We start from the raw sequence: 140,349 nt of genomic DNA on the forward strand, positions 1-140,349 counted from the left end.
AATCTCTCTGCTCCTGGATTACTTCAGCCACCAGCAGCAGGCTTCTACCCTGCCTCCTAGTCACTATAGCTGTGCCTAGTCTGCAAGGTCTGCTTTTTTTGAGGACAAGAGCCTAGCTCAGCATAGGGGAAGCAGGATTCAAATCCCAGCACCTCTGAAAGTCAACACTTGAAATTTTCCAGAAGCTGGGAGCTTTCCTCACACCTAAAGCTGTCCCTGTCCAGATGATTGGTAGGTGACAAAAAGTGACGCTTGATCTTTTCAAGAGCAGACCAGGATGTGCACAGCAAGAAGCCTGGCGTCTAGATACACTATGGGGCAGAAGTTGAAGAGCAGATGTCTGCAAGGACAGTGAAGCCCCATGTTCAGAGGGCTTGGCCTCAAACCTTTCATTTTAATGATGGAGCGCTCCCTTTCCTATAGCAGACAATGCAAGTTGGGTGAAGGAAAAAAAAAAAAAAGAAACAAAGCCAAGATTTGAACATTAAAAATGTTTATTCCTTAAAAATACAATGTTCACCTGTAGTGACACAAATAGAGTTATTAAAAAGGATTTTCATATGCTTCCAGTGTAGCAGTCCTTCAGTGTCAGGAACAAAAGTGAGCAGGTAGTTTCCCCCCTCACCCCCCATGGGAAGCCTGGTCCCAACAGAAAGGTTTGTTCCACCCATTTCTGCTGCCTGTGCCAAAATGAGCTACGTGCAGATCTCTCACTAGGTTCGAAAGCTCCAGGAGGCATCCACTGCCAGAGCTCTCTCTGATGACAGAGTACGGTTTTGTTTGGTTGGTTGGTTTTAGATTTTTTGTTTGTTTTTTTAAAGCATTTTACCCTATATCTTACCAACCTTCTGCAGAGGGCTGGGGAGGCTGATGTTTACTGAGAATGTGAGGTACAGCCTTGGGGAAGATTCAGGAGGAGAAAAGTCCGTGCTGTTTTCTAGCACCTTCTGAAGCTCAGTCTCAAAAACGAAGCGGATGGAGAAATTTGATGGTAAGCTGTTAGAAAAATACAGGTCTGATGTAGGCCCTTTGTTCTACCCAGATCAGTAGAAAATTCAATACACCTCCTACATCGAAAATTATTTACAGACTGGTTCTGCAATGCACAAACCCTCAGAGAAACCACCATAATCACACTCCTAGTGACACTGCCTTCACATTAGCTTAACAGTTAAATCTTCAGTAGAGAAAAGAGCATTGAAAAAGATCTGACTTAGGCTCATAGCGACTCTGAGCCAACTAAGTCGTCTTCTGTTTAAAGATACCTCATTTTTTGTCATATAAATGTCTAAAAAAAAGGTCATTTTTTTCCCTCTGGGTGGTTCTAGAAACCAGAAAGTTATTTTTTTTTTGTTGGTGCTTTAGTGGACAGTCTATGGCTGTTCCTACCAGTAAAAAGAAGGTACAGGATGAGAGATTTAGGCACACACAGCACATACAACATTGGCAAAACATGTGGTCAACACAATGGGCTTAAAAATATCAGATGAACTTTGTACACAAAATGTATCAAACAGCACTTTGCTTCTTAACAAAATATCTGATCAAAGAAGCTCCAGCAGTTCAAGTTTCTTCTAGAGCTTCTCTGGACTTAAAATTTCACTTATATATTATCCCATGCGTGCAAGATAATCGTCATAAACAGAGGTAAGAGGCATCCTAAGTTTTCTTGACACACACATCCTGCTGTTGCTTTCAGTGTTAAGTCAGTTCAACTGAAGCTCAAGTTGTTTTCAACCCATCAAAACCACAAAACTTCCATTTTTTCTCTAAACTGGCCCCAACCCCACTCAGCTCCTGTTTGAACGTAGTTTGAAGTCTGGTCATGAGAACTTCCACTTCGGTGGTGCAAATCTGTGAAAACAAAAGGAAAATTTCACTAAAAAAAGAGGATACTTTTGGTTACAGAAGCCCTGAAATGACTGGTTACAATCAAACTCAAGAACATTTAATTGCTAAGGAACATCTAGGATTTCCCTAGATCTCTTGTCCAAATACTAATGGTGACATCTTTGGGATGGCATGAGTTGTGCTACTGTCACACTTCAGGGTGAGATGGCTGCGGCTATAATACTAAAAAATAAATAAAGGGTAAAAAGAACGTCCAGTGATTTTCACTGTTAAATGCAAGATAATGGATTAAAAACTCCCAAGCATTTATGTAACTGAACAGTAAATACTACTACCACTGCTTTGAGAAAGAGTTCTCAGCTAGTGCATACAGAAATCGAGGAAATTGGGAACTTATGGAGACTTTTGATTAACAAATTTGACTGTTCTGGCATTTACTAGATACAATTAAAGTTCAGCAAGTAAAAAAAACCTGTAAGATGCTGCAAGTTTCAGGATATATAAAAACTGCAAAGGCTGTGTCCACCTTATGTCCAATTGCCTGCATCTGTTTTCTTACTGCAGCAGAACCATTAAAAATTTATTTATTGTATTAATAACAATTCAAGTTTGTTTCTGTTGTGTGTTTGAGACTGCTCTGACACATGTTCAGAGCTACCTCTGCACAATAACCTCATCCTCCTGTTGGATAGGTGAAACATTAGGATACATTTTTGGATGAAAATGTGGGTATTTTCCAAGACTGCAGGGAATGTGACATCTTTTTACATATTCTGCTGATCTACCGCAGTAACTGTTTTTGGTTTTAATTCCCTTTAGAGCTTGCATAGTTTGTAGTCCTACTGTTGCAGTACTGTCAGTTTTCAGGGGCTGTGCTTCAAGCTTGGTGTGTATGGACCACACACTTCAGCAATGCCTCCTGCTGCTGCTTCATTTCCACCTCCAACACAGTGGTTTCAGTGCAACAATTCTGTAATGTCAAGTCTGATCCCACTTCATGCTGTCTAATACAATGCATAACTGGATTTTCCAACAGATAATCTTGAGTCATTTCTCCTACCGTCCTTCAAAGTCATGTTTGACTCTGACCCTCTCAAAGAAGTTCTTTTGACTCAGTCGTTTTCACCGTATGCCAGCAAGAATCACAGTTTTCAGGTAGGACTCAGCTAGGCCGAAAAGTTCTTTATTTTCAAGAGGGCAGGCTACCATTTACCACTGAGAAAACGAAGTAGCAGAATGTATATTCACTTTTAAGGCTTCATTAGTGTGCGAATGCATGAAAACTCTTTGACATGTGATAAAGATCAAGAGCACCTGCTTTGCAAGATGGGTTTGTGTTTGGGAGGTGCACTTCTGTCATCATTCTGTTTTCCAATCAGGTAGAAACGACAGTTTTAAGGTTTTAAGACAAAGAAAAAGCACAAGCTCAGGCTGGCAGTGGGTTTGGTAAAGAAGAAGTTCAACCTAAAACATGGAGCAGATAGGAGACACCCCAAGATAGCCATCATCTATTTTATTCATCAGCACTTGCAGTGCTCACTGTAGTATTGGAGAAGTTCTGTTGGGATTATTTCAAGGCTCCAAACTGCCCTTTTAACCTCTGCACTGTCTGCTAACCTGGTGGCTTACTTGGTGAGACTGATAGGCAGTGAACAGGGGAAAGATATTCCTTTATTCCTTGCTGGCGGCTTCAAAAAAAACAAAACAGGTGTTGCCCAGAAGTGGGGAGGTGCTCTCTTTAGACCTGCCCAACCTCAAGCCAAAACCAGGTAGACTTTAAAAACAAAAACCACAACTACTACCTAGCTTTCACAGTAATGAAGACAAGAACATTAAGATGTACCCTGAGGAAGAAATGGGAAGACCTTCTAAGAGATCACACACACAAATCCTGTTGAAGTTAGCAGGTTACCCAAGCATCAGCAAGCAATAAAAAGGACTGAGAGCATTGCAGAGACTAAAGGATGTGCTTTTCACTGTAGTTTTCTGCTAAGCTAAGCAGAAATTCTGCTGAGCAGAAATTTCCAATGAAGTGAAGCACTTTCCTACATTTTAAATCACAAACAGGAAATGTCAGAAGTCTGATGAAATACATGGCAGCATTCCTTTAGGAGCTCCAAAGGAAAACAAAGGTAGCTGTTTGCCTCTTAGACAAATTCAGATCTTGCACGAGAAGATGAACTATTATGTATGTCATTAAAGGGATGGAGTGAGCCTGATCACTTTCTTAGAATGGGGAAAATTAAGCACTAAGTTATAAACAAAAGCAGCCCGAGAAAGTTCCAGGCACAAGAGATGATTCCCCTGTTGGTAACTATCCTGTTCATGGAGCACTTTAAGGAAGACGATCAAAGTAAATCAGTAGAGTAGAATAGCAAGATGCAATTTGCTAGTACCTTCAAAACTTTTTACACAGTAACAGAATATCCTGAGCAGGAAGGGACCCACAAGAATCAGAGTTTTACTCCTGGTCCCACATAGGACCACCCAAAAATCAGACCCTATGTCTGAGAGTGTTGACCAAACACTTCATGAACTCCAGCAGCCTCGGTGCCATGACCACATCCCTGGGGAGCCTGTCTCAGTGCCCGACCACCCTCTGGGTGCAGAACCTTTCCCTAACCCCCAGCCTGACCCTCCCCTGTCCCAGCTCCATGCCGTTCGCTCGGGTCCTGTCGCTGTCCCCAGAGAGCAGAGCTCAGAGCCTGCCCTTCCGCTCTCCTCATGAGAGCTGCAGGCCGCCATGAGGTCAGGTCAACCCCTCTAATTGGGAGGTCAGTCCCTCCCCATTTACTCTGATAAGGAGTCTGAAGCCAGCAATATACAGAAACAATGCAGGAAAGAGCAGCTTCTCCTTGTACTAAGGAAAACGCACAAGTGCTCATCTTGTTATTGCCCTTTTTGAGCTCTGCGCCAAGAACTTGATCCCTCCACTTTGCACAGACCTCTGTACCAGGGGCTGTGGTTCAATCCTTATGCTCTCAGAGTGTAAGGCACAGCATCCTCCTAAAAATGACTTCACTTCTAAGTGTCAAAACAGAGACAGAAAAGGGTTGATGAAGAGCCACGTGATCAGAAACATGGAAAAACTTTGCACAGAGACATGAAGACATTAAGTCTGTTCAATTTAGATAGAATATATACAGTGGCATAGCAGTATAATGAACAGTATGAACGGGGCAAGTTATTTTCTCTTTTATCTTGGAAGTCGTAGGGATAAGGGAAACAAAGGCAGTAAACAAACAGAATAAACACAAATACATTTCAGACGCAGATTTTAAACATGGGATTCACTGTTGCAAAATACACTTAGTGTCAAAGGGTTTTCTTGACTTACGAGCAGGATCACACACAAACATTAACAATAAGAACATCACCTTCAGCTCCATATTTAGGTTAACATTAAGCTGGGCTAATTACAAGGGCTAAGCCAGAAGCTATGAAGAAAGTTCACCCCCTACCCTTGTCCTCTTCCAACAAATTATTCCAGGTAATGGACACGAGCTCTTACAGTCCTCACTCCCAACCAGCATCATACCCAGGAATGAAATTACACACTCAGAACACAAACGTGCTGCCTAGGCTTGCTCGGGGAAATGGAGATATTGGTACACCTACTTTGCTGTCCAGGCGCTGCAGGTAGGAACAGATGTACTCTATGCTTGCTCCAAATGGGTGCACATGAAGAAACGTTGAAATTATTCCTGGAAAAAAGGAACACCACAAATATCATTCTCTTGAGAAGAGTTAGTTAGGAACCCCAGCTCCCTGCCACTGCTAGTACAGAACACAGGGATGTTATCAGGCATTTTTGCTTTTAAATACAGTGAAGTTTGGCCCATAGGCTGCAAAGGAAACAACAGCTAATTGATGCAACTGGTTAGCACTTAAAACAGACCTCACTGCTCTCAATGCCTGTTGAGTAATAGTAACATGCCCCATGATGATCCTTGTCAAAATTCAGCATGAGGTTATCATAAATGTGGGGATTCAAGGCTAAAGAAGAGGGAAAGCTGTGCTCCAGATCTATCACTTCAAGGAGCAGGAAAAGGCAAATGGAGAGAGCAAGCAGTGATATGTGTGCCCCATCTCACAAGTCCTGCAGCATTCAGTTAAACAGAGCAACACAAGTTTGTAACCTGTCCCACAGAGACTCTTTTCCAGCTCGCAGGCAGAATTGTAAATCCAAAATACTAACTTGTAGTTCTGACCATCATCTGAAGTAAAAGGTAGTGCCTATGATCTTTTCCTGAAAGTCCCCTTTTTTTCTGTGCAGACATCAGACCGTGATCTGGCACAAACAGACCCACCTGAAAATCAGTAAATGATTTTTTGTTGTTCTCAAATCATATGTGGAGGGATGGCCAAAGAGAACTAGGCTGAGTGACAAGAAAGAAGCTATCTTGTCCCATCAAGAAGAGAACTTCTTTTCCTCCCACTCAGTGCTTCAAAATTTTTTTTCAGTTACTGGCTTTTGGTTGAAAATTTGTAGCATGCAGTGTTAGGTTGTTAGGTTATTTTTCAATAATAACCATGGTCGTGACTGAAAAGTGCATGGCACAAGATTGTCACGTGAGCAATGCACCAAGTGAAACCCTGACCATCACCAAGACTAAAGGCTGTGAGGAATCCCACCTCTACTGGCACAACCCAAGGAACAAAAGGTGGCCAGCGGAAGCTGTGAGGCCATTTGAAGCAACTCCCATTCAGTCCCGGTCTCTAACATTGTCACCAAGTCCATCAAAAGGCCTTACCAACTAAAAGAGCTTCTCGTTCAGATTTCACAGGACTATTGTTCAGTGTCTTCTCAACTGGACCTTCCTTCTCCTGACTGCACGCACAAACTCTGGACATACTGCTCTCCTGAAGAAAAAAAACAAACACAGAGGACCCATTTCAAACACTGACAGCACAGCAGTCACTCTTACACACTCTTACAGCAGCTCAGTAAGACTTGACGGTGTTTGTATTTTTGTCTTCCTGTTTCTGTGAGTCACTGCATTGCTTTATCTATTGTTTATTCCGCAAAATGCTTCCAACAAAACACACCGATGTTCATTTTGCTGTTGGAAACTGCGTGTCTGAGCTACCAAACTAGATTAAAGCCCATAAAGTAAAAGTAAGATGCCATAACATGCACTTTCATTGTCCTTGTTTCACTGGTATGATGTCTACTCTGCAAGAGCCTTAAAAACACAAAAACAAACAAACCCCTCAACCAGTCAAACAAAAAGACTAGAAAGGAAGTCTTGCAGTGACTACTTGAGACACAGATGTTCATTTTTCAAATGCCTTAACAGTGGCAGTATGATTAAGCAAGCGCCTATTGGATGCAAAGGATTTGGGATCAGACTGTCCTTGACTTGAGTTTGTGGTACTGGAATCAAACAGAATTTTGCATAATTTATTATCCCCCAAATAAATGTAAGACTACACATGAAGCAAATACTTGGTTTTTGCACTAAAAGCATGACTGACTTTTATTCCTAAATTATAGCCTGAATTCCAGTGGTCTGAGAGATACAGGCAGCTATAATTGGAAATAGCCTTCAGTCACTAGTAAAATGAACTGGACATGAGCCATTAACAAAGACAGAATTAAATGGCTCCTCGGATTTGATTAGCTTCTTACTCTAGAGCAATTGTGAATTACACAGGACTGAAACTGCGCAGTCCTAGCCTAAACAGGCTATAATTTGCTTCTGCAGGAGAAAGTAATGGTGTGCACTTTGTGGAAACAAAGCTAGCTTCTGATTGATATAAGAACTGTAATTCAGCCAGTAATGTCATACTGAAAATGCATGGCCTCCTTTCTTTTGGAAAGACTAGTTGAAAAGACAATGCAAAAAATTACCTTGCACACAAAAGCCCATTTCTACACCAGAGCATTGGAAATACCTACTGCTCTTCCATCCAGAAGCTGCTATGGATAGTTTAACTTGTTTCATTTGTACATACATAGACAGTCTATATGCACTATGCTTGTACACTTCAGAAGAAATCAAATGCTAAACAATTGCTCATTTTACAATGAGGTGTCACTACTTCCCTCAGTAAAATACTCTGACTAAGGCAGCAGAAAAGAAACTTAGACTTACATTCCCTTGGCCATCAATAGCATCTCTCTCCTTGTCCTCTTCGTCTGCTGTGCTTTGCTACACAGAGTTTAAGAAAAGGAACAATTACTGATGATGGTCTGTTATTTTTGTTCTTTGATACAAAAAGTCACCAAAGCTCCTGCACTGAAGATTACTGGTATTCAAACTCTTGCAACAGAAGCAAACTCAGTTGATTCTGTTGATTCTCTCACTATTATATGGATCAATCAGCAAGTTCACTACTAATATGCAACCTCCAATTAAGCAGAAAGTTTTTCCAGCTTTCTAAAGACTGCTTCTAAGCCAGGTCTAGGCATCTCCTACACTCTGTTCTTCCCTGCACCTGCCATAGGCCATGAAATCCAAGGACTGCATTTACTACTGAGAATAAGGAAGGACTGGGAAGTCACATACCTGCTCCTTAAGGGTTTCTAGCAATGTTTCTATCTTTAGTTTGTCTTCTCTCACTTTTTCTAGCTCAGCTTCTCTCTTTTTGTATTCATCTTGTACTTTCAAAAGATGCTGGAAAAGAAAAGTTAAACACAGTTCATAGCCTTTCACCTCCTACTATTTAAAGAATATAAAATGAATAAACACTCTTCCATGCAGACCTGACAGATCATATTTGTAACAATTAAAAGGTTAAGTACATAAAAAGAAGAAATCTTTTCTATACCCAAGCAATTTCTTTGGTTATTAGCATACACAAAAAGCATGACTTTTAATAAAATTTGTGCTATTATTTGCACAATTCAGCATAGCAGAAAAATGTGATGAGTGCTCCCACACTTGACATCAGTCCAGCAGTTCAGGATGCTTGCAGCAGCTACCACAACACATCGTGCACTACCTTGACATGCAAAGCTAAGAAGAAAGATGGTGTAGTGAATCACAAACCACATCTCAGAGATGAGCAGAATGATTTTCCTATCAAGGATAACCAGGCTGTGGTTGTGGATACAATGGTCTGCTCTGAGAACAAACTTGTAGTCTCGAATGTGTCTGTATTGAACGCACGTGAGTACAAAGACCTTACTGAACAAACCAAGAATCTGACAAGGGCAACAGAGGAAAAAAATGATTGATTCCCTGTCAGAGCCAGAAGAAAATGATTCTCAGAAAACTGCTACCACCACTGGGCCTTTCAGAGATGGGCAAGATCATGGCACCAGGATGAGAGAAGATTAAACACTAATATGCCTAAGTCTTTAGGTTAGCAGCCTTCCAAGGTCAAACCAGGATACAGACATAGGTATTTCAGTTAATCCTTTCTTTCAAGCTCAGAAAAGTACTATCTCATCTAGAAAAAAAAATATAAAATTATTTGTAATAAAACACTATTTGCTAATATTTACAACAAACATCTTTTTTCCTCAGGGTAGGCCCTCCAGAGTGCTCTTCCAGAATGATTACTTATCCTGGCAGTGGTACCTAGAGAAGCCTTAATTCCCTGACACCTGCACAAAGGAAAATCTATTATGTCCTGCAGCCCCTGCCATTTCCTCCCACATGGATAGCTGACAGTGACCAAAGAAAGCTTCTGCCACCTCCAATGTTACAAATGCCAATGCAATTAGTTCCTACCACAGGTGCATCCAGTAAACAATCACAACCTTCACAATATCTCTTCAAGTTCTAATTTTAATAACGTGCTTAACTGAACTATTAGCTGAACTCTGTGTTTTGGTTATCTGTCTGGATTAATACGTGAGACAAAACTGTTAAGGTGTATAGGGACCCAAAACACTTGATACTTAGATAAGGAAAACAGCAAAGAACAACACGTCCTACAGTTTCTGAGAGAATGAAAATCCAGTAAACTTTAGAAATGGCAATAAACCAAGCTTTGGATTTCCCCCTGTGTTGTTCGTGCTTGCAGGCAGGATTTACAGGGTTACAAGGGAAGGTAGGCACAGACTCAGTATTTCAAAAGTCACAATGTGGTCAGGCAAACAGCACACAAGGAATCCATAACTATGGATTGTTTTCATGCAACTGTTATCAGCTCATTTCGAATCACTGTTTTGAGATTTTTGTTTTATTTTTTGGCAATACCAGAAATGACAGAAAGTTGCTCTCATTTACCACTGAAGTTAACAAAATGCCTTTGTTTGTGCCCATGCTTTGCATGACAGCCCCTTTGCCTTTCTAGCAAGGCCACAGCTATAGAAAAAGCTAGGCCCACCTGCTGCATTCCTTGCAGAGCCTGCTGGAGAAGTTTCAGCTGCTGCTCTTTGGTTGTGTCTTCATCCCTGCTTGCTTTGCCATGCTCCTGCTTCAGCAGTTCCACCTCATTCCGGTAGGCATCCAGCTGCCAGCGCAGGCTGTCATTTTCTTCTTTTAGGGCTTCCACCTGTGACACCAGTGCTGGAGGACAAAGCAGAGTTGGGAACAAGAAGTCATGGTGTGTTCGCCCCACAGTGTGTAGACAGCTCTGTGGCTCACAGCTACCAGTTACAAACCCAAATAAACAAAATAAATTTATCGCAACCACTGTTCCTGATGTCTCTTTAGGAAAGAAGCTGCTCTGGACAAAGAACAACTCCTTAGTAGAAAATATCAAATATTCTAATATTTCACATACATATCTGCAGCCGTTACCTTGCTGTTTCACTTCAACTAAGTATGATATGACAAGAAACAATCAAGAAGTGACAGGTATTTCGAGCATTACGATAATGCAAAATCTATGTGAAAGGAATGAATGAGAAGCCAGGCACCAAATGGAGCCATGATAAATGATGTAAAATAACAGCTGGCTGGGAGAAACAGCCCTCTGCTCTCTCTCATAACATAACCTTCAAATGCAAAAGGAAGAGCATTTTGTATGTTTTATATCTATGATTGTAGTGTTTGCTGCAACAGAACATATAGCAGCAAATTCAAAAAGACATCAGGGATTTGGAAGAACAACAGTAATAGCCAAGGTAAAGCATCTGATACCAACATAAATAGCTAAAAAAACCCACTGCTTAAATATTGAAGTCCATCAGTACCACGCTTGTCTGCAGCAGGTTTCTTAGTTTCTTCTAAAGTCCTGGCACAGTGTTATGACCTTTTCTTTGTCCTTCAGAATTTGCATGAATACACACAAGTTTAACAAGGTTAATACAAGGCAGAACGTGTATTAGACTGTACACAAAATTTTAAACCTCAGCAGCAGATAAACAGTCAGATCTGAGTGGGGCTAATAAAAGACTCCACTGAAGAGACGTATTTTACGTAAGAGCTGCAAAAAGTGATTTTACCTGATTCTTCTGTTTCTTTCATCTCTGATGGATCTTCTATTTCTTCATCAGACATTTCCATTTCCTCCTCTCTTCGAATACCCATTAGTTCATCATTATGAATGTTACGGATTTCCTAAGGTTCAGAAAGCAGATTTTTTTCAATACAGATTATAAGGAACCAACCGGATGGATAAAGAAATGCTGAAATCTAAGTCTGCAAACTGCAACTCCATGATACAAGAAAAGGGAAACGATAGAAATTTTTGGCACTGACTACTAAATCTAGAACGATGTCTAGCATGAGTCAATCTGTCGGCACTACTGGCATTACTGATTCCTCCATCTTCCTTCTATTCTTCACCCCAGGGCAGGCAACTAGCCTTGTCTGCAGGGTTCTTTCTTGGTGAACTTTGTTCCCCACATGCCCTGCTTGACATCTGTACAACTCTCCTGCAACTAGTGACATCCCCTCCTCACATACACAGTATGCAACCTGACACACCTCCCTGGCATTTCTTTCTCCTGCCATACAACGTACTCTGCACCTTCCTGAGCACTGGCCTACACGGTGCCCGGTGCCATGAACCTTGCCATGCTGCAGTGTGATCATAGCTGTGATCCACAGCACTGCCTCACTCTGTTCCTCTGTGCTGCGTGCCTGCTCCACACAGCCGCGTGGCTACAACAAAACCTACCTGAGATGGAGATCGTGCCAGTTAGACGAGGGAATTGCAAGTACACAGATAGAGGCCAGACACTGCCCAGCCACCTCCTAACTCATATCAACCCTGGTGAGCTTCGAAGTTTCTCTCCCTTCTGCATCCGTGCCAACTAGCAGGGCTCAGCCTGCACCACAGTGACTCCCCCTGCAGTTGCTGAGATCCTCTCTCCTCTGTCGCAGCCTTGTTCCACCTTAGGGATCAGAAAGGAACTGCGACAGTGTCCTCTGAGAGACCCCAGCTCCTGCTCACAGGTCCTTTCCATGCCTTTCACCTTGTCCAGGCAGAGCCAGCTAAACTCACCCATCCCTCAGCTTTGTCCCCTACTCAGGCTGGAGAGAACTGCACAGACCCACACTGCCCTGTTGGCAATATATGGAAATACTTAGCCAGACTTACCCCCCTGCACAAAGGCAGCACAAGAGATATTCAGAAAGCGATGGCCAGTATTCAAGACAACAGAGGTGCCAAAAATACTCACTACAGGCTAGCACAGCTGGCCAAGTCTCCCTACCTGATGTCAGTTTACCCAAACTTCACTCAGATTACACATCCCAGAAACAGCTGTAGGAGAAAAGACACAGAAGACCTACTTTTGAAATAAAATCAATGTTCAGCTCTTTGTAGATTTTACTCTAACGGCCTGAAGCTTTCAAAAACTCTGCTTGCTATCACCAAACACACCTCAACCAAGCTCAGCCAACAGGTGAAATGCACATCCTTTCAGTTTGGGTGTGTGGATACCCTGGAGACTGAATTGGGAAGAGGGTAAGAACAAGGCAGACCAAAGCAGGAGGGACAGGGCTGGCTGCAGTTCCAAAACACCTGCTGCCTGCCCTGGGCTTTCCTCTGATGCTATCACCCACAGGATTAATACCAACAAAAGCTGTAGCAAGAAGATGCATATTAGGGGTCCACCTTCCTTCAAGAAAAGACCCTGATAAGAGAAAGAAAGCTGAGCCTAGTAGCAAGTGTCTCTGCAAGAGGCCTCACCACTGGTCTCACTGCTTCTTCGCACTGGGAGAACTTACCTTGGAACAAAAGACCACTCCAAATGGAGAGAGCACTCCCACCCCAGTCACGGTAAGCAATCTCAGGCAAGCACAAAACAGAAGTGCTAGGGCTCAAAGAGGAGGCATAACCTGAATCAAGACTCTCCAACTATCTTTTTTTTGGTATAAAACAAAACATTAGCTCCTCCTTTACATCTGCTAAGAAAAGATTGACTAAGTGGGATTTGGAAAGGAAGTCTCAGAAGTGCAGTCTCATGGGGAGGTTCACAGATGCAAAATTCCCAGGAAAACAGTCATTGTGGAGGATCAATCACCAGGTTTTGTTTGTTTGTTTGTTTGTTTGTTTGTTTTTGTTGTTGTTGTTTTGTTTTTTTTTTTTACCAAAGTGGGATATTATCCAGCTCTACAGATATTTAGATTTTTCTCAGGTTGCAGCTATCCTGAAAGGCGGCCTGCACATACCTACCCCACCGTCACAAATGACTTCTGGATAAACAGTTACCACCAACTTGTCAACTTTGCCTAGAACAAATTTAAGTTTGATGTTAAAAGATCTTTACGGTGAAAGATGACTTCTGGCTTTTTTGGAATAAACTTGTTTTCTCAGTTTGTAATAAGGAACTCAATACATCAGAAAAACACAGAATCACAGGAAGATTTATGCTGTAAACAGTCCCTCCCAAAGTATCTAAATTAATCCCTGCCCTGTTCAAAGAAGTGCTCCCTGCAATCCCAGATTAAGTGTTGTCCAAATGCTTCATGAACTCCAGCAGGCTCAGTGCCAGGACCACTTACTTCCCTGGGGAGCCTGTCCCAGTGCCCAACCACCTCTGGGTGAAGAACTGTCTCCTGATATCCATCCTGAACTGTCCGTTGTTGCAGCTTCAGGCCATTCCACTTTAAATAGTGGAAAGCTGCTGGTGGTGGCCCTTCAGCTTCTTCTTCCCCAGGTTACAAAAGCCCAGCTCCTTTAACATCCTGGCAGATACCTGCTGGGCTGCCACTGATTCACTGTCATCTTTCTCATATGGGTGGCTGGAGACAAGAGAGGGGAGCAAAGCCAGACAGAGCAGTGCAACTGTGGTTTCCCTGGTGCCAAGCAGGGGAAAAGAATCAAGCCCAATCCCATTGCTCAAACACAGGTTGGTTAAGTGCACTTCCTTTTAAAGAGCCTCTCTCCTACAAAAACTTAGTCTGTTCAGTGAGCTACATTCTTTAATACACTCCTTTTAATAACCAAGGAATTGTTACATAGTTGCTGCTTAACCTCCAAGCAAATAAAGGCTCTGGTCTTTTCCACTGATCAGTCTCGTTGTTATGAATTTCCTGATCTCTATCCACATAAATAAATAAATGATTGCTCGACCTTACTGAAAATTATCATAATTTATTCTCCAACATCCCATATGATGATGAGTAAAGAGCAGCAAGGCGATGGATATGTCCACATCCCCAAACAATTCTCCTTTAGTGTACAATTTCTACAGTGTTATAGTCTTGTAAGGAGAATGTACAGAGAAGATATTGTGTCACTAATTCTGTACTACCCACAGTGCATGAGTAGTGTGGAAGACAAATCTTAGAAGTCATAGGAATGTTCCTAACAGAAATAAACAGAACCCAAATAGAAAACTTCATCATGTTTCTGCTTGGCAGACAAATCATGTTCTTAGCTCAGATCTATCGTTTATTTATGCATGCGCAGATGGGATATGTGTAGAGAGGTTTAATCAGATACTTGATGCACTTCTTCTGTTGGTAATATTATATATAAATTGGAATATCAATGGTTATTAAATATTAAATTTGACTTCACTAGAAAATAAGGATGATGTATGTCACAAGTGCTTTGCACTTGCACCTGAGAGTGCTGGATTAAGCACCATTTCACCAAAGCAACCCTGCAAAATCTGTTCTATATGAAAGTATACACTCATCTACTTCTTTCACATGCCCTAGAGTAAACACACATCTTTCACAGAAATTATCGTCCTTTAGAAAATAAAAGCTTTCCCCTTAGACGCTCATTATTACAGGCTTAGTTAAAAAAAGATGTGATCTTAATACAGTTAAGACTGAAAACACAGAGTAACATTTTCAGAGGTGGTTTAATCAAAGCTGTTTTGCTTTACACTGAAACAAGGCCAGGCAGATCCACACAGGTCTGAGACGGGTTTAGGACTTCATGAGGTGATAAGCTACAGAACAGCTCTGGAGCTATCACAGGTCATGGCTGGTAACTACGGTGTTCTTGCGGAGTTGTAGCTACCTAACATAATCAGTGAACTCATTTAATACTGTAGCTTTTTAATACAAAAAACGGAGTATTTAAAAAAATATTTAAAATATTTGCGTGCCATTTCTTCCCTGTTCTGAACACTATCAGTAAAGAAGTGATGATGGAAGTCGTTCCTTCCATATCCCTCCGAACACTCTACATAGCACTGGGGTGCTCTAACCATACAGAGGACTTTAGTACAGCCTAACCTTCAAATACCTGAAAGAAATCAACATATGAGTTCTGTTCTACAACATTCAGCATGATCCAAAGTGCATGAAAGGTGCACAAGTGTCCTGCAGAAAGCTACATGCCTAGACTGACATGCTCCTGGGATCTGAGTAGAATTTATGTGCTCTCTGGCTTGGTGCTCCACCAGGAGAGACCTCTGCGACAGACACCACAACATTGCAGAACAGGATTTCAACGTCACACTGAAAGACCAACTGAACAAGAAGCTGTGGTTAAAAAGCTATCCTTCCTCTTTAATTGCTACTTTACTGCTTATATATTTAAGTTCTTTTTACTGTGAATAAACAAACACTTCAGAATGCACATCTTTTACCACGGCCTGCACTGGGGTGGGTGTCATGAAGTGTCTCCAGACTTTCAGTTCTACCTAATCTATACAGACAAACTAGAAATACTGAGAAAATACTGCTAGAAATACTGAGTCTGATCCACAGCAGGGAGTCAAAACATCTGGTCTTCCAGAGAATTATTGGGCAACATCAGGCAAACACTTCTTCATCCACTACCTCTCCTATCTCCATCTCAAGAGGATAAATCCACTAATGACTGCACAGGGCACTGAGAAGTTATGCAATGAGGTCCAGCAGTCAGCAACCTTTGCTTTCCAAGCAACAAAACCAAAACAAAGAAAGAAGAAAATCCAAAGCCATCAAGCAGACTAGGATTTCTCACCCAAACCTGACTACTCAGCAGTGTATGGAGACAAGACACCATCACCTATTTACACATCTGTCATGGGAACACTTAGACAATAGTGCTAAACATCCAATTTCCAAGTCCCTCAGCCAAGGACGCTACCTCATGCATTCAGGCTTATATTCTTCTCAGCTCGGTTTGGAGAACACTGGAAACCAACTGGGCTGTAAATCATCTTAAGGTTATGCTGAGATGAGAAAGCATATGCTTTGCCAAATTTTCGAAACATAAATGACAACATCATCTCTAAATTGCTGGCGTTTTCACAGTGAATAAAAAATTACTATCTAAACACAGCAGGGTTACTTTAAAAGGCAGGTAATTTTCATAGCAGGTTTTTGTTTTGTTGTCATTTGCTTTTTCCTGCCACTTAGAAGACATCTGTGTGCTGCCAGAAGTAAAAACTGATTCAAGCCTCATCCAACTTAAAAAGGTTAATGAGCAAGAAAAATACAACTTCTTGCTTTTTCTTTTAAAACTATTCATACCCCAAGGTGACAACACTTCGGTTACCACTTTGAGCATTAACCTTTCTTAGGAAGGAACACAAAAATGAGATTTTATGGAAGAAGAGCTCTAACCTACCATGGGGCTCTTCTGTTCCTCTTGGAAGCCCTCCACATTCCCAGGAGCATAACAATCTCCTCCAGCCTTCCTCGGGCCGGACACAGAGCATCAAGATGTGCTCCACTGCCAGGTGCAGCCAAGCAATGGGACATCCCTACTACACAGGTGACAGAAGGCAGCACATATTTCATCTCAGACTCCAGGAAAAATATCTGACAAAATCATCACTTTGCAGAGACAATCTTTCTTTATCTTAGGTTTATTTTTTCTGATGTTGTATCTGAATCACAGAAGATCAAATAAGGGACTGAAGACTATTCTTCCTCTTGCAGGAACAGCAGTTTGAATAACATTCCTTCTTCCATTATCCCCACCCTTGCCACCATTTTTAAATCCTTTTTTCACTAACAATGTTGCTGCATGACATAAATATATGAATATGAGAACAACTTGCCTCGAGTTTTCAAGACTGTCCAGCTGCAATTATTTCAATCTCTCAAATCTTTCAAGAAAAACATGAAAAAAGCTGATCTCAGTGATGATACTTGTTTTCTTTAGTATCTCTCTAGAAATACTTCTTGCTTTAACATTAAAAACAGTAGAAAACAGATCTATATTTATTATTATTGTGCACAACTTCAATTGGCATACAGATCAATATATTGCTTCTAGTATCAGAAGTACAATGAGCAAATTTATTACCTGCAACACAAGAGACGACTGAGTAATTCCCATCTTACACTGTGAATTAAGACGTCATTACCCATGTGAGCATTGTGCAAACATAAAATCAATATCCTGACATGAAAGAGACTGGCTGCAGAATCTAACACAATAGAAAATTACCAACCTCTGCTTGTTTGCACCACACGCTGATGTTCTTACGCTGAGCTTTCGTGAAATGGTCCCAAGCCTTTTGTTTGGAGGCAGAATGGTACACGGCCACTATCTGCTCGACTGTAGTATCAAATCAGCAGTCAAATCAGGCCAGAATATCATCCAGAGAGGGCGAACAAAGGAGTAAAGGAGTAAAAGAGTGGAATCAGGCAGGTGGTTTGGCTAACCTTTTGTCATAACACTGTACTGTGCTGAAGCCATGCTCAGGACTCTGTGCCTGGAAAGGAAAGTATGGACTTCACCAGGCCACGATCAACTGGGAAAACTTCATCTGCACTCAAGTGGAAAAAATGAAGGCAGATGTTGCACTGAAAAAAACAAAACACTCAAACACACTGAGCAACACTGCTTGTGAGTGCAACAGATACACCTAGGTAGCATGCGCTCTCTAACATTTCCTCTCACAACTGTGAAAGCTAGCACTTTGGATGTTCTTTCGCCCAAGGGGTCCAGTCCTAAAGAACACTGCACCAGCCTGAGCACTGCATCCAATCCATCAGCCATCAACTTTTTTGTTTCCTTAGGTTTCCTCCTAAAATATTTTGTTTCCTTAGGTTTCCTTCTAAAATATTTTTCTAAAAAAGTTGCAGAGGTATTTTGGAAATATGAAGTGCCTCTCTTAGGATGAGAATTCACCCAACAGCAGAAAGCACACCTAGCTGTTTTTTTCCCCCCACAAATGTAATCTTGTAGTAGGCATAACTCTAATGAAATAAAATTATCTCTCTGCTATTTAGATTAACTAATAAATCTGAAAGTGTCTCAGATACCACTAGCTGTTTTGTAGAGATGAGTTGCATGCTGCTGTCTATTACTACTTACTGTGCAGTGCTTACTGTATTGTCTTCTGGACCACATGCCCATATTTTTTACAGAATTAAAAAAAAAATAAAAATAAAAATCAAGTGTCAGATAAGTAACAGCCAAAATTACTGAATATAAAACCAAAATTAATACTGTTCATATGCTAGCCAAGGGGCTCAAGGAGACTTAGTACAGTTATGGAAAAAGTACTCTTAAAATAATCAGACTTACTTAAAGAAGGGATGTGTAAGAGGCAATGAGTGATTTGAGGAACTGTTATAAATCACATTCTGGAACAGACCCAATGACTCTTCCTTGATTTCATGATTTAATAAAGTACTGGGACTTGAAAGACCCAGGTTCAAAATTCTACTCTGCAACACATTTAGACTAACTTCTTACATTGTGACTGAGAACAGAGTGTTGAGAACACTCTACTGCATCCTACCTTTGGTGAATAAATCCTGTACATTTCGCTGAGGCATCAGATTACCAGGAACTTACCTTGTCTGTATACAGAAGTGCAATGTTGAAAAGATGATAGAATTTCTAATAGACTATAATTAAAAGAGGAAAAAAATTAGGAATTCATGCTCTCCTCCCCCAGGATGTGGACTCTGACGTCAATGAAAAGTTCCACAACAAAGTTCTGATTAGTTAATGACAGATGCTTATAAATTAACTGTAGCTGAGTAAAAAGGATTGCCATTTCTTTTTCCTGGAACTTTTTCAGTATGACTTCACCAGACTCTAGAAATTAAGTGTCTTCTCTACAACAACAGACAACCAACATTCAGTGCAAAAATACTACTCACACTGAACCAGAATCCCTGAGAGAGCAAGTTTGAATTTCTCTTTAGCTTCTTCCATCTCCTTCTCATGAGCTGCCTTCTCATTTACCAGTCTGCGAATGTGGCTGTTGGCCGACTGAATCATAGAGTAGAAGTTGTTCGCAGTCCTTCTGTTCACTTCTCCACGCTCTATCCAGGTTAGCAGGGTCTGTACAGCTTCTGAGAACTTTGTGTCATCTGCAGCAAGAAAGGACATCTTTAGACCATGGAAGTGCAAGTTTGCCTGTATAGATTTCAGATCCTTTCCCTGATGTCACTGAACTACTCTCTTTCAAAGGTCGTCTTATAGTGGCAAATCTGGATTCTTGAAAGCACAGTATTATCCAAACACAAAACTACACAAAGGAATGCAAGTCTAATACCAAGCTGACAGCAAACTGTCTTTCGAGGCACAAAAAGAGGAGAAAATTAACTGCTAACAACCTACTGGAAAACTCCATATGCCTATTTAGACATATTCTTTCATGACAGCAAATATTCTCTCACTGGAAGAGTCAGGCTACAGATTCGGTTTAGGCTTCATAAAAGGTCTTGGGACTTAGGCCAGTCATTTTAACATAAATAAATTTTGGAAGAAACCATTGTACTAAAATATACCTTCGTTTTTACAAAAAGACAATTCTGAAAAAGAGATAGCTGGGAGAGCAGCTCATGGCACAGAGCTGAGAGCTAGGCACAGGAGACGCACTGGTGCAGTAAGGCTTATAAGAATCTTCTGTTTATACTCAGAAGCCACAGGCAACACTGAGCAGCTTGTGTGCAGCCTGAGGGCTCAGTTTGAATGGTCTTTCTTGGGAAAGCAAAAAAAAAAAAAAGTATTATCCATCCTGTCTCACTGCCAAAATTCATATTCTAGTAAAGACCAACAAATAAAAACTTCCGCCCAGGCAGTTAATTAAATTATATTAAACACTAAAAAATCAGGATCATCATAGAGCCAGTAAATTAGATGAGGGTAGATGATAAAGAAATACACAACAAATGTGGCAGCTGTCACAACTGCAGATGGGGAGAAAGAGATGTATTCTTGATATTAAAACAAAAAAAGTCCAGCAGCACACATCCTTGTATTAGCTGTTACAGGGTCACAAAAGGGAAGTCCATGCCACCTCTTCCAGAATATAAGTGATGAGATTTTTAAATCCATCTCTATAACAGTCCAACAGCATTTTTCCCCCTATATTTTCTATTTCCTTAATATTATAAGTAATCACCACCAGCTGTTCTTTGTGTAAACTTTTAACATACAATGTGAAGCACGAGGAAAGTTACAAAACTACACCATCACCTCAGTTCAGTAAGAATACCACTGGAGAATACAACTCCCTACCTCAGTACCCATGCAGACACGTGCATGCCCACAGAACCACCTACCTTTTAGTTTCTCAGCAATGATGCTGCACTCGTGGTCAGAGTAATGGACGACAGGAGGCGGGGAGGGCGGACGGAAGCGTTCCTCTTCCAGCCTCCTACGATGGCGCTCCTCTCTTGCCAGCATCCGCTGCTTACATTCCCACTCATACAGGTCATCCCGAGCCTGTGCAAAATCCACATGCAGGCGCCCAGTGTCCTTCTTGTCAGTGCTGGAGCCCAGCCTGATGCGATAGCCTGGTGGTGATGACAACAGCGTTCAGGTAAGACAGGTGGCTCGCACAGGGCAGTATCTCAGGCTCCATAAACCTAGCAGGACCCACCTGCAACTCCCACAAGGCCAGCAAGTCCCTGAACAGAAGAGTTTATTGAAGAGCTTAGTGCACAGAGTGACTCTGGAAGTGGAACTCTGGAGGTGATTCTCAGAGAGAGGTTGTTAAAATATGGGCTAGATAGACAGGGAGGTGAATCAAAAAAAATTTGGGCAATCCCAAGCCCAAACACAGGCTGGGTGGAGAATGGATTGAGAGCAGCCCTGATGAGAAGAACCTGGGGGTGTTGGTTGACAAGATCAACATGAGCTGGCAACGTGCACTTGCAGCCCAGAAAGCCAACCGGATAAGACAAAAATACACCTACCAGAAAGATAAAGTGCTTTGTCCACCATGAATTCCTCAGCAAAGCGGATATGACAGAAATTCTTCTTACTCTTCCGAATAGCTATGACTTCTCCACACTGTTCAAACACTTCCATAATGATCTGCTCAGTCCCATTTTCTGGCAGTCCTCCAACAAACACCGTCTTACAGCCTGGGGGCCTCTCTCTTGTTGCTGGAGGGGGCAGATCTGAAAACAGCAACAGAAAGAAAAGAGGCCAGGTTAGGTTTGTCAGAACACTTTCTATTCATTTGCCCATGTGCCCTAACAGGGGTCCTGGATTCCTTCAAATGTATGATTAGCAAATACTCGCAAACCATACTAGCACATGTATGATTAGTTGTATTTGACTTGATTAACAAAGAGTTGTACAAGCATTGCTGAGGTGCTCCACAAGAGCAAACACATTTACCATCCTGTTTCCAAACAAAAGATCTCAGGAGTGTGAAGCTCTCCAAACACTTTGCCTAAGGCTCACTGGTTCCTATCATAAAACTTGAGCAGCAGCTAGGACCTCAAAAAGTTATCACAGGAGGTGTTACACAAACACAGCTTCAGGGACTGTCCAAACATACAGAGTAAGTAGAAAACATATACAGAGGATTCTAAAGCTGTACGGCAGGCTGTAAAGTCTGTGCCCTGAGAGTGTGCTGGCAGGATTTCTGCAGTCAGGGAAAGCCTTGCAAAGCGCTGCGGATTGTTTTGAAACAACCTTCAGTTACCCACACTGTGATCCCCAAATCCGATATTATTTTTATTTAGGTATCTTTCACTGGATGCAGAGATGCAAGACTAGAGCCTTGAACAACATTCCATGATCTATTGGTTGAATAACGTGTATGGTACTGGACTGTGGCCAGTGTGCTAAGGGACGGGTATGCTTGGGATAGGTAAGATAATCCGTGCTGTGCTTAATTACCCTGCTGTGGTCTCTTACAGACAGGCACTGCCCAGACAGTGAGGGAGCTGTCAGCTTTTCATCCTTCCACAGTAGGATGATCCTTGAACACTGCTTTCTGCATTACTTACAAATAAAAAGCTGTTTCCAGGACAGTTAGATATTAGTTTTCTCTTTTTTTTTTGTTCTTTGTTTTGAGGGAATGGTATACTAATTGATATATCACAAGACTAGGCATTACCAGAGTTTTACTTAAAATGCTGGGCACGGGAACATCACAGACTCTCACTCCTGGGAGCCCATCAGATTTGGGTGCCATCTGGTGGCACCTTCTTGTGAATTATATAGTGACATGCAGCTAAAAAAAAATCTGCATCTTCTCCACATAGTTAGCATCATATTTCCAGGGAACATCATTTTTCTGAAAAGATTAGGTAAATTCCTCTCTTTCCAATCAAGAATTTCAAAGCCCTCCTACCTGAAACAGCCCCACAGACTTCTGCAGGGCCCCAACACTGTGGCTGAGCTACACAGGCTCAGGGGAGAAGTATGCCTGAGATTGCACTTCATACTTCTCTCTCCCAGTTCATAACTTTTGTTTATTTTTCTACTTGAAAATTTATTGTTGATGCTTTACTGGGTGTCCTTCTCACTCGCTGCTGGCCTGGCAGTAAGCACAGCTCACAGGATCTGGCACCTTCTCTGAAAACAAGGCAAGCAAAGCCCTGCTTGCAGGCAAAGCTCTGGCTACCTGGCACACAGCAATCTCAGGAAGACTGGGGGAGTGCTTGCTGCCAAGTTGCTTGCATTAACATGAGGGCTCACGCCAGGCTCTGCCATATGTTGGTACCCACCGCAGAAAGCAGAAAAAGGGAACGTGATCATGTGCAGCTCCTGTCAACCCCAGTAACGTGAACCAAGTGGAGGTGCCCCATTCCAACCACAGGGTGGCAAAGGGGCCATTAAAAGCTGTTAACTCATTTCACACATCTTGCAAATAAGTACCTTGTGTGGGAAATCCAGTCTCATGGCAAGCACATCAAAATGGCTACACTACTGAGTGTTCAGTATTTTTCCTATTTTCTTTGAAGGGAAAACTAGGACTTCTAAGACCTGCCCTCTCCCTCTGCAACAGCACCTTCCTGTTGAAATCAGAGTCAGTTTAGTGAAGTGATAAATGAAGCAGTACAAGCAGCATCCCACTGATAATGCTGTAGTAGATCTGCAACCTCTGCTCCTGCTAAGCTGGCTACAAGTAAGGAGGATTCAAAAGCAACTGTTACATCTTGACATGAACTTTGCTGACAGCAGGTACACGCTCCTGCAAACGTGAGATGCATTCCTGAATCTTGATTTGGCCAAGAACTATGTCCTTGCTCAACTGCCAACAGCCTCCCACTGCTACTGGTCTGCTCAGAGTAAGAATACAGCACTGCAGTGCCACAGCTCAACAGTGCTCTATGGACGACGTTAATCACTTTAGGTCACATATTTCTGATTTTTCAAGTCAAAAACTAATTGTATTGCAGACAGTCACGTAACAAGGAGTGACCAAGGCCCCTGCACCAGTCAAAAAGATCAAAGGAGAATAAAACATCCCCATGGAGTTCATATGTTCTTTCCAGTGAGGAGACAGAGCTGATCACTGGTGTAATTAATACAGTTAAGGTGTTGAGGAACATTTGCCCAGTGTGCCTTTTGTAAGTACAGCCTTGTCCTCCCAGTCTCCTAGGTGTCCAAGTGTGCTGTGCACTTCCATGGAACATACCAAACCTTGCTCCGTGTCTAACAGGAGTACCCAGTATTGAGAAGGTCCCTCCTGAGTATGTAACAGCCTCAACAGTGTTGCTTAGATGTGATGTAGGCCCAATACAAAATTATGGCAAGATGTACATGATGCACTCTGAGAGCAGCTTGCACAGTTCATTTTTTTCATTACATATACAACAAAAGGAAGCATTATAAAGCCTACAAGCAGGAATGCAAGCCAAACTCAAGAAACATTAATTACAGAAGCTTGAAGAAAGTGGTCTGCTCGTTATGATATCCTCCCTCATGTGATAACTAGCTTTAGCAGAGGAAAAATGTTTGAATAGGTAAGATTGCAACCTAGACCCCAGAAAGAGAGGCCACCAAAACAGTCAGAAAGATGCAGACCTGCATTTTATTTTTACATGAAGACATGGTCTCTGAGGTTGCTTTCTGGCAAAGAATGTAAGCCCACTCTCCCCAGAGCAGCAACAGGTCTCACTGTGGTATTTGGCAAGATACTGACCAGCTCCAGGTTACCACCCAGCTGTCTGCAGGACTTAGCACTCTTAAAAGGTCTAACAGATTCTCATGGCCACAACACTTTATTACTAATTAGCAGACCAGGAACTAGCTTCACACCATCATTTGGCAAAACTAAACTACATGTAAACTCTGTACTGCAGCTGTACACATTTCACACTTACCTACTCGAGCTACACCTGCACACACAGATCGATACCACCTATAAAAGTGATGTTTATGTAATTATCTATGTGATTTAGGTTAGAACTCAGAAAACAAGAATGACATGTTCCCAGCAGGAACATTCTTTGATTCCCACTACAGAATAAGGACCACAGAAAGAAGTCAGGTAGGAAAGCTCCTTCCTCAGGAGCAACACTAATAGGAAGAAGAATCTGATACACCCATTATAGTACATGCCAATATGGTAGCCTCCATCAAGAAGTGCTGAAAGCTGTCATTAGATGTTCAGTAAGGTTCAAGAACAATTTCAAGTTATCCAGATGGAATCCACAATCGTGATAGCCCTGTAATAAATCTCAGGGGAAAAAAGGGAAGTCTGCTCCTCATTTTTTTCTGATGAGGAAGATAGCCAATGGAGCCCAGATGGTAAGCATTATGGGGATTTAAGGTCTACTGTGCATTAGAAGGCAGATTCCTGCAGAACACCGGCTAGAGCTCACTATCTCAGGCTCCCACCATGCTCATGTGGAACACAGCTGGGTAACTGCAGCTCTGGTTAAGGCTGCTCTTGAGTTTCTGCTGCAGCATGCAGTCCACACTGAACATTATTTGTCAAACGCGCTTTGTTTTCTGAATCAGCCACTACATAGTTGCGGAAAGCAAAACAACCACAGCATTAGCATCAATGACTTTTTTTCTGAACCCTAAAAAAATGAGGAAACATTCCTTTAATTCCGTGAGACAAAACCACTGAGATCAGAAATCACCTGTTATTTAGATTTTTCAGGATCGGGAGACAGAGCGCATGAGCATGTCTTCACACTAATGCATGTGCACCAGCATGTGGCAGAAAAAAACTGCAACAGCAACGCTCCCCCAGAGGCATATGGCTGCAAGCATGGGATAAGGCCAAGCAACACTTTCCCCAGCAGACAAGAGGTATTAATATTGCTGCTGGCACTTATGTCCCGCCACTATTCAGCTGTGTAGTTTCCAGTTCTGGGGACTGAAATATTTTCCATCCCAATCCTTATTAATCTAACTGAACTGTAAACACTATTTATTGAAATTACAAACACTCAAGGACAAAAGCAGATTTTTCCTGCAGCTCTGTCACCTGTTTTCCAGCATCATGCTTTTGAGCATGGTGACTCACCCCACAGCAGCTACGTCCAGGCAGTGCAAGGGCTCTTCTCTCATATTCTCACATTTTTATATACATATTTTTATACACACATATTCATATACAGACAGAAAGAAGATAAAACATAAATAGACACTTACGTGGGTTAGGTGGGAAGAGAGTGCAGCTTTTGCAGTGAATGATCTCCTTCACAGCAGGCATATCTGGAGGAATGGGAGGAGGGACTATCCCCAAGCCTGGCATCATGGGGTTGATTGGAGGGATTCCAGTCATCATCCCAAGAGCAGGATCAAAATCTAAACAGGGGAGAGAATTAGGGAGTCAGTTTTGGACTTATACAGCAATTGTTCATTCAGACAGCAAACTAAGTACTCCACCCACATGCATCAGTGAAAATTAACCGAATAAACAACAACACAGAGGGATATAATTCATATAATTCACCAGAAAATTACATTTATACCCTTAGAAAAAATAAAAAAAAAAACAACTATGTCAATTGCCTCAGCCAAATAGACTTTCTCAGTTAAATAAACTATTTCCCTTTCTACTCCATAGATACCATCTCTTATCTAGCATCAAAGCCTTTCCCAGTAAGTATTATATTGCCCATGTGAAAAAATCTATGATGTATGGAAACAGTGTAAAAGCAAACTCAGCTCAATTTTATTAAGTAGCTAAGTAGTGCAGACAGCTTGTGACATGGTGCACTAGACAAGTGTAGGAATTTCAGCAGCTAAGAATGTGCCAGAAGAAATCTGGGTAAAAGGCACAGGAGCATTTAAGGAAATACTTTACCATTAAGTGTAACCTGCAATGGCAACACACATCTCACTCTGCTTAACTTGTTTCTAGGCTTTATTTAGTATTCTGACTATATCTGAATAAGTAGCATTTTATTCTGACTTTGCTCTTACATTTAACTTCCAATGCTAACTAAAGCTAAAGAGAATTATCAAACAAGAGGTATTTTATCTGTTCTGAAGCTGTGAGCCCTGGGGAAGCAATACTTGCATGCAACAAAAATAGAAACCATATACATAAATTCCTTAGAAAGAAAGCTCACGAGTTTGAGAATGTCAGCAGCTAAACTGTAAAGACAACCGACACCACCAGGGCCAGTTGGTACTATCAGGTTGAGATCTCACGAATAATTTCCTCTTGCAGGTGCACATCATCTTCTCTACTGTCTACCACCATTCCTCTCTCTGTAGCAGAAGAAACTCTGAGGATCTAGGCAATCCCCAAAATACCACAAAACACTACCACCGAATATATTATCCTGAGCACTACGGAACCTCTGAATCTGGCTGCTTTTTCAGATGTAGGCAGATAAGATTTATTTTGCAAGGCACAGACGAAAATTACAAATAGGCAGAACTGAGTGGTGCAAGGCAGCACTCTCCTTTGATCCTAAGCTGGCATCGTTTCAGATTCTATTCATATCCATTAGGCAGGCAAGCAGCTTTGTACTCTTCGCAAATACTACTTAGAAAAAGCTTTGGTTGAACAATAATCTGAATGCAAGACAGCTTTTAGCGTACAAATGGGATGTCTGAGTTTGGTAGCTGAATTTTATTTTCCTTTGTATTTTACAGTATTTTATCTGGGGCCACATTTCTACACAGCTTATGTACATTGTTTTGTTCGCAGTACAAGCATCGCCATTTCACACCACACATGAACAGTGTCATAGTACAAACCCAAATCCTCTGCCATGAAGCAAATCCTCTGCCATGAAACAGACTTTTCAGAGAAGGGAAAATAAACTTTCCTGAAGCCAGTTGTGGAAAAAATGCATTTAAAGATACATGTGAATTTTATCCTTATGAGATACACTGGTTTATTCACAATCACTTAACGATGAGGTATCTAATCTGTGATACCTGGCTTGCAATGTGTGACGTTGAAGTTACAGAATTTTAGTATTTAAACTTCCATGTAGATTTGAGAAATTATGCTGCTGAAAAGACCAGGCAGACAGCACTGTTTTCAGCTATTTTAAACAGTATTTTCACTTGTCTAAAAAAAGGATCAGCACATATGCTGGTGCCACACAACTCCCCTGAAACACACATTGGTTATTAGTTTACAGAGGAAATAGATTGCAAGGTACGACTTTCAGATCTAGGGTTAGGCTGGGGCTGAATGATCAATGACATACCTGTATGTCTGCTATCGTGGGGTAGGATTTGCTTCTTCTACTGCAATCCTCCACGCAAGCATTCTTTGGGCTGGGGTTTGGCTCACAGGCTTGGAGTAGCAATACTTCTTTCAGATTTCAAAGGTTTACAATGGGATGCTTGTTGCCAAAAAGGAGAGAAGTGACACCTATGCCAGCAAACTCAATCCCAGCTGTGAAGTTTTAAGCCATTCTCACAAATACTGCCTATCTCAACCACACCCTGCCCATGGTGCAGGTAACAGAGCAGGTCCTGAGGTACCCCTCTAAGAAGCACAGATGAAGCCATGCCATTTTGGCACACGCCCACAGCCCATCACTTCTTCACAGCTTGTGCTATGATAAACACAGCTTTGGTATCTTCCCACAGAAATCATTGTTGAAATGGCAAAGAAACTCATTATTTTCTTGGAGCTGTACTCCGAAACATCAGCAGGGAGAATCTGGCCCTTGCCCACTACTAACCATAAAAAGCATCTGCAAGGAGGAGGAATGGCCAAAGCTCACACTGCTGAGACAGTAGGGAGGATGGGGGATAGGGAGCAGCAGTGATCTGCTGCAAAATGCAGGCTGCTGAAATGCCCATGTGTTAGAATCTAAAGGTCCTGCTTGTCATCTCTGCACAGTTTGGCATACGTACACCTATGAGATCAAGAGTATTTCACTGCTGGCCAGCAGAAAATAGACACAGATCGAAGAAAAAAAAAAACAGGAATAGAGTGTAAGTATCGTTAAACATCAGAACTGATGACAGCCAAGTCTTCCGTCTTTGGGAAGCAAGGTTCACAATGCTATTGCAGGGAAATCACACTAGCTGGCAGCAAAAGGTGCAAAATATGGTGTGCTTCAGCCACCTGCTCACCATCCTTGGCAAGGACGGTGGCTCTTCCTCCTAGCCCTACTCTGGGCTACCTGCCACATATCCAGAACAGACAAGTAAATTCGCTGCTACTGCTTTTGTAAGCCTCTAAATTAATTTTTTCATATTCTGTAATTCTTCATACCAATGTGAGCATGCAGTCTCCTATTGTCCTGATAATTTGTTATTCCTTCAAGGTCAGTTAACAGTAATGGAAATTGATGCCAATCAGAGAAAATCTCTAATGGAGGAACACAGTAGCAGAGGAGCTTGAGGAATTGGAAGGAGAAGAAATCTAGGACGGGCAGGTGTTTCCCTGATTAACCTACACCTACAGCTTCCTAAAAAGTGTGAATTGATAGGATTATCAGAAGCAGAAGAACTGGTGGGGTAGTGAACAACCACACTGTAAAGAAAGGTAGAAAGTGTGTACACAGAGGGAAACAGAACCTGTGATCTTTGGATCTGTGGTGACCCCCACTGTTTATTGCTCAACCAGCAATATTCAAATGCTGGACAACTTGCCATCTTGCCTAGAGGTCTGCTTTTCCTGTTAAGAAGCTAAGCCTGTGGCTACAGACCAGCACCTGAGAGGCTTAAGAAGCAAGATCAGAAGAGTCAGGCTCCATTTGTAAGAAAAAATAAAAAAGGAGGAAAAAAGTCTTCAAGGAGTCTAACAAGTTCAGAAACAGGCCTGGCAGGTGCTGTTTCGTTTGGTGAAAACTGATAACCTTTAATACAAAGACTGGCTTTACCTGGATGTCATGAAAGATGCTGTATATTCATTTTAGATACTGCAATCCTGTCAAAGCATCTCCCAACTACATGCTTTACTTCATCCGTAGAAACAGTATTAAGCTAGTAAGTTCTTAAGCATTTTTAGCCATTTTTTTTCTTACTGTGACCTGAAATTTTAATCTCACCTGGCTTTAAACAAAGATGGTCCACAGCATTTCAAGCTTCCACTGTCTCTCTCTTCTTTTTATTTTTATATAGATACTACAAATATGACTGGTCTAAACCTCAAACTATCATCAGGCTTGAGAACTGATCCACATTCACCAGAGCATTCTGCTCTTGCAATCAGATCAGAAAAAACATTGTGCTCCTTCTAAAACATTCTCAGTCGTTTGTGCTGGCTGCAGAACTCCTGATCCCAAAGTCTTCTCTCAAAAGGATCAGGATGAACACTACTCAGAAGACCAAAAGCCTTCCCCACTCTTACATCAGGGAATGGGAAACTGGCCTCAAACTTGTATACACTCCCAGTACAGACTTCTACTGACTTTCACTTGGCACATGCACATGAGCAGGAGAAAAAGACAAAAAAGCATCAGTTTTGAAACACTGACCTTTGAATACATCACTTGTAGACATTATAAGCTGTGTTTGAAATGCATTAAATGCCTACTGCATATAAAAAACATTAACTAAAGTGAAACAGGTTCTTCCCAAAGACTTGTTTGAACGAAAAGGTGGACACAGTCTGGATAACTCACGTACCAGGCAGGAGGGGCTGTCCTGTCATTCCCATGGGAGCCATCCCTAGATTGTTCATCGCAGTGGCCCAGGCAGTTGGGTCTGACATTGGCAAACCCATCGGAATGGAGTCTAGGCTTAGATTTCTGCCACTATCTGCTGAGAGAAAAAAGGTGATGAAGAGCTCAGTGCATATCTTAAATTTTCTGCTGGACATATGTTACTCAAGAAGGCTGTGAGGTATCAGCATACAAAAATAGATTTGACCCTAACATATAGAAAAGGGCCAACTGAAAAAAAAATCAAGTAGATGACATTTCAGGGAAGCAAGTCTATGGAAGAACTGACTTCCAAAAGCACATAAATTATGTTTTGTCTGTTACAGCGCACAGCTCTAAGGGACCTTGAAGGAACACTGATTAAAAATAAGAATTTATGAAGAAGGGACAAATGTTCAGCAGGCATAAACTGCCATAATCGCACTGAATTTGGAGATTGCCAGTCTGCTCAAGCAGAGAATATTTCCACTCCCATTTGAAGACATATCTTCCCTTCTAAAAGGAGAAATGAAGCAGAGAACAATGTTTCTGGCAGCAGCAGTTCCACTGTTATTTACTCAGCATCTAGCAAAGTTACCTGGGGAACCGGGTGGAACCATTAGCATTATACAAATATCTGGCTTCATGTTAAGTACTCAGACGTGCAGTGATTTAGTGGGGTCAACCATGCCTTTAGCTGATTACTTCCATGTACCACCACCAAGACAAAATGCTTTTCTTTCTGTTTGCACAGAAAAGTTTATTGTACTAGTTCACTAACCATTTCCTCATGGATTATGAGGACTTTATTCTGCTCCCTGTCCCTATCTACCAGCTCAGGGGGCTGAGTACACAGAGAACAACTGGTCTTGCTGCTAAAGACCGAGGCAAAGAAGGCAATAAGTACCTCAGCCTTTGCCTCATGTCTTGTCACCCTGTTTCCCTCCACATCCAATAAAGTGACTCCATCACCTCCCTGGGCAACCCATTCCAATGCCTGACTGCTCTTTCTGAGAAGAAATGTCTCCAAATTTCCAACCTGAACCTCCCCTGGCGCAACTTGAGGCCATCCCCTCTAGTGCTGTCACTAGTTATCTGCGAGAAGAAGGGCCTCTGCCAACCAGTCTCCTAAAGACGCCAAAGTCAGCCCTCTGGAAGTCCAAGGTGGCAGCTTTGCTAAGCCTCCTCCTTACTTTTCCAAGGATCAAAAACTCTATTAATTAGTGATCGCTATGTCCAAGAGGGCCTCCAATCTTCACATCACCCAGAAGTCCTTCTTTATTTACAGGCAAAAGGTCCAGAGAAATAATGAAAAGAACAAAAAATCCTGATGCTACCCACTTGAGCCAGTCCTTTAGCACTGCTTTTGGACAGGGGACAGTCCTACTGGCTACATCTACATTACCTGTACTTGCAAATTGACCAAAGTCTCACTTCACCTGAGATATATTTGATAGCACAAAAGTGGAAGCCATCACCTCCTTTCCAGAGGGAAAAAGCAAATTCCCTCCAGTTCTCTTTTTGTCACGCTAGACAGGTCTCACACTTGCTGCATGTAACATACCTGGGAGAGGTGTGCAACTGCAAGGTACATTTGGAGTGAGAGACACTCACATGCCATCAATATGTTAACTGAACTCGAAAGCAGAACAATCAGGCTCTCACACCTCCAAAGAACTCCTGATGTTCGTAGCTTCTTGGTAATAGAGGCAGGTAATGATTTTATAACACATCACACTATGCACTGCAAAACTGAAATTAAAGCTATGTCTTGTTCTACAATTGGAGAAAATGTCTCCAAGAAGATGAGAAAGCTATCTTCTTTAATAACTCTGAAAAGGAAAAGGAGCCTTACTTTGGCTGAAAAGAGATGTCTTAGGGCAAAACAGACAAGGGAAAGTGTTAAATAGACAATAATAGCTTCAACAAGTTTGGTTTTATTACATTCTCTTAACCATGAATGTCTCCATTCATTCAGACTGTTCTGCCTTCTAAGTTACTACTTTTCATTATAGTCATGATTTTAATACTGAGATATTGTTGAATTAGAAAAAAAAAAAAAAATCTATTGGGACAGGTATAGTGATTCCACAATGGTTTTTAAAAAATACAAAACTGCTTTCATTTTTACACAGAAATACTAAAGATGACTGATTCAAAGCCATGTAAGAATGGAAACACAAACACTGGTCTGACTGCAAACAGCACCAGACCACAACTTTATTTCCGTCTATCCAATGCAGAACAATTTCTGCACTGACGTCTTAGCACAGCAGCTGGTTTTGGTCTGCACTTAAGCAGATGTCTTATCCATTGCCAAATATTGAGCTGCTACATAGCTCACCTGGAGGAATGTTTGTTCTCTTCCTCTTCTTGCCCGGATCATTTCCATTCTCAGTTGGGCTTTCCAACACCCGTGCACCACTCGTGCTGCTGAACTGCAAAGATTTGCTGTTGCTGGCAGGATCAAAGGACAGATGGTTTAAGCCTGAAAGACAAAAACACATTCAGATACAGTTGTTATGGTTTGTGATGCTTCGGGATCACAGTAATAAAAGATAATGCCCAGTCCCAGATACAACTGGTACCCTACAGGCCCCGTAAGATATAAAACCAGAACAGTTAAGATGGTGTGAACAATTGAGACCTCCTTCGCCTGCTTCTGTGCCACAGAAAACTCCCATCTGCTTCCCTTGCTCTAACCTCCACTCTACCCTAAAAGCTCCATCAGGGGAACTGATGCCTCCTCTTCTACTTTGCAGTGAGAGGGTACTGAGCAAAAGCTGTACAGCTATTTAAGACATGCTTGACACAGTACATAGTATGGAACCGTGGCAGGCTTAGATCCACACACAAAATTTACTGTAAACACAAACTCTGATAGCACACGATGCCAGTTTTAGACTGAGCTGCCCATCATCCACCTTACAAGCTGAGTTACGCCATGATCCTTGGAGGACGCTACCCAGCTTTCCAGGATGGTTCCCAACTGAAGGAGATGTCAAGGCCCGTACAGACCCATAAAGACCAGAATAAGGTGTTAAAAATTATGATCGAGCAGAACAAAAGCTGCCAGAAGGAAAGCAAATGCTCGCTGGCAGGACAGCTTGTGCATTTCCCCCCATCCACCACAGATGTCCAAGCGCTTCAGGGACTCGCAGCTGAAGTCCTCCACCTGTGCTCACACAGCCCCAACAGGCAACCAGCTACTTCAGATCAGGCTGCACATACAGAGGGCTCTGCTTCAGTTTCTCTGCCCACTCAAGCTTCTACCTGCACACCCGGAGCATGCAAACGCCAGATCCAGAGGACAGCACCCAGTTCAAGACAGGACACCAACATCAATGCAGTTATTTATGTGCATACTTCTAAGACGTCTACCCTCCAGTATGGACGGATACCTCATCAACTCAGCAACATCTACAGCCCTCTAGGGGATATCAGGAAACAGAACAAAAAGACAAACCACATCCAGCCACTATATACATGAAGAAAAGCTAATTACGCAAATTTGAACCAAAGGTGATTGAAGAAATATTGCTTTGCAGCTTGCAGTGTGTTTCCTAGTTCAAGGCATTACAACCATTCCAGAGTAATTCTGAGCTTCAATCATCACTCTCCACAGATCTGTCATGGAAAAATGAGGTGATGGTCAACTATGTGTCATTTATGTGCCTAAAGAATGTGTCCCTAACCCTTTCTGCCTCTTTACCACGGCCTTTTTCTCAAAAAAAAAAAAGGTACAAAAGTATTTTGTAAACAATCACAGCAAGTTTTAGAGAGGTATACTGCCCTTAACTGAGCTCTGAGTTCATTGTTCCACCTTTTGTTTCATCTAGCACTTGCAGGGATGCAAGACTGAAGGGACACTAAAATATTCAGTTTTATTTATCTTCATCTCAGCAAACTCACCGTGAACACAGAGGCAATGCGAAAAAAAAAATCTGGACTAACATGAAGTGATAAAAATAGCTGCATTTCTGCTAAGCCATATGTTCCTGGGAGAACCCAGCAAAACTGCAAGAGTATCAAAGATGACAATTATGCTGCCTCAGTGCACTGATAGGCTGAAACATGGCAACAGCTTCATTTATACGAACCTTTCCCTGGACACACTGCAAGCTGCAGGCAGCGCCGTGACTTCTATTCTAGAGGATTCCACTTCCAAGAACTTGCTAATAAATACAGTTGCTGTGTATGGCTGTAAATAGACAAGAGAGTGGGTACAGAGAGTCTAAGGGGGCTCTTCTCTTAGCTACTGAAAGGTGAGAATGCAAGAAGCAGCCAAGAAAACAAGCACTGTTCAGCTGGCACCAGCCAACAATAGTCACGCACGACTATGCGAGATGCCTACAATGCTGTTTCTTCAATACTCCAAAGTCAAAATATCACGGAGGTCACAAGGCTTCGGGAAAACAAATCACGAATGCAGCAGGTTAAAAATAGAGAAGCCATGCACAGGAAAGAAATAGAAAATAAAAAGAGCAACTGTGAAATGTACCTCTCTTATCAAGAGATAAGAGATATATGAGATATTACCTTTTTATCAAGAGATAAGAGATATCTTCCCCACCCCGAGCCTCTTCTCCAGGTTAAACAACCCCAGTTCTCATACCTCACTAACATCTACGATCCCATCTAACGGCCCTTCACTGGGCTCACTCTTCTACGTCCACAACTGCCTCGTAGAGCTGGATACAACACCCCAGGTACGCCACACCAACCGCAGGCATTACCCCAGTCTTTTCCATCATGCTACAGATTGAGGTTTCCCTCCACCCAAGAGGAAACCTCCTGTGGCAGCATTAGGTTCCCAGCACCATCTCCTACACAAGTTTTCTAAAATCCACAAAGTTAGGCTGCTGTACATCGAAACAGCTGTAAGGCACCAACAAGGTATCCCGTCCAGTCCTGAGCACTAGGTGATCTAGGGTTAGATCAAGTGCAGAACTGCCAGATGTTTAAAAAGACCACAGCAACTGAGGCTATTGCTTAGCTATAGCCAGACAGCACCACAAATGCTCAGGCAGACACGGATGATGGCTGAACTTTTCGGTTTTCTCAATGTGAAGACAAGGGATTCACAATTTGGGAATTCACTCAAAACTGGAAGATGGAATAAGACACAGATATGAAGCTAAACTGACCTGCTCACTCATACCACCGGGCAGGAAGCAGCTTCCAACAGCTGTGGTCAGAGAAGCAGGGAGAGCTCTGAGCATCTTAGCAGCCCGTGCCAAAGCAGAGAGGGTCCGAAGCAGGGAAGGAGAGGAAGTGCAGGAACTGACAGAATGAAACCCCTCTCTCCTGGTGAAGGGCAAGCCTCCAGCAGCTAGCACCAGGCACCACAGCACTGTGGTCTCTGTAAGGGGGAAGACAGACACGACACGAAACAAGCAAACAAAACACCATCCCATGCCACTGGAAGATGTTAGGAATGAGGTCGCTCATCCCTGGTTATCACAGGCTACCTCGTGCTCACAAAATGACCTACACCCACCTTCACAAGCAGGCTACCCCTGTACAAGGGGTAGGTGGGAGACTAAAGGCAACAGTAACACGAATTCAAGTTCAATGGAGGTGGGTTTTGTTTGTTTTTTTGTTTGTTTGCTTTTTGGGAGGAAGGGGGAAGCAAACGAAGTTCAGTTTGAACTCAATGACTGTCTAAAAGATGAGGATGCACCCAGCTCAGCATCACCTAACGAAACACATTTCCAAATATCAAGGTCCAGGCGCTGGCTGTGAGCGACGTGGGCACAACACAACAAAAGCATTATAAGGACAACCAGAGACACCACAGTCCTTGGAGAACGGACCATGGACTTGCTCCAGACATCTCACGAATAGCCCACTCCCAAAAAAAATATTATTTATGGGCTCCCCATTAAATATAATCTGATATGATCCGTAACAGATGCAACACATGATCCCCAGACGTGAATGCAGCAGCATTTTTTGCACTAGCACAAATTCACGGTGTCAGATTAATGCTCAGCGATAACCCCACAGGGCATGATTAAGGGGGCACTGGTACCAGGAATTCAGCTCCAGATTCACCGCCTCATCAAGCCATGGCTGAGGTCACGCCACTGCAATATTTGTGAGACCACACCGGGAGTAAATCAGTGAAGAGGTCAGGTTTAAAATCCTCATTTTCCCCCCGCTGGAGGATTTTGGTTTGTTTTTAACCTCAAGCCATACAACAGCTGACACGTCTCACAAAGCAATCATAAAACGGCGATACCAGTACAACGAGGGGACAAGAGTAGGAATAAAACCCAGAACTAGTACATAGCTCAGAGATTTCCAGCACGAGAGACTGACTTTTCTATAACCTTTTTTCCAACTGGTATTTCACAGGCATAGGATGCACTTTGAGGCAGTGCTGAGGCAGCAAAGATTCCTTACTGTGAATTAGAAGCTAAGATTTAAAGAGCGAAAACATTATGGCTTCAAATCATGCTTTGTGTCTGAAAATATTACCGTAAGTTTGCACTCTTGTCGTAAAACTCACTCCAGTTAATTGCTTTATGCCAAACAAATTATTCCTCAATGTCAGAACTGTTTTGGAGCTGCCCTTCTCATTGTATGTGCTCTTCCGCACAGCCTAAACCTCTTCAAAAGATGAAAATAGAAAGAAAGGACTTCCTTGGTTTGAAAGCTAACCCTTTGCATTTACAACTTACTTGCCACGTGGTCCAAGTGCTCTGGAAGAGAAGCCCACTGTCCTCTTTCAATAGACTCCAATAAGAATCCCACAAGCCAGAAATATTCAGAAGCTGAAGAAGCCGGGAGCTGATGAGTCACAGAATCACTGAGGTTGGGAAAGGCCTCTAAGATCATCGTAGCCAAGCTTTATTCTAGCTCTGTCAAGTCTACCCCTGCACCACGTCCCTGTGCACCGTATCTACAGGGCTTCTGAATACCTCCAGGGATGGTGACTCAGCTACTTCCCTGGGCAGCCTGTCCCGGCTCTTCACAACCCTTTCTGAGATTTTTTTTTTCCTAATATCCAACCTAAACCTCCCCTGGCGCACCTTTTTCCTCTTCCCATCACTTGTTGCTTTGGAGCAGAGACTGACCCCCACGTCCCACTCCTACCTCCTCTGAGGCAGTTGGAGAGAGCAATACGGGCTCCCCTGAGACTCCTCCAGACTACACAGCCCCAGTTCCCTCAACCATTCCTTGACTTGTTCTCTAGACCCTTCACCAGCTTCATAGACCTTCTCTGGACACACTCCAGCACCTCAGTGTCCTTGTCGTACTGAGGGGCCCAAAGCTGAACGCAGCACTCGAGGCGCAGCCTCACCAGGGCTGAGTGCAGGGGGACGATCATCTCCCTTGTCCTACTGCGGCCTCCCTGCCCACAGTATTTCTGACACAGTATTGCTGTTACAACACGCTAAATATTGAGAAGTTCCCAAGTTTCCGGCTTGGGAAAGCTGTCACTTGCTTCCCCAAGACGAAGAAAGGCAGAGGCCAGGAGGCAACAGAGGCAGCGTTACCAAGAACAGAAGCAGCACAGTGAGCACATTGCCGCTGTGCTCCTGCAGCACGGGTTCTGTTCCCAGAACAAACCAAGCCAGGGAGAAGATTTTCAGCGTGCTTCGGAGTCCATTTCTCTGTTGCTCACATAATGAAATCACGCATTATGGGAAAACCTCGTTATACCAAAATTTTCACCCTACAACTGGTGAATGCCATGCCCAGCAGCCACTTTCAGGAACAATTCCCTGTTATATTGTGTCTGTGAAATAACATTGAGCTTTAGCTCCGATCCGTATCCCATCAGACACAAATACATGCACAGATGGAAGCTGCAGCTCTCCCAGCACACGTTTAGAAGGAGCCTGAATAGAGATAGGGAAGATCATGATGTTCCAGGCATAAATGAACGGAATGATCTATCCTCACTGGGTCTCATGCCAGCCCCTCGACAAGATTTCATTTTCCAACCAGTCGTTCCTGCTAACAGAACTTGGCCATTGGGCTTAATGACCAGCAAAAAAAGAGAGAACCAACTTCGTTTGAACTGAAAAGCATTGTTTTACAGATCATTCTTATTACTGACAGCTGGAAATGCCAGCAACAATTCTACCCAACATGCGACTGCGCACAGCTGGGTGTGCTTTAAAACTGTATTCCTTAAAACAGTACTTCAACGGGGCTTCCACTTAACATTTGTGCAAAAATCTTACCTGCTGGATTCACTAACATTTGATTAAATGACAGCACAAGCTCTGTGCACAAGCCTAGCACTGCTTTAGAGGCAGAGCAGTTCCCCCAGGACGCACGCCCTAGCAGCAACCTCATGCTACCGCCGTTTAGGCACTCCAATGTCTTGATATCCAATTAGTTAACGAAAAGCAGGTGCACAAATTCATCCCCTGTAACTCAAAAAAAAAGTAGTAATGAGTACCCTGACACCTTCATATACCTAAAAGTATTTTAATCGCACACTTAGAAAGTCTATAAAAGTTTATACCATTCACCAAGCTTCCCACTTGCCTCAGCATAAAGAAGGAAGAACAGAAATGGGCTGACGCAGGCTTTGCTATAAATACGGACCTACCTTTTGCCAACATTGGCAAATGTTGGAAGTACGTATTTCTCAACCTGGGCAGTGGTCCCTTTTCTTACCCAGAAACAAACAGAATTGCGGAATACAAACTCCCATCTGCTTACATACTACTTGTTTTCACGTCTAAAGAAATAAATTTGGGAAGAAAAAGTACGGAACACCGACAGTAACCAATTAGAAAACACAGAGAAAAGAAAACAACAAGAAAAGGAAAGGAGAGAATCAAGATACCAAGGCTTTGAAGTCACATTTCAACACCAAACATTTGCTTTCTGAAATAGTTCCCAGGTTTAAAATCTACTGTTGGGCTTGTGCACTCTTTTCTGCTGTACTCCTGTGTGAACAGCTGGAGCTTTATAACAGTTTAGCAGACACACATTTGATAGAGAAGCTGCCTAAGCACACTGGAGAGACCAACATGCTTTTGATAGTTACTCCTGTCAATTCCACATAATCCTTTATTCTAACGACTCTCATCCAGACAGCCTCAGAGAAACGCACACTCAAGAGAATGCCACGAAACGCACACGGTACCTGCATACTGCACGAGGAACATGGCAAGATATTGATAATACTTCAGTGTTTCAGCCAGTTCTCCTGCCCCTTCCAGTTTGCTTATCTGTTTGTTTGAAAGGCGGATGGTTCAGCTCCCACACAAGGCTCCTGTCTTAGTACAGCCCCACAAAAGCCACTGAGCACGAAAGGAAGGTGGGTCAGTAAAACCAGCGCTGCACTTCCCCACCAGCAGGCAACGACAGCCCAGGCATCAAGAGCACAGGTTAGGACAGTTTACAAACTGCAGCCGCATGTGTCACCATCAGTCTCCAGTGACTGACACCAATGGGCTGATTCTTGGGCGTGGGGCAAGGAGGTGAAAGAGCAGCTGGAGAACTGATTAGCAGTAATAAATCTGAATCCGCGAGGGATTTCATACATCAATGCTCTAAGCACTGGCACGCAGCTAAACGAACCCCATCTGCATGCCTGAAGTTAGTTGCCTTTGCACAAAAGATTAAGTCCTGGTAATCCTTGAAGATAAAAGGCACACAGCCCACTTCTGGATTCTGGAAGCTTGTAGTGGAAAAGAAATAACTTCAGGCAAGCTTATTCTAGCAGGGCACTGTAAAAAAGGAGATGTAAGGACTTACTCTCTTCTTTGCCTCCAAAGACACAACATTCGTAACACTAAAGGTCCACCTGCAGTGTTTTCAAGTGGCATGTATTCACAAACCACTGCCAACACAGCAGCAAAAACATGGAGACTTGATCAAGTTGTGTGTGACGTGCTTTCTGTTTCCTGTTATAAACAGAGAAAGGGAAACACGATGTACCTACACATGTACATCCACCATCGCCTGCTCTTTGCTTCCCTGTGGCAAGCCCTCAACAGTCCTCACAAAGCTTACATGGCTTCACCACGACAAATTTCCAAATATTTCACAGCAAGGAGTATTTTTAGGACGCCCACATCGCTCTGCCAAACCACTTTTCCCATGACACAGCATCCAGAAGTTGTTCCACGCTGACACCTGCACTTCCAGGCAATGTGCAGACATACTCTGGAAGCGGAGGTGTGCAGCGTGTAGCTGCAGCCCATGGAGAGGAACACGCCTAATCCCAGACAGCTCATCGTCCAGCTGGAATACAAAGCTCTCCAGAAGCCACCCTGCCAACCTCACTCCCAGTATTTCGGGAAATTAATACGTGCACCTTTGCACAAATGCACAAACTCACACTTGTACGATCTAAAATGCTACTGTGAAAGGCTCAGAGACTCATCCCTGTCAAGAGCAGTTTTACATTTCTATCACCTCTGCAGAATTACACACACAAGCAGATGAAATGTGTTTCTACAAGTGAAGGGATGCAGGAATAACTGACCCTCTGACACAGACCTACTGGGGGGAGCAAGAGAGTGAACTCCCATGGAAAATTCACACTCAGAATAGTTTGGGTTGGAAGGGACCTTACACACCAGCCAGCTCCAACCCACTGCAGGTGGTGCAGGGACACCTCCCACCAACCCAGGCTGCCAAAGCCCCATCCAGCCTGCCCCTGAGCACCTCCAGGGATGGGGCATCCACAGCTTCTCTGCGCAACCTGTCCCAGTGCCTCACCACACTCACAGCATAGAATGTCTTCCTTATACCTAACCTACACCTGCCTTCTTTTAGTTTAAAGCCATAACCTCTTGTCCTGCTGCCACAATCCTTGATAGAGTGCCTCTCCAGCTTTCTTGTAGCCCCCCGTTAGGTACTAGAAGGCTGCTGTAACATCTCCCCAGAGCTTTCCCTTCTGCAGGAGAACAGCCACTCAGCTTCCAGCAGAGCCAGCAGCCAGGATCATCACAAATCCTGCACAAACCTGGCCTATAGGGATGGCTGCTGCTCCCCAAACAAGGCATCTGCAGAGAGATAGAAGCAGACCAGAGGCCACGGGACAGCTATAGCACCAGCATGAGGACCAGAACTGCAGCCTCAGCTGAGAGCAGAGCAGCTGGGTGTTGTAGGAGAACACTGCTTTGGGATGAACATGTTGGCACTGGAAGAATGTCAGCAGAAAAGTTGGGGATTAGGTGAGAAATCTCACACCATCTTTGGAAGGTATTCAGAATGCCTCTCTAGCAACACCTTATCTTTGAAATTACTTGGAGATTGAACTTCACCCCTTCTACGAGCTGAAGTCACTGATACCAAAAACATGACCTTAAGCTAAGAAACCTGACCTTACAGTGGCTCAGACGGAGCTTTCAACAACTTAACACAGAGAGCTTTGCAGTTAGACATCACTGAGTGCCCCAAATGTAATAACAAGAAACAACTCCTCAGCTTCCAGAGACGGCAGGAGATAGAATCACTGAATGGCTTGGGATGGAAGGGACCTTAAAGATCACCCAGTTCCAACCCCCTGCCCCCAGCCCAGGTTGCTCCAGTCCCCATCCAGCCTGGCCTTGGGCACTGCCGGAGATGGGGCACCCACAGCTTCTCTGGACAACCTGTGCCAGGGCTTCATCACCATCACAGTATTTTTTTCTCCTCATACCTAATCTAAACCTATCCACTTTTAGTTTAAAGTCATTATGCTCATCTTATCACTACACTCCCTGGTAAGTGATGAAAAGCTGGAGTAGCAGGGAAGGAATTCAGGTTTACTGGACAAACAGCTACTTCAGGTCGCCTTCGCATTTTACCTGTCATTCCACTGCTGTGCAGCAACGCTCTGCAGGTCAGGAAAACGTGGTGCTCAACTACTGCAGCTGCATAAGTACAGGGGAGATAAAAAATGACTGAAGCGTGTGGAGTAACGAGCAATCTATCCAAGGACTGACGTGTTTGTGTAAGAAACACGGCATTAAAGAACAAAAGCATTTATGTGCAGCATGATCTGAGTGTATGCTGCTAATAGATGGACCTCGAGGTATGTACCAAAATAGGAGTAAAACAAATAAGACAGCAAGACGCACAGAAGCATAAAGCTGGAGTATAATGCGTAAAGAACCAAATCAACACATGTGCAGCCGTCTGTGTACATGTACACAGCTGTACATGCCGGCCTCCTGGCGCTCCGTGGGGCGGGGCGCCCCGTGCCGCTGGGGACGCGTTTGCGCCCCGCAGCCGCGCCGGAACCGGCCGAGACCGAGCGCTCGGCGGCCGCCCACGGGCCTAAAGCCCCCCCACAGCCCCCCCGGCTGCCTCCGGGGCCCTCCCGAGGCCCGACTCGAGCCCGGACGCAGCGCAGGCCGCCCGCCGGCCGCCAGGGACACGGCTCCGCGCTCCGGGCCCGGCCCTGACCGCATTTACTCACCTCCCGGCCCCGATCCGGATCCGGATCCGGATCCCGATCCTGATCCTGATCCAGATCCTGATCCCGGCCCCGATCCCGGCCCCGGCCCTCGCCCGGCCCCGCCGCGACCGCCCTCAGCGAACATCCGCGCCGCGGCCCCTCCGCGCGGCTCGTCCAGGCCTCCCATTGGCTGCCGCGTCGCTAGGGGGCGGGGAGGGGCCGCGCGCGCACGGCACGCCGGGATAGCGGCGGAATCCGCGGGCGGCTCTGAGGGGCCCGGCCCCGCCCCATGGCGGCTGCGCCACAGGAGGGGCGGGGATGGAGGCACCTCCCCTCTTCCTCCTCCTCGTTCTCCGCTGAATTAATTAATAAACTTATAAACTTAATAAACTTGTTTATTTATTTATTTATTTGTTTATTTGTTTATTTATAGCGCAGGCACGGGCTTCATCCAGGCGGGGGGACAGCGGGCAGGGCAGCCGCTCCTCGCCTCCTTCCCCATGGTGCCGGGGCAGCACGGCCGGGCCCCCCTCACCCCGCGGCCTCCCCGCACGCCCAGGGCTCGGTGCCCGGTCACCATGAGGCAGAGCTGGGGACGGGCGCTCTCTGGGACACGGGATAGCGATGTCGTTCAGGGCAGGGCTTGGTAGTGTTAGGGCAGAGGTTGGGCTATGCGGTCTTGGATGTCTCTTCCAACCTGGATCGTTGTGCAGAGGCAGGCACTGTTTCACACCACAAACAGCCCCGTCAGGTCCTGAGGTGTCTCCTGAGAGCACCACCTCCAGCCCAGGCACAAGAAGAGGGAGGACAGGCAGGTCAGCGCCAGGGCACAGCGAGGGATCCTCTGCTAGATGCTCTGTTTCCAGCATGATTACATTCTCCAGCCCCACAATCGGCAGAAGGGCATTATCTCCCCATCCAGCCACCACCCTGGGTCTCAACGGCATTTCTGGCACTGAGGAGGTGGTCAGAGCTTGTAATCCCAGCAGCAGACAGGGGCTCCCTGGTGGCTGCAGGCCCACACATCCAGGGGTACTGCTGCTGGGCACCCAGCGTGAGAGCCACCCATTCCAGATCTGTGCCAGGCACAAACCCTATCTGTGGCTGGGCCCGCTGCGGGCAGCAGAACAGCAGTGGATGCAGCAGTCAGCAAGCTTCGAAAGCAGCAAGAGGCCTGCTTGCAAAGCATCTCCATTCACAGTGGGTATTTGCATGTGAAGCACGCGTGAGGGAGGCAGAGGATGGCTTCAGCATCGTCAGATGCTTAGCAAGGACAGGTCAGCTTTGCAAAGCAACAGCTGTTGGAGTTCACGCAGCAAACACATCATGCAAACAGATGATGCACTGATCCCCAGAACTGAGTCAGACTGGTTCCACCCACTAAATCCACCTGCAAGGCACCAGTTCACAGACACAGAGCCAGGTCTATCCTACATGAGCCTTATCTCAGGTTCTTCCCCTAACACACAGCCAGGCACAGGATCTGATTAATGCTGTTTGGTCTCAGGCCTTTCCCAGACAGAGAGATAAGTGCCAGAGTGCCCACTGATTTTTGTTTGTTTTTAATAGAGCACTTTTATTTTTTTCTCTTCCTCTGGTATGGGGATGGCCTCAGAACCAAGGCAGGTTCTGCACGCATACAGGATATGGCCTTGAGCCTTCATATCTATTAGAAGGGCAAGTGACAGAGGTAGAAGCAGCTGCTATTTTATGCATAGCATCCTCATCTTCAGATGAAGAGTGAGTTCTTAGCTAAGAAACCAGTTTTAAGGGAAAAATTATTACTATGTGGATTAAATGGATGTGATTTAACAAAAAGCAATTAAATGTTACCATAGCCTCTGGCAGGGCCAGCAGTCAGGCCATCACCACAGTGTGAGACAACATGAACAAATGCTGTGTGCACCCACCTTGTGCGTCAGTATAGAGGGACCTTTGCAGTCCCATTACCAATCCTACAGCCTTGGTGGGACAAAGCACAGGTTTTTCCCTGTCTCCAAGGTCTTCTTCCTGCTCCTTTGTTAAAGCTCAGCATTCAGGTGGTTACTCATTAACTCACTTTACAGCTCAAGCCAAACAGTGACAGCACAACCTGTGCTGCCCTGCAGTTCTCCCAGGCATGCAGTGCCTGGGGTTGTTCAGCACTTGCTCTGGTGCAGGTACAGCTGCTGCTGAAGAACAGCAGAGCCCTGACTGCATCCCCTGCACCACAGCAGAGACCCCAGGCCCATACCCCTCACCTCTGCCTGAGGCGGGTGCAGCCTGGGGGAGCGATGAACCTGCCACCTCTCCAGATGCAGGATTGATTGCAGTCAGGGGACAGGTTTGGGGGACAGCCCTGACTGCATCTGTAGGATTTTGAGTTTGATTTAAGTAGGGCAGTGATTGGGAGCACATGTGGTCCTGGACAGATGTGCACACATCTCCCAGTCTCTACTGCATCTGGCCAAGGGTGACAAAGCCAACACAGTGAGAGCAGCCCTGCCCCAGGTGCCGGGGGACCTGACCCTGACAGCTGACTCTGCAGGCAGAGGGGAGTGCAGAAGGACCCCAGGTATGGACTGGGGAACCTAGACAGCAAAAGGTGAAGGATCTCGGCCTATGGAGTGGGTGCCAAGGGCTTGGTCCCAGCAGACACGAGGCTGTTCTTGCTGAGTGCTCTCCAAGCAAAATTTAACATGCGCTGTGCACCTGCAATTTGGGCTGCCCTGGAGCTGCTACAAAACCAGCTGTGCTGGCTATGCTGGTGTCTGGGAATTAGCATCCAGTCCTGTCCCACCCTGTCCATGATCTCCTCCACAGCTGGCGGACCCCAAGTTCATGGTTGTGGCGGAGGAGATAACCCAGAAAGCCAGTGATTGCTACTCCTTACCACGTCAGTCCTGGAGCCGCAAGCAGGACACGGTAGGAAGGGATTTGGTGCCTCTGCCGGGGAAACGGTGGCGATTGCCCAAGTGAAGGAGGACTCTCCTCTTTATACCGGCAGCTAGCTGGGAGAACTGAAGCCGCACATCCTTCTGCCAGCAGGAGTAGAGCAGGGGGTTCAGGAGGGAGTTGCACAGTCCCAGAAGCCAGAGGTAGCTCTCAATGACTTTGTAGGTTAAGCAGGTGGTACACACAGTTTGCACGATGCTGGCGATGAAGAATGGCAACCAGGACAGCGCGAAGCACCCGATGAGGATAGCCACGGTGCGCAAGGCCTTCATGTCGCTAGTGGTGTGGGGTGGGGGGCAGCTCCCTGCCAGCCCCACATGTTCTACTTCACGGATATGCTGCACATGCACAGAGGCAATTTTCAACATGTCACAGTAGAGGTAAATGAAGAGAAACAGTGCTGGAAAGAAGCCGATGCAGGAGACAGTGAGCATGTAGGTGGGTTGGAAGACTCCAAAGAAGGAACACTTTTCCTGGGCAGAGATCCTCTGAAAGACTGGGGCAAACACTGGGAGGAAGCCAACGAGAGCGGCAAGCAGCCAGAGCCCCACCAGCTGCACCCCGACCCTCAAGCCCGTGACCAACTGGAGATAGTGGAAAGGCTTTCTGATTGCCAAGTGCCTGTCACACGCAACCAGAGTCAGGGACAGGATAGAAGCAGCAGAAGAGGAAGTCACAAAAGCCATTCGCAGGACACAGAAGATCTGAGGTGGATAAAAGGGCTCAGAAAACTCATCCGTGACCAGACCCATGACCGTGAAGCCAACCATGGCATCTGCAACAGCGAGATTAAGGACAAAATAGTGTCCCTTGTAGCCGCTCTTCTGGATAAGGCGAAGAAGGACGATGGCCACCAGTACATTGGCAGTGATGATGAGTGAGGCCAGAACAGCCAGGATGGTTCCCACTGCCGAGCTAGCCATATCTGTCCACTGTGGGGCACAGCCTGAAGGTTGTGTGTCTCCACCACGATCCTAGAGCATCCCTCACCTGGTACTTCTTGGTACGTACAGCTCAGCAAGCAGGCAGCAGCGGGCGCAGCCCCTCACTCTCCAGGTAGTGCCGTGAGAGCACCGGGTGCAGTGGTGTCGCGGGCCGAGGAGCAGAGCTCTGCTGTGCAGCAGCCTGCTGGAAGGGACTGGTGCACTCACGGCACCCGCTGTGCCCACGCAGGTCCCTCCCCTTCAGCCACGTTTCCAGACAACCCTGGAGCAGGAGGGTGAGCAGAGAGCACCTGGGCAGGAAGCCCGAGCAAGGCCAGGCTGACGCTGCTCTCACAAACAGCCCACTCATGCTCTCCTGGCTCCCTGCCCCACTGGCAGCACAGCAGCCCCTGCACAGGTTTCTTCAGCATCTCCTGCCCCAGGGCTGCCCATGCTGTCACTGGCCTTCCTAACATCTCCTGCAGCATGACCGTGAGACCTGCTCAGAGGCCACAGTCCACTCTGGCACTAGGATCGTACCCTGGTCGCTCCTCCCTGTCCAGCAGTGCTGCTGTGATGGCACATCAGGAGGTGGGCACCTCCAGCCAAGCACGAAAAACCTGAGCAGAGACGATGCCCTGCTTTGACCCAAGCGCTAACGAAGGAGAACAAGCAGTAACAACTGTACAACCCTCACGGGATGCAGAGGTGGCACAGCTCACAGGCCTTCCTTTCCGCAGGGTCACTGCCAGACCGAGGGCAGCCTCTTCCCGTGAGGCCAAGGAAACAATACTGATCCCTTTACACAAAGGGCCGCAAGCCACCTCTCCTGCCACGTGAGCTGGAAAAAATAAAGCTGCGAGGAAACAGGGAAGGGTAAAGACTTCCTCTGTCAAATAGTAATCTGAGGAGAGCAGGCTGCCGGGGACAGGCTGAGAGTAGAACCAAGGGCAGGACACAGCAAAGGGCAGAGCATGGTACAGGGCAGGTTGTAGATACTGCAGCAGGGAGGAAGGATGCAGCAAACATAAATTGAGGCCACTGTGAACAGAACCATGGGCCTGTGAAGACCCTGGGTCTGCACAGCACAAAAAGCCATGGGGAAGAACTTTGGTGTCCTTAGAGCCTCCTCTTTTTTCCTGTCCAGGTGAATTTATTCTCCCCAGCCTCTCTCCCACCAGGCTGCAGGACCCCTCCTGACACCTTGTATAGATGGTGGTTACTTCTTTCCTTGATCACCTTCCCCAGAGCCCTTGGGGTCACCCCAGAGAGGGAGGGCTAGACACTTGGGAAGAGGTAACAGTAGGTTTGAGCTGAGAGGTGCAGCCAGTCCCCAGCATGGTGCTGTAATTCCATGGACAATAGGGTGGCAGGAGTGCTCCAGAGCCACCTTGTTACCCCTGCCCAGCCTTTGTGGGCCTGGACCTTGGGGAGTCTCATATAAAGAAACATTTGGGGTGCCTTAGTCCTGATCGGGGGAAGGTCCAAATTCCACAGCGTGGGATCAAGGCGGGCAGGAAGTTAGAGAGAGAAGTGGCAGGACAGCTTGGGGACAAAGCACAAACAGAAACCAGAGCTGCCCCCTCCCTGTGGACGTATCTTTGCTCTGTCCCATACATAACTCCTGGTGAGAGGGCAAGCCTGCTCCGCAGGGGCTCCTCCACCCCATTTCAGGACTCAGCAGGTGTTATCACGAGACCATCACTTAGCAGCACAGACCTCAAGCTGTGAGACCACAGCTGGCCCAGCAGGTACCAGAGGCAGCAATTCCTCCTTCCCATAGTGCCACTTCACATTTCTGCTGCAGAATAGCCCACGCAGCCCACCACCACCCACTGCCCCTGTTATGACCTTGAATGCTCTAGGAAGATGCCTCGGCACACAGGCACACTGCAGAATGGCACAGCCACTGAAGGCAGAGATGGTAACGCCTTCAGGGCATGAACATGGCCAACACAGAGGGGGGCAGCTGTGGCCCTGGTAGCTCAGGTACCCCTGCTTCCTGAGGCAATTGTAGGATCTGCATCAACATGTTTGACTAACTGGGTACACAGACTACTCAGCCACAGTCTCACGTAGTACTTGGTATGGCTAAGAAAACATTAAAAAACAACAACACATACACTTGAGAGAATAAGACCCATTTAGGGAGTTTTTCCAGGAAGAACAACCTGAGGCAAGGAACCTCCTTCGAAAATGCCAGATTTCTGACAGTGCTAGCCACTTGCACAAGCAGTTACCACCGAGGTTTAAGGGTTGGGATTTTTGGTTTCTTTTTTGGTTTTGAAACACCTGGCCACATACTCGTCTTTCACCAACTGAGAAACCCAAAGGGACTCAGCTTCTCTTCCCTGTTGGCTGCAAAGGCAAGATGCTTTGGGGATGAAGGGCTTCATGAGCACCTTCAGAAGACAGCTAGCACCGTGGTAAGGCACATAACGTGAGGCAGAGCTCACAACCAGCCTTCACCTCAGTGCCACATCTGCAGAGATCACCACCACCACACATTTACTTGCAGTTACTATTGACAAAGTGAGGCAGGGTGACACATGGCCACGTTTTGACAGACGGTGCAATGGAACATAGGAGGTTCCACTTAAATACAAGACGAAACTTTTTCATGGTGAGGTGACAGAGCACTGCAACGGGCTGCCCAGGGGCGTTGTGGAGTCTCCTTCTTTGGAGACATTCAAAACCCACCTGGAGGCATTTCTTTGTGACTTGATCTAGGTGTTCCTACTCCAGCAGGGGGATTGGACTAGATGATCTTTTAAGGTCCCTTCCAATCCCTAACATTCTGTGAAAGCTCAGCTAAGGGATACCTCAAGGGGCTGAAGACCACTCAAGCAAGTGGAAGGAGCATCTCCAAAGCCATGTGGGGAAGCTGACCCAAAGGAAAGATGGAGGAAAGAAGAGTCTCTCATCAGCACCTCGCATTGAAAAATACAAACAACAAAGTGGCCATGGATACATTCTTTATGCATTTCTGAGGAGCTTCTTGTGGCAGCCTGAAGAACAAAACAGGTTAGCAACAGCCGATAGCAAAGAACTGTCACATGAGCAGTCCAAAAATTAACAACAGCAATATAGCATGGAGTTGCACAGAAGAAACTGCTCCAGAACTGAAGATACAGGAACACCAAAGAAAACCGAAAGAATATATGGAAGTGAAGTTAAATTACATCTCTCAAATGGACTCATATTCATCCATCACGTAACTATTTATTTACTTGTAATGTTTAGAAATTCTCTTGAAGAGTAAAGCAAGGTGAAGCATATGCATGTTGTCCATTTCTTTCAATCCACTGTTCCCAGTCTCTGGTATCTTGTGGTTTAACTCTGAAAACAATCCTCCCAGCCCTACGAGAAGGAGCTGTGGCCCTGTAGGAATACCTACAGGCTGCTACTCTGTTCATGGCATGATTTAAGTTCAGGAGTTTACTGGAGTCAAATTCCTTATGCATTCAGCTAGTACAGTACACCTAGGTCTTTGCAAAACCACAGCAAACAATTCCCTCAGTTCAGCTGAACATTCCTTATGCAATTTGCACAGAAAATCGCGGTTTACAGCGCTCGTGAACAGGAAGCATTGCTGTATGTCACAAGAGACCTTCATCCAAACTAAAGCTTCCCCATAAAGAAGGAAGGAAATAGGAAAACCTAAGCTGTTTGCTTTCACAGACATATGCATTAAAAACAAAACAAAACAAAACAAAACAAAACAACACAGAAGAGAATGATGAAAATAACCTGATGTTCTGCTTCACACTGGAAATGTTAGACCATCATCTTAAAGTGGGGCATCTGAGTTCAGTTTTAAATCAATTTACTTTGCTTTAAAATAATATAAACAATAAGGTTATGAGAGACTGAGGTTTTGCAAAACTAAGGTAACAATTTCCTGACAGTAACAAACTGTGTTTTAGAAACTTTTATATTACAACAAAATGTAAAAATTGATAAGAAAAAAATATATATTTGGGGGAAAAAAAAGATACACATCGTGCAGAAAAAAATACTTCATGTTCTCCCCAAAGGCAGACACACCATCTGCTCTGGAAAATATACCTACTGTAAGTCTGCACAAACACAAACTCATACCATCCAGTCAATAAATAATTTAATGAGGTTACAGATCTGCAAGAAAACATGACAGCACCCCTTTTCCAGCCTCCAGCCTCACCCCACAGGCACGGCAGAACAATGCACATGAGCCAAACAACTAACCACAGCTGCATCAAAAGGCCACTGGAATGCACAGATCTTCACAGAAGATATTGCTTCAGGCCCAGACACTTGTACACAGTTAATACTTGCTTCTGTGTGAAAAAAAACAACATGCAGTACCTGCAATCAGCCTCTCAGTTATACTTCAGCCAGAACATGCTCCAGGGACCATGCATTTGGGGGAGGGGGAGAGTCCAGACCCACATGTACCAACACATCAAAAGACGGGGATGGTGAAATGAAGAGGAAGGCTGCAGCAAAATACTGCTGCAAGTCTTGAAGATGACACCCACGGAATGCAGCCAGCTCTCAGAACGGAAGTCGCTTCAACTGCTCATATGTGATAAAAAACTGAAGAGAAAGTTAAGGAATTGGGACAGACAAATATATATATAGCAGCTGCACTGAACCTCCCTCATAACCAGGCCGTAACTGACAAGGCAAGGCAGGTAGATCAGCACAGAAAGCCCCTGGGGAAGTCCCTCTTCGAGGCAGCATAAAGTGATCTGTAGAGGTGGAAGAGAGCTGCAGGAGAGCTACCAAGAGGGAAGAGACTGACCCAGAAGCAAGCTGGGCCAGGGTTGCCAAGACCACTGAGAATGGGAGGCGACTCTAACCCCAGATTGGGACTTTCTAAATTTTGAATTCTTTAAAATAAGCTGTATACACAATTTCAGAGGGCCAGAAGGACCATTACAGCAATCCGGAAGTGCTGATTCTGCAGAGCAGATCAGCACCTGTCCTAAGGGCAGAAATTCACCAGGCTTTCCCCAAAAAATGGGAGCCAATCCAGAAACTGCTGCACCTCTAGCAGCTCAAGCCAAATGGAAAGTTTAAAGCCAAACACTTGAGAGCACTTACTTTACAGGAAAGTATCCACGCTGCTGCACTGGCAGTCCCTGCACTAACCACCTACAGAGCTTTTAGAAGTAGCAGTCGCCAACAGTGGCATTTTTTGGCACTTGAACCATCTGCAGCCACATTGGTTTACATCTGTCCAAGCAGAACAGGGAGTTCACTTTGGGCTACTGCGAGGAAGACAGAGGTACACCGTCAGCGTGTCTGCTCTGAACTTCTACTTGTCCTCCCCTGCCTGTCCATGTTCATGGCCTCCCAGCAGCACACTGAAGGATACAATGATGTTCCAGGGACCGAGCCGAAGCCAGTTTGGCCAGAAGCCTTTATAGAGTGCAAAGAATCCCTCGCTCTTCCATGTCTGCAAAGAGAGAGGAGGTATCAGTTATGAGACACTACTCAACCCACAAGTTTTTACTTTTTTCCCTCCCCTCTCTATTCTCTCCCCCATCCCACTGTGGTGGAGGGGTGTGAGCAAATGGTTGTGTGGTGCTTAGCTGCCTGCCGGGTTAAACCACAGCATTCACTAACAAAGCTTTCTCCCGTAAGGTTGGAAGAATGCTCAAGCTGGCAAAGGAGATCCCAGGAAAGTGACTCTAGACCCTTTTCTGGTTTGGAACACTGACAAGTCTGTTCTCTCACAGTGCAATCTAACTGCTCAGAACAGTGGTGTATCTTGTAGGAAATCACAGAACAGCTGAGGCTGATAGGGATGTCTGGAGGCCATCTGGTCCAATCCCCCTGCTCAAGCAAGACCACTCAGAGAAGGTTGATGGCTGCTCAAGACCTCCAAGGAAGGAGACTCCAAAACCTCTGGAAAACATATGCCAGTGCTTCATCACCCACACAGTATGGAATTCCTTCCTGATGTTTAGAAGGAACCTCTTTTGATCCAGTTTCTGCCCATTGCCTCTTATGCTATCACTGAGCACATGTTCAAGCTGGTGTCCACCTGTACACCCAGGTCCTTTTCTTCAAGGCTGCTTCCCAGCTGGGCAGCCTCCAGCATGTCCTGCGGTTGTTCCTCCCCACGAGCAGGACTCTGCACCTCTCCTTGCTGACCTTCAGAGGGTTCCTGTCAGCCCGTTTCTCCAGCCTGTCCAGATCCCTCTGGAGGGCAGCACGGCCCTCTGGTGAATCAGCCCCACACCCCACTTTCGTGTTGTTTGCAAATTTACTGAGGGTGCAGTCTGCCTCCTCACCCAGACCGTTAACAGAAATATTGAATGGGAATGGACATGGTTTTGACTGCTGGGGTACTACGCTCATTACTGGCCTCCACCTACACTTTGTACCACCAACTGCTACCCTCCAGGCCTGGATGATCAGCCAGGGTTTGATCCACCTCACTGTCTGCTCATCCAGCCCATATTTTAACAGCTTGAATTTGGCCAGCTTCTAAAAAACAGGAATTTGCCCACCTGTTACCTCCTTACCTTCACGAGACCATCCAGAGTGCCCTTATAGAGCTCCACGCTGCCCACAATTGCTCGCTGGTTCATCATCCGTGTCCGCACCACGTCCACAGGGTTGGAAGCAATGGCCCCAGCCAGCCCACACGTAAAACTGGAACTATACATACACCAAAACATCAGAGAGGAGTAGCTGAGTATGGCCAATCTGGCTCAGAAAGGCCGTGACAGAAGCACAAGAGTATCTTTCACTGAATGTTATGATGGGTATTTAGCAATAAACATTAGCTGTACTCTCTGTTCCCACCCAGAAAAAGGAATCACACCACTCTGAGACCCCAGAGAGCTAAGGAAAGTAAAAGCTCAGTTTCGTCTGATTAAGTCCCTGTCAGAGCCCACTGCCAGGTCTGCATTCTGCAGTCCAGCAAGGGTTTCTTCGTGCTGACAAGGTGACACAGACCTGAAGGCAGCCTCTTGGAAGTGCACATCCTTCTCCCCAGAGCAAACATTTCTTCATGGCAGGGAAGGAGGGAGGAAGACCAAAGACAGCAAGAGGGAGCATGCAGCTGCTAGTCTCCTCCCTGCACATATGGTCTAGTGCTTGTCACCTTCAGCCCACAGCAGGCAAACCCAACAGAAGCACTGCAGCACCTCCAGCTAAAGTGTCCACTAGAAGAATAATAGGAAAATGTAGGTGAAGAAAGATTTTGGGAGGTCTCTAATCCACCCCTTGTTTAGAGCAGGGCTGACTTTAAAACTAGGTCAGGTTGCTCAGGGCGTTCTCTTGGTCAGTTTTGCAAACTTCTGTTTCACAAAACTCTTGCAGCAATGGCTGCAAGCTGACATTGTCTGCCGAGATGAGCACCTAGGACTGGAGCAGCTCTTTTAACTGATTGCTACACAACCAAAACTCCTGCCTGGTTTGTACCAGGGCAGAGATATGGAGCAACAGCATGTCTGGTCTTCAGTGAGCTAAATTCAAGCTGTAACTTCACCAAAAGGGTTCATTAGGTTCCTTTCTCTGGGGAGATCTCTCTAGGGACACTTGCTGGGCATCCTGAGCTGCTCCAATCAACACACCAGATCTCTCAGAAGTATTGAGCTTGTTCTTGGCAGCTCCAGAGCACTTGGCTCTACAAACAGATCTCACTCCAAATCCCAGCTTGCTCCTCTGCTCCACACACCCTGCCAAGCCTGAAGAGTCCAGCAGCTGCAGCAAATACTCACACGAAGTGGGCAAAGATTGTATCGCCCATCAGGCCTGATAGAATTAAGTGCTTCTTGGTAATGTCATAGACTGGAAGTTCCACCCCAACCACGATGGCAGCTCTCTGGGCTGTTGGGACGACACCCTGCAGGGCACAAACATCAGTCACAAGCACAGTTTGCTGCCCGAAGGCCTGCAGCTAGTATAACATTTCTTCCCACTCCCCTGTCAGGAGCCTTTCTCTGACAATCTACCCGGAATCCTCCTCACCCTGTCTCACAGCTGCAGCTTTTGAGGTGGACCAGCTCCCTGTCTCCCAGCATTAACTCCAAAGCTAAGAAGGATTCTTCCATCCTGCACCGTGACAGTTTTACTCCAGCTAGATTAACCAGATGTTGCTTCTCTCCTCTCAGCCACTAACACACAGGAATTAGGCTACAATTTACTCATCTTCCCTCACCCAACAGTACCCAGGGGATTCAACACCAAAAGAGATCCTGCACCACAAAACCAGCAGCTGTTTAGAGAACCAGATGGAGTCCTCCCAGGACCAGGTCCTCCTTGCTACATGCCAGCAACTAGATTTTGCTTTGCTAGCACTGTTGATTTAGGAGATGATCGTGTATTACAAAAGTTGCCAGTGGCAGGACATTGATCTGGGAACTGACAAAACAATTACTGGAAAGAACAAGCATGAGCTTAGGTAAGTGCTATGTTCCATCTGGGAAATAACCTAGCAACCACCCCCTCAGGAAACAGGTAAAAGCACCTACAATTCCACTGAGTACCAGGTCACAGAGAACACAGCAGCAATGCAGAGCTTGGCCATTTCACAGGAACTCTAACATCACCTGAGTAATTCAGGGAAACCCATGTTATCATGACAAAGCTTCCCAGTCACTGGAAGCAGGAACAACTCTTCAGTGTGCCAAATCATGAGCCACGATCTACCTAGTGGTTATCCCAAACCAGAGAGAAACAAGACTAGCTTGATCAGTGGAATCCAATTTGAATTGGAGCTGTCTCTGCACTGCAACCTGTCTGCAGCACACACCAGCAACAAAGAGGGCTCCATTTCTTCTCTATTCTATTTTCTCCTCTTGCGTGTTTGTCTAAAGAGCAGAATAACCTCAACACAACTATCCATCAGGTGGTGCTCACCCTCCAGAGGCCTCGGGTACCCTCCTGCTGGTAGATATCGATGAAGCTGCCAATCATGCCACCCTGGAATAAACTGCCTTGAGCCTGCATTCGAATCTGAAAGAAATGCACAAGTCAGTGGGATAGCATCAGTGTCTGCTACAAGGGGGACAAGGACAGCAGCTCAGCGACTTCCTGGTGGTAAGGAATAATGGGGAAACTTACAGCAGACACTGCTCTCCCACTACCCACACAATCTCTCCCTGCAAACCATGCAGCAGATGAGGGCAGGCAAGCAGAGGGACAGCAACAGGGTGGAAGGGCAGTGAAAAATTCAAGCAACACAGAGTGACAGGCATGGTCTTTCCCTTCTGAAGGCAGCCCGAGAAGGTTGAACCACACAAGGGGGAAGTATGGGAAAGTTCTCCAGACTCTCTACACAACAGGTAGGGCTGAACTGTATCAACAAAGCTAAGCATAGTCATCAAATGGAATGGAGCTGAGAAGTTCTGATGGCTGGCTGCCACCCCACTCACCTTTCCCAGTTAAGGTAACACAGCCTGGACCCCTTAAAGATTTACAGATTTCTTGATTTTTAGGAGCTGCATTTTTTTTTTTTTTTTACTCTTTTTTATCGGCTCTGGGCTTCTACTCCCATTCTCAACAAGCCCAAATTAGCAAAAATAATGCCAGTAGTGGCTTAGAGAACATGTCACCGCAGCTGGGAAAGATGCATCTTCACTGGAAGGCAGGAGCACACAGCAAAACAAGGAAGCTGTCTCTGGCCACATATACTTCTTACCTTCAGCACATCTGTTGGATTGGCAAGCGCAGAGGAGATCACCCCTGAAACCACTCCACAGATTACATTGATTAACAACGTTTCATCTGCAACCAAGAAAAGAACGTCAGATTCTGAAGGTCTAAAGGGAAGGTGTATAGATTGTACTGAACAAGCAAGAAGCTCTGGAAAGAACAGAAAAGGTAAGCTCTCAGATCACATGGTGAAGCTGCACAAGCAGAAACTGGCAACTTGTAATCAGATCAAGGCAGAGCTGTCCCCACAATTGCCTCAGCTGCCAGACGTAAAAAGTAGAAGCTGAAACAGCAACACGCTGTTAGAGAGAAGCAGGTCTGACTGATGATTCTAGCTGAGCAGACAAGGAAAATGCCTCTACACATGAAAATTCTAAACAATTATCTGATTTCAGTGCCCAGTGACACATTTCTCACAGTAGAGAACGGCAAGACAGAGGTAGACAAAGTGGGGCAGCTAAACATTTCTGAAGGCAACCTGATACAAATTACTTTTAACCTGGAGCACCAGCTGGCCACACTCTGAATATGTGGCTGCCTTGAGAAAACAGAGAATAGGTGACCCAGGCAGAGAAAGTTAGATGCAATTAGTCCCAGAGGAGGAAAAAAATAATCTAAGACTTCCAGGCCCAGTATTAGAGTGATAGTTATGTTGGAAGAAGGTATGGCCCTTTGCTGGTACTGACCACCGCACTTTCCAGCGGAGACCAGGCCACTGGCTGCCCCAGGCCTGTAGGAAGACAAATATTCAAACAACAGTACTCACAACTGGAAACGCTGCAACAGCGAGTGAGGAGGGGTGTGCAGCCCTGTGTATGGGTGTAGAGCCATACACAGGAAGAGGGTGGGTTGTTGTTTTTTTGTTTTGTTTTGGTTTGGTTTTGGGAGGGGGGGCTCTGAAACCACAAAACAGAGATAAAGGCTGGGGAAAGTAAAGGTCTGTCTGGAGGGGCAGGTGTTTGGCTTAAGGGTCATTTCTGCGACTGTGGGCAGTGCCAAGCACAGTGAGGCTCAAATCTATATTGAAAGCTGTCCTTGCTGTAATTATACAAACAAAAGGCGCAGCAGAAGATGAAAACAACTCCATTTCTTTGACAATTTGTAGCTGGGAAAGGTGGCAGAGAAAGGAAGGAGCCAGACCACACAGAGCAGAAAGCGCACGGCTCCGTGCTGCACCTCCTGCGGGAAGAGACCTGCCTGCGCCAACACCGACCTTCCAGGCGATCCACGAACAGCCGCTTCAGGCTCTGGTAAATGCCGATCTTGATGGTTCCATAGGACGCCTGTCTCAGCAGCGCCGGGGCGATCCTGAGCAGGGGAACAAATGAGACCCGGCTGAACCGAATTCAGCAGTGTGCTCAGGTGGCCACGAAGCCCAACAGCATCCTGGCTTGTACAAGAAGCAGTGTGGCCAGCAGGGCTAGGGAAGTGATTGTCCCCTCTGGTGAGGCTGCACCTCGAGTACTGTGTTCAGTTTTGGGCCCCTCGCTACAAGAAGGACATCGAGGTGCTTGAAAGAGTCCAGAGAAGGGCAACGAAGCTGGTGAGGGGCCTGGAGAACAAGTCCTACGAGGAGCGGCTGAAGGAGCTGGGCTTGTTCAGCCTGGAGAAGAGGAGGCTCAGGGGCGACCTTATCGCTCTCTACAGATACCTTAAAGGAGGCTGTAGCGAGGTGGGGGTTGGTCTGTTCTCCCACGTGCCTGGTGACAGGATGAGGGGGAATGGGCTAAAGTTGCACCAGGGGAGGTTTAGGTTGGATGTTAGGAAGAAATTCTTTACTGAGAGGGTTGTGAGGCATTGGGATGGGCTGCCCAGGGAAGTGGTGGAGTCCCCATCCCTGGAGGTCTTTAAAAGCCGTTTAGATGTAGAACTGCGTGATGTGGTTTAGCAGAGGCCTGGTTAGCGCTAGGTCAGGCTGCACGGGGTGATCTCGGAGGTCCCTTCCCACCCAGACAACTCTGGGCCGTGCACGCTGCCCTCGCAGGCCCCACACGCCGGTGACCCCCCCGCGGCCCCAACCCACCAGAGCCTCCGGTACCCCGATGCTCGCCCCCACGCCCCCTTCCCGGTTCCCCTCGGCCCCGGGCCCCGCCGCTTACCCCGAGTAGAGGGCGCGGCCGCCCTCCTCGCGGCAGATGCGGAACAGGGCGTGGAACATGCCCCGGTAGCGCACCTCGCGGAACCGGGCGTCGGCGCTCTGCCCCTGCACCTGCAGCCGCGTCTTGGTCAGGTCCACGGGGAAGGTGCCTGCGGGGAGAGCGCCCGTCAGCGAACCGGGAGCGGTACGGGGATCACCGGTACCCGCCACCGAACCCCTCCTCACCGAATTCGGCCACGATGGAGGCGAGCCCGCCGTACACGAAGGGTTTCCAGCTCAGCGCGGACATGGCATGGCCGCGGGCCGCCCCGCCGCCGGAACCGGAGCCGAGAGCGGAACGGGAACGGGAGCGGCGACGGGAACGAGAACGGGCACGGAACGGGAACCGGGAACCGCCCCGGCACGGGCGGCGCGCGCAGCCGGCGGCCGGCGCCCCCTGGCGGCACCGGGCTGAGGCCGCGGCCCCGCCGTGCCCCCCCCCTTCCCCCATCCTGAACACAGTACGACAAAAAAAACAAAGCACACCGGGAAATGAGAGTGCTGCTTCAGTTCTCTCTTCTGGTTAACGATCAGTTTTATTAAGAAGAGTTTAAAAAAATAAACACAAAAATAAAGCACCCTAACTCAACAGCACGTCTCTTGGGGTTCATCACACGAGGAAGATGCGCTGGGTGCACCCAGGACACACAGGCAGCATGTCAGGCTTGCAGGCATCCACCAGCCTCTCACTGCAGACACAGGGGATGCTCCCACCAGGGTGGTGCCGGGCAGTTTGGAGAGCAGCACCCTGCCACCCTCAGCAACCACCTTTGCTCTGCAGGGTGCCTGCCAGCACAGACAGCAAGGAGACCCCTGTCTGAGAAGTGAAATGAGAAACAAAGTCGAAGCTGTGGGAGGCGAAAGCACCAGCTGGGGTATCCACACAGAGGTGTCAGGAAGCCCTGCACAGGTTTTTGTCCAGGCTCAAGGAGCACAGCTGTCTCAGGGGGAGCAGCCATAGCCCTAAGGGGTGCTCACATGAGAGCTCAGTAGTGGCTGGAATCTCTAGTGGAACCCCGCTCCCTGTGCCTGGAATGGGGCTCTCTGGTGCTACTCTCCCGCTGGTCCCTGGATCTGGTCCCCTCAGACTCTTCTCGCCTGCTGCTGTGCCTTTCACTCTTCCTGCCAGTCTCTTCTCTCTCTTCCCGCAAACTGTTTTGTCCCCTGTGTTCCTGGGAGCTCTTTTCTCCTCTTCTCTCCGACTGCCTCTGATGCCTCTGCTCTTCCTCTTCTCGTTGCATCCTGCTCGCATGTTTCCTCTCAGACCCATTCCAGGACTGATGACTCCCACTGGCATATCGGTCATAAGCAGGATCCTCCTTCTCCTTTTTAATCTTGATTTTAGGATGTGCCTCCTCAGCAGATGCTGCCCTCTTCACAGACTGTGAGCTCTGCTTTTGCCTTTCTTGTCTACTCTTCTCTTTATCTGAAACAAAAGATTCATCTTTAGGGGTAGACAGTCTTGCAAGCATTAGCTCAGCTCCTCAAGCTCTGCTACCTAGCACCACAGCATCTTTCCAACTCCACTCCCATTTTGAGTTCCTCCCACCCTTGGCCCAAGCTTCATACTTCACAGTCTCTTTACCCCCCCAGATATCCTATTCTACTGCCAAACCTGACACTTTTCTTCTCCAATGTGAGTCACCCTAAGTCCTTCTTTAACATTTGTCACCTTGTGTTATCTCCAGCTAGGTTGCTCTCATGATTTTGAGCAATTTTTGCAACGCTTAGCATCTACTGTAAATTCTGTTTTCTAAGCAATGTACACACAACAAGAATGTCACTGGATCTGGAGAATTTCCATAGTTGACAATGATTCTCTTCCCTCTTCACTCCCCTTTGCCTCTCTCATTTTTGCACATCTCTTCAGCTCTGCGCGACATCTTGTCTCCAGCCTTGGTTTCGTGCTTATTTTCTTTCCTCCAACCCACTTTTCTCAAACTAGGACTCTACCTGACTTATACCACCCTCTCCCCCATGCTAAGGCCCCATCCCGTGTCCTCAATCTGTGCAGCACAGTACTGAACTACTGTATTGATAGGGGAATAGGATGCAGTAAAGACAGGTCTCAAACCCAGATAACATAACTGCCTGTCACAGAGACAGTCCAGGTGTGTGACAGAAGCTTCCTCTGCACGCTGCAAGCACCAGGCTGATTTCAGAATAACCAACACCCCCACCCCACGCCAACATCACCACGCCAAATCAGCTCATCCTGGAAGCCAGAAGCCACTTCAGGCCAGAAGCCATTTCAGACACCTATTCCTGCTGTTCCCACTAATGCTGCTTCCATGAGCTAAGGGTCCTGGAGACCCATGCAGTCCCACCCATCCACAGTAAAGACTGGCAGGAACATGTTTCACCTTTTTGCTTTTTTGCTGGCACATCATCATCTTCTGACAAAGAATCAGACGACGAATGAGGCGGTGTTTTAACTCCACAGCCTTTTGCGTGGAGAGTTTTTGTGACCTCATCTAAATCATCGGAGTCCTTGGGAGGCCGATAGTTGGCCACGTGGTCCACTCGGATTGTCCTTCCTTTGATCTGCAACAGGAGTCACGTAGTTAGCAAAGCTATGGACCCACTCCCTGCGCCCTGTGGGACACCAGAGAACCACAGGGCCAGCTCAAACCACTCGTCAGGAGTAAAAGCAGCCGCATCGCAGGCAGCTTCACTCACCTTGATTCCATTGAAGTTGTCGACAGCGAGAATGGTGCTCCTCTGGTCTTCATAGCACAGGAAGCAGAAGCCTTTGGACTTCCCGGTCTTCTTGTCCCGCACCAGATTGATGTTCACCACCTCCCCGTACCTGAAACACACCGTGAGCGCCCCAAGCAGCCGCACGGGCACGGCCCCATCGCTGTGGGGCTGGGGCCGAGGCACTTACTGTGAGAACACGCAGATCACATCCCCCTCCGTCAGCTCGTAGGGCAGCCCACCTGCGGGGAGAGCAGCGGCGCTGCGGCACCGGGACGGGCACCGGGACCGGGATCAAGATCAGGGACCGGGATGGGGACCGGGACCGGGATCTGAGAGCGGCCACAGCCGCCCCCCCCCCCCCCCACACTTCCCCCCCCCCCCGCCGCCCGTACCGACGAAGACCCAGGCGCTGTCCTTGTACTCGGCGTGCCACGACACCGCCTCCTGCACGCCCAGCTCCGCCTCCCGCGCGTTCAGCTCGTTGATCAGCTTCACCTTCGTCAGCGGGCTGGGGGCGAGGGCACGGTGAGCACGGGGGGGCACCGGGAGCACCCGGCCTTACCCCCGTGTCCCCCTTCCTCCCTCCCTCCCCCCGCCATCATCCCCACAACCTACTTCATGGCGGCGGCGGGGCGCGGGAGCCCGCCCACCCCCGCGCATGCGCGCTCCCGCGGGCCGGGCCGGGCCGAGCTGTACCGGGCCGGGATGAGCCGTACCGGGCTGTACCGGGCCGTACCGGGCCGCGCAAAGCAAGAGGCGGGGCGCAGTGCAGCCTCACAGACTTTATTGGTAGCAGCGGCGGGGCCGCCCGGCTCAGCACGGGCAGGCGTTTTTACCGTTGGCGTCGCGCGTCAGCTCCAGGCGGTGCCCCCGGCCCGGCCGCCTCTCCACATCGCGGTAGAGCAGCGATTTCTGCGCCTTGAGCCGGCAGGCCAGGCACATGAAGATGGACTCCACGTTCTGGCTCTCCTTAGGGTCCTTGGCTGAGGTCTCGAACAACAGCATGTTGTGAGCGTCAGCGAACTTCAGGGCCATGCTGGACGGCACCTGGATCAGGTCCTTCAAGTCACACTTGTTCCCCACCAGCACCTTGGGGACGAGGGGGGGCACCGCGTGCCCGTTGCACTCCTCGATCCACATCTTGAGGTTGGTGAAGGAAGTCATCTTCGTGACGTCGTAAACGAAGACGACGGCATGCACGTTGCGATAGTAGTGCTCTACCATGCTCTTCCGAAACCTCTCCTGGCCAGCCGTGTCCCACACTTGCACCTAGGAAGCAAAACACAGTGTTCTTGAGGCATGCACGGAAAGGAGGCTCACAGAGCACCGAGTGCCCACCCTGAGGCAGGGCTTGCTGCTTCACGAGTACGTCGGTGTGTTTAACTTGCTGCAGAAAGCAGGAGGGCTTCCTGCTGTTCCACCTTTGACAGTGCATCATGGAGCAACAGCACTGAGCCATCTCCAGGACACGGGCAAGGCCAGCACACTGAGAGGGGCAAGTTCTTATCTAAATGAAGCAGGGTTGTTGGATGAGTTACAGGTTTGGGGGCATATGCTGGCAGTGTCCAAGGCTGTGTATGACAGTGTGTATGCTTGTGTAATTCAAACAGTAAGCCTAGCTCATCTAGTAAGAGCGATCACATCAGCACTTTCCTTCATTTTCAATACTCTCAGACAAGGGCTAGGCTCTACATGGCATATCCCATTTCTCAGTCATTGCAAATGGTCCATTATATTCAAAAGAATTGACAGTGCCCTTTAATTGTGTGTGCTCTAAGTGAGAAAAATCCCTGCGTGATGACTTACCTGACTGAAACGCCTTGCCAGACAGCCCTCCTCTTCCTAATGCACTTCACCATCATCCCCACCACCAAAACAAATGCCACAAAATGCTTCCCATTTCAGAAACATTTTTGCACCAGATCAGGACATTGGCCCACCTAACCCTATGCCATAAAAAAGAACCTGACAGAATTGCAACAGTACAGAAGAGGCAGGGCAAAGAAAAGAGCAATGTTCCCACGTGGTGCTCTGCCAGGGGATGGATAAAGAGCCAAATGAGAACTTAAGGGTTAGGATTAAAGAGCTGTTGAGGTTCCTGGAGAGCGTTGGTGGCAAATTCCTGACCCAAGTGGCAGAGGAGACGAGGAGGTGCTCTGCTGGGCGTCATACCAACAAGGAAGGGCTGTCATGGTCGAAGCCATCTCATTGACCATGAGATGGTGGAACTCAGGATCCCAAGAGGAAGGAGTAGGGCAAAATTTCAGACCACAATGATGAATTTTGAAAAGGAAAGACAGAAGATGGGCCCAAGAAAGCTGGCTAATATTCAAAAAAGCATCCCAGTGAACAGGTAGTCAGGCAAACAGGCCTAGAGGCATTGCTAGACAAGGTAAGAGCAGTGGATATTGCCTACGTGCGCTTTCAACAAAAGCTTTCAACACTTGTCTGCCATAAGATACTCACAGAGAAGCTGATGAAGTCTGTCTGGATGAGCAGTGGGGTGGATCAAACACTGGCTGATCATCCAGGCCTGGAGGGTAGCAGTTGGTGGTACAAAGTGTAGGTGGAGGCCAGTAATGAACGTAGTACCCCAGCAGTCAAAACCGTGTCCATTCCCGCTCAACATTTCTGTTAATGGTCTGGGTGAGGAGGCAGACTGCACCCTCAGTAAATTTGCAAACAACACGAAAGTGGGGTGTGGGGCTGATTCACCAGAGGGCCGTGCTGCCCTCCAGAGGGATCTGGACAGGCTGGAGAAATGGGCTGACAGGAACCCTCTGAAGGTCAGCAAGGAGAGGTGCAGAGTCCTGCTCGTGGGGAGGAACAACCGCAGGACATGCTGGGGGCTGCCCAGCTGGGAAGCAGCCTTGAAGAAAAGGACCTGGGTGTACAGGTGGACACCAGCTTGAACATGAGCCAACAGCGTGCCCTTGCCACAAAGAAGGATAATGGTGTGCCAGGCAAAGTATCGCCAGCATGTTGAGGAAAGTGATCCTTCCCCTCTATTCAGCACTGTTGGGGTGGCATCTGGAGTACCATGTCCAGTTCTGAGTTCCCCAGTGCAAGAGAGACATGGAAATGAAAAGGGCCTTCAAAATGATAAAGAGGTTGGAACAGCTCTTGTATCAGAAACTAAGAGAGCTGGGGCTGTTCAGCATGGAGAAGAGAAGGCCCAGGGCACATCTCACCAGTGTTATAAATATGTATATATATAAATGTGATAAATCAATCTTATCAATATGTATAAATACCTGGACAGACGGTGCAAAGAAGCAGCCTGGCTCTTTCAGCATTGCCCAACAACAGCAGAAGTTCCTTCTAAACCTCAGGAAGCACTTCTTTACTGTGTGGGTGACAGAGCACTGGAGCAGGTTGCCCAGAGAGGTTACAGAGTCTCCCTCCTTAGAGATCTTAAACAGCCACCTGGACATGGTGCTGGGCAGCCTGCTCTGGGTGGTCTTCCTTCAGCAGGGGGATTGGACCAGATGGCTTCCAGAGGTCCCTTCCAACCCGCACCTTGCTCTTCTGTAAGAACTTCTGTAAGCTGCAAGCTGGCAATTTCTAAATTACTGTGATTTACCTGAACCACCCCGAATTGTGACAGTGCCTGCCCCACAATCTTTCAGAGAGTAAAAATGTTGGCAACAAAGAGATACCTCTCATTCATCTCCATGCCACTTTATCCCAGGCTGTTTAGTTCTGGGCAGAGCAGCAGCAGGAGCCCCAGGCCCCTTGTCCCCAAGGTGCTTGCTGGGAACAAGTGCGACTTAAAGGAACTGATCCTACCTCCCCATTTGGATGCACGGTCCTAGGAGAAGGGCAATTTGCTGCCCTGCCTCCCAGTCCTGTTTGCTGGAGCAGAAGTAATATCCAAAGGTAGAAAGCATGGCAATATTTTCAAGCTAGTGGCCATAGGACAGCTTCATGCCAGCCTGCACTATAGCTTGTAACACAGACAGGGGACACTGGATGGAGCTGGGCAAGGCACGGGGGGGAAATGAACACCTTTCGTCTTAAAGAGAGGAAAAAAAATCATGGTCAGTTTAAAAGCACAACTAAAGTTCTTATCATCCAACATTAGCCCTACATTCGCTGTGATCAGCCCCTCAACTTTTGATTCTCCATCTGTCTGCAAAATATAGCAGTATGGGCTTCTTCCAGAAGTCAGTCTTTCACACAGACTGCTGCTTGTACTGATCCACCTAACCAGGTAGGCCAAGATCTGCTGCAAACTGCGCTTCCCAAGCTGTTTTCTACCCACTGCTCGTTGATCTGCGGATCTCCTCAGCTCTGAGCTAATGCATTTCTTTACTGTTGCTGGTGTACATACAGCAAATTAGTTCTATTTTAGTTCCCTTGAAACTGCATCCTCCGATTGCCTGCTAACATTCCTGTGCATTAACATCAGAGCTGTCAGGCCCGCTGCAACCAGCTAGTGCAAGCTCCTGGCTTTCCAGCAAGCCTCTAGCCAGCCTACAGCCATATGCTCTCGTGGTTTCTGTGCGAGCTGTGCTCTGGTTTCTGCACACAGCTCCTTCCTCCAGCTCCCTACAGCTTCACCCCTTTGCTGCTGTGGTCGAGCCTCTGAAGCCGGGGCCGGCCTGGCGCTGTGAGGACCCCGTTACGCCAGATGCTTGCAGCGTCTCGCTCCGAGCTATTGTCTCAGCCCCCCTGCAGACTCAAGCAAACAGCATATAAATAGCAAAAAAAAAAAGCAACGTGGCTATTTATTAACAGCAGCGGCGTGTTGGGAGGACGTCTCCACAGCGCGGGGAGGGAAACCTTCCCGTGGCCCTCCCTCAGGACGGAATGGGAACGGGAGAGCCCCGAGGGGTGTCCGGCAGGCACAGATTCGGCCCCGTGACAGGGAGCGGGGCCGCCGCCAGCCCCGGCTGCGGGTGCGCTGCGGGTGCGGTGCGGGTGCGGGTGCCGCCGCGGCCCACCTTGATGCGCTCGCCCTCGATCTCCACCGTCTTCTCGCGGAAGTCCACGCCGATGGTGGCCTCGGTCTTGTCGGGGAAGGTGCCCCCGCAGAAGCGGAAGGTCAGGCACGTCTTGCCCACGTTGGAGTCGCCGATCACGATGATCTTGAAGATGCGGGTCTGCACGTAGGGCTCCAGCGACGAGTCGGGGCCCGGCGGCCGCCCGCCGCCGCCGCCCGCCGCCGCCGCCATCCCTCACCGCCTCATGGGGCCGCCCCGCGCCGCCCCGCTCCTCACACAAAGGCTGCGGCTGCGGCGGGCGGAGCGGGATCAGGTGGTCGGTGCGGCCGGGGGGCGGCGGCACCGAGCGGCGGCACCGAGCACCAGCGCTGAGGTGGCTCCGCCCCGCGTCACGGACGCCGAGCGGAGCGCCCGTGAGGCGAGCCCGTGAGGCGAGCCCGTGAGGCGAGCCCGTGAGGCGAGCCCGTGAGGCGAGCCCGTGAGGCGAGCCCGTGAGGCGATGTGGACGGGGTCTCGCTTTTCCCTATCCTGCACGGTTTCCTCTGCCTGTGCCGGGATGCTCTGTGCAAAAAAAATAAAACACAAGAGCAATGCGAGGGGGAAGCAGCCCTGCCCTGCCCTGATCTGTCTGCAGGGACCCATGGTGTTCTGAGGGGAGAGGGAGGGTATGCCTGCTGCCTCATAACGCAGCCCAGACACCTCCAGGAGAGGTCAGAGCCTGGTAAAATTGGCCCAGGACACGAGTCTGCTGCAGCAGAGGTACTTGGTGAGAAGTGAAGGAGCCAAAAGCTGGGACAGATTTCACGCAGACATCAGCTGATCGAAGGTTTTGGCCCATAAAGGAAATTCAGCTGATGGACTCAACAGTTGGAGTACACCCCAGAGGTGTTGTCAGGAAATAATTTCTGATTACCTCCAGACATTTCAGTCCTGGCCTAGCCAAAAACCTCTAGGGCAAAGTCAAGGGGACACCAAGACATCAGCTCCCCGTGTGAGCAGAGACAGTCATTGCCGAGAGTGCCCACGGAAAGAGCCCTTTCTCAGGGACACTAATCCTCCTACAGATTCAGTCTGAACACTGGCCTGCTCTCAGCAGCACATGGCTACTGGAAATGTGCATCACAGCTCTGTAACAGCATCAGTCTGAATGGGAGATCATGACCAAATAACCCCTTTCTGGACTAGGTGGTCATATCTGCCAATAGCCTTAGGGTCTTAAGGTAAAGGGTTGTTTCTAGCTGTCATTTGCCATCTCTACTCCTGCAGGAGGTCTGGCATTCCTGCCATCTGCGTCCCAGGTTATTTGCCTTGTAAACATACACGTAGGAAAGAGGGCTCTCTAATGGAGCCTCAGGGCAGTGCAGAGTGCACCCTGTTTTAAGGGGTAAGTATTTTGCCTCAACCCATTTTTATGTCCCTTGAAGTACAACAGGAAACAAAGCAGCCATATTCAAACCCTAGGCAGTGCCTTCAGTTTATTCTCTGCTACCAACTGCACTGCTTAGGTGTACCCCCAAGGTGTTACCCCAGAAACCTTCCTAGCTGTCAGCCCAGCTGATACAGGTAGTTTGAGTGTGTCTGCTTCCCCATTGCATTAGATTTACATGGCAAAGCTTTGGTAGTGAGGGGGCTGCAGGAGTAACCTTTGAGAGAAGACTCCAGAAGCTGCCCCGTGTCAGCTAAGAGCCAGCTCCAGTCATCTCCAAATGGACCCACCGCTGCCCAGAGCCAAGTAAATATGTGACATCGTGTTTGCCTCTGTGACAGCAGATTTAAGAAAGGGGGAAAAAAAAAAAAAAAAAAAAAAAAAACTGCTGCACCACAGCAGCTGGGAGAGAGGAGTGAGAAACAGCCCTGCAAATACCAAGGTGAATGCAGCAGGAGGCGCTCCAGGCACACAGCAGCAGTTCCCGAGGCCTGTGGAGAGGTCCCTGGTGGCGCAGGCTGTCCCCCTGCAGCCCATGGGTCCCACATGGAGCAGATCTCCACGCTGCTGCCCGTGGAAGAGCCCCCAGTGGAGCAGGTGTATGTGGCCTGGAGGAGGCCTTTGTGAGGCCTCACCTGGAGTACTGCATCCAGGACAGGGGTCCCCAGCACAAGAAAGATGTCGACCTGTTAGAGTGAGTCCAGAGGGCTACAAAGATAATCAGAGGGTTAGAGCACTTCTTCTATGAAGAAAGGCTGAGAGCTGGGGATGTTCAGCCTGGAGAATGCTCCAAGACCTCACTGAGGCCTTTCAATACTCAGCAGGGTCCTATAAAAAGGATGGGTAAGGACTCTTTACTGAGGCAGATAAATATAGAACAAGGGGGAATGATGGTCTTAAACTAGAAGGGGATAGATTCAGATTAGATATTAAGAGGAAATTCTTCACTCTAAGGTTAGTGAGGCACTGGAACAGGTTGCCCAGAGAAGCTGTGGATGCCCTATCCCTGGAAGTGTTCAAGGTCAGGCTGGATGGGGCATTGGGGTACCTGACCTAGTGAGTGGCACTCCTGCCTGTAGCAGGGAGGTTGGAATTAGATGATTTCAGGTCCCCTCCAACTAGGGCCATTCTGTGATTCTACAAAGTGAGCGACTGAAAGAGTGGCATAGACAAAGTGTTCGGGACTGACCACAGCTCCCATTCCCCTGTGCCATTTGGGGGGAGGTAGAAGAGGGTGGATGGGAGGAAGGCGTTTTTAGTTTCTCCCTCTGATGAGTCTGTTTTGCCTGTGACAATAATTGTTGAGTGATCTCCATCTCCTTATCTCAACCCTTGAGCCCTTTTCATATTTCCTCCCCATTTCCCTTTGAGAAGGGGGAGTGAGAGCAGAGTTGTGGTGGAGCTCAGCTGCCCAGCTGCGTACAACCACACCAGTTCAGGCAGATGCCTCTGGCAATCACCTACAAAGGACCAGAGGGGGGCAGCGCAGCCTTGCTCAGTTTTGTTTTATCTAATTTGCTTTACCACCAAGAGATGGGAGGGACATGCTCCAATATAGATCACATTTTCTGGGCATTCCTGGAGGCTGTTATTTACAAAAGCTATTTGTGAGAGACTATAGCCTCTTGTTCTCTATCTGATGCTGACTTGACTTCTCGAGTCTGTGAAATAAGACACCAGTGTCAGGTCCAAGCTGTCTCCCCTCAAAGGGACACGGCTTCCCATTGTAACGTGGAAGAAACGTCAAATTTGAGAGACCTCTCTCTTCCGGCTCAACAGCCAGCCTGGAAAGCAACTTGTCTGCAGTGCATGGGATCACTGGCTGCAGGAGAGTCCCAAAGACCCGCAGGCATTCCAGTGTAACATGGATGATGGTGTCAAGCCACAGCTTCTCTGCAGGGTGATTTCTGTTGAGTTTCCAAGGCCTGTGTCTCTGGAAGAAACCATTGGTCTGCCTTACACACAGGGCAATGCATTCTAAAGCCTTGTAGATCTGGAAATCTTCAAAATAGCTAGCCACCTGCAGCGGCAGAGAAGCCACAGACACCACAAACTCATAGTCTTCAGCAGAAGCCCTACCCAAGGCTTTTGTCTCCCTGTAATCCAAGATCTTTGGGAAACAAGACTCTGAGAAATAAGGGTAAGTGTTGCTGGGGTTAATGCTAAGGGCTGTTGACCGATTCAGAAGTCCCCCAAGCGCATCTGCCAGTTCTGAATTCAGTACCTTAACAACCTTCTCATCATAATAGTCACAATCCCGCTCGGGTACACCCTGCCTTAGCAGGAAGTACCGAAATCCATCTACCGTGTACTGTCCAATGCAAGCGGAAGGGTCGATCACGTTGCCCAGGCTTTTGGACATCTTCTGCCCACGGACAGTCCAGTGGGAGTGCACAAGAATTTGCTCGGGGGGTGGCAGCCCCGCTGCCATCAGCAGCGCTGGCCAGTAGACAGCGTGGAACTTGAGGATGTCCTTGCCCACGACGTGGTGCGCAGCGGGCCACCACTCGCCATGCGTCTCAGGGTAGCCCACAACACTCAGGTAGTTCACCAAGGCATCTACCCACACATAAATGGTTTGCGTGGAGTCACCGGGGACAGGGATACCCCACTGCAACCGGCTTCTCTCACGAGAGACAGACAAGTCTGGCAAGTCGTCTCCCAGCCAGTGAAGCACATGCTGGTAGAAAGGGTCGGGAAAAACGGCACGAGGGTTGTCACAGAGCCACTTCTGCAATGGGTCCCGGAACGCAGAGAGCCTGAACATGTAATTCTCCTCTTTGGTCCAGTGCACCTGAAAAAAACAGGAGAGAAAAGAATTACAGTCCAAATACGCTGCAAATGGTTTTACCATTTGCACACAGCACTCTCAGCGGGGATTTTGTCACATGCTCCCTTTGTGTTTGGGTGTGCTCCCTACCACGTAAACCCCTGGTATAGTTCTATGCCTAGAGGGACCTCCTCTCCAAAGACACCACCTCCCGAGGTTCCCCAAAAGCAACACCCAAGAACTGAGGCACCCGGGACTCTGCTTTGAAGGATCCTCATGCCCCCAGGGAAGGAATACCTTTCTACAAGCCGCCTTCGTGTGTCTTCAGGCAAGAATAACGGAGACAAGAATGCACTTTCTTAGAAATGTAGTTTTGCAATTACGGTAGAAAATCATAAAAAGACAAAATAACATTCCTGGTGGGTGCTCTTGCTTTTCTCCTAGGTGCTTCTACTCTTTTTCCTCCATTTAAGATTTAATGCATTTTAGTTGCCAACTTTAGCCTATAATTATGTCTAAGTACTGACAGCTCTTCTCTCACAGATTTAAATTATGTAACATAGCTGAAACAATGACAACTTTGTGGGTACCTAAGATACAAGTGAATTGTGTAAAGATACTCAAGAGATCTGTGGGAAGGTCAGGATTCTTATTTTTTAAAGCTGACTAAGGCTCTAAAATAAGACAGCATCATGCAGGAGAGTTTAATTTTCTAGCACTGAATCCAACAATTTTTGGCTGAGCCAAAAAGCGCCTCACTCTCAATATGACCAGTAAAGAACACACCACCCTAGTGGTATGTTGCACTTCAGTTTATCTAATTTCAGTCTGTAGCTGCTACTACCTTTGCTTACTTCATTAAAAGGTTACCCCAAAAGACATATTATTCCCTGCATAAATCATAAACAAGTTACACAAACTTTTTTTTTTTTTAATTCTGAATTCTTTATCATTTTCCATAAGCTTCTTCAACTCTGGGGTATCAGCTCTCAGCACTGCCCAGGAGTAGCACTGTGCACAGAGCTGATATTCCCTGTCATCTTCCATCCAGCCCTGGTCTGAGGAGCATGGGGTAGTTCAGCCTCCTACTTCCAGAAGTCACCTGTGCATCCTGAAAACCTCCACGGATGGAGGTCACAGAACCTTCCCGGGCAGCCTGTTCTACTGTCCTCATGGGGAAAAAGCTTCTCCTTAAACCCAGTCTGAACCTCTGGTTTCAGCCTATGACCATTCTCTTCCACCCTCCTGTCATGTACCACTGGAAGAACCTGGCTCCATCCCCTTGATGATCTCTTCATAGGTACAGGGAGCTTGTTCTCAGGGTGTGGAAGCCTGCTGCCTGTATTTTAGATCTAAGAAATGATTTGTTTGCCTGAAAACTCATTCTCCCTCCTGGCCCCAACTACACTAGGTGCTTTAACAAGAGATTATTTCATAACATACCCCTTTCTGTGTGAACCAATGCTCACATGCTCCAATCTAGTACAAATATCAGAGGAGCATAACCTCCGCTTAGCTCTGAAGCATTATTATCTGCCACAATTGTATTAAATCATGTTCCTGATACCTTATAGAAATTGCAGTGGCAGAGACACTCTAGGTCCCATACTCCTGGCTGCACCATTCAATTGTGAGACTAGACCACAGGCAGGTACTCTTATTGCGTTTAATTTAGGTCCAAACCCCGTGTAATGACACATGACTAATTAAAAATATCTAGAGGCCAAATGAAACTGCCTCACTAACTAGGTCATCTGAAAATCTGGGCAACACAAACAGCTCAGTTATAAACAGCTTTATCCTTCCTCACATCTAACATCTTTCATCACTGCTTTAAAACATTGTTTCCAAGCCAATGGCCTGTGAAACTCAGCAGTAGGTGAATCCACATGCCTGCCACATGGCTGAAATTTAAAATTCACTTGGGGTTTAGAATCCCATTGGTATCTCTCCCTTATGCAGCCATACACGGCTATAAGACGCAGCAGAGAGACATTCTTTGAGGCATAGGCAAATCTCAACTGACACGAATTACAAAGCCCACGGGAAGCACTAAATGTCCTCAGATTTTCCTAGAACAAAGTACCAGACAGTTATGCAGTGCTTATGCAGATGCACTATGGTTACCTCATGGCCAGTCTCCAAAGACACCTTGTACGTGCGCCCCTGGCTGTCCGTACGCTCAGCGAGCTGGCTTTCGGGCAGGAAGCATTCATCTGGAGTGCAGTACCAGCCCTCGTAAGACCCTTTGTAGAGCGCCCCACGCTCCTGCAGGGCACCCCAGAAGTGACACACGGCTCGCTGGTGGCGGGGCTCGCTGGTGCGGATGAAATCCGTGAAGGAGACCGCTGCCTGGGTCAAGGCCTGGCGGAACAGAGCCGAAACGCGGGCGCAGAGCTCCGGGGGCGACGTCCCTGCCGCAGCCGCGGCCTGCTGGATCTTCAGCCCGTGCTCGTCGGTACCTGAAACACCACAGGGCCGTGAGGGGACACACACGGTGGAGGGGGGGAGCCGCGGCGACCGGGCACCTCAGGGGAGCCCCGTGAGGAGCCGGCAGCGGGAGGTTAGGGCCAAGGCTCACCTGTGGAGAAGCGGCCGGGCCCGGCGCCGCGAAGCCCTCGCTGGCGGTGCAGCGCGTCGGCCAGCAGCGCGGAGTAGAGGTGCCCGAGGTGCGGAGGCCCGTTGGCGTAGAAGATGGGCGTCGACAGCAGCAGTGGGCGGCAGCGGTGGCCGGGCCCTGAGGCGGAGGCGGCGGAGGAGGAGGAGCGGCGGAGCGGCGGCTGCGGGACGCTGAAGCGGCGGCGGAGCGGCCGCAACATGGCGGCGGCGGCGCGGAGCGGGCGCGCGGGAAGGGGGGGAGGCGGCGGCGGCCAATGGGGAGCCGGGCGGCCGCGCGTGCGCCGTGGGGGCGGCGGGGGTCGGGGCGGCTGCTCGGGGCCGGCTGGCGGCGAGGCGGCGGGCGCCATGTTGTGCTGCCGCCTGGCAGCCCTCGGGGCGCGGCGGCCGCTGCGGCCCCTCGGCCCCGCCGCAGGTGAGCGGGGGGAGCTGAGGCGTGAGGGGGCTGCTCCGGGAAGGTGGGGTGGGAGGGGAGAGCTGCTCGGTGCTGCCGCGCAGGGAGGCGTTGGGAAGATAAAGGGTTGCGGCAGGGGAAGCGGCGCGAGGTGGGCGCTGCGAGCCCTGTCAGGAAAAAAAATAAAATAAAATAAATGTGGTGCTGGAGCTGCGAGCGGCGCCTGCGGGGCTGGCGTGCCCCAAGGGAGCTGCTGAGGTGCATTAGTTCCCAAGGACTGTTCCAGGAAGCCGTAGTGTAGCTGGGGTTGGTTTACTCGCATCCATTTGGATGCTCAGAGCTTCGTTTGTGGCTTTGTCTCGCTGATATATGCGAGGAAATGAAGCGGGTGTAGCGGTTTGTGTGTTACGAGCACTGAAGTAGGCAGAAGTTGCTTTCTGTGTCAGGGGGAACGTGTTCTGCAGAGAAGCCCGGGCACAGCTGGCCGGCGGTGTTAAAGCAGTGCTCAGCCGTCGCTGTGACGCTGGTAAAGGTCTAATTGAAATACTGAAGTTCAATCTCATACTTCAGCCTAAAATAAAACGGTATGTGGCTGTTCAAGTAGATGTGCTTGTTGTCTTGCTTGTAAGGTTTACTGGGCTGCATTTGGATTGGCAGCCCTTGCTGCTGCCCTTCGTTTGGGATGCCTTTGCTATCAGCAAAAGCCTCCTCCCGGTGGTACTGTTCCTCAGGAAACTGGTGGCAAATTGGCTTTTTGTTGGTATAACCGTACCTACTGCTTGTCCTAACGTGGCTATGTTAGTGTCTCGGTGTTGGAGCAGTGGCTTCAGGGCAGAGCTTGGAGGGCTGTGATCAGCAGCGCTCAGTCTGGCTGGAGGCCTGCAGCCAGCGGTGTCCCCCAGCGGGGCCGTACTGGGCCCAGTCCTGTTCAGCTTATCCATCAATGACCTGGACGGTGGAGCTGAGCGCGCCCTCAGCTGGTTTGCAGATGACACAAAACTGGGAGGAGTGTCCGATACGGTGTGGGCTGTGCTGCCAGCCAGAGAGACCTGGGCAGGCTGAAGCCTTGGGCAGCGAGGAACTTCATGGAGTTGAACAAAGGCAAGTGCTGAGTCCTGCAGCAGAATAACCCCCTGCACCTGTACAGCTTGGTAGCTGACCTGCTGGAAAGCAGCCCTGCAGGGAAGGACCTGGGAGTCCTGGTGGACAGCACGTTAACCGTGAGCCAGCACTATGCCCTTGTGGCCATCGGTCTCCTGGGTGCATTCAGAAGAGTGCTGTGAGCAGGCCGAGGGAGGGGATCCTGCCCATCCAGCCAGCCCTGGTGAGGCCTCACCTGGAGTCCTGTGTCCAGTTCTGGGCTCCCCAGTACCAAAGGGACAGGGAGCTCCTGGAGCAAGTCCAGTGGAGGGCTATGAAGATGATGAGGGGACTGGAGCATCTCTCATGCGAGGAGAGGCTGAGAGAGCTGGGCCTGTTTAGCTTGGAGAAGACAGAGGGGATCTTGTAAGCGTGTGCAAATACCCAAAGGGAGGGTATCAAGAGGATGGGCCAGACTCTTTTCAGTGGAGCCCAGCGAGAGGACAAGAGGCAATGGGTACAAACTGCAGCAAGTTCTGGCTGAATATGAGAAAATGATTCTTTAGACCAGCACCTGCTCCTGACAGAAGAGCAGGGAGTAAGAAAAGCAAATGCACAGTATGCACATATCTCTGATGTACTCTCCCAGTGATACGTGGCTGGAAGGCTCCTTCAGCAGGAGGTAGTCCGTGGATCTTCACTGCAGATGGTCTTGCTATTAATTGGCTTGTAGTAGTTTTTGATCTTGCTTGTATTTGTGGTATCCACAGGTGCCTGGAGCAGTCTTGTAGCTGTTCTGGCATAGAATAAATCACTGCGGTGACATGATACTGTGCTTTTCAAACAAATAGCTTATTTACTAATTTTCAGAAATGACTTGGGCTCTAATTTTAAAACACAACTCTGTATTGACAATCTTTTTATGTTTTTGTCTAATAAATTGTATTCCTTAGGCAACTTGTTGCAGCGCTGGAATGTGCCCATAGGACTACAGATGAGCAGACAAGTGGCTAGCTCTGATGTGCCTGGGGGCAAAGGCAGTAGTTCTGTTTTTGCCCTTATTATGGGCTTGTCAACGTTAGGAGCGGGTGTATATGTAAGTAGAAAGGTAGTTCATAGAAAAAAGCTATGCTCTACTATCAAGTGCTTGTTGTATTTCAGCTAACTTTCCTTAGCTTTTTATCTTTCTAGCTATTTCTTCCTTTGGTCAACTTGATAGAGGGGAGCTAACTGAACTATCTGGAAATTAACTTACTTTTGTGGTGGTGGTGGTGGTTTTTTGTTTTTATTAATTATAAAGGCACACATTTTTACTAACTACAGCTCTGTCTGTTGTTTTGTATGTGACAGTAGCATATGGTTCGGTGAGAATTTGATGGTATATGCTGCTAATACCAAAACAAACCTTTATTTGACAGATTTCAATTCAGAACATTAGTGTTTAGCTTGTGTAAGTATACCAAATCAACACAGTGTTGAGAAGCACACGTTTATGTCTGACTCGAAGATTCCAAAGAGTAAACCTTTCCAGCCTAACCTAGAGAGTAAAACACATCCCCCGACAGCTGAAGAGTGAAAGCATTACCTAGAAGGGGACAGGCCCTAAGATTACATTATACAAATCTTTGTTAAGATTTTTTCCTCTTTGAAGATCATATTTATTTAAAAGTTATGAGTTGTGATTTTTCTCCTAATGAAATTTCCCCGTGCAGAAGACTTCTGAGAAATAAATAGAATTTCAAAACAGTGCATGGAGGAAAAGTATGTTTTCCTATTAAATATTCCTTCATGTGCCCTTATTGTCCTTTTGTGCTTCTTCCATCTGCCAACTCATACTGAGTAGCAGCAGCAGTCTTGCCTGAGCTGAAGACAGCAGCTATAGGAAAAACTGATTAAGAAGCCAATTAAATTTCTTGATGGACTTGAAAGGAGAAGAAGCTTTGCTCTGTCATTCAGGAGGAGATTCACCTCTGAGTGTGAAAAGCTTCTTTGTGAAATAGAACAGCATTTTAGTGGTGTGAACATCTGTGGTTATTGTCTAGCTGGAAAGAAGGTTGGGGTAAAAATTCTGGAGAAGGGCCAGAAACCATGGGCAGCTGTGACCTGTCACTATATATATATATATATATATATACACATTTAATTTAAACTCCACTCATCATCTGCTAAAAGCTAAAAAAGTAAAATCTTTGTTACTTGTAATAAGGGAAACATTATTAGATAGTCTTGAGAGACGTGTGTTCCCAGCTCCTTCCCCTAGTCCACACTGGAAAATCAGTGCTTCATCTGAGCCAGACCTTTTGTTTTGAACATGAAAGATGACTTAAATAATTAAGAGGTCTTTATCTTCTGAGTCCAAAACTGTAAGTATATGTACATAAGTATATGTCTACCTGTAGCACCAATGTTTCTTTTTTTTTTTTTTCTTTTTTGTTTCATTTTTGACAGACAAGGTAACTGAAAACATACTCTCTTTCTCCCAAGATCTGTTTAATCAAGAGTTCTTCTTAATACTCAGCACTTTCCCTCTCTTTTCTCTCATTGCCTGTCTTCACCTACAGTTTTGCAGTGTCATCATCTAAGATACCCTTCTAGATCACTAATGTCTTCAGGTGTTCCTGGCAAAGCTGGCAGCAACCTACTGTTCTACTTAATTGTAGGAGGAACAGTCACAGGGGCAGGAGCTTATGTAAGATGCTTAAATAAATGTGTTTTTATTGGGTGAGTGGGTGGAGGGAGGGTACCTTAATGCCATACCAAGTTAGTTATTTACTTCAGTTAAGCCATCCTTGTGCTCCCTGGCCTCAAATAATTTCAAGGGACATTGACAAATAATTTTACAGATTTATTGTTCTGAAACAATGTAGTTCTTAAGGGAAAAGTTGCCTTACAATAAACTTTTCAACATTTAATAATCCAAAACAGAAGTTTACAGGTGCGGGAAGCTGAATGATGCCTTGATGCTGTAACATGTACAAGGTGTTTTCTTGTCTATCTCTAGGTGTACAAAACGTTAAGAGAAAACAAAGAGCGTTTCACCAGCCGTGTCACAACAATAACAGCACGATCCCAAGAAAATGCATCATCTCCTGGTGGGTACTAGCTTGTTATTTCTGTGTTTAGATTTATTTTCCATAAGCTCTTAACTTGAGACTCCTAAAACAAATAGAACAGAGCCCTTCTCAGACCACAGATTAGCATAAATTGTGCCTTCACAGCATTGATGCTTCTTAGTGCATTCTGTTTTTTTGTGTTTGTTTTTTTTTTTGTTTTGTTTTGTTTTGTTTTGTTTTTTTTGTGAATTCACTTGTCTTCTCAGCATGGAATGTGGTGCTGGCTTCCCCTGATGCATAACTTCTATGTTACAGATGAAGTATCCTTACACACATCCCTACAGATAAAAGTAGTGTGTCTCTCGGGGTTTCTTTCTGCAGTTTACACCTTTCATGATGAAAGGAGAAAAGGTCCTGCTTTGGGTTTTCACCCTTACCTGGTCTGGCAAAGACATTCCAAGGGAACAGTATGGTCTGCCAACACTAAACCCTCAGTGCTGTGCCATGTCCCTATTCCATGCATAGTAGGCTGGGGCTGCAAGGAGTACCATGCTTGGGCCATGTATAAATGGAGGAATCTGGACAATTAGTGAAGCTCTTGATGCCTGGCAGACTGTGTGGCCCTGTCTAAGCTGTTGGGCCAAAGAACGGTGTATTTCATAGTAAGAGTGGCTTCAGGTCGTAAAAAATAGCATGTTCTATGTCACTTGGTTATGAAACCAACATATTATCCTGGAAACAGGACAGCAAATTAATTGCTTTGGTCTGAAGAAGAGGATAAAGCATGTTTATCGGGGTTGAGGCTGGAAAAGAGAGTGAGAGGTTAGGTGTTGAAGCAGAGGTCTGTAAGTCAATGTTTCTGGAGTCTCTGCCCCTTTATGGTGATGAGTCTGTTAATAACGTGGTCTTGAATCAGCTCTGAACTGCAGCTTCCTAAAGTTATCCTTGTTAGATTGTGTTTTGTTGCATTAAGTCAGTGTCGACTTTTTTTTTTTTCACATACAGGTGCTGCTTCTCAGGGCTCAGCAGGTGAGGTCTTAATGGTAATGTTTGACTTATTCCTACATACAATTTAGCTGCATGTTGTTTAGAAACAGTACCTGTGTGTGAGGGGAAAGGTATTCTGGTAGGAATTCAAAAGCTGGACTCCTTTTGGAATGCAATTAAAGAATAATATACCTTAGGATTTCTGGTATGGTTTTGAGAATTTTGTTTTCTTATAAACTGATTGTCCAATGCAGAGTTTTGGTCTTGATTTATGTCCATAAAGGTGTTGAGGAAATGTAGCTAGATCAAACACTCAGCAGATTGTATTTCCCAAATAATTTTGACGTTGGTTCCTGATTTGAATGGCAACCCTGTCATGTAGAATTCTGAGGTCTTTTCTCCTGAATACTTTTTTTGGCTGTCTCTCTTGCTAACTCAACAGATTTACTATAAAACCTGACTGTTGGATTTCTAGTACAATATTTGGCCAAAGTAGAGGCTGAGCATGTTTTCATTATCCTGAGTATGCTCTACAGAGAATGTCCTGATGATATCTGAAGCTTCTGAAATTGCATGTTCAATGCCAGAAACAAACTTTGGGGGTCTTGACTTTGCAGCCTCTTCACTGAGCTGTGCAAACATAAGCAGCATTCTTAAATAGATCAGTTAGTAAAATGAAACTCTTTGAGAGTCTGCTGGACAAGCATTTAACAGGCTGTCCAAATGTTAGTATTCAAACTTGCTATGTAGATCGTTCTTACTCCTCCCAAACTCTTAAACCAGAGAAAAGTAGATTTATAACAGATGAGCTAAATGATGTAAGCTGTGCTGCTGGCCTGTTCTAAAACTCTCAGTAGTCATTGAGCTCAGCTGTGCAGATCTAGCTTAGAAAAACTGTTTGATAAAATATGCCAGTTTGAGTTATGTGGGGAGCCTGCTTTTAGTGAAGCAGCAGCATGGTTCATGGGAACTATATTGGGCTGGAAGGGAAGGGAGGAGAAAGTATTTGAAGGGCAGTCTGACAAAGGAAATTTGTATGTGAAAGATGTCTGGTGGTGTACTCTGTTCTTTGCTGCTGGGCAGTTTTTCATGTTGTATTTGTAGTAAAATGTCTAATATGTCACCTGCAGCTCCAGAAGCTCACCCTGAGGTCCCATCTCATGTTCCTTTCCTGCTAATCGGTGGAGGAACTGCTGCTTTTGCTGCTGCCCGGTCCATTCGGGCTCGTGACCCTGGTGCCCGGGTAAGAGATGCCCTGTTCTAGAGCAGAGTTGGGTGGATGGCTGAATACCATGCTTGCTTCGGAGCCCTTGTGTGTGTTGGCATTGCCTGCATCAGTTCAACTGATAAGTTTAATGACCAATTAAAGGTGCTGATTGTGTCTGAAGATCCTGCATTGCCCTACATGCGTCCACCCCTTTCCAAAGAACTGTGGTTCTCAGATGATCCAAATGTGACGGAGACTCTGCGATTCAAACAGTGGAATGGCAAGGAGAGGAGGTATGTCACTTAGCAAAGACGAAGAAGAGTGTTTATGAAAGTGTTTATGAGGATAAAAGCGTTCTTGTGAGAGAGCTACTGGAGAGCTCTGAGGAACACAGCAGCAATGCTGTTTAAACAGATCACTGAGTAGACTTCATGTTTCCCTGTGATGAAGAGAGCCCTGGGTTGTGCATGGATGTGTTCATTGTCAGTAGAGTGACTGAAGAAGGAACAGATCGTTGCATGTTGTGGGCAGAACCTGTGTGATATTTTGCATTGGACCATCTGAGTTGTGGAGTCCAAGAGACTCCACAATAAGAGGCTGCAGGCATGTGGAAAGGGGCTTCTCAGAGATGCTGAGATGTTCCAGAGGTGGCAGTTATGTGCTGCTTAGTACGTTGTGTTAGCTTAGTGCTAAACATCACTTGAAACTTGCTGTGATTCCCTTAATCATATGCTGCTGGGAGAAATCCTGTGAAATAAGTTAGTGGTATAGGTGAGGGTATAGCTTCACAGTTCAGAGCAGAGCTCTAGGAACCTAGGATCCCACTGGATCCTTGTGACATTTATGATATAAACCCTTACTGAAGTAAATACATGAACTTAACAGTGTGAAGCTGCTAGTTTTTAAAAATAAATAAATTCTGGAGCTTGTTACAGGTGCACAGAGTTGTCTTCATATCATTGGTAATTTCCAGATAGCTGGTGTCAGAGAGAAACTGGAACTCATTTGATAATTGAGCTTTTTTCAGCATATATTTCCAGCCGCCGTCATTCTATGTGCCTGCTCGCGATCTGCCTTTTGTAGAAAATGGTGGAGTAGCAGTTCTCTGTGGCAAGAAGGTGAGTGCATCACTAGCTGTTGTTCTATCATCATACAGCTCTTCCCAAGCAAAACCCATGGTCTAAGCTTAAAAGTAACAGCTGTAAACCCTTGTGGGGGGTTGGCTGAGAAGGTGAATATGAAAAATGTGAAAAATTTATACAGTGAATCTGGGACTACCCTAATCTTAAGAACAGCATGTGTGAAGCTTGAAAGCAGGAAAAGCTATGAAAAATAGTAGTGATCTGAGGGAAGTTGAAGCAGGAAGGATGAGATTGGAGTATGTGCATGGGATGAGAATTTATACAGTTTACAAACAAGGTGTGGCAAAATTGGAACTAGGCTATGTATCAACTAGAAGGAGAGGTAAAGAGAGTAGAGTGTCATCTGAGTTGCGGATCATAACATGAGCATTGTACAGAGGCAGCAGAAAGGTGAAAAAGAATTCATGGTGAGGCTTCTACTATATTTGTCTCCTCAATTTTCTGTATATTGCTAAAATAAGACTTCAGTGATTTCAGTCTTCTTACTGCTGAATCACTTCTAGATTCAGATCCTGGGAAGATCGGCCCGATCTGTTATTGCTGCCAAAAGAAGCATTTTGAATTTCTCCTTCCAGTCTTCTCCCTTCCCTGCCTGCCCCGCCCTCCCCCTTCTGCCTCCCAGTAGAAAAATAGTAGCCACTTAAAGGTGGGAGAATGTTACAAGTTTTCTAATCAGTAGTCTGTGCAATTTTAACTCAAATGGATGGAATTACAGTGGGTGGAAGCCTGAGCTCTCCTGCTTGTTTAATTTTGCAGGTTGTGCATATGGATGTTAGAGGCAACATGGTGAAACTCAGTGATGGTTCCCAGATATCCTATGATAAATGTTTGATTGCCACCGGTAAGGGTTTTTTGTGTGTGTTTTGTTCTCATCTCCTCCTTACTCTGTGTTGTGTCAGGCTTTTTATTTCAGTGACATTTACTTGGCAAGGAAGTTCCTGCCATGCGTATCAAACTCTTCGCCGAGCAGTCACATGAAGGACAGTCAGACCAACAAATGTGCCATGGGGTTTTTCACTTACCTTGCATGAGCCAGCTTCTCTGGGACGTTCAAAGTTTTACTCTGAAAATCAGTAGGAAAGGAGGAAAAGGTGACTTCCCCAGCAGCTGGGTAAAGGAACTCCTGTATAGCTCAACACTTTCAAATCCTGCCTGTGGCAGTAGCAAGGAGAACCAACTTTTACCTTGGCAGAACACTGCTCTAGCATCTACCCCTAGCAGTTCTGCAGCCCTATGGAGTGGGACTGACTGTCTCCAGTTAGTGGAACGAAGTGTATAGCATTGGATTTCTATTTATTTTTCTTCTGTGTTACTTGGGTCACCTGCTGCTTGCACAGGAAATCTTTCATGGTAAAAACCCGGAGCACAACAGTGAATAGAACATACTGTAACAGCTTGAAAATCACAGTCCAGACTGAAGTTAGCTCTGCATTGACTAGATAAACAGTGACAGGGCCAGCAGTCACTAGTCTATCTTTCTATTTATACCCTCCCCTTCAGGTGGTTCCCCAAGGAATCTGCCCGCCATTGAAAGAGCAGGAAAAGATGTCCAGCAAAGGCTGACACTCTTCCGAAAGGTAAGCTCCAGTCTCTGGTAGTCCTGTGGTGAGGTTGAAGAAATTAAAACCACTACCATGATTTTCAGCTTGTTCACTCTTCTGCTTTGGGTCTAGGACAGCCTTGCCATGGCAGCAGCTTCCCTCAGCTGATAAAAACAGGAGTGTGTTTGCTGTGTATTCCTTTCTCTGGGTGGGTGAACAAGTTAAGAGTCTCAGACACCACCTTCGCCCTTACCTCAGGCCTGAGAGCTGTGTTATGGTGTTGGTTTTAGTCTCTTTCCTGTATGGCTTTGTTGTACCTTCCAAGCATTTTTAAACGCATGAGCAGTATTAGATCTATGATTTTCATCTAAGACTGCAAGTCAGTTTGGACTGTAAGCATCGTGTGCCTTCAGGACAATGATCAGATGGTGTAAGTTAGGTTAGTGCTCCAGCCTGACACCGCTCCTGAATAAGTGTATGCCGTATTTCAGCATCATATGGGTAAGAGGTCAGCCTTTAGTCTGAAACGGAACAGAAATTGCTCTCATATGTTGAATTTTTAGTGGAGTATGAAGTCGAGTGTTTGTGTTAGCTCTGGGATTGGCTTGGGTAGTTTTCTGATGAGCTTATAAACTAATGCATGTGTCTTCTTCATGGCATTTCTTCACCTTCGTCCTGTGCCTTGGGAGAAAGTGAATAAAAGACACAGAAGTTGGTTGGTGGACTTCTGTTTTCACAGTAGAGATTCTTTTTCTTGACAAGCTCCATGTTTCTTGAAAATGTGGGGTTTAGAACAGATATACAGGTTTCTCCTCAGTCTAGTTCAGGGAATGAATCTGCTTGAGGGTAGGAAAGCTCTGCAGGAGGATCTGGATAGGCTGCACCGATGGGCTGAGGTCAACTGCATGAAGTTCAACAAGGCCAAGTGCCGGGTCCTGCACCTGGGGCGCAATAACCCCAAGCAGAGCTACAGGCTGGGAGAGGAATGGTTGGAGAGCTGCCTGGCAGAGAAGGACCTGGGAGTGATGGTGGATAGTCAGCTGAATATGAGCCAGCAGTGTGCTCAGGTAGCCAAGAAGGCCAACGGCATCCTGGCTTGTATCAGGAACAGCGTGACCAGCAGGGCTAGGGAGGTGATCGTCCCCCTGTACTCAGCTCTGGTGAGGCCGCACCTCGAGTACTGTGTTCAGTTTTGGGCCCCTCGCTACAAGAAGGACATCGAGGTGCTTGAGCGGATGCAGAGAAGGGCGACGAAGCTGGTGAGGGGCCTGGAGAACAAGTCCTACGAGGAGCGGCTGAGGGAGCTGGGCTTGTTCAGCCTGGAGAAGAGGAGGCTCAGGGGCGACCTTATCGCTCTCTACAGGTACCTCAAGGGAGGCTGTAGCGAGGTGGGGGTTGGCCTGTTCTCCCACGTGCCTGGTGACAGGACGAGGGGGAATGGGCTTAAGTTGAGCCAGGGGAGTTTTAGGTTAGATGTTAGGAAGAACTTCTTCACTGAAAGGGTTGTGAGGCACTGGAACAGGCTGCCCAGGGAAGTGGTGGAGTCACCATCCCTGGAAGTCTTCAAAAGACGTTTAGATGTAGAGCTTAGGGATATGGTTTAGTGGGGACTGTTAGCATTAGGTTGGAGGTTGGACTCGATGACCTTGAGGTCTCTTCCAACCTAGAAAATTCTGTGATTCTGTGAATAATAAGAATTACAGAATCGTCTAGGTTGGAAGAGACCTCCAAGATCACAGAGTCCAAACTCTGACCTAACACTAACAAGTCCTCCACTAAACCATATCACTAAGTTCAACATCGAAACAGCTTTTAAAGACCTCTAGGGATGGTGACTCCACCACTTCCCTGGGCAGCCCATTCCAATGCCTCACAACCCTTTCATTAAAGAAGTTCTTCCTAATATCCAACCTAAACCTCCCCTGGCGCAACTTTAGCCCATTCCCCCTCGTCCTGTCACCAGGCACGTGGGAGAATCGACCAACCCCCACCTCGCTACAGCCTCCTTTAAGGTACCTATGAGTCCCATGGAATCTTGCTGCTCTGTGCTGGACTTGCACTGTGGTCTAGTTGTTGTCAGGTTTGGTTTGATCAACTGTGGCACAGGAAAGTTGTGTTATGATCTGTGGTGTGCTTACAATACTGCGTGTACTTCAGATCATTTGTGTCTGGAAATTTCCTTCTAATTTTCTCTAGACAGCTGGGGGGGGAAACTCAGGAATCTGAGGCTGTCTGGACAGGGAAAAGTTTGCACCAAGACTGGGAAGCCAGAGGTTGTTTTTCTTTGTATGATAGAGGAACAAGGGAAATGTGCTTCTTCCGTTTTCTAAGCTGAGGAGAGGGCTACTCTTATTTCAAAGGGAGAAACTGAAGAATTTACCCTGCTGCCTTTCCTATTTGAGGATATTTGAAATGGGAATACATCTTTCAGGTCGAGGACTTCAAAAGTCTGGAGAAGATTTCAAGACAAGTCAAATCCATCACAGTTATTGGTGGTGGCTTTCTTGGTAGTGAGCTGGCCTGTGCTCTGGGAAGAAGAGGTAAGTGTGCCTCTGCAGGCAGCTTGCTTTATCTGGCACCTTTACAGAAGTGACAGACACTGAGTGCAAGCAGCCTGATATTTTAAGCTTCCTTTTTATTCCCCAGCTGCTGAATTTTCACACGGATTTGTGATTTGTCTGAAATAACCTTAATGCACGTGCCTTTTGTTGGCTATATGGGCTGGCCTGGTTTTCAATTCTCTCATTAGCTGTCAAGCAGACCCTGACTACAAATGTTTTTGTAAGTTGGGCTTTCTGTAAGCTTTGCAGACCAGTGCATGTCGCGAAGTCATTCCACCCTGTAAAAAGTAATATATTTGTGCTCTCATACTAAAAGGCATCGTAAAATTACTTCAAACTGAACACTGAACTTTTTTTTTTTTTTTTTTTAATTGTCAAATGCCTACAGCTTTCTGAATAAACTTTTACTGTTAATTTCTGCAGGATTTCAATAAGAAACCAAGATGTTAAGCATTTTACTTTGAAGTTTGCTGTCTGTTATCCTAGAATTTTCAGGTGTATGTGACAAAGTGGATGGTCACTTTTTGATTCCTCTGGAAAATGTGGGGGCCAGAACTCCCAGTTTTGGAGACCTCTGCCAAGCTCCTTGTGTAAAGCAAAGTGAAGCTTGTGTCCTGAAATCTGTGTTACTGCTCTTTATTGATGAGATGTAAGAAGTCTGCTCTTTGCTTTCCTCTCAGCGCGAACCAGAGGCCTGGAGGTGATTCAGCTGTTTCCAGAAAATGGCAATATGGGCAAAATCTTGCCTGAATATCTGAGCAACTGGACCACAGAGAAAGTCAGAAGAGGTAAAGCTGTGTCTTAGTGCTCCTCCTCTGCAAGTGGCTGAGCTGTGATGCTTAGATCAGTGGCTATTGTGTAACTCTTCTTTGTACAACACAGATCTCTGCTTGTTCAGCCTGTGGAGTCTCAGGAAAACTGGGTCTGTTGCAAGGCGGCCCAAGTGCAGAACAGAACAAGTTGTGTTTCAGGCTTGCCCTTGAGCAGTTTGGGTAGCACAGAGCTGCCAGGGCTCTCACTTCTTAGTTGTTCGTCTGGCAAGGACAAACAAATATGCATGGTGATGCCAGTGATACACCTGGAATATCACTACAGAGAGTGATCCCTACTGCCAATACAGCTTGCAAGTTCTGAGTTGCTCTAAGCCTATTGTAATTTTCCTTCTTACAGCCTAATCTAGTTGGCCTAGAATCAGTTTGAGAGAAGGATTGTGTAGCCCCATGCCTTATGCATTCACCTTTAGTGTAGTGTTAAATTGATCTGTAAGATCTGAGACACCTTTTTTTTCCCCATTTCCTATATGTACTGCAGAATCTGTTCCTCTGGATTGATCAGTAGAGTGGGGACAGAGGAAGGAGGGAAACTGGGGCTGCAAGCTACAGGACCCAGTAACTGATGGGTCCGATTTACTTTCTTCTCCTTGTGGAAGCTTTCCTTGTAGAACCTCTGGGTCTGGCTGTAACAGAACAGTAGGTAATTAAATATCCTTATGGCCTGAGAACCTGTCTTAGGGAGTTCTTCTGGATGTGACTTTGCCATCATATGAGATATACTTTCAACTGTCATTTAATTAGCTCTTTCTGACTTATTGTCTGGATTTCTTTCTCCTTGTGCTTCAGTAAAGATAAGGTAGTCTCCCTCTCGGTTCCTAAGCTGGTTCTTGCACTGCCTCCATCTTAGTTTGCACTAAGGACATCTGCTTCACATGAAGACTATTGCTGAGCAAGTAATTACATTTCTTACGTTTGTTTCCAGAGGGTGTTAATGTTATGCCTAACGCCGTGGTCAAGTCTGTCTCTGTCTCTGGAAATCGACTGGTGATTAAACTAAAAGATGGCCGAAAGGTAAATTTAAATGCAAAGGGTGGGTAAGTTTGCAGAGAGGCCACTGAGAGAATTATAATAGTAATTATAAATTCTCAAACAGGTGGAGACTGATCACATTGTGGCTGCAGTAGGGCTGGAGCCTAATGTGGAATTAGCGAAATCTGCTGGTCTGGAGGTGGATTCTGACTTTGGAGGATTCCGGGTCAATGCAGAGCTGCAGGCACGCTCCAATATCTGGGTGGTGAGTATGTGGAGGAGTTTTCTGTCTGCTAGTTAAGCTGATGCAGTCAAAACACACAGAATTGTGGGGTTTGACGTACCTCAATTAAGTGAATAACAGCAAGTTAGTGAGGCCACTTGTAGTGCATACCCTGCCAGCAGCCTTGGAGCCTGTTCATGCACTACAGCATGTTTTGTTACTGTGGTAATGAATGTGTATTTTTGAATATTTGTTCTGTATAAGAGGAGTTGGGGTAAATTAAAATGTAGCACAAATTACGCTGTTTCATGGGAGTATTTAGAGTCTTTTTGGTGGGAGTCATGACTCTGGCTCCTCTGAAAAACGCGTACTTGATACTGTCTTAATTTTCTGAAGATCAGTGAAAAATGTTGAGAAGGTGGAGCTTCTGCACCTTGGGGAGCGGGAGCAGGTCTGAGTTGGGTTGTTAGGAAAACTCAGTTCATTATTTGAGTTGGTTCTCCTCCCAATGCCTTTTTTCTTTTGTGCATTAGTTTGAGTTTTTGATGTCTGTGTTCAGTCCTCACTGAATGAATCTCTCTTTAAGGCTGGGGATGCTGCCTGCTTCTATGATATCAAACTAGGTAGGAGACGTGTAGAGCACCACGATCATGCTGTTGTGAGTGGAAGACTAGCTGGAGAAAACATGACGGGAGCTGCAAAGCCCTACTGGCATCAGTCCATGTTCTGGTAATGTTCAGTTCTTCTTTTGGTATTTCTTATTTGGCCATGTTGTAGGAGCTATGACAAGATATGCCTTGTAAACGTTCTGTTTTCTGACTGCAGTGAAGCTACAGCTGAGCTGGGTTCCTTGTACGGTTGGCTGGCATGTTGTTGGTATTTCTTTCATTCTCCCCAGTCTGTATTTGAGATTTATGACCAGTAATTTAGACATGCACATACAGAGATACCCATATTGTTTTGTGTAATGCATCTTTGTCCTCAGCATAGTTGGGAACACTTCTGACAGACTGTGCTTACTAAGTCCCAAACTACGGCTGAATCGACTACTATAAGCACATTCAAATTCAGCTGGTGCCCAGTTCAAGGAGGTGTTAAAGCAACATGCAGTTCTCTTCAATCTTCTTTAAATGCACTCTCTCAAATATGCACTAAATAATTGTCTGTGCTGCTAAGTCTAGTGGTTATAAAACAAACGTGCCAGAAACTTAGTCAAATGGCCTTAAGTGGAACCTGGAGGAATACTTGCTTCTGCCTTGACCTTGTCTCAAGTGACATTAGTACTTAGCAAGCAACACGGAAGACTTCTGCAAGTACTTATGACTAATTACAATTTAGTGCAAGTACTTATGACTAATTACAATTTAGTACAACTAGTAATTACAGGCAAGTAACTGTCTACCAGTGTTCATATCCATATCCTGAGGTCAGATGTTTAATTTTTCTAAAGGGTCAAGATACACAGCTCTTGGAATTAGTTAAATTTCCTCCAAAGGAGTAGTTTTTAAGTTTTTATTCGCTAAGCTGGTTTCTTCTGAAACTGGTGACCTTAGATTTGCTCTATCTTGATTACTTCTTTCACACTGATGTATGCTGTGGTGGTTTTACTCAGGTGGGCAGCCAAGCTCCATCACAGCCGCTCTCACTCCCCCTCCTCGAAGAGAAAGAGGGAGAAAATACAATGAAAAGGGATTAAGGGTTGACATAAGGATTGCTCAACAATTATTATGACAGGCAAAACAGTAGGAAGATGGGAAGATCTATTATTACTAACAAGCTAGAGAAGTGAGAAACAAAGGAAAGAAACCAAAAACGCCTTGCATGGGCTCTTTTCCATGGGCTACAGGTCCAGCCTGGAATCTGCTCCAGCAGGGGTTCTCCACAGGTCGCAGCCTCCTCTAGGCCACATCCACCTGCTCCACTGTGGTCTCCTCCACGGGCTGCAGGGGCACAGCCTGCTCCACCATGGCCCTCACCACAGGCCACAGGGGACTTCTACTCCGGTGCCTGGAGCACCTCCCACTCCTTCACGGACCGTGGGGTCTGCAGGGCTCATCCTCACTCCTCTCTCTCCCAGCTGCTGTTCCTCAGCAGTTTTTTCCCCTTTCTTAAATATGCTCTCACAGAGGTGCAAACAACATCTCTTATTGGCTCAGCTCTGGCCAGCGGCGGGGCCCTTATCTAACATTGGGCAGCTTCTGGATTCTTCTCACAGAAGCCTCCCCTATGCCCTCCACCCCATACCGAAACCTTGCCACATAAACACACTACATGTGCATCAGAGGTGGTGTTAGTCAGTGTGTGTGCCATGATCCCTCCTGCATGACACTGTCATTAGGGCTTGGGTTAGACTTGCCCTACATTTGTAATGCTAATCCTATAAATGACTTTTTTTTTTTGTTGTTGTTCATTCCTAGGAGCGATCTGGGCCCTGATGTAGGTTATGAAGCCATTGGACTTGTTGACAGTACTTTACCAACAGTAGGGGTTTTTGCTAAAGCAACAGCAAAGGACACACCAAAATCTGCAACGGAGCAATCAGGTAGGTGTACAGCCTTCCTTGGGAGCTGTTTGTGTGCATGCAGGTTTTTGTGTCTTGTTCTGTGTAGTGGCAACAGTCAGTCTGATCTCATGGCAGAGCACTCTAAGACACATCGTCTGTAAGCTTCTTTTCTAGACCAAGCTTTGAATGCTGGTTTTAATGTTAAAACATGATTAAAACAGTGTTCACCAAGACCACATCATGTAACTAATTTACCAGATTAAACACTTTATTTTCCCAGTCAAGATTAATTTCCTCCACAGCAATAAACTCGTCAGGGTATGCACAAAAGAAATTGTGCAAATCTAAGCATATTTATTTTGCATATACAGTCTGCAAGAAGGAGACTGTTCAAGGTCCCAATCTAAGATCCTGTAAGGGTTGGGGCAATCCCAAACATCAGTACAGATAGGGTGATGCATGGATTGAGAGCAACCGTGTGGAGAAGGACTTAGGGGGGTATTGGTGGATGAAATACTTGGCATGAGCTAGCAATGTGTGCCTGCAGCCCAGAAAGCTACTTAAAGGGGGACTACAAGAAAGATGGGGAAGAGATTCTTTACCAGGGTGTGTAGTGATACAAAAAGAAGTAACAGTTTTAAACTAGGAGAGAGTAGATTTAGATGATAGAAAGAATAAATTACTTACAATGATGGCTAGATACCTGGACAGAGTTGTCAAAGGCAGTTGTGGATGCCCTCTCCCTGGAAGCGCTCAAGGTCAGGCTGGATGGGAATTTGAGCAACCTGATGTAGTGCATCTCATGTCCTTGCCCGTGACAGGGGTTCAGAATTAAGGCCTCTTCCAACCCAAACCATCTTGAAGGCCTCTTCCAACCCAAACCGTTCGGTGAGTCTACAGCGTGTTTGGTGACGGAAGCCAGGAGTTGTCAGCGTTATGCTTTGTGTTAGGATTGCTTCATGATTGTGTTAAAGAATCCTAACTTTTGCTGGCGTCAAGTCAAAGAAAAACACCCCTCAGTCTCTTAGAGAAGCCTTCTCTTTAGCCTGCCTTTATCACCGCAGGTAGAGAGCAGCTGCCTTTTTCTGCTCTGGTTCTTTGACGTGACATCTTTACATTAGGGACAGGTATCCGATCGGAAAGTGAAACCGAAGCAGAAGCTTCAGAAGTTCCCACTTCTCCAAGTGCTTCACCAACGCCTCATGTTCCAAAGGAAGGAGAAGATTATGGCAAAGGTGTCGTTTTCTACCTCAGGGACAAAGTTGTGGTGGGAATTGTGTTATGGAATATCTTCAACAGGATGCCTATAGCTCGCAAGGTTAGTACAGGACTAGTATGCTGAACAGGGGGACTGTTGCTTTCAGCTTGCTTAGATCTGGGATTCGCTTGTCGAAAAATCAATCTGCCAAATGAAGCGAAATGAGACTGACTGAATGCAGATAAACTTCTGTAATGAAATGTCAAGTCTGGCAGATGAAAGCAGAGCAGTGGATATGGTCTTCGTGGACTTCAGGAAGGTCTTTGACACCGTGTCCCATTAAGATCTTCACAAAGAAGCTGGTGAAGTCTGTGTTGTAGACAGATATTGCTACATTTCAATTTGGCTGTAGTAAATACTGTTGTCATGTGGTGGTGGTGGTTTTATCCTACTGGGCAGCCAAACTCCAACACAGCTGCTCTCTCACTCCCCCTCCTCAAAGGGAGAGGGGGAGAAAATGTAATGAAAAAATGGCTCAAGGGTTAAGATAAGGACAGGGAGATCACTCTCCAGTTATTGTCACAGACAATATATTGTCACCAGGAGGCTTTTAGAGAGGATCTAAAATGTGTGGCATTGGCTGGGTGACTGTGTAGGGCTTGCAGTGCTGTTTTTTTTTTATAGCATATACAGGTTTTAATGCAAGCTTCCTTCTTCCAGATCATCAAAGATGGGGAGGAGCATGCTGATCTCAATGAAGTAGCAAAGCTTTTCAACATCCACGAAGACTGAGCTCCAGAATTTAATTGCTGCAATAGGAGTAGGGCAGCAGGTTCTTGCTGACTGTGTGTACCCCTTCATCTTGGAGAACTTGCTCTGAGCACTTGTTAATATTTCCCATCACCTAGAATTCTAATGTTTGCACCAATAAAATCAGATTCTTCTAACTTAAATGTCTTCTTCCTGCACATGTGCATTACTGGTTTTGAAAGGGGAGCGTGCTGTGTGCCTCTCTAAGCTTTTCCCGCTTACCAACAACAAAGAAGCCTGCAGAAGTGCCTGTTTTCTTGCAGCACGTTCTGGCTGGAGATCTTTCAGTACTGCTGGCTAACTTTGGGGAGGGCTGTGCTCTTGGGAGTTGTTATGAGACTGCTGGAAGAGGGACACCGGTGCAGGTTTGGAGAAAACAGGTTGGAGGGGGTGGGGAGAACCATTCACTGGTGATGCCAGACCCAGGGTGTGCTAGCAGGAGCATGTTAGCTCCCGTGCTGCTGTGTGGGAGTTGGGGTGCTCTCAGATAAAACTGAGATCTCAGCTGTTCCTGAAAGGTTAAAAGAGATGCAGAGATGGGTTACAGCACCATACAGGGGAGTGGAGCCAGAGAGGTAGCATTTCAGAGTGTAGCTGGAGATGATTTCCACCAGTCCTGGGACCAGTACTGCTTAATATCTTTATCAGTGACACGGTGGGATCAAGCGAACCATGAGCAAAGTTTGCAGCTGAAACCAGGTTGGGAGGGAAGTGTTGGTCTGATGGAGGGTAGGAAGGCCCTGCAGAGGGATCTGGACAGGTCAGGTTGATGGGCAGAGGCGGATGGGATGAGGTTCAACATGGCTAAGTGCTGGGTCCTGCACTTTAGCCACAACAACCCCATGCAATGCTATAGGCTTGGGGCAGAGTGGCTGGAAAGCTGTGCAGAGGAAAAGGACCTGGGGGTGTTAATTGATACGCACCTGACCGTGAGCCAGCAGTATGCCCAGGTGGCAGAGAAGGCCAACGGCATCCTGGCTCATATCAGCCAGGGTTTGGCTGGGCAAATGAACTGTCCTGTACTGAATTAGTGTCCTCAGGAGAGAGTATTGGTCTTTTGAATAATCTGCTTACTTGATTTTGGTATAATCCTGTGTAAATCAAGGTGCACAGAGCTGACCTGTTACTTCGAAATCCTAACAAGGACTGAGTATCCAACAGAAGGGCCAGTCCAAATAACTGATTGTCCAAATTGTGGGATGCAATGTTGGGTCAGTTTGGAAGTAGGGGGTGAAATAAATTGTCCAAACTATGGGTTTTGGAGGGAAACTGGCAAATTGATTCTGTAAATAGGAGAAGTCACATTCCTGTGGAGGTGGGTAGTTCTTGTCTGGAAAAAGATACTGACTACTTGGGAAAATGTTGGCATACGTGATCTTAGTGAGTGTTGTCTTTTTCGTTGGCACTCAGAGCAACTTACCAGACAACTCACTGCCCGAAGAGTCCCACAATTGATGCTGTGCCTTAGCCGACAAGAATAAGTCAGGCGTAGAACCTCACTAACTGCTGGGTATGCAGAGGGCCACAAGGGGAAAATATGTGGCCATGGCTCTCCATTCTCTTGGCACCTAAGTAGCTGGTTGGTTAGCAACCAAAGCAAATTGCAAGTGAATAAAACAGAGCCATGAGACAACCCTGATGTGCCTCCTTGGGCAATAGGTTATCCAGGAAAAAGCATTTATTGCATAAAGAGTAATCAGGCTGACAGTGCATTCCTAGGACACAACTCACGTAACTGGACTTCCAATACAGCTTCAGTGATTAACAGAAGAAGCAGCAATCCAGAAGCCACCATTTATTGTCAACACTGGAACTGCATAAATCAATCTGGGTGCATAGTGATGTTGGAGGAGTACTGGTCCTCAACAAACCTTACCAATATTGCCAATAGCAATTAAGAGATCAATTGCTCTTCTGAAAATGGGGACTGGAGATGCAGTAATACCTGGTAAAATCATCGTGCCAAGACATTTCATCCTATGGGTTCTGGGAACACGTGTTATTGCTAGGCACCAGATAAAAATAACTGAGCTGATTTATTCCCTAAGAGAGCTGATGGATTAAAATAACAGTTACATGGGAGTCAAGCTTGCAGAGCACTTCCTCTTACTTCCAAAGGTACTAGTTATGTTGGACTTCTCAGGCCACCATTCTTTCTGATACCAGAACTCGAAGGTAAGGGATTGGAAATCCAATGACGTGATGATCTTAAAAGAGAAAAGAGGTCAGGAGATACATCCCTAGCTTCCGGAAGTAACCAGAAATGGGGTACAGATGAGCGGCCTCCAGAGAGAATCACCCAACGTTATGGGCCAGCCGCTTGGAAGCCGAAGGAGGTGGTTGCAGGAGCTCGGCAGGTAATATACATGTGCAACCTAAATCGAATCATAAGGTGGCAGGCAGTATTTGAAACCGTCACCGACCAAACCGCCAAGGTTCCTGACTTGCTCGCTGATCAAGCCACCCAGATGCGATGCGAGCTGCAATAATGCTACGTCTCACGGTCCTCGATTACTTACGAGCACGAGGAGGAGGTGCCTATGGACAAAGCCAAATGATGCAAGCTGCTGTCTTCAAATCGATGACAACAGGAAAGTCACTGAAGAAATTACAAAAGGGAATTAGAAAAGTAGCTCGCGTCCAGACCTGGAAGGTCTTGAACCTGGAAGGGAACATCTGGTCCTGGCTCCCAGGAGCAGCACGGGTGAAACAGTATTTGATTTGTTACTGGGATCCATCTTCTTAAGGATGATGCCTTGTTTAATCTCTTTTCTGAGGAAGTTAATTTGAAGGCTTCAGTCGTAAAGTCTCTGAAGATAGTAACTCTTAAGGGGCCAACAGGAAAGATTCTGCTAGGAAGCCAGGATCCCCAGGATCTACCAGATGAAAGGGACTTGCTCGTAATGGAGTAAACCGCAAAAAAACCCACACCAGAGAGCAGAAAGAAAAGAGGAAGGAATTGTAAGCAAGAGTATGGGTGTGCAAAAGGAAGGGCGTTGCACCCCCATGCTGCGTCTCGAACCCGTGACCTCAGATTTCTCTTCACGTCGCGAGGTCAGGGTTATGCGAGCGCCTCGAGCCGGTGAGCCACCGCCGCACCCTCGGGGGGCGGCGCTCCGGTTGGCCCCAAGAGCTGAGTGGCCGCTGGGGCGATGGGGGGCGGGGCTATGCAAATGAAGCGCGGCCGGGCGCGCTGAGCAGCACGGGCCGGGGGGAGCCGAGCGGAGCCGAGCGCAGCCGAGTGCAGCAGGGGGGCCGAGGGGAGCCGAGCGCAGCCGAGGGGAGCCGAGGGGAGCCGAGGGGGCATGGACGTGGCTAGAAATACCTGAGGGGAGGGCGGGAAGCCAGGGAGAGGAGGGGAGGGGGGGGAGAGGCTAGGAGAGGCTAGGAGAGGCTAGGAGAGGCTAGGAGAGGCTAGGAGAGGCTAGGAGAGGGGGGGCTTGCTCCATCGCCTTCGTGAGCTCTACAGGAAACAATCGGGATTGGTAAAGCCGGGAAGGGAAGAATGGGGGCTCGCTTCATGGCGTTAGAAAATAGATGGTGCTGAGTGTCTTTGCTTGCTGCTGTGCAAATGAACCGAAACGAGGAGTCTCGGGGCCCCTCACAGAGGACGTTTCCTGACAAAACCGGGGAACCGGTCTCAAAACAGCAGCTGAGACCGACCCTGTGGTTTGGGCAAGAGCCGAGGAGCAGCTGGGGGGGTCAGCTGGTGGTGATGACGAGGAGTTATCGGCCTTCGTCCCCACGACCCCCCGAAGACCACCACCAGGAGAGGAGACAGTGCGCAAGTGCAGACAGGAGGAGCTCATGGAAATGACTCCTTGGAGCTCATTTTAATACGAAGCGGAGCTAGGTTATGAACGTGTATAGGCGCACTGGGAAACTTTGTGCACGTGTACCTCTTTGCTGCATAGAACCAGGGCAAGTTGCCCCGTCAGGCAGGCACGATTTTGGTGGGCCTACCCCCGTGCTGCCCAGCGCTGAATAAACCTTACAAACCAATAAACATACCCACTTTACAATCCTACTGCCTGTGGAGTCTGTTTTCCGCAAGTCAGCATTACGTTAGAGTTGTGGCAAAAAAGGCTGGTTTGTGCAGGCACCTTTTCTGAGCCGCATGAAGCGGGGACGGTGCAGCCTCCACACACCCCGTTTGTGCTCAGCCTGGCCAATACTGCACGGGGCGAGTTTAGTGCACGGGACCAAGTTGTCCAAGGCAGTTGTGGATGCCCCCTCCCTGGAAGCGCTCAAGGTCAGGCTGGATGGGAATATGAGCAACCTGATGTAGTGCATCTCATGTCCTTGCCCGTGGCAGGGGTTCAGAATTAAGGCCTCTTCCAACCCAAACCATCTTGAAGGCCTCTTCCAACCCAAACCGTTCGGTGAGTCTACAGCGTGTTTGGTGACGGAAGCCAGGAGTTGTCAGCGTTATGCTTTGTGTTAGGATTGCTTCATGATTGTGTTAAAGAATCCTAACTTTTGCTGGCGTCAAGTCAAAGAAAAACACCCCTCAGTCTCTTAGAGAAGCCTTCTCTTTAGCCTGCCTTTATCACCGCAGGTAGAGAGCTGCTGCCTTTTTCTGCACTGGTTCTTTGACGTGACATCTTTACATTAGGGACAGGTATCCAATCGGAAGGTGAAACTGAAGCAGAAGCTTCAGAAATTTCCACTTCTCCGAGTGCTTCACCGACGCCTCGCGTTCCAGAGGAAGGAGAAGATTATGGCAAAGGTGTCGTTTTCTACCTCAGGGACAAAGTTGTGGTGGGAATTGTGTTATGGAATATCTTCAACAGGATGCCTATGGCTCGCGAGGTCAGTACAGGACTAGTATGCTGAACAGGGGGACTGTTGCTTTCAGCTTGCTTAGATCTGGGATTCGCTTGTCGAAAAACCAATCTGCCAAATGAAGCGAAATGAGACTGACTGAATGCAGATAAACTTCTGTAATGAAATGTCAAGTCTGGCAGATGAAAGCAGAGCAGTGGATATGGTCTTCGTGGACTTCAGGAAGGTCTTTGACACCGTGTCCCATTAAGATCCTCAGGTACTAGTTATGTTGGACTTCTCAGGCCACCATTCTTTCTGATACCAGAACTCGAAGGTAAGGGATTGGAAATCCAATGACGTGATGATCTTAAAAGAGAAAAGAGGTCAGGAGATACATCCCTAGCTTCCGGAAGTAACCAGAAATGGGGTACAGATGAGCGGCCTCCAGAGAGAATCACCCAACGTTATGGGCCAGCCGCTTGGAAGCCGAAGGAGGTGGTTGCAGGAGCTCGGCAGGTAATATACATGTGCAACCTAAATCGAATCATAAGGTGGCAGGCAGTATTTGAAACCGTCACCGACCAAACCGCCAAGGTTCCTGACTTGCTCGCTGATCAAGCCACCCAGATGCGATGCGAGCTGCAATAATGCTACGTCTCACGGTCCTCGATTACTTACGAGCACGAGGAGGAGGTGCCTATGGACAAAGCCAAATGATGCAAGCTGCTGTCTTCAAATCGATGACAACAGGAAAGTCACTGAAGAAATTACAAAAGGGAATTAGAAAAGTAGCTCGCGTCCAGACCTGGAAGGTCTTGAACCTGGAAGGGAACATCTGGTCCTGGCTCCCAGGAGCAGCACGGGTGAAACAGTATTTGATTTGTTACTGGGATCCATCTTCTTAAGGATGATGCCTTGTTTAATCTCTTTTCTGAGGAAGTTAATTTGAAGGCTTCAGTCGTAAAGTCTCTGGAGATAGTAACTCTTAAGGGGCCAACAGGAAAGATTCTGCTAGGAAGCCAGGATCCCCAGGATCTACCAGATGAAAGGGACTTGCTCGTAATGGAGTAAAACGCAAAAAAACCCACACCAGAGAGCAGAAAGAAAAGAGGAAGGAATTGTAAGCAAGAGTATGGGTGTGCAAAAGGAAAGGCGTTGCACCCCCATGCTGCGTCTCGAACCCGTGACCTCAGATTTCTCTTCACGTCGCGAGGTCAGGGTTATGCGAGCGCCTCGAGCCGGTGAGCCACCGCCGCACCCTCGGGGGGCGGCGCTCCGGTTGGCCCCAAGAGCTGAGTGGCCGCTGGGGGGCGGGGCTATGCAAATGAAGCGCGGCCGGGCGCGCTGAGCAGCACGGGCCGGGGGGAGCCGAGCGGAGCCGAGCGCAGCCGAGTGCAGCAGGGGGGCCGAGGGGAGCCGAGCGCAGCCGAGGGGAGCCGAGCGCAGCCGAGGGGGCATGGACGTGGCTAGAAATACCTGAGGGGAGGGCGGGAAGCCAGGGAGAGGAGGGGAGGGGGGGGGAGAGGCTAGGAGAGGCTAGGAGAGGCTAGGAGAGGCTAGGAGAGGCTAGGAGAGGCTAGGAGAGGCTAGGAGAGGCTAGGAGAGGGGGGGCTTGCTCCATCGCCTTCGTGAGCTCTACAGGAAACAATCGGGATTGGTAAAGCCGGGAAGGGAAGAATGGGGGCTCGCTTCATGGCGTTAGAAAATAGATGGTGCTGAGTGTCTTTGCTTGCTGCTGTGCAAATGAACCGAAACGAGGAGTCTCGGGGCCCCTCACAGAGGACGTTTCCTGACAAAACCGGGGAACCGGTCTCAAAACAGCAGCTGAGACCGACCCTGTGGTTTGGGCAAGAGCCGAGGAGCAGCTGGGGGGGTCAGCTGGTGGTGATGACGAGGAGTTATCGGCCTTCGTCCCCACGACCCCCCGAAGACCACCACCAGGAGAGGAGACAGTGCGCAAGTGCAGACAGGAGGAGCTCATGGAAATGACTCCTTGGAGCTCATTTTAATACGAAGCGGAGCTAGGTTATGAACGTGTATAGGCGCACTGGGAAACTTTGTGCACGTGTACCTCTTTGCTGCATAGAACCAGGGCAAGTTGCCCCGTCAGGCAGGCACGATTTTGGTGGGCCTACCCCCGTGCTGCCCAGCGCTGAATAAACCTTACAAACCAATAAACATACCCACTTTACAATCCTACTGCCTGTGGAGTCTGTTTTCCGCAAGTCAGCATTACGTTAGAGTTGTGGCAAAAAAGGCTGGTTTGTGCAGGCACCTTTTCCGAGCCGCATGAAGCGGGGACGGTGCAGCCTCCACACACCCCGTTTGTGCTCAGCCTGGCCAATACTGCACGGGGCGAGTTTAGTGCACGGGACCAAGTTGTCCAAGGCAGTTGTGGATGCCCCCTCCCTGGAAGCGCTCAAGGTCAGGCTGGATGGGAATTTGAGCAACCAGATGTAGTGCATCTCATGTCCTTGCCCGTGGCAGGGGTTCAGAATTAAGGCCTCTTCCAACCCAAACCATCTTGAAGGCCTCTTCCAACCCAAACCGTTCGGTGAGTCTACAGCGTGTTTGGTGACGGAAGCCAGGAGTTGTCAGCGTTATGCTTTGTGTTAGGATTGCTTCATGATTGTGTTAAAGAATCCTAACTTTTGCTGGCGTCAAGTCAAAGAAAAACACCCCTCAGTCTCTTAGAGAAGCCTTCTCTTTAGCCTGCCTTTATCACCGCAGGTAGAGAGCTGCTGCCTTTTTCTGCACTGGTTCTTTGACGTGACATCTTTACATTAGGGACAGGTATCCAATCGGAAGGTGAAACCGAAGCAGAAGCTTCAGAAATTTCCACTTCTCCGAGTGCTTCACCGACGCCTCGCGTTCCAGAGGAAGGAGAAGATTATGGCAAAGGTGTCGTTTTCTACCTCAGGGACAAAGTTGTGGTGGGAATTGTGTTATGGAATATCTTCAACAGGATGCCTATGGCTCGCGAGGTCAGTACAGGACTAGTATGCTGAACAGGGGGACTGTTGCTTTCAGCTTGCTTAGATCTGGGATTCGCTTGTCGAAAAACCAATCTGCCAAATGAAGCGAAATGAGACTGACTGAATGCAGATAAACTTCTGTAATGAAATGTCAAGTCTGGCAGATGAAAGCAGAGCAGTGGATATGGTCTTCGTGGACTTCAGGAAGGTCTTTGACACCGTGTCCCATTAAGATCCTCAGGTACTAGTTATGTTGGACTTCTCAGGCCACCATTCTTTCTGATACCAGAACTCGAAGGTAAGGGATTGGAAATCCAATGACGTGATGATCTTAAAAGAGAAAAGAGGTCAGGAGATACATCCCTAGCTTCCGGAAGTAACCAGAAATGGGGTACAGATGAGCGGCCTCCAGAGAGAATCACCCAACGTTATGGGCCAGCCGCTTGGAAGCCGAAGGAGGTGGTTGCAGGAGCTCGGCAGGTAATATACATGTGCAACCTAAATCGAATCATAAGGTGGCAGGCAGTATTTGAAACCGTCACCGACCAAACCGCCAAGGTTCCTGACTTGCTCGCTGATCAAGCCACCCAGATGCGATGCGAGCTGCAATAATGCTACGTCTCACGGTCCTCGATTACTTACGAGCACGAGGAGGAGGTGCCTATGGACAAAGCCAAATGATGCAAGCTGCTGTCTTCAAATCGATGACAACAGGAAAGTCACTGAAGAAATTACAAAAGGGAATTAGAAAAGTAGCTCGCGTCCAGACCTGGAAGGTCTTGAACCTGGAAGGGAACATCTGGTCCTGGCTCCCAGGAGCAGCACGGGTGAAACAGTATTTGATTTGTTACTGGGATCCATCTTCTTAAGGATGATGCCTTGTTTAATCTCTTTTCTGAGGAAGTTAATTTGAAGGCTTCAGTCGTAAAGTCTCTGAAGATAGTAACTCTTAAGGGGCCAACAGGAAAGATTCTGCTAGGAAGCCAGGATCCCCAGGATCTACCAGATGAAAGGGACTTGCTCGTAATGGAGTAAACCGCAAAAAAAAACCACACCAGAGAGCAGAAAGAAAAGAGGAAGGAATTGTAAGCAAGAGTATGGGTGTGCAAAAGGAGGGACGTTGCACCCCCATGCTGGGTCTCGAACCCGTGACAAGGTCAGGGTTATGCGAGCGCCTCGAGCCGGTGAGCCACCGCCGCCTCCTCGGGGGGAGGGGCTCCGGCTGGCCCCAAGAGCTGAGTGGCCGCTGGGGCGCTGGGGGGCGGGGCTATGCAAATGAAGCGCGGCCGGGCGCGCTGAGCAGCACGGGCCGGGGGGAGCCGAGCGGAGCCGAGCGCAGCCGAGTGCAGCAGGGGGGCCGAGGGGAGCCGAGCGCAGCCGAGCGCAGCCGAGGGGAGCCGAGGGGGCATGGACGTGGCTAGAAATACCTGAGGGGAGGGCGGGAAGCCAGGGAGAGGAGGGGAGGGGGGGGAGAGGCTAGGAGAGGCTAGGAGAGGCTAGGAGAGGCTAGGAGAGGCTAGGAGAGGCTAGGAGAGGCTAGGAGAGGCTAGGAGAGGCTAGGAGAGGGGGGGCTTGCTCCATCGCCTTCGTGAGCTCTACAGGAAACAATCGGGATTGGTAAAGCCGGGAAGGGAAGAATGGGGGCTCGCTTCATGGCGTTAGAAAATAGATGGTGCTGAGTGTCTTTGCTTGCTGCTGTGCAAATGAACCGAAACGAGGAGTCTCGGGGCCCCTCACAGAGGACGTTTCCTGACAAAACCGGGGAACCGGTCTCAAAACAGCAGCTGAGACCGACCCTGTGGTTTGGGCAAGAGCCGAGGAGCAGCTGGGGGGGTCAGCTGGTGGTGATGACGAGGAGTTATCGGCCTTCGTCCCCACGACCCCCCGAAGACCACCACCAGGAGAGGAGACAGTGCGCAAGTGCAGACAGGAGGAGCTCATGGAAATGACTCCTTGGAGCTCATTTTAATACGAAGCGGAGCTAGGTTATGAACGTGTATAGGCGCACTGGGAAACTTTGTGCACGTGTACCTCTTTGCTGCATAGAACCAGGGCAAGTTGCCCCGTCAGGCAGGCACGATTTTGGTGGGCCTACCCCCGTGCTGCCCAGCGCTGAATAAACCTTACAAACCAATAAACATACCCACTTTACAATCCTACTGCCTGTGGAGTCTGTTTTCCGCAAGTCAGCATTACGTTAGAGTTGTGGCAAAAAAGGCTGGTTTGTGCAGGCACCTTTTCCGAGCCGCATGAAGCGGGGACGGTGCAGCCTCCACACACCCCGTTTGTGCTCAGCCTGGCCAATACTGCACGGGGCGAGTTTAGTGCACGGGACCAAGTTGTCCAAGGCAGTTGTGGATGCCCCCTCCCTGGAAGCGCTCAAGGTCAGGCTGGATGGGAATTTGAGCAACCTGATGTAGTGCATCTCATGTCCTTGCCCGTGGCAGGGGTTCAGAATTAAGGCCTCTTCCAGCCCAAACCATCTTGAAGGCCTCTTCCAACCCAAACCGTTCGGTGAGTCTACAGCGTGTTTGGTGACGGAAGCCAGGAGTTGTCAGCGTTATGCTTTGTGTTAGGATTGCTTCATGATTGTGTTAAAGAATCCTAACTTTTGCTGGCGTCAAGTCAAAGAAAAACACCCCTCAGTCTCTTAGAGAAGCCTTCTCTTTAGCCTGCCTTTATCACCGCAGGTAGAGAGCTGCTGCCTTTTTCTGCACTGGTTCTTTGACGTGACATCTTTACATTAGGGACAGGTATCCAATCGGAAGGTGAAACCGAAGCAGAAGCTTCAGAAATTTCCACTTCTCCGAGTGCTTCACCGACGCCTCGCATTCCAGAGGAAGGAGAAGATTATGGCAAAGGTGTCGTTTTCTACCTCAGGGACAAAGTTGTGGTGGGAATTGTGTTATGGAATATCTTCAACAGGATGCCTATGGCTCGCGAGGTCAGTACAGGACTAGTATGCTGAACAGGGGGACTGTTGCTTTCAGCTTGCTTAGATCTGGGATTCGCTTGTCGAAAAACCAATCTGCCAAATGAAGCGAAATGAGACTGACTGAATGCAGATAAACTTCTGTAATGAAATGTCAAGTCTGGCAGATGAAAGCAGAGCAGTGGATATGGTCTTCGTGGACTTCAGGAAGGTCTTTGACACCGTGTCCCATTAAGATCCTCAGGTACTAGTTATGTTGGACTTCTCAGGCCACCATTCTTTCTGATACCAGAACTCGAAGGTAAGGGATTGGAAATCCAATGACGTGATGATCTTAAAAGAGAAAAGAGGTCAGGAGATACATCCCTAGCTTCCGGAAGTAACCAGAAATGGGGTACAGATGAGCGGCCTCCAGAGAGAATCACCCAACGTTATGGGCCAGCCGCTTGGAAGCCGAAGGAGGTGGTTGCAGGAGCTCGGCAGGTAATATACATGTGCAACCTAAATCGAATCATAAGGTGGCAGGCAGTATTTGAAACCGTCACCGACCAAACCGCCAAGGTTCCTGACTTGCTCGCTGATCAAGCCACCCAGATGCGATGCGAGCTGCAATAATGCTATGTCTCACGGTCCTCGATTACTTACGAGCACGAGGAGGAGGTGCCTATGGACAAAGCCAAATGATGCAAGCTGCTGTCTTCAAATCGATGACAACAGGAAAGTCACTGAAGAAATTACAAAAGGGAATTAGAAAAGTAGCTCGCGTCCAGACCTGGAAGGTCTTGAACCTGGAAGGGAACATCTGGTCCTGGCTCCCAGGAGCAGCACGGGTGAAACAGTATTTGATTTGTTACTGGGATCCATCTTCTTAAGGATGATGCCTTGTTTAATCTCTTTTCTGAGGAAGTTAATTTGAAGGCTTCAGTCGTAAAGTCTCTGAAGATAGTAACTCTTAAGGGGCCAACAGGAAAGATTCTGCTAGGAAGCCAGGATCCCCAGGATCTACCAGATGAAAGGGACTTGCTCGTAATGGAGTAAACCGCAAAAAAAAACCACACCAGAGAGCAGAAAGAAAAGAGGAAGGAATTGTAAGCAAGAGTATGGGTGTGCAAAAGGAGGGACGTTGCACCCCCATGCTGGGTCTCGAACCCGTGACAAGGTCAGGGTTATGCGAGCGCCTCGAGCCGGTGAGCCACCGCCGCCTCCTCGGGGGGAGGGGCTCCGGCTGGCCCCAAGAGCTGAGTGGCCGCTGGGGCGCTGGGGGGCGGGGCTATGCAAATGAAGCGCGGCCGGGCGCGCTGAGCAGCACGGGCCGGGGGGAGCCGAGCGGAGCCGAGCGCAGCCGAGTGCAGCAGGGGGGCCGAGGGGAGCCGAGGGGAGCCGAGCGCAGCCGAGCGCAGCCGAGCGCAGCCGAGCGCAGCCGAGGGGAGCCGAGGGGGCATGGACGTGGCTAGAAATACCTGAGGGGAGGGCGGGAAGCCAGGGAGAGGAGGGGAGGGGGGGGAGAGGCTAGGAGAGGCTAGGAGAGGCTAGGAGAGGCTAGGAGAGGCTAGGAGAGGCTAGGAGAGGCTAGGAGAGGCTAGGAGAGGCTAGGAGAGGCTAGGAGAGGCTAGGAGAGGGGGGGCTTGCTCCATCGCCTTCGTGAGCTCTACAGGAAACAATCGGGATTGGTAAAGCCGGGAAGGGAAGAATGGGGGCTCGCTTCATGGCGTTAGAAAATAGATGGTGCTGAGTGTCTTTGCTTGCTGCTGTGCAAATGAACCGAAACGAGGAGTCTCGGGGCCCCTCACAGAGGACGTTTCCTGACAAAACCGGGGAACCGGTCTCAAAACAGCAGCTGAGACCGACCCTGTGGTTTGGGCAAGAGCCGAGGAGCAGCTGGGGGGGTCAGCTGGTGGTGATGACGAGGAGTTATCGGCCTTCGTCCCCACGACCCCCCGAAGACCACCACCAGGAGAGGAGACAGTGCGCAAGTGCAGACAGGAGGAGCTCATGGAAATGACTCCTTGGAGCTCATTTTAATACGAAGCGGAGCTAGGTTATGAACGTGTATAGGCGCACTGGGAAACTTTGTGCACGTGTACCTCTTTGCTGCATAGAACCAGGGCAAGTTGCCCCGTCAGGCAGGCACGATTTTGGTGGGCCTACCCCCGTGCTGCCCAGCGCTGAATAAACCTTACAAACCAATAAACATACCCACTTTACAATCCTACTGCCTGTGGAGTCTGTTTTCCGCAAGTCAGCATTACGTTAGAGTTGTGGCAAAAAAGGCTGGTTTGTGCAGGCACCTTTTCCGAGCCGCATGAAGCGGGGACGGTGCAGCCTCCACACACCCCGTTTGTGCTCAGCCTGGCCAATACTGCACGGGGCGAGTTTAGTGCACGGGACCAAGTTGTCCAAGGCAGTTGTGGATGCCCCCTCCCTGGAAGCGCTCAAGGTCAGGCTGGATGGGAATTTGAGCAACCTGATGTAGTGCATCTCATGTCCTTGCCCGTGGCAGGGGTTCAGAATTAAGGCCTCTTCCAGCCCAAACCATCTTGAAGGCCTCTTCCAACCCAAACCGTTCGGTGAGTCTACAGCGTGTTTGGTGACGGAAGCCAGGAGTTGTCAGCGTTATGCTTTGTGTTAGGATTGCTTCATGATTGTGTTAAAGAATCCTAACTTTTGCTGGCGTCAAGTCAAAGAAAAACACCCCTCAGTCTCTTAGAGAAGCCTTCTCTTTAGCCTGCCTTTATCACCGCAGGTAGAGAGCTGCTGCCTTTTTCTGCACTGGTTCTTTGACGTGACATCTTTACATTAGGGACAGGTATCCAATCGGAAGGTGAAACCGAAGCAGAAGCTTCAGAAATTTCCACTTCTCCGAGTGCTTCACCGACGCCTCGCGTTCCAGAGGAAGGAGAAGATTATGGCAAAGGTGTCGTTTTCTACCTCAGGGACAAAGTTGTGGTGGGAATTGTGTTATGGAATATCTTCAACAGGATGCCTATGGCTCGCGAGGTCAGTACAGGACTAGTATGCTGAACAGGGGGACTGTTGCTTTCAGCTTGCTTAGATCTGGGATTCGCTTGTCGAAAAACCAATCTGCCAAATGAAGCGAAATGAGACTGACTGAATGCAGATAAACTTCTGTAATGAAATGTCAAGTCTGGCAGATGAAAGCAGAGCAGTGGATATGGTCTTCGTGGACTTCAGGAAGGTCTTTGACACCGTGTCCCATTAAGATCCTCAGGTACTAGTTATGTTGGACTTCTCAGGCCACCATTCTTTCTGATACCAGAACTCGAAGGTAAGGGATTGGAAATCCAATGACGTGATGATCTTAAAAGAGAAAAGAGGTCAGGAGATACATCCCTAGCTTCCGGAAGTAACCAGAAATGGGGTACAGATGAGCGGCCTCCAGAGAGAATCACCCAACGTTATGGGCCAGCCGCTTGGAAGCCGAAGGAGGTGGTTGCAGGAGCTCGGCAGGTAATATACATGTGCAACCTAAATCGAATCATAAGGTGGCAGGCAGTATTTGAAACCGTCACCGACCAAACCGCCAAGGTTCCTGACTTGCTCGCTGATCAAGCCACCCAGATGCGATGCGAGCTGCAATAATGCTACGTCTCACGGTCCTCGATTACTTACGAGCACGAGGAGGAGGTGCCTATGGACAAAGCCAAATGATGCAAGCTGCTGTCTTCAAATCGATGACAACAGGAAAGTCACTGAAGAAATTACAAAAGGGAATTAGAAAAGTAGCTCGCGTCCAGACCTGGAAGGTCTTGAACCTGGAAGGGAACATCTGGTCCTGGCTCCCAGGAGCAGCACGGGTGAAACAGTATTTGATTTGTTACTGGGATCCATCTTCTTAAGGATGATGCCTTGTTTAATCTCTTTTCTGAGGAAGTTAATTTGAAGGCTTCAGTCGTAAAGTCTCTGAAGATAGTAACTCTTAAGGGGCCAACAGGAAAGATTCTGCTAGGAAGCCAGGATCCCCAGGATCTACCAGATGAAAGGGACTTGCTCGTAATGGAGTAAACCGCAAAAAAAAACCACACCAGAGAGCAGAAAGAAAAGAGGAAGGAATTGTAAGCAAGAGTATGGGTGTGCAAAAGGAGGGACGTTGCACCCCCATGCTGGGTCTCGAACCCGTGACAAGGTCAGGGTTATGCGAGCGCCTCGAGCCGGTGAGCCACCGCCGCCTCCTCGGGGGGAGGGGCTCCGGCTGGCCCCAAGAGCTGAGTGGCCGCTGGGGCGCTGGGGGGCGGGGCTATGCAAATGAAGCGCGGCCGGGCGCGCTGAGCAGCACGGGCCGGGGGGAGCCGAGCGGAGCCGAGCGCAGCCGAGTGCAGCAGGGGGGCCGAGGGGAGCCGAGGGGAGCCGAGCGCAGCCGAGCGCAGCCGAGCGCAGCCGAGCGCAGCCGAGGGGAGCCGAGGGGGCATGGACGTGGCTAGAAATACCTGAGGGGAGGGCGGGAAGCCAGGGAGAGGAGGGGAGGGGGGGGAGAGGCTAGGAGAGGCTAGGAGAGGCTAGGAGAGGCTAGGAGAGGCTAGGAGAGGCTAGGAGAGGCTAGGAGAGGCTAGGAGAGGGGGGGCTTGCTCCATCGCCTTCGTGAGCTCTACAGGAAACAATCGGGATTGGTAAAGCCGGGAAGGGAAGAATGGGGGCTCGCTTCATGGCGTTAGAAAATAGATGGTGCTGAGTGTCTTTGCTTGCTGCTGTGCAAATGAACCGAAACGAGGAGTCTCGGGGCCCCTCACAGAGGACGTTTCCTGACAAAACCGGGGAACCGGTCTCAAAACAGCAGCTGAGACCGACCCTGTGGTTTGGGCAAGAGCCGAGGAGCAGCTGGGGGGGTCAGCTGGTGGTGATGACGAGGAGTTATCGGCCTTCGTCCCCACGACCCCCCGAAGACCACCACCAGGAGAGGAGACAGTGCGCAAGTGCAGACAGGAGGAGCTCATGGAAATGACTCCTTGGAGCTCATTTTAATACGAAGCGGAGCTAGGTTATGAACGTGTATAGGCGCACTGGGAAACTTTGTGCACGTGTACCTCTTTGCTGCATAGAACCAGGGCAAGTTGCCCCGTCAGGCAGGCACGATTTTGGTGGGCCTACCCCCGTGCTGCCCAGCGCTGAATAAACCTTACAAACCAATAAACATACCCACTTTACAATCCTACTGCCTGTGGAGTCTGTTTTCCGCAAGTCAGCATTACGTTAGAGTTGTGGCAAAAAAGGCTGGTTTGTGCAGGCACCTTTTCCGAGCCGCATGAAGCGGGGACGGTGCAGCCTCCACACACCCCGTTTGTGCTCAGCCTGGCCAATACTGCACGGGGCGAGTTTAGTGCACGGGACCAAGTTGTCCAAGGCAGTTGTGGATGCCCCCTCCCTGGAAGCGCTCAAGGTCAGGCTGGATGGGAATTTGAGCAACCTGATGTAGTGCATCTCATGTCCTTGCCCGTGGCAGGGGTTCAGAATTAAGGCCTCTTCCAGCCCAAACCATCTTGAAGGCCTCTTCCAACCCAAACCGTTCGGTGAGTCTACAGCGTGTTTGGTGACGGAAGCCAGGAGTTGTCAGCGTTATGCTTTGTGTTAGGATTGCTTCATGATTGTGTTAAAGAATCCTAACTTTTGCTGGCGTCAAGTCAAAGAAAAACACCCCTCAGTCTCTTAGAGAAGCCTTCTCTTTAGCCTGCCTTTATCACCGCAGGTAGAGAGCTGCTGCCTTTTTCTGCACTGGTTCTTTGACGTGACATCTTTACATTAGGGACAGGTATCCAATCGGAAGGTGAAACCGAAGCAGAAGCTTCAGAAATTTCCACTTCTCCGAGTGCTTCACCGACGCCTCGCGTTCCAGAGGAAGGAGAAGATTATGGCAAAGGTGTCGTTTTCTACCTCAGGGACAAAGTTGTGGTGGGAATTGTGTTATGGAATATCTTCAACAGGATGCCTATGGCTCGCGAGGTCAGTACAGGACTAGTATGCTGAACAGGGGGACTGTTGCTTTCAGCTTGCTTAGATCTGGGATTCGCTTGTCGAAAAACCAATCTGCCAAATGAAGCGAAATGAGACTGACTGAATGCAGATAAACTTCTGTAATGAAATGTCAAGTCTGGCAGATGAAAGCAGAGCAGTGGATATGGTCTTCGTGGACTTCAGGAAGGTCTTTGACACCGTGTCCCATTAAGATCCTCAGGTACTAGTTATGTTGGACTTCTCAGGCCACCATTCTTTCTGATACCAGAACTCGAAGGTAAGGGATTGGAAATCCAATGACGTGATGATCTTAAAAGAGAAAAGAGGTCAGGAGATACATCCCTAGCTTCCGGAAGTAACCAGAAATGGGGTACAGATGAGCGGCCTCCAGAGAGAATCACCCAACGTTATGGGCCAGCCGCTTGGAAGCCGAAGGAGGTGGTTGCAGGAGCTCGGCAGGTAATATACATGTGCAACCTAAATCGAATCATAAGGTGGCAGGCAGTATTTGAAACCGTCACCGACCAAACCGCCAAGGTTCCTGACTTGCTCGCTGATCAAGCCACCCAGATGCGATGCGAGCTGCAATAATGCTACGTCTCACGGTCCTCGATTACTTACGAGCACGAGGAGGAGGTGCCTATGGACAAAGCCAAATGATGCAAGCTGCTGTCTTCAAATCGATGACAACAGGAAAGTCACTGAAGAAATTACAAAAGGGAATTAGAAAAGTAGCTCGCGTCCAGACCTGGAAGGTCTTGAACCTGGAAGGGAACATCTGGTCCTGGCTCCCAGGAGCAGCACGGGTGAAACAGTATTTGATTTGTTACTGGGATCCATCTTCTTAAGGATGATGCCTTGTTTAATCTCTTTTCTGAGGAAGTTAATTTGAAGGCTTCAGTCGTAAAGTCTCTGAAGATAGTAACTCTTAAGGGGCCAACAGGAAAGATTCTGCTAGGAAGCCAGGATCCCCAGGATCTACCAGATGAAAGGGACTTGCTCGTAATGGAGTAAACCGCAAAAAAACCCACACCAGAGAGCAGAAAGAAAAGAGGAAGGAATTGTAAGCAAGAGTATGGGTGTGCAAAAGGAAGGGCGTTGCACCCCCATGCTGCGTCTCGAACCCGTGACCTCAGATTTCTCTTCACGTCGCGAGGTCAGGGTTATGCGAGCGCCTCGAGCCGGTGAGCCACCGCCGCACCCTCGGGGGGCGGCGCTCCGGTTGGCCCCAAGAGCTGAGTGGCCGCTGGGGCGCTGGGGGGCGGGGCTATGCAAATGAAGCGCGGCCGGGCGCGCTGAGCAGCACGGGCCGGGGGGAGCCGAGCGGAGCCGAGCGCAGCCGAGTGCAGCAGGGGGGCCGAGGGGAGCCGAGCGCAGCCGAGCGCAGCCGAGCGCAGCCGAGGGGGCATGGACGTGGCTAGAAATACCTGAGGGGAGGGCGGGAAGCCAGGGAGAGGAGGGGAGGGGGGGGAGAGGCTAGGAGAGGCTAGGAGAGGCTAGGAGAGGCTAGGAGAGGCTGGGCTTGCTCCATCGCCTTCGTGAGCTCTACAGGAAACAATCGGGATTGGTAAAGCCGGGAAGGGAAGAATGGGGGCTCGCTTCATGGCGTTAGAAAATAGATGGTGCTGAGTGTCTTTGCTTGCTGCTGTGCAAATGAACCGAAACGAGGAGTCTCGGGGCCCCTCACAGAGGACGTTTCCTGACAAAACCGGGGAACCGGTCTCAAAACAGCAGCTGAGACCGACCCTGTGGTTTGGGCAAGAGCCGAGGAGCAGCTGGGGGGGTCAGCTGGTGGTGATGACGAGGAGTTATCGGCCTTCGTCCCCACGACCCCCCGAAGACCACCACCAGGAGAGGAGACAGTGCGCAAGTGCAGACAGGAGGAGCTCATGGAAATGACTCCTTGGAGCTCATTTTAATACGAAGCGGAGCTAGGTTATGAACGTGTATAGGCGCACTGGGAAACTTTGTGCACGTGTACCTCTTTGCTGCATAGAACCAGGGCAAGTTGCCCCGTCAGGCAGGCACGATTTTGGTGGGCCTACCCCCGTGCTGCCCAGCGCTGAATAAACCTTACAAACCAATAAACATACCCACTTTACAATCCTACTGCCTGTGGAGTCTGTTTTCCGCAAGTCAGCATTACGTTAGAGTTGTGGCAAAAAAGGCTGGTTTGTGCAGGCACCTTTTCCGAGCCGCATGAAGCGGGGACGGTGCAGCCTCCACACACCCCGTTTGTGCTCAGCCTGGCCAATACTGCACGGGGCGAGTTTAGTGCACGGGACCAAGTTGTCCAAGGCAGTTGTGGATGCCCCCTCCCTGGAAGCGCTCAAGGTCAGGCTGGATGGGAATTTGAGCAACCCGATGTAGTGCATCTCATGTCCTTGCCCGTGGCAGGGGTTCAGAATTAAGGCCTCTTCCAACCCAAACCATCTTGAAGGCCTCTTCCAACCCAAACCGTTCGGTGAGTCTACAGCGTGTTTGGTGACGGAAGCCAGGAGTTGTCAGCGTTATGCTTTGTGTTAGGATTGCTTCATGATTGTGTTAAAGAATCCTAACTTTTGCTGGCGTCAAGTCAAAGAAAAACACCCCTCAGTCTCTTAGAGAAGCCTTCTCTTTAGCCTGCCTTTATCACCGCAGGTAGAGAGCTGCTGCCTTTTTCTGCACTGGTTCTTTGACGTGACATCTTTACATTAGGGACAGGTATCCGATCGGAAGGTGAAACCGAAGCAGAAGCTTCGGAAATTTCCACTTCTCCGAGTGCTTCACCGATGCCTCGCGTTCCAGAAGAAGGAGAAGATTATGGCAAAGGTGTCGTTTTCTACCTCAGGGACAAAGTTGTGGTGGGAATTGTGTTATGGAATATCTTCAACAGGATGCCTATGGCTCGCGAGGTCAGTACAGGACTAGTATGCTGAACAGGGGGACTGTTGCTTTCAGCTTGCTTAGATCTGGGATTCGCTTGTCGAAAAATCAATCTGCCAAATGAAGCGAAATGAGACTGACTGAATGCAGATAAACTTCTGTAATGAAATGACAAGTCTGGCAGATGAAAGCAGAGCAGTGGATATGGTCTTCGTGGACTTCAGGAAGGTCTTTGACACCGTGTCCCATTAAGATCCTCAGGTACTAGTTATGTTGGACTTCTCAGGCCACCATTCTTTCTGATACCAGAACTCGAAGGTAAGGGATTGGAAATCCAATGACGTGATGATCTTAAAAGAGAAAAGAGGTCAGGAGATACATCCCTAGCTTCCGGAAGTAACCAGAAATGGGGTACAGATGAGCGGCCTCCAGAGAGAATCACCCAACGTTATGGGCCAGCCGCTTGGAAGCCGAAGGAGGTGGTTGCAGGAGCTCGGCAGGTAATATACATGTGCAACCTAAATCGAATCATAAGGTGGCAGGCAGTATTTGAAACCGTCACCGACCAAACCGCCAAGGTTCCTGACTTGCTCGCTGATCAAGCCACCCAGATGCGATGCGAGCTGCAATAATGCTACGTCTCACGGTCCTCGATTACTTACGAGCACGAGGAGGAGGTGCCTATGGACAAAGCCAAATGATGCAAGCTGCTGTCTTCAAATCGATGACAACAGGAAAGTCACTGAAGAAATTACAAAAGGGAATTAGAAAAGTAGCTCGCGTCCAGACCTGGAAGGTCTTGAACCTGGAAGGGAACATCTGGTCCTGGCTCCCAGGAGCAGCACGGGTGAAACAGTATTTGATTTGTTACTGGGATCCATCTTCTTAAGGATGATGCCTTGTTTAATCTCTTTTCTGAGGAAGTTAATTTGAAGGCTTCAGTCGTAAAGTCTCTGAAGATAGTAACTCTTAAGGGGTCAACAGGAAAGATTCTGCTAGGAAGCCAGGATCCCCAGGATCTACCAGATGAAAGGGACTTGCTCGTAATGGAGTAAACCGCAAAAAAACCCACACCAGAGAGCAGAAAGAAAAGAGGAAGGAATTGTAAGCAAGAGTATGGGTGTGCAAAAGGAAGGGCGTTGCACCCCCATGCTGCGTCTCGAACCCGTGACCTCAGATTTCTCTTCACGTCGCGAGGTCAGGGTTATGCGAGCGCCTCGAGCCGGTGAGCCACCGCCGCACCCTCGGGGGGCGGCGCTCCGGTTGGCCCCAAGAGCTGAGTGGCCGCTGGGGCGATGGGGGGCGGGGCTATGCAAATGAAGCGCGGCCGGGCGCGCTGAGCAGCACGGGCCGGGGGGAGCCGAGCGGAGCCGAGCGCAGCCGAGTGCAGCAGGGGGGCCGAGGGGAGCCGAGCGCAGCCGAGCGCAGCCGAGCGCAGCCGAGGGGGCATGGACGTGGCTAGAAATACCTGAGGGGAGGGCGGGAAGCCAGGGAGAGGAGGGGAGGGGGGGGAGAGGCTAGGAGAGGCTAGGAGAGGCTAGGAGAGGCTAGGAGAGGCTAGGAGAGGCTGGGCTTGCTCCATCGCCTTCGTGAGCTCTACAGGAAACAATCGGGATTGGTAAAGCCGGGAAGGGAAGAATGGGGGCTCGCTTCATGGCGTTAGAAAATAGATGGTGCTGAGTGTCTTTGCTTGCTGCTGTGCAAATGAACCGAAACGAGGAGTCTCGGGGCCCCTCACAGAGGACGTTTCCTGACAAAACCGGGGAACCGGTCTCAAAACAGCAGCTGAGACCGACCCTGTGGTTTGGGCAAGAGCCGAGGAGCAGCTGGGGGGGTCAGCTGGTGGTGATGACGAGGAGTTATCGGCCTTCGTCCCCACGACCCCCCGAAGACCACCACCAGGAGAGGAGACAGTGCGCAAGTGCAGACAGGAGGAGCTCATGGAAATGACTCCTTGGAGCTCATTTTAATACGAAGCGGAGCTAGGTTATGAACGTGTATAGGCGCACTGGGAAACTTTGTGCACGTGTACCTCTTTGCTGCATAGAACCAGGGCAAGTTGCCCCGTCAGGCAGGCACGATTTTGGTGGGCCTACCCCCGTGCTGCCCAGCGCTGAATAAACCTTACAAACCAATAAACATACCCACTTTACAATCCTACTGCCTGTGGAGTCTGTTTTCCGCAAGTCAGCATTACGTTAGAGTTGTGGCAAAAAAGGCTGGTTTGTGCAGGCACCTTTTCCGAGCCGCATGAAGCGGGGACGGTGCAGCCTCCACACACCCCGTTTGTGCTCAGCCTGGCCAATACTGCACGGGGCGAGTTTAGTGCACGGGACCAAGTTGTCCAAGGCAGTTGTGGATGCCCCCTCCCTGGAAGCGCTCAAGGTCAGGCTGGATGGGAATTTGAGCAACCCGATGTAGTGCATCTCATGTCCTTGCCCGTGGCAGGGGTTCAGAATTAAGGCCTCTTCCAACCCAAACCATCTTGAAGGCCTCTTCCAACCCAAACCGTTCGGTGAGTCTACAGCGTGTTTGGTGACGGAAGCCAGGAGTTGTCAGCGTTATGCTTTGTGTTAGGATTGCTTCATGATTGTGTTAAAGAATCCTAACTTTTGCTGGCGTCAAGTCAAAGAAAAACACCCCTCAGTCTCTTAGAGAAGCCTTCTCTTTAGCCTGCCTTTATCACCGCAGGTAGAGAGCTGCTGCCTTTTTCTGCACTGGTTCTTTGACGTGACATCTTTACATTAGGGACAGGTATCCGATCGGAAGGTGAAACCGAAGCAGAAGCTTCGGAAATTTCCACTTCTCCGAGTGCTTCACCGATGCCTCGCGTTCCAGAAGAAGGAGAAGATTATGGCAAAGGTGTCGTTTTCTACCTCAGGGACAAAGTTGTGGTGGGAATTGTGTTATGGAATATCTTCAACAGGATGCCTATGGCTCGCGAGGTCAGTACAGGACTAGTATGCTGAACAGGGGGACTGTTGCTTTCAGCTTGCTTAGATCTGGGATTCGCTTGTCGAAAAATCAATCTGCCAAATGAAGCGAAATGAGACTGACTGAATGCAGATAAACTTCTGTAATGAAATGACAAGTCTGGCAGATGAAAGCAGAGCAGTGGATATGGTCTTCGTGGACTTCAGGAAGGTCTTTGACACCGTGTCCCATTAAGATCCTCAGGTACTAGTTATGTTGGACTTCTCAGGCCACCATTCTTTCTGATACCAGAACTCGAAGGTAAGGGATTGGAAATCCAATGACGTGATGATCTTAAAAGAGAAAAGAGGTCAGGAGATACATCCCTAGCTTCCGGAAGTAACCAGAAATGGGGTACAGATGAGCGGCCTCCAGAGAGAATCACCCAACGTTATGGGCCAGCCGCTTGGAAGCCGAAGGAGGTGGTTGCAGGAGCTCGGCAGGTAATATACATGTGCAACCTAAATCGAATCATAAGGTGGCAGGCAGTATTTGAAACCGTCACCGACCAAACCGCCAAGGTTCCTGACTTGCTCGCTGATCAAGCCACCCAGATGCGATGCGAGCTGCAATAATGCTACGTCTCACGGTCCTCGATTACTTACGAGCACGAGGAGGAGGTGCCTATGGACAAAGCCAAATGATGCAAGCTGCTGTCTTCAAATCGATGACAACAGGAAAGTCACTGAAGAAATTACAAAAGGGAATTAGAAAAGTAGCTCGCGTCCAGACCTGGAAGGTCTTGAACCTGGAAGGGAACATCTGGTCCTGGCTCCCAGGAGCAGCACGGGTGAAACAGTATTTGATTTGTTACTGGGATCCATCTTCTTAAGGATGATGCCTTGTTTAATCTCTTTTCTGAGGAAGTTAATTTGAAGGCTTCAGTCGTAAAGTCTCTGAAGATAGTAACTCTTAAGGGGCCAACAGGAAAGATTCTGCTAGGAAGCCAGGATCCCCAGGATCTACCAGATGAAAGGGACTTGCTCGTAATGGAGTAAACCGCAAAAAAACCCACACCAGAGAGCAGAAAGAAAAGAGGAAGGAATTGTAAGCAAGAGTATGGGTGTGCAAAAGGAAGGGCGTTGCACCCCCATGCTGCGTCTCGAACCCGTGACCTCAGATTTCTCTTCACGTCGTCGAGGTCAGGGTTATGCGAGCGCCTCGAGCCGGTGAGCCACCGCCGCACCCTCGGGGGGCGGCGCTCCGGTTGGCCCCAAGAGCTGAGTGGCCGCTGGGGGGCGGGGCTATGCAAATGAAGCGCGGCCGGGCGCGCTGAGCAGCACGGGCCGGGGGGAGCCGAGCGGAGCCGAGCGCAGCCGAGTGCAGCAGGGGGGCCGAGGGGAGCCGAGCGCAGCCGAGGGGGCATGGACGTGGCTAGAAATACCTGAGGGGAGGGCGGGAAGCCAGGGAGAGGAGGGGAGGGGGGGGAGAGGCTAGGAGAGGCTAGGAGAGGCTAGGAGAGGCTAGGAGAGGCTAGGAGAGGCTAGGAGAGGCTAGGAGAGGCTAGGAGAGGGGGGGCTTGCTCCATCGCCTTCGTGAGCTCTACAGGAAACAATCGGGATTGGTAAAGCCGGGAAGGGAAGAATGGGGGCTCGCTTCATGGCGTTAGAAAATAGATGGTGCTGAGTGTCTTTGCTTGCTGCTGTGCAAATGAACCGAAACGAGGAGTCTCGGGGCCCCTCACAGAGGACGTTTCCTGACAAAACCGGGGAACCGGTCTCAAAACAGCAGCTGAGACCGACCCTGTGGTTTGGGCAAGAGCCGAGGAGCAGCTGGGGGGGTCAGCTGGTGGTGATGACGAGGAGTTATCGGCCTTCGTCCCCACGACCCCCCGAAGACCACCACCAGGAGAGGAGACAGTGCGCAAGTGCAGACAGGAGGAGCTCATGGAAATGACTCCTTGGAGCTCATTTTAATACGAAGCGGAGCTAGGTTATGAACGTGTATAGGCGCACTGGGAAACTTTGTGCACGTGTACCTCTTTGCTGCATAGAACCAGGGCAAGTTGCCCCGTCAGGCAGGCACGATTTTGGTGGGCCTACCCCCGTGCTGCCCAGCGCTGAATAAACCTTACAAACCAATAAACATACCCACTTTACAATCGTACTGCCTGTGGAGTCTGTTTTCCGCAAGTCAGCATTACGTTAGAGTTGTGGCAAAAAAGGCTGGTTTGTGCAGGCACCTTTTCCGAGCCGCATGAAGCGGGGACGGTGCAGCCTCCACACACCCCGTTTGTGCTCAGCCTGGCCAATACTGCACGGGGCGAGTTTAGTGCACGGGACCAAGTTGTCCAAGGCAGTTGTGGATGCCCCCTCCCTGGAAGCGCTCAAGGTCAGGCTGGATGGGAATTTGAGCAACCCGATGTAGTGCATCTCATGTCCTTGCCCGTGGCAGGGGTTCAGAATTAAGGCCTCTTCCAACCCAAACCATCTTGAAGGCCTCTTCCAACCCAAACCGTTCGGTGAGTCTACAGCGTGTTTGGTGACGGAAGCCAGGAGTTGTCAGCGTTATGCTTTGTGTTAGGATTGCTTCATGATTGTGTTAAAGAATCCTAACTTTTGCTGGCGTCAAGTCAAAGAAAAACACCCCTCAGTCTCTTAGAGAAGCCTTCTCTTTAGCCTGCCTTTATCACCGCAGGTAGAGAGCTGCTGCCTTTTTCTGCACTGGTTCTTTGACGTGACATCTTTACATTAGGGACAGGTATCCGATCGGAAGGTGAAACCGAAGCAGAAGCTTCGGAAATTTCCACTTCTCCGAGTGCTTCACCGATGCCTCGCGTTCCAGAAGAAGGAGAAGATTATGGCAAAGGTGTCGTTTTCTACCTCAGGGACAAAGTTGTGGTGGGAATTGTGTTATGGAATATCTTCAACAGGATGCCTATGGCTCGCGAGGTCAGTACAGGACTAGTATGCTGAACAGGGGGACTGTTGCTTTCAGCTTGCTTAGATCTGGGATTCGCTTGTCGAAAAATCAATCTGCCAAATGAAGCGAAATGAGACTGACTGAATGCAGATAAACTTCTGTAATGAAATGACAAGTCTGGCAGATGAAAGCAGAGCAGTGGATATGGTCTTCGTGGACTTCAGGAAGGTCTTTGACACCGTGTCCCATTAAGATCCTCAGGTACTAGTTATGTTGGACTTCTCAGGCCACCATTCTTTCTGATACCAGAACTCGAAGGTAAGGGATTGGAAATCCAATGACGTGATGATCTTAAAAGAGAAAAGAGGTCAGGAGATACATCCCTAGCTTCCGGAAGTAACCAGAAATGGGGTACAGATGAGCGGCCTCCAGAGAGAATCACCCAACGTTATGGGCCAGCCGCTTGGAAGCCGAAGGAGGTGGTTGCAGGAGCTCGGCAGGTAATATACATGTGCAACCTAAATCGAATCATAAGGTGGCAGGCAGTATTTGAAACCGTCACCGACCAAACCGCCAAGGTTCCTGACTTGCTCGCTGATCAAGCCACCCAGATGCGATGCGAGCTGCAATAATGCTACGTCTCACGGTCCTCGATTACTTACGAGCACGAGGAGGAGGTGCCTATGGACAAAGCCAAATGATGCAAGCTGCTGTCTTCAAATCGATGACAACAGGAAAGTCACTGAAGAAATTACAAAAGGGAATTAGAAAAGTAGCTCGCGTCCAGACCTGGAAGGTCTTGAACCTGGAAGGGAACATCTGGTCCTGGCTCCCAGGAGCAGCACGGGTGAAACAGTATTTGATTTGTTACTGGGATCCATCTTCTTAAGGATGATGCCTTGTTTAATCTCTTTTCTGAGGAAGTTAATTTGAAGGCTTCAGTCGTAAAGTCTCTGAAGATAGTAACTCTTAAGGGGCCAACAGGAAAGATTCTGCTAGGAAGCCAGGATCCCCAGGATCTACCAGATGAAAGGGACTTGCTCGTAATGGAGTAAACCGCAAAAAAACCCACACCAGAGAGCAGAAAGAAAAGAGGAAGGAATTGTAAGCAAGAGTATGGGTGTGCAAAAGGAAGGGCGTTGCACCCCCATGCTGCGTCTCAAACCCGTGACCTCAGATTTCTCTTCACGTCGCGAGGTCAGGGTTATGCGAGCGCCTCGAGCCGGTGAGCCACCGCCGCACCCTCGGGGGGCGGCGCTCCGGTTGGCCCCAAGAGCTGAGTGGCCGCTGGGGCGCTGGGGGGCGGGGCTATGCAAATGAAGCGCGGCCGGGCGCGCTGAGCAGCACGGGCCGGGGGGAGCCGAGCGGAGCCGAGCGCAGCCGAGTGCAGCAGGGGGGCCGAGGGGAGCCGAGCGCAGCCGAGGGGGCATGGACGTGGCTAGAAATACCTGAGGGGAGGGCGGGAAGCCAGGGAGAGGAGGGGAGGGGGGGGAGAGGCTAGGAGAGGCTAGGAGAGGCTAGGAGAGGCTAGGAGAGGCTAGGAGAGGCTAGGAGAGGGGGGGCTTGCTCCATCGCCTTCGTGAGCTCTACAGGAAACAATCGGGATTGGTAAAGCCGGGAAGGGAAGAATGGGGGCTCGCTTCATGGCGTTAGAAAATAGATGGTGCTGAGTGTCTTTGCTTGCTGCTGTGCAAATGAACCGAAACGAGGAGTCTCGGGGCCCCTCACAGAGGACGTTTCCTGACAAAACCGGGGAACCGGTCTCAAAACAGCAGCTGAGACCGACCCTGTGGTTTGGGCAAGAGCCGAGGAGCAGCTGGGGGGGTCAGCTGGTGGTGATGACGAGGAGTTATCGGCCTTCGTCCCCACGACCCCCCGAAGACCACCACCAGGAGAGGAGACAGTGCGCAAGTGCAGACAGGAGGAGCTCATGGAAATGACTCCTTGGAGCTCATTTTAATACGAAGCGGAGCTAGGTTATGAACGTGTATAGGCGCACTGGGAAACTTTGTGCACGTGTACCTCTTTGCTGCATAGAACCAGGGCAAGTTGCCCCGTCAGGCAGGCACGATTTTGGTGGGCCTACCCCCGTGCTGCCCAGCGCTGAATAAACCTTACAAACCAATAAACATACCCACTTTACAATCCTACTGCCTGTGGAGTCTGTTTTCCGCAAGTCAGCATTACGTTAGAGTTGTGGCAAAAAAGGCTGGTTTGTGCAGGCACCTTTTCCGAGCCGCATGAAGCGGGGACGGTGCAGCCTCCACACACCCCGTTTGTGCTCAGCCTGGCCAATACTGCACGGGGCGAGTTTAGTGCACGGGACCAAGTTGTCCAAGGCAGTTGTGGATGCCCCCTCCCTGGAAGCGCTCAAGGTCAGGCTGGATGGGAATTTGAGCAACCCGATGTAGTGCATCTCATGTCCTTGCCCGTGGCAGGGGTTCAGAATTAAGGCCTCTTCCAACCCAAACCATCTTGAAGGCCTCTTCCAACCCAAACCGTTCGGTGAGTCTACAGCGTGTTTGGTGACGGAAGCCAGGAGTTGTCAGCGTTATGCTTTGTGTTAGGATTGCTTCATGATTGTGTTAAAGAATCCTAACTTTTGCTGGCGTCAAGTCAAAGAAAAACACCCCTCAGTCTCTTAGAGAAGCCTTCTCTTTAGCCTGCCTTTATCACCGCAGGTAGAGAGCTGCTGCCTTTTTCTGCACTGGTTCTTTGACGTGACATCTTTACATTAGGGACAGGTATCCGATCGGAAGGTGAAACCGAAGCAGAAGCTTCGGAAATTTCCACTTCTCCGAGTGCTTCACCGACGCCTCGCGTTCCAGAGGAAGGAGAAGATTATGGCAAAGGTGTCGTTTTCTACCTCAGGGACAAAGTTGTGGTGGGAATTGTGTTATGGAATATCTTCAACAGGATGCCTATGGCTCGCGAGGTCAGTACAGGACTAGTATGCTGAACAGGGGGACTGTTGCTTTCAGCTTGCTTAGATCTGGGATTCGCTTGTCGAAAAATCAATCTGCCAAATGAAGCGAAATGAGACTGACTGAATGCAGATAAACTTCTGTAATGAAATGACAAGTCTGGCAGATGAAAGCAGAGCAGTGGATATGGTCTTCGTGGACTTCAGGAAGGTCTTTGACACCGTGTCCCATTAAGATCCTCAGGTACTAGTTATGTTGGACTTCTCAGGCCACCATTCTTTCTGATACCAGAACTCGAAGGTAAGGGATTGGAAATCCAATGACGTGATGATCTTAAAAGAGAAAAGAGGTCAGGAGATACATCCCTAGCTTCCGGAAGTAACCAGAAATGGGGTACAGATGAGCGGCCTCCAGAGAGAATCACCCAACGTTATGGGCCAGCCGCTTGGAAGCCGAAGGAGGTGGTTGCAGGAGCTCGGCAGGTAATATACATGTGCAACCTAAATTGAATCATAAGGTGGCAGGCAGTATTTGAAACCGTCACCGACCAAACCGCCAAGGTTCCTGACTTGCTCGCTGATCAAGCCACCCAGATGCGATGCGAGCTGCAATAATGCTACGTCTCACGGTCCTCGATTACTTACGAGCACGAGGAGGAGGTGCCTATGGACAAAGCCAAATGATGCAAGCTGCTGTCTTCAAATCGATGACAACAGGAAAGTCACTGAAGAAATTACAAAAGGGAATTAGAAAAGTAGCTCGCGTCCAGACCTGGAAGGTCTTGAACCTGGAAGGGAACATCTGGTCCTGGCTCCCAGGAGCAGCACGGGTGAAACAGTATTTGATTTGTTACTGGGATCCATCTTCTTAAGGATGATGCCTTGTTTAATCTCTTTTCTGAGGAAGTTAATTTGAAGGCTTCAGTCGTAAAGTCTCTGAAGATAGTAACTCTTAAGGGGCCAACAGGAAAGATTCTGCTAGGAAGCCAGGATCCCCAGGATCTACCAGATGAAAGGGACTTGCTCGTAATGGAGTAAACCGCAAAAAAACCCACACCAGAGAGCAGAAAGAAAAGAGGAAGGAATTGTAAGCAAGAGTATGGGTGTGCAAAAGGAAGGGCGTTGCACCCCCATGCTGCGTCTCGAACCCGTGACCTCAGATTTCTCTTCACGTCGCGAGGTCAGGGTTATGCGAGCGCCTCGAGCCGGTGAGCCACCGCCGCACCCTCGGGGGGCGGCGCTCCGGTTGGCCCCAAGAGCTGAGTGGCCGCTGGGGCGCTGGGGGGCGGGGCTATGCAAATGAAGCGCGGCCGGGCGCGCTGAGCAGCACGGGCCGGGGGGAGCCGAGCGGAGCCGAGCGCAGCCGAGTGCAGCAGGGGGGCCGAGGGGAGCCGAGCGCAGCCGAGGGGGCATGGACGTGGCTAGAAATACCTGAGGGGAGGGCGGGAAGCCAGGGAGAGGAGGGGAGGGGGGGGAGAGGCTAGGAGAGGCTAGGAGAGGCTAGGAGAGGCTAGGAGAGGCTAGGAGAGGCTAGGAGAGGGGGGGCTTGCTCCATCGCCTTCGTGAGCTCTACAGGAAACAATCGGGATTGGTAAAGCCGGGAAGGGAAGAATGGGGGCTCGCTTCATGGCGTTAGAAAATAGATGGTGCTGAGTGTCTTTGCTTGCTGCTGTGCAAATGAACCGAAACGAGGAGTCTCGGGGCCCCTCACAGAGGACGTTTCCTGACAAAACCGGGGAACCGGTCTCAAAACAGCAGCTGAGACCGACCCTGTGGTTTGGGCAAGAGCCGAGGAGCAGCTGGGGGGGTCAGCTGGTGGTGATGACGAGGAGTTATCGGCCTTCGTCCCCACGACCCCCCGAAGACCACCACCAGGAGAGGAGACAGTGCGCAAGTGCAGACAGGAGGAGCTCATGGAAATGACTCCTTGGAGCTCATTTTAATACGAAGCGGAGCTAGGTTATGAACGTGTATAGGCGCACTGGGAAACTTTGTGCACGTGTACCTCTTTGCTGCATAGAACCAGGGCAAGTTGCCCCGTCAGGCAGGCACGATTTTGGTGGGCCTACCCCCGTGCTGCCCAGCGCTGAATAAACCTTACAAACCAATAAACATACCCACTTTACAATCCTACTGCCTGTGGAGTCTGTTTTCCGCAAGTCAGCATTACGTTAGAGTTGTGGCAAAAAAGGCTGGTTTGTGCAGGCACCTTTTCCGAGCCGCATGAAGCGGGGACGGTGCAGCCTCCACACACCCCGTTTGTGCTCAGCCTGGCCAATACTGCACGGGGCGAGTTTAGTGCACGGGACCAAGTTGTCCAAGGCAGTTGTGGATGCCCCCTCCCTGGAAGCGCTCAAGGTCAGGCTGGATGGGAATTTGAGCAACCCGATGTAGTGCATCTCATGTCCTTGCCCGTGGCAGGGGTTCAGAATTAAGGCCTCTTCCAACCCAAACCATCTTGAAGGCCTCTTCCAACCCAAACCGTTCGGTGAGTCTACAGCGTGTTTGGTGACGGAAGCCAGGAGTTGTCAGCGTTATGCTTTGTGTTAGGATTGCTTCATGATTGTGTTAAAGAATCCTAACTTTTGCTGGCGTCAAGTCAAAGAAAAACACCCCTCAGTCTCTTAGAGAAGCCTTCTCTTTAGCCTGCCTTTATCACCGCAGGTAGAGAGCTGCTGCCTTTTTCTGCACTGGTTCTTTGACGTGACATCTTTACATTAGGGACAGGTATCCGATCGGAAGGTGAAACCGAAGCAGAAGCTTCGGAAATTTCCACTTCTCCGAGTGCTTCACCGACGCCTCGCGTTCCAGAGGAAGGAGAAGATTATGGCAAAGGTGTCGTTTTCTACCTCAGGGACAAAGTTGTGGTGGGAATTGTGTTATGGAATATCTTCAACAGGATGCCTATGGCTCGCGAGGTCAGTACAGGACTAGTATGCTGAACAGGGGGACTGTTGCTTTCAGCTTGCTTAGATCTGGGATTCGCTTGTCGAAAAATCAATCTGCCAAATGAAGCGAAATGAGACTGACTGAATGCAGATAAACTTCTGTAATGAAATGACAAGTCTGGCAGATGAAAGCAGAGCAGTGGATATGGTCTTCGTGGACTTCAGGAAGGTCTTTGACACCGTGTCCCATTAAGATCCTCAGGTACTAGTTATGTTGGACTTCTCAGGCCACCATTCTTTCTGATACCAGAACTCGAAGGTAAGGGATTGGAAATCCAATGACGTGATGATCTTAAAAGAGAAAAGAGGTCAGGAGATACATCCCTAGCTTCCGGAAGTAACCAGAAATGGGGTACAGATGAGCGGCCTCCAGAGAGAATCACCCAACGTTATGGGCCAGCCGCTTGGAAGCCGAAGGAGGTGGTTGCAGGAGCTCGGCAGGTAATATACATGTGCAACCTAAATTGAATCATAAGGTGGCAGGCAGTATTTGAAACCGTCACCGACCAAACCGCCAAGGTTCCTGACTTGCTCGCTGATCAAGCCACCCAGATGCGATGCGAGCTGCAATAATGCTACGTCTCACGGTCCTCGATTACTTACGAGCACGAGGAGGAGGTGCCTATGGACAAAGCCAAATGATGCAAGCTGCTGTCTTCAAATCGATGACAACAGGAAAGTCACTGAAGAAATTACAAAAGGGAATTAGAAAAGTAGCTCGCGTCCAGACCTGGAAGGTCTTGAACCTGGAAGGGAACATCTGGTCCTGGCTCCCAGGAGCAGCACGGGTGAAACAGTATTTGATTTGTTACTGGGATCCATCTTCTTAAGGATGATGCCTTGTTTAATCTCTTTTCTGAGGAAGTTAATTTGAAGGCTTCAGTCGTAAAGTCTCTGAAGATAGTAACTCTTAAGGGGCCAACAGGAAAGATTCTGCTAGGAAGCCAGGATCCCCAGGATCTACCAGATGAAAGGGACTTGCTCGTAATGGAGTAAAACGCAAAAAAACCCACACCAGAGAGCAGAAAGAAAAGAGGAAGGAATTGTAAGCAAGAGTATGGGTGTGCAAAAGGAAGGGCGTTGCACCCCCATGCTGCGTCTCGAACCCGTGACCTCAGATTTCTCTTCACGTCGCGAGGTCAGGGTTATGCGAGCGCCTCGAGCCGGTGAGCCACCGCCGCACCCTCGCGGGGCGGCGCTCCGGTTGGCCCCAAGAGCTGAGTGGCCGCTGGGGCGCTGGGGGGCGGGGCTATGCAAATGAAGCGCGGCCGGGCGCGCTGAGCAGCACGGGCCGGGGGGAGCCGAGCGGAGCCGAGCGCAGCCGAGTGCAGCAGGGGGGCCGAGGGGAGCCGAGCGCAGCCGAGGGGGCATGGACGTGGCTAGAAATACCTGAGGGGAGGGCGGGAAGCCAGGGAGAGGAGGGGAGGGGGGGGAGAGGCTAGGAGAGGCTAGGAGAGGCTAGGAGAGGCTAGGAGAGGCTAGGAGAGGCTAGGAGAGGCTAGGAGAGGGGGGGCTTGCTCCATCGCCTTCGTGAGCTCTACAGGAAACAATCGGGATTGGTAAAGCCGGGAAGGGAAGAATGGGGGCTCGCTTCATGGCGTTAGAAAATAGATGGTGCTGAGTGTCTTTGCTTGCTGCTGTGCAAATGAACCGAAACGAGGAGTCTCGGGGCCCCTCACAGAGGACGTTTCCTGACAAAACCGGGGAACCGGTCTCAAAACAGCAGCTGAGACCGACCCTGTGGTTTGGGCAAGAGCCGAGGAGCAGCTGGGGGGGTCAGCTGGTGGTGATGACGAGGAGTTATCGGCCTTCGTCCCCACGACCCCCCGAAGACCACCACCAGGAGAGGAGACAGTGCGCAAGTGCAGACAGGAGGAGCTCATGGAAATGACTCCTTGGAGCTCATTTTAATACGAAGCGGAGCTAGGTTATGAACGTGTATAGGCGCACTGGGAAACTTTGTGCACGTGTACCTCTTTGCTGCATAGAACCAGGGCAAGTTGCCCCGTCAGGCAGGCACGATTTTGGTGGGCCTACCCCCGTGCTGCCCAGCGCTGAATAAACCTTACAAACCAATAAACATACCCACTTTACAATCCTACTGCCTGTGGAGTCTGTTTTCCGCAAGTCAGCATTACGTTAGAGTTGTGGCAAAAAAGGCTGGTTTGTGCAGGCACCTTTTCCGAGCCGCATGAAGCGGGGACGGTGCAGCCTCCACACACCCCGTTTGTGCTCAGCCTGGCCAATACTGCACGGGGCGAGTTTAGTGCACGGGACCAAGTTGTCCAAGGCAGTTGTGGATGCCCCCTCCCTGGAAGCGCTCAAGGTCAGGCTGGATGGGAATTTGAGCAACCCGATGTAGTGCATCTCATGTCCTTGCCCGTGGCAGGGGTTCAGAATTAAGGCCTCTTCCAACCCAAACCATCTTGAAGGCCTCTTCCAACCCAAACCGTTCGGTGAGTCTACAGCGTGTTTGGTGACGGAAGCCAGGAGTTGTCAGCGTTATGCTTTGTGTTAGGATTGCTTCATGATTGTGTTAAAGAATCCTAACTTTTGCTGGCGTCAAGTCAAAGAAAAACACCCCTCAGTCTCTTAGAGAAGCCTTCTCTTTAGCCTGCCTTTATCACCGCAGGTAGAGAGCTGCTGCCCTTTTCTGCACTGGTTCTTTGACGTGACATCTTTACATTAGGGACAGGTATCCGATCGGAAGGTGAAACCGAAGCAGAAGCTTCGGAAATTTCCACTTCTCCGAGTGCTTCACCGACGCCTCGCGTTCCAGAGGAAGGAGAAGATTATGGCAAAGGTGTCGTTTTCTACCTCAGGGACAAAGTTGTGGTGGGAATTGTGTTATGGAATATCTTCAACAGGATGCCTATGGCTCGCGAGGTCAGTACAGGACTAGTATGCTGAACAGGGGGACTGTTGCTTTCAGCTTGCTTAGATCTGGGATTCGCTTGTCGAAAAACCAATCTGCCAAATGAAGCGAAATGAGACTGACTGAATGCAGATAAACTTCTGTAATGAAATGACAAGTCTGGCAGATGAAAGCAGAGCAGTGGATATGGTCTTCGTGGACTTCAGGAAGGTCTTTGACACCGTGTCCCATTAAGATCCTCAGGTACTAGTTATGTTGGACTTCTCAGGCCACCATTCTTTCTGATACCAGAACTCGAAGGTAAGGGATTGGAAATCCAATGACGTGATGATCTTAAAAGAGAAAAGAGGTCAGGAGATACATCCCTAGCTTCCGGAAGTAACCAGAAATGGGGTACAGATGAGCGGCCTCCAGAGAGAATCACCCAACGTTATGGGCCAGCCGCTTGGAAGCCGAAGGAGGTGGTTGCAGGAGCTCGGCAGGTAATATACATGTGCAACCTAAATCGAATCATAAGGTGGCAGGCAGTATTTGAAACCGTCACCGACCAAACCGCCAAGGTTCCTGACTTGCTCGCTGATCAAGCCACCCAGATGCGATGCGAGCTGCAATAATGCTACGTCTCACGGTCCTCGATTACTTACGAGCACGAGGAGGAGGTGCCTATGGACAAAGCCAAATGATGCAAGCTGCTGTCTTCAAATCGATGACAACAGGAAAGTCACTGAAGAAATTACAAAAGGGAATTAGAAAAGTAGCTCGCGTCCAGACCTGGAAGGTCTTGAACCTGGAAGGGAACATCTGGTCCTGGCTCCCAGGAGCAGCACGGGTGAAACAGTATTTGATTTGTTACTGGGATCCATCTTCTTAAGGATGATGCCTTGTTTAATCTCTTTTCTGAGGAAGTTAATTTGAAGGCTTCAGTCGTAAAGTCTCTGAAGATAGTAACTCTTAAGGGGCCAACAGGAAAGATTCTGCTAGGAAGCCAGGATCCCCAGGATCTACCAGATGAAAGGGACTTGCTCGTAATGGAGTAAACCGCAAAAAAACCCACACCAGAGAGCAGAAAGAAAAGAGGAAGGAATTGTAAGCAAGAGTATGGGTGTGCAAAAGGAGGGACGTTGCACCCCCATGCTGCGTCTCGAACCCGTGACAAGGTCAGGGTTATGCGAGCGCCTCGAGCCGGTGAGCCACCGCCGCCTCCTCGGGGGGAGGGGCTCCGGCTGGCCCCAAGAGCTGAGTGGCCGCTGGGGCGCTGGGGGGCGGGGCTATGCAAATGAAGCGCGGCCGGGCGCGCTGAGCAGCACGGGCCGGGGGGAGCCGAGGGGAGCCGAGCGCAGCCGAGGGGAGCCGAGGGGGCCGAGGGGAGCCGAGCGGAGCCGAGTGCAGCAGGGGGGGCCGAGGGGAGCCGAGGGGGCATGGACGTGGCTAGAAATACCTGAGGGGAGGGGGGGAGTGGCTAGGAGAGGCTAGGAGAGGCTAGGAGAGGGGGGGCTTGCTCCATCGCCTTCGTGAGCTCTACAGGAAACAATCGGGATTGGTAAAGCCGGGAAGGGAAGAATGGGGGCTCGCTTCATGGCGTTAGAAAATAGATGGTGCTGAGTGTCTTTGCTTGCTGCTGTGCAAATGAACCGAAACGAGGAGTCTCGGGGCCCCTCACAGAGGACGTTTCCTGACAAAACCGGGGAACCGGTCTCAAAACAGCAGCTGAGACCGACCCTGTGGTTTGGGCAAGAGCCGAGGAGCAGCTGAGGGGGTCAGCTGGTGGTGATGACGAGGAGTTATCGGCCTTCGTCCCCACGACCCCCCGAAGACCACCACCAGGAGAGGAGACAGTGCGCAAGTGCAGACAGGAGGAGCTCATGGAAATGACTCCTTGGAGCTCATTTTAATACGAAGCGGAGCTAGGTTATGAACGTGTATAGGCGCACTGGGAAACTTTGTGCACGTGTACCTCTTTGCTGCATAGAACCAGGGCAAGTTGCCCCGTCAGGCAGGCACGATTTTGGTGGGCCTACCCCCGTGCTGCCCAGCGCTGAATAAACCTTACAAACCAATAAACATACCCACTTTACAATCCTACTGCCTGTGGAGTCTGTTTTCCGCAAGTCAGCATTACGTTAGAGTTGTGGCAAAAAAGGCTGGTTTGTGCAGGCACCTTTTCCGAGCCGCATGAAGCGGGGACGGTGCAGCCTCCACACACCCCGTTTGTGCTCAGCCTGGCCAAAACTGCACGGGGCGAGTTTAGTGCACGGGACCAAGTTGTCCAAGGCAGTTGTGGATGCCCCCTCCCTGGAAGCGCTCAAGGTCAGGCTGGATGGGAATTTGAGCAACCCGATGTAGTGCATCTCATGTCCTTGCCCGTGGCAGGGGTTCAGAATTAAGGCCTCTTCCAACCCAAACCATCTTGAAGGCCTCTTCCAACCCAAACCGCTCGGTGAGTCTACAGCGTGTTTGGTGACGGAAGCCAGGAGTTGTCAGCGTTATGCTTTGTGTTAGGATTGCTTCATGATTGTGTTAAAGAATCCTAACTTTTGCTGGCGTCAAGTCAAAGAAAAACACCCCTCAGTCTCTTAGAGAAGCCTTCTCTTTAGCCTGCCTTTATCACCGCAGGTAGAGAGCTGCTGCCTTTTTCTGCACTGGTTCTTTGACGTGACATCTTTACATTAGGGACAGGTATCCGATCGGAAGGTGAAACCGAAGCAGAAGCTTCGGAAATTTCCACTTCTCCGAGTGCTTCACCGACGCCTCGCGTTCCAGAGGAAGGAGAAGATTATGGCAAAGGTGTCGTTTTCTACCTCAGGGACAAAGTTGTGGTGGGAATTGTGTTATGGAATATCTTCAACAGGATGCCTATGGCTCGCGAGGTCAGTACAGGACTAGTATGCTGAACAGGGGGACTGTTGCTTTCAGCTTGCTTAGATCTGGGATTCGCTTGTCGAAAAACCAATCTGCCAAATGAAGCGAAATGAGACTGACTGAATGCAGATAAACTTCTGTAATGAAATGTCAAGTCTGGCAGATGAAAGCAGAGCAGTGGATATGGTCTTCGTGGACTTCAGGAAGGTCTTTGACACCGTGTCCCATTAAGATCCTCAGGTACTAGTTATGTTGGACTTCTCAGGCCACCATTCTTTCTGATACCAGAACTCGAAGGTAAGGGATTGGAAATCCAATGACGTGATGATCTTAAAAGAGAAAAGAGGTCAGGAGATACATCCCTAGCTTCCGGAAGTAACCAGAAATGGGGTACAGATGAGCGGCCTCCAGAGAGAATCACCCAACGTTATGGGCCAGCCGCTTGGAAGCCGAAGGAGGTGGTTGCAGGAGCTCGGCAGGTAATATACATGTGCAACCTAAATCGAATCATAAGGTGGCAGGCAGTATTTGAAACCGTCACCGACCAAACCGCCAAGGTTCCTGACTTGCTCGCTGATCAAGCCACCCAGATGCGATGCGAGCTGCAATAATGCTACGTCTCACGGTCCTCGATTACTTACGAGCACGAGGAGGAGGTGCCTATGGACAAAGCCAAATGATGCAAGCTGCTGTCTTCAAATCGATGACAACAGGAAAGTCACTGAAGAAATTACAAAAGGGAATTAGAAAAGTAGCTCGCGTCCAGACCTGGAAGGTCTTGAACCTGGAAGGGAACATCTGGTCCTGGCTCCCAGGAGCAGCACGGGTGAAACAGTATTTGATTTGTTACTGGGATCCATCTTCTTAAGGATGATGCCTTGTTTAATCTCTTTTCTGAGGAAGTTAATTTGAAGGCTTCAGTCGTAAAGTCTCTGAAGATAGTAACTCTTAAGGGGCCAACAGGAAAGATTCTGCTAGGAAGCCAGGATCCCCAGGATCTACCAGATGAAAGGGACTTGCTCGTAATGGAGTAAACCGCAAAAAAACCCACACCAGAGAGCAGAAAGAAAAGAGGAAGGAATTGTAAGCAAGAGTATGGGTGTGCAAAAGGAGGGACGTTGCACCCCCATGCTGCGTCTCGAACCCGTGACAAGGTCAGGGTTATGCGAGCGCCTCGAGCCGGTGAGCCACCGCCGCCTCCTCGGGGGGAGGGGCTCCGGCTGGCCCCAAGAGCTGAGTGGCCGCTGGGGCGCTGGGGGGCGGGGCTATGCAAATGAAGCGCGGCCGGGCGCGCTGAGCAGCACGGGCCGGGGGGAGCCGAGGGGAGCCGAGCGCAGCCGAGGGGAGCCGAGGGGGCCGAGGGGAGCCGAGCGGAGCCGAGTGCAGCAGGGGGGGCCGAGGGGAGCCGAGGGGGCATGGACGTGGCTAGAAATACCTGAGGGGAGGGGGGGAGTGGCTAGGAGAGGCTAGGAGAGGCTAGGAGAGGGGGGGCTTGCTCCATCGCCTTCGTGAGCTCTACAGGAAACAATCGGGATTGGTAAAGCCGGGAAGGGAAGAATGGGGGCTCGCTTCATGGCGTTAGAAAATAGATGGTGCTGAGTGTCTTTGCTTGCTGCTGTGCAAATGAACCGAAACGAGGAGTCTCGGGGCCCCTCACAGAGGACGTTTCCTGACAAAACCGGGGAACCGGTCTCAAAACAGCAGCTGAGACCGACCCTGTGGTTTGGGCAAGAGCCGAGGAGCAGCTGAGGGGGTCAGCTGGTGGTGATGACGAGGAGTTATCGGCCTTCGTCCCCACGACCCCCCGAAGACCACCACCAGGAGAGGAGACAGTGCGCAAGTGCAGACAGGAGGAGCTCATGGAAATGACTCCTTGGAGCTCATTTTAATACGAAGCGGAGCTAGGTTATGAACGTGTATAGGCGCACTGGGAAACTTTGTGCACGTGTACCTCTTTGCTGCATAGAACCAGGGCAAGTTGCCCCGTCAGGCAGGCACGATTTTGGTGGGCCTACCCCCGTGCTGCCCAGCGCTGAATAAACCTTACAAACCAATAAACATACCCACTTTACAATCCTACTGCCTGTGGAGTCTGTTTTCCGCAAGTCAGCATTACGTTAGAGTTGTGGCAAAAAAGGCTGGTTTGTGCAGGCACCTTTTCCGAGCCGCATGAAGCGGGGACGGTGCAGCCTCCACACACCCCGTTTGTGCTCAGCCTGGCCAAAACTGCACGGGGCGAGTTTAGTGCACGGGACCAAGTTGTCCAAGGCAGTTGTGGATGCCCCCTCCCTGGAAGCGCTCAAGGTCAGGCTGGATGGGAATTTGAGCAACCCGATGTAGTGCATCTCATGTCCTTGCCCGTGGCAGGGGTTCAGAATTAAGGCCTCTTCCAACCCAAACCATCTTGAAGGCCTCTTCCAACCCAAACCGCTCGGTGAGTCTACAGCGTGTTTGGTGACGGAAGCCAGGAGTTGTCAGCGTTATGCTTTGTGTTAGGATTGCTTCATGATTGTGTTAAAGAATCCTAACTTTTGCTGGCGTCAAGTCAAAGAAAAACACCCCTCAGTCTCTTAGAGAAGCCTTCTCTTTAGCCTGCCTTTATCACCGCAGGTAGAGAGCTGCTGCCTTTTTCTGCACTGGTTCTTTGACGTGACATCTTTACATTAGGGACAGGTATCCGATCGGAAGGTGAAACCGAAGCAGAAGCTTCGGAAATTTCCACTTCTCCGAGTGCTTCACCGACGCCTCGCGTTCCAGAGGAAGGAGAAGATTATGGCAAAGGTGTCGTTTTCTACCTCAGGGACAAAGTTGTGGTGGGAATTGTGTTATGGAATATCTTCAACAGGATGCCTATGGCTCGCGAGGTCAGTACAGGACTAGTATGCTGAACAGGGGGACTGTTGCTTTCAGCTTGCTTAGATCTGGGATTCGCTTGTCGAAAAACCAATCTGCCAAATGAAGCGAAATGAGACTGACTGAATGCAGATAAACTTCTGTAATGAAATGTCAAGTCTGGCAGATGAAAGCAGAGCAGTGGATATGGTCTTCGTGGACTTCAGGAAGGTCTTTGACACCGTGTCCCATTAAGATCCTCAGGTACTAGTTATGTTGGACTTCTCAGGCCACCATTCTTTCTGATACCAGAACTCGAAGGTAAGGGATTGGAAATCCAATGACGTGATGATCTTAAAAGAGAAAAGAGGTCAGGAGATACATCCCTAGCTTCCGGAAGTAACCAGAAATGGGGTACAGATGAGCGGCCTCCAGAGAGAATCACCCAACGTTATGGGCCAGCCGCTTGGAAGCCGAAGGAGGTGGTTGCAGGAGCTCGGCAGGTAATATACATGTGCAACCTAAATCGAATCATAAGGTGGCAGGCAGTATTTGAAACCGTCACCGACCAAACCGCCAAGGTTCCTGACTTGCTCGCTGATCAAGCCACCCAGATGCGATGCGAGCTGCAATAATGCTACGTCTCACGGTCCTCGATTACTTACGAGCACGAGGAGGAGGTGCCTATGGACAAAGCCAAATGATGCAAGCTGCTGTCTTCAAATCGATGACAACAGGAAAGTCACTGAAGAAATTACAAAAGGGAATTAGAAAAGTAGCTCGCGTCCAGACCTGGAAGGTCTTGAACCTGGAAGGGAACATCTGGTCCTGGCTCCCAGGAGCAGCACGGGTGAAACAGTATTTGATTTGTTACTGGGATCCATCTTCTTAAGGATGATGCCTTGTTTAATCTCTTTTCTGAGGAAGTTAATTTGAAGGCTTCAGTCGTAAAGTCTCTGAAGATAGTAACTCTTAAGGGGCCAACAGGAAAGATTCTGCTAGGAAGCCAGGATCCCCAGGATCTACCAGATGAAAGGGACTTGCTCGTAATGGAGTAAACCGCAAAAAAACCCACACCAGAGAGCAGAAAGAAAAGAGGAAGGAATTGTAAGCAAGAGTATGGGTGTGCAAAAGGAGGGACGTTGCACCCCCATGCTGCGTCTCGAACCCGTGACAAGGTCAGGGTTATGCGAGCGCCTCGAGCCGGTGAGCCACCGCCGCCTCCTCGGGGGGAGGGGCTCCGGCTGGCCCCAAGAGCTGAGTGGCCGCTGGGGCGCTGGGGGGCGGGGCTATGCAAATGAAGCGCGGCCGGGCGCGCTGAGCAGCACGGGCCGGGGGGAGCCGAGGGGAGCCGAGCGCAGCCGAGGGGAGCCGAGGGGGCCGAGGGGAGCCGAGCGGAGCCGAGTGCAGCAGGGGGGGCCGAGGGGAGCCGAGGGGGCATGGACGTGGCTAGAAATACCTGAGGGGAGGGGGGGAGTGGCTAGGAGAGGCTAGGAGAGGCTAGGAGAGGGGGGGCTTGCTCCATCGCCTTCGTGAGCTCTACAGGAAACAATCGGGATTGGTAAAGCCGGGAAGGGAAGAATGGGGGCTCGCTTCATGGCGTTAGAAAATAGATGGTGCTGAGTGTCTTTGCTTGCTGCTGTGCAAATGAACCGAAACGAGGAGTCTCGGGGCCCCTCACAGAGGACGTTTCCTGACAAAACCGGGGAACCGGTCTCAAAACAGCAGCTGAGACCGACCCTGTGGTTTGGGCAAGAGCCGAGGAGCAGCTGAGGGGGTCAGCTGGTGGTGATGACGAGGAGTTATCGGCCTTCGTCCCCACGACCCCCCGAAGACCACCACCAGGAGAGGAGACAGTGCGCAAGTGCAGACAGGAGGAGCTCGTGGAAATGACTCCTTGGAGCTCATTTTAATACGAAGCGGAGCTAGGTTATGAACGTGTATAGGCGCACTGGGAAACTTTGTGCACGTGTACCTCTTTGCTGCATAGAACCAGGGCAAGTTGCCCCGTCAGGCAGGCACGATTTTGGTGGGCCTACCCCCGTGCTGCCCAGCGCTGAATAAACCTTACAAACCAATAAACATACCCACTTTACAATCCTACTGCCTGTGGAGTCTGTTTTCCGCAAGTCAGCATTACGTTAGAGTTGTGGCAAAAAAGGCTGGTTTGTGCAGGCACCTTTTCCGAGCCGCATGAAGCGGGGACGGTGCAGCCTCCACACACCCCGTTTGTGCTCAGCCTGGCCAAAACTGCACGGGGCGAGTTTAGTGCACGGGACCAAGTTGTCCAAGGCAGTTGTGGATGCCCCCTCCCTGGAAGCGCTCAAGGTCAGGCTGGATGGGAATTTGAGCAACCCGATGTAGTGCATCTCATGTCCTTGCCCGTGGCAGGGGTTCAGAATTAAGGCCTCTTCCAACCCAAACCATCTTGAAGGCCTCTTCCAACCCAAACCGCTCGGTGAGTCTACAGCGTGTTTGGTGACGGAAGCCAGGAGTTGTCAGCGTTATGCTTTGTGTTAGGATTGCTTCATGATTGTGTTAAAGAATCCTAACTTTTGCTGGCGTCAAGTCAAAGAAAAACACCCCTCAGTCTCTTAGAGAAGCCTTCTCTTTAGCCTGCCTTTATCACCGCAGGTAGAGAGCTGCTGCCTTTTTCTGCACTGGTTCTTTGACGTGACATCTTTACATTAGGGACAGGTATCCGATCGGAAGGTGAAACCGAAGCAGAAGCTTCGGAAATTTCCACTTCTCCGAGTGCTTCACCGACGCCTCGCGTTCCAGAGGAAGGAGAAGATTATGGCAAAGGTGTCGTTTTCTACCTCAGGGACAAAGTTGTGGTGGGAATTGTGTTATGGAATATCTTCAACAGGATGCCTATGGCTCGCGAGGTCAGTACAGGACTAGTATGCTGAACAGGGGGACTGTTGCTTTCAGCTTGCTTAGATCTGGGATTCGCTTGTCGAAAAACCAATCTGCCAAATGAAGCGAAATGAGACTGACTGAATGCAGATAAACTTCTGTAATGAAATGTCAAGTCTGGCAGATGAAAGCAGAGCAGTGGATATGGTCTTCGTGGACTTCAGGAAGGTCTTTGACACCGTGTCCCGTTAAGATCCTCAGGTACTAGTTATGTTGGACTTCTCAGGCCACCATTCTTTCTGATACCAGAACTCGAAGGTAAGGGATTGGAAATCCAATGACGTGATGATCTTAAAAGAGAAAAGAGGTCAGGAGATACATCCCTAGCTTCCGGAAGTAACCAGAAATGGGGTACAGATGAGCGGCCTCCAGAGAGAATCACCCAACGTTATGGGCCAGCCGCTTGGAAGCCGAAGGAGGTGGTTGCAGGAGCTCGGCAGGTAATATACATGTGCAACCTAAATCGAATCATAAGGTGGCAGGCAGTATTTGAAACCGTCACCGACCAAACCGCCAAGGTTCCTGACTTGCTCGCTGATCAAGCCACCCAGATGCGATGCGAGCTGCAATAATGCTACGTCTCACGGTCCTCGATTACTTACGAGCACGAGGAGGAGGTGCCTATGGACAAAGCCAAATGATGCAAGCTGCTGTCTTCAAATCGATGACAACAGGAAAGTCACTGAAGAAATTACAAAAGGGAATTAGAAAAGTAGCTCGCGTCCAGACCTGGAAGGTCTTGAACCTGGAAGGGAACATCTGGTCCTGGCTCCCAGGAGCAGCACGGGTGAAACAGTATTTGATTTGTTACTGGGATCCATCTTCTTAAGGATGATGCCTTGTTTAATCTCTTTTCTGAGGAAGTTAATTTGAAGGCTTCAGTCGTAAAGTCTCTGAAGATAGTAACTCTTAAGGGGCCAACAGGAAAGATTCTGCTAGGAAGCCAGGATCCCCAGGATCTACCAGATGAAAGGGACTTGCTCGTAATGGAGTAAACCGCAAAAAAACCCACACCAGAGAGCAGAAAGAAAAGAGGAAGGAATTGTAAGCAAGAGTATGGGTGTGCAAAAGGAGGGACGTTGCACCCCCATGCTGCGTCTCGAACCCGTGACAAGGTCAGGGTTATGCGAGCGCCTCGAGCCGGTGAGCCACCGCCGCCTCCTCGGGGGGAGGGGCTCCGGCTGGCCCCAAGAGCTGAGTGGCCGCTGGGGCGCTGGGGGGCGGGGCTATGCAAATGAAGCGCGGCCGGGCGCGCTGAGCAGCACGGGCCGGGGGGAGCCGAGGGGAGCCGAGCGCAGCCGAGGGGAGCCGAGGGGGCCGAGGGGAGCCGAGCGGAGCCGAGTGCAGCAGGGGGGGCCGAGGGGAGCCGAGGGGAGCCGAGGGGGCATGGACGTGGCTAGAAATACCTGAGGGGAGGGGGGGAGTGGCTAGGAGAGGCTAGGAGAGGCTAGGAGAGGGGGGGCTTGCTCCATCGCCTTCGTGAGCTCTACAGGAAACAATCGGGATTGGTAAAGCCGGGAAGGGAAGAATGGGGGCTCGCTTCATGGCGTTAGAAAATAGATGGTGCTGAGTGTCTTTGCTTGCTGCTGTGCAAATGAACCGAAACGAGGAGTCTCGGGGCCCCTCACAGAGGACGTTTCCTGACAAAACCGGGGAACCGGTCTCAAAACAGCAGCTGAGACCGACCCTGTGGTTTGGGCAAGAGCCGAGGAGCAGCTGAGGGGGTCAGCTGGTGGTGATGACGAGGAGTTATCGGCCTTCGTCCCCACGACCCCCCGAAGACCACCACCAGGAGAGGAGACAGTGCGCAAGTGCAGACAGGAGGAGCTCATGGAAATGACTCCTTGGAGCTCATTTTAATACGAAGCGGAGCTAGGTTATGAACGTGTATAGGCGCACTGGGAAACTTTGTGCACGTGTACCTCTTTGCTGCATAGAACCAGGGCAAGTTGCCCCGTCAGGCAGGCACGATTTTGGTGGGCCTACCCCCGTGCTGCCCAGCGCTGAATAAACCTTACAAACCAATAAACATACCCACTTTACAATCCTACTGCCTGTGGAGTCTGTTTTCCGCAAGTCAGCATTACGTTAGAGTTGTGGCAAAAAAGGCTGGTTTGTGCAAGCAACTTTTCCGAGCCGCATGAAGCGGGGACGGTGCAGCCTCCACACACCCCGTTTGTGCTCAGCCTGGCCAAAACTGCACGGGGCGAGTTTAGTGCACGGGACCAAGTTGTCCAAGGCAGTTGTGGATGCCCCCTCCCTGGAAGCGCTCAAGGTCAGGCTGGATGGGAATTTGAGCAACCCGATGTAGTGCATCTCATGTCCTTGCCCGTGGCAGGGGTTCAGAATTAAGGCCTCTTCCAACCCAAACCATCTTGAAGGCCTCTTCCAACCCAAACCGTTCGGTGAGTCTACAGCGTGTTTGGTGACGGAAGCCAGGAGTTGTCAGCGTTATGCTTTGTGTTAGGATTGCTTCATGATTGTGTTAAAGAATCCTAACTTTTGCTGGCGTCAAGTCAAAGAAAAACACCCCTCAGTCTCTTAGAGAAGCCTTCTCTTTAGCCTGCCTTTATCACCGCAGGTAGAGAGCTGCTGCCTTTTTCTGCACTGGTTCTTTGACGTGACATCTTTACATTAGGGACAGGTATCCGATCGGAAGGTGAAACCGAAGCAGAAGCTTCGGAAATTTCCACTTCTCCGAGTGCTTCACCGACGCCTCGCGTTCCAGAGGAAGGAGAAGATTATGGCAAAGGTGTCGTTTTCTACCTCAGGGACAAAGTTGTGGTGGGAATTGTGTTATGGAATATCTTCAACAGGATGCCTATGGCTCGCGAGGTCAGTACAGGACTAGTATGCTGAACAGGGGGACTGTTGCTTTCAGCTTGCTTAGATCTGGGATTCGCTTGTCGAAAAACCAATCTGCCAAATGAAGCGAAATGAGACTGACTGAATGCAGATAAACTTCTGTAATGAAATGTCAAGTCTGGCAGATGAAAGCAGAGCAGTGGATATGGTCTTCATGGACTTCAGGAAGGTCTTTGACACCGTGTCCCATTAAGATCCTCAGGTACTAGTTATGTTGGACTTCTCAGGCCACCATTCTTTCTGATACCAGAACTCGAAGGTAAGGGATTGGAAATCCAATGACGTGATGATCTTAAAAGAGAAAAGAGGTCAGGAGATACATCCCTAGCTTCCGGAAGTAACCAGAAATGGGGTACAGATGAGCGGCCTCCAGAGAGAATCACCCAACGTTATGGGCCAGCCGCTTGGAAGCCGAAGGAGGTGGTTGCAGGAGCTCGGCAGGTAATATACATGTGCAACCTAAATCGAATCATAAGGTGGCAGGCAGTATTTGAAACCGTCACCGACCAAACCGCCAAGGTTCCTGACTTGCTCGCTGATCAAGCCACCCAGATGCGATGCGAGCTGCAATAATGCTACGTCTCACGGTCCTCGATTACTTACGAGCACGAGGAGGAGGTGCCTATGGACAAAGCCAAATGATGCAAGCTGCTGTCTTCAAATCGATGACAACAGGAAAGTCACTGAAGAAATTACAAAAGGGAATTAGAAAAGTAGCTCGCGTCCAGACCTGGAAGGTCTTGAACCTGGAAGGGAACATCTGGTCCTGGCTCCCAGGAGCAGCACGGGTGAAACAGTATTTGATTTGTTACTGGGATCCATCTTCTTAAGGATGATGCCTTGTTTAATCTCTTTTCTGAGGAAGTTAATTTGAAGGCTTCAGTCGTAAAGTCTCTGAAGATAGTAACTCTTAAGGGGCCAACAGGAAAGATTCTGCTAGGAAGCCAGGATCCCCAGGATCTACCAGATGAAAGGGACTTGCTCGTAATGGAGTAAACCGCAAAAAAACCCACACCAGAGAGCAGAAAGAAAAGAGGAAGGAATTGTAAGCAAGAGTATGGGTGTGCAAAAGGAGGGACGTTGCACCCCCATGCTGCGTCTCGAACCCGTGACAAGGTCAGGGTTATGCGAGCGCCTCGAGCCGGTGAGCCACCGCCGCCTCCTCGGGGGGAGGGGCTCCGGCTGGCCCCAAGAGCTGAGTGGCCGCTGGGGCGCTGGGGGGCGGGGCTATGCAAATGAAGCGCGGCCGGGCGCGCTGAGCAGCACGGGCCGGGGGGAGCCGAGGGGAGCCGAGCGCAGCCGAGGGGAGCCGAGGGGGCATGGACGTGGCTAGAAATACCTGAGGGGAGGGCGGGAAGCCAGGGAGAGGAGGGGAGGGGGGGGAGAGGCTAGGAGCCTCTCCTAGCCTCTCAAAAACGCAAAAAAAAACACACCAGAGAGCAGAAAGAAAAGAGGAAGGAATTGTAAGCAAGAGTATCTGTGTGCAAAACAGGGAGAGCGGGTCAACCCCCCAGGCAGGCCTCGAACCCGTGACCCTGATGGCTCCTGCCGCGGTAGGGCGGGGTTATGTGAGCACCTCTTGCCACTGGGCTAACACCGCCTCCACGGGAGGAGGGGCTCCGGCTGGCCCCAAGAGCTGAGAGGCCGCTGGGGCGCTCGGGGGCGGGGCTATGCAAATGAAGCGCGGCCGGGCGCGCTGAGCAGCACGAGCCGGAGGGGGCCGAGGGGAGCCGAGCGGAGCCGAGTGCAGCAGGGGGGGCCGAGGGGAGCCGAGCGGAGCCGAGTGCAGCAGGGGGGGCCGAGGGGAGCCGAGCGGAGCCGAGTGCAGCAGGGGGGGCCGAGGGGAGCCGAGGGGAGCCGAGGGGGCATGGACGTGGCTAGAAATACCTGAGGGGAGGGCGGGAAGCCAGGGAGAGGAGGGGAGGGGGGGGAGAGGCTAGGAGAGGCTAGGAGAGGCTAGGAGAGGCTAGGAGAGGCTAGGAGAGGCTAGGAGAGGCTAGGAGAGGCTAGGAGAGGGGGGGCTTGCTCCATCGCCTTCGTGAGCTCTACAGGAAACAATCGGGATTGGTAAAGCCGGGAAGGGAAGAATGGGGGCTCGCTTCATGGCGTTAGAAAATAGATGGTGCTGAGTGTCTTTGCTTGCTGCTGTGCAAATGAACCAAAACGAGGAGTCTCGGGGCCCCTCACAGAGGACGTTTCCTGACAAAACCGGGGAACCGGTCTCAAAACAGCAGCTGAGACCGACCCTGTGGTTTGGGCAAGAGCCGAGGAGCAGCTGAGGGGGTCAGCTGGTGGTGATGACGAGGAGTTATCGGCCTTCGTCCCCACGACCCCCCGAAGACCACCACCAGGAGAGGAGACAGTGCGCAAGTGCAGACAGGAGGAGCTCATGGAAATGACTCCTTGGAGCTCATTTTAATACGAAGCGGAGCTAGGTTATGAACGTGTATAGGCGCACTGGGAAACTTTGTGCACGTGTACCTCTTTGCTGCATAGAACCAGGGCAAGTTGCCCCGTCAGGCAGGCACGATTTTGGTGGGCCTACCCCCGTGCTGCCCAGCGCTGAATAAACCTTACAAACCAATAAACATACCCACTTTACAATCCTACTGCCTGTGGAGTCTGTTTTCCGCAAGTCAGCATTACGTTAGAGTTGTGGCAAAAAAGGCTGGTTTGTGCAGGCACCTTTTCCGAGCCGCATGAAGCGGGGACGGTGCAGCCTCCACACACCCCGTTTGTGCTCAGCCTGGCCAAAACTGCACGGGGCGAGTTTAGTGCACGGGACCAAGTTGTCCAAGGCAGTTGTGGATGCCCCCTCCCTGGAAGCGCTCAAGGTCAGGCTGGATGGGAATTTGAGCAACCCGATGTAGTGCATCTCATGTCCTTGCCCGTGGCAGGGGTTCAGAATTAAGGCCTCTTCCAACCCAAACCATCTTGAAGGCCTCTTCCAACCCAAACCGTTCGGTGAGTCTACAGCGTGTTTGGTGACGGAAGCCAGGAGTTGTCAGCGTTATGCTTTGTGTTAGGATTGCTTCATGATTGTGTTAAAGAATCCTAACTTTTGCTGGCGTCAAGTCAAAGAAAAACACCCCTCAGTCTCTTAGAGAAGCCTTCTCTTTAGCCTGCCTTTATCACCGCAGGTAGAGAGCTGCTGCCTTTTTCTGCACTGGTTCTTTGACGTGACATCTTTACATTAGGGACAGGTATCCGATCGGAAGGTGAAACCGAAGCAGAAGCTTCGGAAATTTCCACTTCTCCGAGTGCTTCACCGACGCCTCGCATTCCAGAGGAAGGAAAAAATTATGGCAAAGGTGTCGTTTTCTACCTCAGGGACAAAGTTGTGGTGGGAATTGTGTTATGGAATATCTTCAACAGGATGCCTATGGCTCGCGAGGTCAGTACAGGACTAGTATGCTGAACAGGGGGACTGTTGCTTTCAGCTTGCTTAGATCTGGGATTCGCTTGTCGAAAAACC

General features: G+C 48.8%; 7 protein-coding genes across 19 annotated transcripts; 1 reads left to right on the forward strand and 6 right to left on the reverse strand.

Moving 5' to 3' along the window:
- Nucleotides 1–476: 476 nt before the first annotated feature.
- On the reverse strand, nt 477–42,850 carry ENOX2 (ecto-NOX disulfide-thiol exchanger 2; the record flags this gene model as incomplete). Of its 9 annotated transcripts, XM_084294089.1 has the most annotated exons (17): nt 477–1,854; nt 5,470–5,555; nt 6,606–6,714; nt 7,950–8,006; nt 8,364–8,471; nt 10,135–10,316; nt 11,198–11,312; nt 17,555–17,661; nt 19,221–19,433; nt 20,631–20,864; nt 21,267–21,473; nt 25,924–26,079; nt 30,328–30,459; nt 32,686–32,829; nt 35,489–35,703; nt 37,028–37,136; nt 38,540–39,400. In XM_084294089.1, the coding sequence occupies 13 exons, from the start codon at nt 30,422–30,424 to the stop codon at nt 1,723–1,725; spliced, it is 1,803 nt and encodes a 600-aa protein (XP_084150215.1). In that variant the 3' UTR covers nt 477–1,722. The 9 variants fall into 9 exon arrangements, with proteins under 9 accessions (XP_084150215.1, XP_084150217.1, XP_084150216.1 ...); XM_084294091.1 differs by lacking the exons at nt 37,028–37,136; nt 38,540–39,400 and adding an exon at nt 42,727–42,766; XM_084294090.1 differs by lacking the exon at nt 37,028–37,136 and having other exon boundaries at nt 38,914–39,400.
- A 2,731-nt stretch (nt 42,851–45,581) lies between these two features.
- On the reverse strand, nt 45,582–46,562 carry GPR119 (G protein-coupled receptor 119; the record flags this gene model as incomplete). Its single annotated transcript, XM_084293815.1, has 1 exon — nt 45,582–46,562. One exon carries the CDS (start codon nt 46,560–46,562, stop codon nt 45,582–45,584), a length of 981 nt encoding a protein of 326 aa, XP_084149941.1.
- Nucleotides 46,563–50,665: 4,103 nt separating this feature from the next.
- On the reverse strand, nt 50,666–58,656 carry SLC25A14 (solute carrier family 25 member 14). 2 transcript variants are annotated; one of them, XM_084294392.1, is made up of 9 exons: nt 58,543–58,656; nt 58,319–58,466; nt 57,433–57,527; nt 56,206–56,291; nt 55,425–55,520; nt 54,284–54,408; nt 53,081–53,216; nt 51,925–52,005; nt 50,666–51,140 (listed from the first exon to the last, which is right to left on the reverse strand). In XM_084294392.1, exons 1-9 carry the CDS (start codon nt 58,604–58,606, stop codon nt 51,099–51,101), a joined length of 873 nt encoding a protein of 290 aa, XP_084150518.1. In that variant the 5' UTR covers nt 58,607–58,656; the 3' UTR covers nt 50,666–51,098. The 2 variants fall into 2 exon arrangements, with proteins under 2 accessions (XP_084150518.1, XP_084150519.1); XM_084294393.1 differs by lacking the exons at nt 50,666–51,140; nt 51,925–52,005; nt 53,081–53,216 and adding an exon at nt 53,523–53,725.
- A 193-nt stretch (nt 58,657–58,849) lies between these two features.
- On the reverse strand, nt 58,850–61,696 carry RBMX2 (RNA binding motif protein X-linked 2). Its single transcript, XM_084293938.1, has 6 exons — nt 61,672–61,696; nt 61,449–61,564; nt 61,244–61,295; nt 61,036–61,165; nt 60,720–60,900; nt 58,850–59,782 (listed from the first exon to the last, which is right to left on the reverse strand). Exons 1-6 carry the CDS (start codon nt 61,674–61,676, stop codon nt 59,343–59,345), a joined length of 924 nt encoding a protein of 307 aa, XP_084150064.1. The 5' UTR covers nt 61,677–61,696; the 3' UTR covers nt 58,850–59,342.
- Nucleotides 61,448–66,354, reverse strand: RAB33A (RAB33A, member RAS oncogene family; the record flags this gene model as incomplete). Of its 2 annotated transcripts, XM_084293940.1 has the most annotated exons (3): nt 66,003–66,354; nt 61,893–62,325; nt 61,448–61,564 (listed from the first exon to the last, which is right to left on the reverse strand). In XM_084293940.1, exons 1-3 carry the CDS (start codon nt 66,231–66,233, stop codon nt 61,557–61,559), a joined length of 672 nt encoding a protein of 223 aa, XP_084150066.1. In that variant the 5' UTR covers nt 66,234–66,354. The 2 variants fall into 2 exon arrangements, with proteins under 2 accessions (XP_084150066.1, XP_084150065.1); XM_084293939.1 differs by lacking the exon at nt 61,448–61,564 and having other exon boundaries at nt 61,870–62,325.
- A 1,496-nt stretch (nt 66,355–67,850) lies between these two features.
- Nucleotides 67,851–73,164, reverse strand: MARS2 (methionyl-tRNA synthetase 2, mitochondrial; the record flags this gene model as incomplete). Its single annotated transcript, XM_084294254.1, has 3 exons — nt 67,851–70,222; nt 72,326–72,660; nt 72,780–73,164. 3 exons carry the CDS (start codon nt 73,162–73,164, stop codon nt 69,044–69,046), a joined length of 1,899 nt encoding a protein of 632 aa, XP_084150380.1. The 3' UTR covers nt 67,851–69,043.
- On the forward strand, nt 73,112–91,452 carry AIFM1 (apoptosis inducing factor mitochondria associated 1). 3 transcript variants are annotated; one of them, XM_084294163.1, is made up of 17 exons: nt 73,112–73,229; nt 76,850–76,977; nt 77,290–77,380; nt 78,347–78,370; nt 79,459–79,571; nt 79,698–79,828; nt 80,563–80,653; nt 81,434–81,518; nt 82,178–82,254; nt 84,650–84,758; nt 85,460–85,567; nt 86,535–86,623; nt 86,706–86,846; nt 87,391–87,533; nt 89,222–89,346; nt 90,429–90,625; nt 91,226–91,452. In XM_084294163.1, exons 1-17 carry the CDS (start codon nt 73,163–73,165, stop codon nt 91,295–91,297), a joined length of 1,791 nt encoding a protein of 596 aa, XP_084150289.1. In that variant the 5' UTR covers nt 73,112–73,162; the 3' UTR covers nt 91,298–91,452. The 3 variants fall into 3 exon arrangements, with proteins under 3 accessions (XP_084150289.1, XP_084150288.1, XP_084150290.1); XM_084294162.1 differs by lacking the exon at nt 76,850–76,977 and adding an exon at nt 75,242–75,384 and having other exon boundaries at nt 73,138–73,229; XM_084294164.1 differs by lacking the exon at nt 73,112–73,229 and adding an exon at nt 75,255–75,384.
- The last annotated feature ends 48,897 nt before the right edge of the window (nt 91,453–140,349 follow it).

This window comes from Netta rufina (assembly GCF_964035555.1).
Source record: "Netta rufina genome assembly, chromosome: 12".
Lineage (NCBI taxonomy): Eukaryota > Metazoa > Chordata > Aves > Anseriformes > Anatidae > Netta > Netta rufina.

Bases quoted from the DNA above. Each gene is read 5' to 3' on its own strand.
- SLC25A14 (XM_084294392.1), bottom strand. From the start codon at position 58,606: ATGTCCGCGCTGAGCTGGAAACCCTTCGTGTACGGCGGGCTCGCCTCC. The intron at 56,292-57,432 runs GTCGGTGTTGGC...TCTTGGTTGCAG, and splicing joins GTTCGTGGATCGCCTGGAAG to ATGAAACGTTGTTAATCAAT. The intron at 55,521-56,205 runs GTAAGAAGTATA...CATTTCTTTCAG, and splicing joins ATCCAACAGATGTGCTGAAG to ATTCGAATGCAGGCTCAAGG.
- RBMX2 (XM_084293938.1), bottom strand. The intron at 61,166-61,243 runs GTAAGTGCCTCG...GGTGTGTTTCAG, and splicing joins GTGATCTGCGTGTTCTCACA to GTACGGGGAGGTGGTGAACA. The intron at 59,783-60,719 runs GTGAAACATGTT...CTTTTGTTTCAG, and splicing joins GCCAGCAAAAAAGCAAAAAG to ATAAAGAGAAGAGTAGACAA.
- AIFM1 (XM_084294162.1), top strand. From the start codon at position 73,163: ATGTTGTGCTGCCGCCTGGCAGCCCTCGGGGCGCGGCGGCCGCTGCGG. The intron at 75,385-77,289 runs GTAAGTAGAAAG...GTCTATCTCTAG, and splicing joins CGTTAGGAGCGGGTGTATAT to GTGTACAAAACGTTAAGAGA. The intron at 90,626-91,225 runs GTTAGTACAGGA...TCCTTCTTCCAG, and splicing joins GGATGCCTATAGCTCGCAAG to ATCATCAAAGATGGGGAGGA.